General features: G+C 39.4%; 1 protein-coding gene across 2 annotated transcripts; it reads left to right on the forward strand.

Annotated features, from left to right (window-relative positions):
* The first annotated feature begins 29414 nt into the window (after positions 1 to 29414).
* Positions 29415 to 102514, forward strand: NFATC3 (nuclear factor of activated T cells 3). 2 transcript variants are annotated; one of them, XM_054078671.1, is made up of 11 exons: positions 29415 to 29548; positions 46090 to 47221; positions 57725 to 57887; positions 73508 to 73707; positions 74286 to 74458; positions 75234 to 75374; positions 77650 to 77705; positions 78333 to 78459; positions 80205 to 81257; positions 89702 to 89803; positions 99101 to 102514. In XM_054078671.1, the coding sequence occupies exons 1-11, from the start codon at positions 29449 to 29451 to the stop codon at positions 99223 to 99225; spliced, it is 3372 nt and encodes a 1123-aa protein (XP_053934646.1). In that variant the 5' UTR covers positions 29415 to 29448; the 3' UTR covers positions 99226 to 102514. The 2 variants fall into 2 exon arrangements, with proteins under 2 accessions (XP_053934646.1, XP_053934647.1); XM_054078672.1 differs by lacking the exon at positions 89702 to 89803.
* Positions 102515 to 102846: the final 332 nt, after the last annotated feature.

Genomic DNA, 102846 nt, shown 5'->3' on the forward strand with positions numbered 1-102846 from the left:
GTGTGGCTTGCATGGTCTAATATCATAGAATCATAGGAGGGTGGAGCTTGTAAGGGATATCTGGAGATCATCTATTCCAACCCCCCAGCTGAAAGCAGGGTCAACAAGAGCAAGTTTCCCAGGACTGTATCTAGCTGGTTTCATGCATCTCCAAGGACTGAGACTCCATGCCCCGTCTTGGAGACCTGTGCCAGTGTTCGATCACCCTTACGGTAAAGAATTGTTTTGGGTTTTTTTGCTAGTGTCTACATGGAATATCCCATATTTCAGTTTGTGCCTACTGTTTCTTCTTGCCCTGCCATGTAAAGAATATGGTTTCATCTCTTGTCATCATTGTATGTCTAAAATGAAGATTGAATCTTTGGATAAACCCCAATTAGAGTGGGTGGTGCCTAAATATTGTGTGGACTTGTATGGCAGCAGTTACTGTAGGTTGGTGGAAATTACAGTGGGTTGGGACCATGGTTGCTGCCATGGATGGGCAACAAGTAATTGCTGTTTTGGCTTGTAGAAAAGCCTGAATTAAAATCATTCAGGACAGAGTCTGCAGTAGCTGATGTGGACATCTTTCAGAAAAGAGAGGGGATCATTCAGGATAGGAGTAAAGGCCTTGAAAACAGTATTTGTACCTTTTTTTTTTTCTCCTGATATTTTGTCAGGTGGTGTGTCCTTCCTGCCAGTCATAGCCTTTGTAGACTACTCAGGTTGTTTCCTTCCAGCACTTGACCTAAAATGCAATTCAGAGCACATGTTTATGGTGAGAGATTGGTGATACCAGTGGCAGTTACAAATGTGTAAAATTTGGTGTATGTTGAAGAGCTGAGCAGAATTCTGCGGCATGCTGCTAGAAGTTCTGATGGAACTACACTTAAAGAAATCTAAACAGGTTGTATGAACACACTAGCATGTAGATGCTTTAACAGTCATCCTGTGTTACAGAATATGTGCCTTGGTTTGGTGGATGGAGAGAATTGGATAATACTGGATCTATAGTTCGCTATGAGCTGAAACAAATACTGTGTTAATGCTGTCTCTGAAGCGTAGGTTTTATGTTTATATTAAATCAAATGGGTGCTAAAAGTCGGGGGAGGTGTGTTTCTGTTTTCTAAAAGTGCATATTTTCAAATCCTTACTTAAATTATTGTGATCACCAAGGCTTACGCTTACTCCCCCTAGTTGATTGTAACAGTTGTATATGTTAATGAGGTTGTCTGCGCTGTAATTATGGATGGCCATAGCTGGGCCAAACAGAGCATGTGAAAATGAGAGTGAGGAGCCACTCAGCTGGAATGAGCATTCAGTGCTAAATATAGCAAGGCTGTAGATTCTCACAAATGGCTCAGAAGCATAACATGTTTGATACCCTCCATCACTTTCAAAAAGAATAAAGAGAAGCTGCAATAGTGTAATGTGTATGTGCGTGTCGGAATGGTTTGGTTTGATGCCTTTCTGTTACATGCTTTCATTCCTCCTAACGCTATAACAGCTAACGTATGATTTATTATCTCTCTTCAACCATTCAGTTCATCCTAACCAGTTCTGTAGAAAGGACAGTTGTACTTACTGTGTATGTTGCCTTCTCAGCACTGCTGTTAATTACTTCAGTGACCAGGGCTTTCCTTCTAGAAATTGTTCCATTCACGTTAGTTTTGAAGAGCAAAATGTACTGTTGCCTGATCTGTCGGAGTCTCTCCTGTGCCTCTCTTCTCTGCTGTGCCTTTCATAAACAGAAGGGGGCAGATTTTTTATTTTTTTGGTTGTTTGGTTTTTTTTTTTTAAGAAAAATATGCTGACCTGCAGTATTTAGCAACCCAGCCACTGCACTTCTGCATTCTTGCGTAGGGTGGCAATTGAGACCGCAGCTGGGCTGGAGGATGTTTAGCCTTGCTCTTCAGAAATCTTTTCTTTAATTATTATTTCAATGTGGTGTGAATGTGCTACTCGGTCAATAAGCTAAAGCTGCGCTCTCTTTTAGGTATTTGTTTAGTGAAAATGTTTCACTATTAATCCTGTGGAATTCAGTGAAGCAACTGGGTTTTTTTTCTGTCACAAGGCTACAGCAAGCAAACAAAAAAGCAGTTGTGTTTTGTTTCTTGATACGGATGTTGCAGAAGCTGCTTGTGACACTGTCTGCCATAGTGTGATCCCTGGGTATGGGGACAACTATAACTTCTCCTCCCTGTAGCCTATATGTACTCAGCTTATTAGAAACGTGAATGGGAATGCAAAGATATTTTTACTAGCCTTTTAGCATGGATGCACTCACTGTGGGGCTACCTCCGGGGCCTTGCTGGTTGGAATGCTTTTTGGAATGTCCCGGGCTCTGAGCCCAACCCCGCCCTGGAATGTGAGGTTAAATGTTGGCGGTACAAATACAGAGTTTGAATATTGAAATCCTAGAGCTCCCTAGTACTGCAGTTTCAGAAAGCTTGCGAGGGAACCACGTGTCAGCTCAGCTGCTCTCTGATTCAAAGACTAAGCATGCCTTGGGCTGCCAGGGAGGAAGGGGACGTAGGATGGGTTGTTTTGCTTTGGGTTTTACTTACCCATTATGAGTTGCAGAAGGGCTTGCTTTTCAAAGACGTTAACTGGCAGGATTGCAAGAGGTCCCAAACAGGTGTTAGCTAGAAAGGAGTCTTCATTCACAAAAGCCACTTCTTTAATCAAACCTGCAAGCTCAACATACTTGAGAGCTGTTGCCTTCTGGGAGAGGCGTCTGCTTGTATTTGGGTGGCAAGTCAAGAAGCGATGTCCATGAGATGGCCTGTAAGGCTTAAGTTTCCATCTCTACCACAGTGCAGGAGGATGATGTTTGAGGCTTTTATTTAGAGTTTCTGACAAAGCTGATGAAAAACATTAAAAGCAAGATGCAAAGCTTTTGGTGAGAAGGGAGTGCTGCCTGCATTGTTAAACAGCAGTTGCCTAAGTCAGTTAAGGAGAAGAACTGATGAGCTCCAAAGGGAGTCTTGTTCAGCCATCCTTACTCAAAGGAGTATTTGCCTTGGAGTTTTTATGAGAGAAGGCTTAAAAAATAGACATTTGTGGTGTTCTCTTAGCTACCAAATGAAACTGTGTTGTAGGAGTTAATGTGAATATGTCTGTGAAATCTCTATTAGATAAATAAATAAATACTTTTCCCTTGCCCAGGCATGGTTGGAGAGTCTTTGTTTTCCATTTGTTGTAAGTTATTGTCTGAGAGGTACCCTCTTGTAAGAGATTATGCAGCACTGTAGTACAAATCTGACACTTTACTTATTTTAACTTAATTTTCCTTGGTAGTCTCCATGCATTTGTTAATGCTTCAGTGTGTCATTGTATTTCATACAAGAAATGAGCTTCCTGTTTAACTGCCTTTAAAAATTATTGCTTGATGATTATAACTGGAATGGCTATAATCTGTCTATAGTTGTGAATATGGATTTTTGGTTAGTATTCTATCACACCGAGCTGACAGATCTTTGTTCTGTACTTTGTAGCTGTTTTAAAACTTTATAAACTTTTTTACAGCAGCCTTCCAGTACTTAGAAGGGACCTATAGGAAAGCTGGGAAGAGGATTTTTATAAGGGAGGACAGGGATGGGGGGGGGGGGGGGAGTGTGGCAGTTTTAAGCTGAAAGAGGGGAGATTTAGATAAGGTATTAAGAAGAAGTGTTTTCCTGTGAGAGTGTAGCCAGTCACTGGCCCAGGCTGGTCAGAGAAGCTGTGGCTGCCCCATCCCTGGAGGTGTTCAAGGCCAGGTTGGATGGAGCTTGGAGCAACCTGATCAGTGGGAGGTGTCCCTGCCCATGGCAGGGGGTTGGAACTGGACAATCTTAAAGGTCCCTTCCAACCCAAACTGTTCTATGTTTCTATGAATAAGTTTCTTTGTTGATTTGTAGAGTAACCCAGGCAGCACTAGAATGCTGGATATTGCATGCATGCCTTTATTCTTGCCACTGTCTGTTCTGTGCATGGGTGTTAGCAAGGATTGTCAGCATTTGATCATAGGTCTTTATGTTAAACTTCTTAAGCAGAAACTGATAAAATTGTTTCCCTCATTGTGGTCTGAGAGAAGTGAGAGTTACATAGATAGTAAACTAAAAGCTAGTACTTTTTTACCTTTTTTTTAATTTCAGGTGTTGGAAAACATTCTTCTTTGAATTAGAAAAAAAAAAAACAGGCTTTAATCAAACTTCATTGGGAAGCGTCTCGGTGAGTTATGTGATTTGATTAAGTGCATGCTTATTTACTTAAGAACTTAACTACTACATTTTTCTTCAAGTTTCTTGGGCAGCAAAGTCATGATTGCCATTTAGTACTTTACTGTTTCAATAGCTCTCTGAATCATTATAAAATCTAAAGTAAATTGCTTGGCCACCCATGTATCTGCTCTGGTTAAACACTCATATATATAAGTCCCAGATAACAAACAATTTAAAAGCTGAAACCATTGTCATTTTCTTCTCACTGTGCTGAAACAGAGCCAAAGCCTGGACACCAGACCGAACACAAGTAAACATGTCTGGGTAGAGGCACCTATATGAACCACAAAACCCATGAGATCTTAAGAGTGTTACAAACAATATGGGACAGTTTCACTTCAGCAGAAGTGTACATTTATTTCCCTTATATGACACACAATGCCTGGGTTTTGTGTGATATTTTTTTCAGAAGTTAATTGAACATTAAGTGTTCTAATCCTTAGGTGAGAGGGAAGGGCAGATGGCAGGTTCACAGGGGCATCGAAATGATATGATTTCAGGAAGCTGGAGTATTGAGAATAAAGAATTAAGCTGGTAGATCACTGTACGTTTAGAGTTATACCAGTCATGTGGCAATTCTAGTTTACTGTCTTGCTGCCCTGTGATGTTCTCTTATCATAGCTAATACTAGCTTTCATATTTTGCTCTGCCATGGAAAATGTTTGTAGTACTTGTTTATAGACACTAGGCTATATAAATCCTACATTATGAATACTGAATTAACAGAGATTTAATAAATTATCTTCTCTCCTATTGATTTAATAAATTATCTTCTCTCCTATTGATTTAATAAATTATCTTCTCCCATATTAACTTTTATCAGCACAACCCAATGTTGCAGCGTAGACTGTAAAATCTGGTAGTTTGCTCACTGCTGTAGGTAGCATGCAAGGCTCTGCAGTGTGACCTGGGGGGTGTGCATGAGAAGAGAAAAAAAAACCCTGAAAACTAATAAACACTGACATCTTTCTGTCCAATAGTACCAGTTCAGCATTTACTCATAGATTCAGCATTTACCCATTTTCTTTATGTTCATTGTCAGTATTTAACCTCTTGTAAGTTCATTCTTTGTTAGGGACAAAATGTATATCACATCATTTATTTAAAATGATGCTCTATGCCACTGTCTTATGGAAGCAAATGTGGCTCAAAGTATGGTGGAGGACAGAGTTTCCATTTAATTGCAGAGAAACACACTGAAGACAAACAGATTTGTTCCACCCCCACTTTGTTGTTTAAAAAAAAAAAAAAAAGAAAAAAAGTAATCTAGATGAAAAGGAGATTTTCCAGAAATAGTTGATGTATTTCCATGAAAGGAAGAGCTAACCTCATCCTGTTAAAAACAATCTCGCATCTTCACCTATCGCTGCTAGGCTGCCATTGTACATACCATTTCCCTCTCCGCCCAGCCTGTGAATTCACCGGATCACCTGGTCGGAGAGAACGTTTCGCCCACACAGTTCACTCTTCTCACTTCCCCTGTGCTTTAGAACCTCACACGCACACTGTCATTAGACCAACGTCCTCTATGGCCCAACAAAACAAACAGTGATGATGTTCCCATGTGAATGCACGTACAAAAAGTGAACACTCTCCTTCACAAATTTTACAGGGTTTATGGGAGCCAAACCTAATCCTCAAGCCATGGACACTTCCCCTCCAGAAAAATGAGAGGGGTGACATAGTAGCTGTCTTGTTTTAGGACATTTGATTCCCCTGATTATATTCTTATAAACCAGCTACCTGGAGCGAATGGAAAATGCTTCTATTCCCAGGCCAGAACTCTCATCTAGGTCTGTAGTTTAATCCTGCTGCTTGCAAAGATAAAAGTACCTGTCCACACACAGAAGGGATATTCCTCAGTTTAGTATACAGTATTATATTCCTCTTTTACTTCTTTTTTTTTTGCTTTTGTACATTTCTAGAATCCTAGACTCACAGAAAGCAGCTAACCGTATTCCTTCTTGCGTTGGTAAGTGTGGTTGGCCTTTAGAGAAGAAGTTGCCTGTAACTTTTTAACAGTTCTTGGGATGCTGACAAGAGCTCATCTTAGCTGACTGAGGCTGCTCTTCGCTCAGGCCAGTGTGGGTGGGGAAGAAAGGGATTTCAAATGATAATTCATAATAGTTTCTGCTTAGTTGTTTTCTTAGCCTCGCTGAGCTACAGTTAGTTAGCAGTCATTTTATCTGAACATAGTTCACCTTGTTAATCCCTGAATTTCTCTCTGGTGTCTTCCCATGTTTGTGTGGCAATGCTTTTGTAGGTAGAGATCACTAAACGGCAGAGCTACTTCTTTCTTGGCCTCTGCAGTGCACAGCTGATAGCGCTCCATTGGTGTCAGTGTTGGGTTTCGTTATGTTATTTCCTTACGTGGTAACTGGGGTCCTCAAAAATCATGGACGTGTCCCTTCTGCAGAGCAGACAGCTGAGAGCAGCCACCGCCTTTGCCAGCTCCAACAAAACCAAATGTCAATCAATTGAAGTGCCTTGCTTGATGTGTAAAAACTGGCTACAACAGCCATGTAGCAAGGATACCTCAGATGAATTATGAAGGTGGGAAGCACAACTGGATAGAGAGCCTTTTGCTCTAGCAGCTGCACTCATGATAATGTCTGTGCAGGTAGTCAGGATGTTTTAATTAAAGTGGAATGAGGTGCTGGTTACAGTCCAGTTCTTAGCATGAAACATCCTGTTGACATCCTCAGCACAAACATCAGTGGCAGAAAAAGAATAGAATCATAGAATCATAGAATCACTAGGTTGGAAGTCCTTTTTTATTTTTTAGTCCTTTTACGTACCTCCAGATCAAGACTGAGGGTCAGTGATACTGGCTTCTGTGGGGTTTGTACTGTTCTTGTCGATGAGGTGGCTGTATTTTCATTCTTTGACATTTCTATGCAAATTATGACAGAAATTGGTGAGCTGAGAAGATATTGAGCAACTGAATGTGCAGTTGCCTGATATGCGTCCTTGTTATTCAAGAAATGGAACTGGGAAATATCTGGCATATATACTACCCATCTACTGACGGCTCGGTATTTTGTGGACAAGTTCATAAGCTTTGTACAGGAGATAAAAGCTATCAAATGTATTCTGCTAATTTGTATACATTAGTCAATTAATGGACAGTATATGGCACTGAGCTGTCAACAAGCTGTGTATATACATATTATAAACATACCACCTGCATCACAAACTGCTGTAGTTTAACATAAAGCTGGCACCAAGAGAATCTTCCTTGATAAGTGAGGAAGTGGAGTGATCTGTCATTAGTTTCCTCCTAACGAGAAATGGGTATCGTCAACCACATCTTTAGACTCCCACGCTATTGTGAGTATCAAGATGTTGAGCTCGGTTTATTTTAAAGGTCATCATGTGAGATCTAACACACAGTTTCTGAACTATAAACAAAACATAACTCCACAAAAGGAAAATGCAGATTATCAAAAGTGAGTGAAACTTAACAAAATGTCTAAAAATAGACACCAGCATTACTTTTATGACTTAAAAACATTAGCAATTGTGCACAGGTTTTGGGTTTTTTTTGTTGTGAGATGAAGTTCAGGTCTGTGTGGAATATAGTTTTAGTGTCTATATTATAGCAACATCCGAAATAGGCCAAGTGTTAAGAGTATATGGAGCATCGGTTATGAAGAATTTACCGTCTAAGAGAACAAACATGAAAGGTTGGGCAAACAGGATATAGCTGTATACAAGGGGTAGAAGGTAGGGAGGAGCACAAAGCTGACTGACACGTTTTTCACGAGTAGAGGAGAAGCTGGAGTACATCTTTCTGTGCTCTCTGGGGCAGACAAAAATGGATATAGTAAAGCAGGAGGAAGCTTAGGGACTCAGAGTGGACTCATAATAATCAAGACATTGAAGAAAGAAAAACTCCATATAAAGCAGCTTAAGGAATGTCTTGTTGGATGAACCAGTGAGAAGAAGGTTAAGATAGTCAGAGGTCTGGAACTGAGGTTACATGGAGCCATATCCATGTCAGAGTAAAATGATTTACCGTCTCCTTGAGTGCTTTTATTGATGACTTCAATATGGTTCTGAGATGCTGGATAATGTCCTGAATTCAGATCTACCCACTACAAATATGGGAAGTAGTGACATACATTCTTATATATGGTTCTTGACAGGAGATTATTTAAAATGGAGATCAACGTTGTTTCAAGTTTTTGCTAGTTGACTATAAAGCTTTAGACTGAATTAGTTATAAAGGATGAAATGCTGGGTAAATTAGATGGATCAAAGTAGCATATTTTGGATCCAAGTTCTCACAAACTTAAAAGCTAAATGGCAAGAAATTTTGCCTCAAGCCCCTTTCTGTTTGAAATTTTTAAGTTGTGTGCTTAAAAAGAAGGTTCATGGGGACTGCATGAGACTTTCTGTGAAACATATTTTATTTTACTGGGATAGGAGGTGAACTGAAGAATGCCAAAAAGGGGTATTGAATGGCCATCACTTAAGGAAGTTGCTACCTGTCCTTGAGTCTCATAGGTGCATTAGAATGACACTGTTTGAACAATGTTGCCAGTATATTCTTGGGACTAATTATACCTGAAACAAATAACACAGAATTCTCAGGGAAACTCGGAGCTACTAAATAAACTACTGTAGCATTCAATTCAAGCATGTTGAACACTTTCTTTCTTGAAAATAAAAGTGTGGAGATGTAGCTAAGGCAAGGGACTATGAAAGTTGACTTGACATCTGTTCTGAGCTGTTCAGACTTGCCAGTAATTTGAAGGGTCACATAACAGGCTGTGGTTCACACCATGTTATCAAATCCTTGCCTCCTCCTTCTTGTTGCAACCTTCCTCTGGCTTATTACCACCTCCACTGTGCCAGCACAAACACTTGCTTTTTGCTGCTGTTCTATTTCAGGTGGATCAATTCCCTGAACAAATTCACTCTGGGACCACACAAGTATTAGTGGTGGCATAACAGCAAGGATGGCATCTAGGCAAGAAAGGGTACCTGGGACTGGGGAGTACCGAAGCAGGGAAAGTGAGGACTGCTGAAGTGAATATTCATCACCTAGGAAAGGTCAGTGCTTCCACAGTTTCATTAGCGTCAGGCCTGGAGAAGTACCTCCTGGCCACTTAACTTTCCATTTGTATTACTTGTTTACAGACAGGGTTCATATTAGTCAAATCAGAGTTGTGATTTTTTTGCATCTAATTATCCCTACAGATGGTGAGAATCATGGCAATAGAGCCCTCTTGAAAAATAACACTGTCCACTGGGAGACAGTTTGCTTTGCAGGCTCTGTGATTCCAGAGAACAGCTAAGACAAATTTCCAAGTAACTAAGTTGTATTGTTAAAATACCAGTTTAAATGACGGGCTGCTGGCAGGATAGCCAGGCCAGAACAAATCTCAGAGCTGGCTAAGCGTCTCAAGAATTTATCCAGTTTTGTAGAATGTCATGCACCCCTGGAATGAAATCTGTGCTGCAAGGGTTTTGTTAGCAACAGCTAATACAGCTCCTTTATAGACAGGCTGGCTGTGCCTGCATGAGCTGTAGCTCTAAAAATGCCTACAGCGTTCGTACTCTCTTAGTCACAGTGGGAGAAATTGGTGGGCCGGTATCTGCTTTATTTGATGGTACAATAGTTGTAATTCTGATGGGCTACCCACTGATTTTCATGCACATGGCAGCAATGCAAATTTGTGATGGAAATCTCCATTTCTGAGCATAAATTGTGATTTTAGAGAAGAACATTTTTTAAAACCTAGACGTTCTATTGCCTCTTGCTAATCCACAATAGGGATCATGGCAGCTGATAAACATTCAAGTGTAGAATCTAAAATTAAATACCTTGTTTTACCTCTTTTGCCCTCCTCTTATTGTTTCCTAAAAGCAAAGAATATTTTGAAATAATATTTTAATCCACAGCACATTTCTAAATGTTTGTCTAGAGAACTGCTGCTTCAGAAAAGGTTTGTGTTCATGTCTGTGTGGGCTGAAGTCCTCTTCCTGTGATTTGCAAACAATATGGTCAAGTCAGTTTTACAAGCATGTCTTCTGAAGTCAGTTCTAGAAAAATAACCCTGGACATCACTTCCTGCCCCTGCATCGCCCGCTCAGTTCTGCAAGTGCAGCTATGTGTGTACAACTGTTTGACTGACTCGGGGAACGGATGCAGGGTAAAAGGAAGCCAGCAAAATAGAGTGTTTTTATTGAGTGGAATATTGTGATAACCCAGGCCACTGCCGCCAGAAGAACTGCTCATGAAACACTCTTATTCTCACCTAGAATGACTTTGAACCAGGATATACAGGTCCTGAGTTCTCCAGGGCCCCACAGTTCATATTAGCAGATGCTTTGGACGGTGTCTCACACCTAAATGAAAGATGAAAATAGATACTTTTTCAACACAGAAGTGGCAGCTGTAAGTATTTAAAGGGTAGATATTGGCAACTACAAATGAGATGAAATGGAAGCTTAAGTGGATTCATGCATGGCTAGCAGACAAATAGCAGTCTGGCATGAAGTCAGTTGTCTTCCCTGGCAGTAGGGCAGTCAGAGTTGTTTCCTGATGGTGTAAAAGGTGCTGTGCCTCTTCTGTATGCAAATAAGATATCAGCATTTAATATTTGAAGTAAGTTTAGTCTGCAGCAAACAAAAGTTGTAGCAATTCAAAACGTGGATAAGCGAAATATATTTCATCTTGCAGCAGTTTGAGTTAACTGGGTTTAATTGTAGAAGATTATTTCTAAAATAGAACTGCCAAAGGCTAAACTTTACACATCACTAAAATATACTTTTTTTCCAAATGGTCATCAGTTTCTCTCTTTTAAGGAGCTGCTTTACATTTGCCTACTCCTATGATATTCCTTGGGTTTTCTGGTGAGATTTCGCTCTTTTCTTCTAAATCATGGTATTAATTCACTTTGTTTCAGGCTATTAATGGCCATGGTAACTAACTGTCAATGAGAAACTTGTCCAGTCTCTAGAGTAACAGGAGCCAACAAAAAGGAACATTTTTCTTTCGTTCCTTCCCTATGGTTCTCTGATCATTTGCCACAAAAAGCAGATTATTTTGACAGAACCAGGTTAGGGAGTGGCTCTATCTGTAGTCATACTGGCAGATCTGAGAGGACTGGCAACTGCAGGCAGTGTGAAGTTCACCTCTTAATGTGGATCAGATGGGCAAGCCTGACCTTATCCTCAAGTTCAGTAATGCTCCCTATCAGATCAAGGCAGAAGAGATGGAAACTCCATTCTCAAGGTGATTTGTAATGCTAGTTGTTTCAAAGAAAAGAGGCCAAATAAATGCTCCGTTTATGGTCCATGTGATTTCTGAATTATAAACTTGCAGTTCTGATTGCTCTAGACAGGCAACTGAGCTTGATCCTTTGCATTACTTGGCTGTAAGTGAAGCCAAGGTTTGCAGAGAGATCCTCCATACTGGACCGGTCCCAAAGAGCAAGAAAAGATGGAAAAATGTAGAGGGAAGGAAAAGATTCAGAGGAAGAACTGAAAGAAAACTTGTTCTAGGATCCACAGTAACCTTTTTTCAATATTCTTTGATGCTGCTACTGAGAATCTATTATTTTCTAAACTTAACAAGGTGATGACATCTTTTGCAATATGTCTTCCTGATGAAACCAGGTGGTACTTAGAGCTGCTGAAACAGGCGACAGAGAAAATGGGCATTGTTGTCTGTGAACCATATAACACATATCTGGGAAAGCATATACACTCTTTGACATAATTCACTCTTGAACTTTAAGGCAGAATGGCAAAAATATTACAGTTGTCTCTGGTCTCCATGTTCTTACCACATCTAGATAAGCCTAGATGAGATAGAAGTTCCTTTTAAAAGATTTATGCATTTTAGTATTTATCTGACTCTGTATTTCTGTTTCTGGTTTAAAAAAACCCAACTATTCAGGATTACCATGAGTCATTTCTAAAGGGAAAGATTTGGGAGGGGAGGAGCAAAACAAATATGTCCTTCAGTTCCCTAAAACAAAAGCATATTCTTTAGAATCTCTTTATCGAGATTCTTTATAGGGAGCGTATACCTGGGTCAGAATGTGAAAGGTGCTCAGTCCAGTCCCATTACCCTTCAGAAAATGTACCATTTACTGCTCTGGCAGTATCACTGAGGAGGCTTGATTTGACCTGTAAACAGACTAAGCATTAGGGATTACCTCCTACCTTATGCCAAAACAAGCACTGTATTATATGGAGTAATAACTCAGCCCTGTATTCATAAAAGTGGGGAATAAGCAGCTGCTTAACAGTTCTTTTCTGAGTGTTACAGAGCCTTTAAAAATCTGCCTATGCATTTTCCCCTACAAATGTCTGTATTGTGTGATCTGGTTTGGGGATAGGCAAGGATCTTGGAAGTTTGTAAATTTATGTGTGGTTATAAAATAGTCTGCATATTTTAATTTTTAATTTTCTAATAAACTGCAAGATTCAGTAACAAGCAGCTTGTTCATACATAAGCAGTATACAACCGCAGCTGTATCTGGGCTGAGAAGGAGGAGAGACCCCCTTGAAGACTGAGCAGAGTGCTTTTGTTATAATGTAATCTTAACTGTGTGTGACTCTTTTTAAGTGACTCCTTGGTCCTTGGAACACAAGTCTGAATTATAGGTGGATGTTCTTTTTGTGGAAAAGAGGGCAACATCATGTAGTTTGTGCACAGACAAAAGTGGCAGCTGAACTATGGATTCTGAGTACGTAACATTAGGAGCCATCACCCTTTACAAATTCTGAAATTTTAACAAGAACTGCCTCTACCACACAAGCCCTCTGCAAATGAGCATAGTTTTGCACATTTAGTAGTTGTGCTATAATATAGATCTGCAAAGCAGCAGCCAAAAGTGCATATTTGCAAGGTAGTCACTGAGTTCTTCTCAGACTATGCAAAATGCACTGATACCGTTTCAGTTTAAAAGAGATTTATTGTTTAAAGGACAAGTTTTATTGCCATCTTTAACTGACACCTTTTTTGCTTTAAGAATTCTCCTGTAATTGGCTGCCTAGATAAGCAGCAGGAACATCTTATGCTCAGGCAGGATGGCTGCTGTAGTTTGGTGAACACCTTTTCTCATGTCAGTGCTGCTCAGTCCCCAGCTGCACAATCCCCGTGACTTTGTCACTGCCTCAGGTGTGACAGTACAATTGTAGGGAATTGATATAGGTTAAAACCAACCTCCTGTTTACAGCCCTTCCACTAAACCTCCAAACAGTTGTTTGGGGGCAACAAGGGAGAAAGAAAAAGAAGGAGACAGGAACCTGGGGGCAGGGGTGGTTTAAGTTAGCACTGAAGACAAAAGCAGTGTTTGTCAGACTATGTCCATAAATATTAGCTACCCGGTTGACTTGGATGTCTGTGACGTTAGACATCTATTAAAGATTTCGCAGTAGAGCCAGTCCAAGGAGTTATAAACCATGCCTCTTTGTTTCAGCAAAAAATACCTGATCTGTCAAAGGGGAGAATTGCTGTTATGGAAGTGATGTGGTGTTTCTCTGGCTGCCCTGGGTTGGTAGAGCATCTGCTGGAGCTACAGCGTGGAAATCTATGTGCCCCATAGCCTGTCCCTGCAAGTACATGTATTTGTCACAGAAGGCTGTTGATGAAATAATTCAACAAGTCTAAGTAATTTAAAAGTTCAAGTTCCATTTTCAGAACAAATATTGGAGACTACATCACACTGACTCATAAGGAAAGACTGATAAATTTTTAAGGCATTTTGGAAATTAAATTTAGGTTTTGGAAGTAACTTATCTATTGTAGACAATTTACTCTGTCCGTAGCCAAGACCCTAGTCCTACTGCTGTGTATAATCAAGCTTCATTTCAAGGTGCTGCCAAAAGAACTTGGTGGATGTCAGAGTTGTTATTCAAGTTAATTAAGAGGGGCATTTTTTATTTAGTGCTGTGTAACTCAAAATCAAAAGGTGTCTTTCATATTGCAGGTGTGGGGATTTTTTTAAGTTGAAATCATTATTTTCATTTTACTTCTTTAACTGCGTGCAATTTTTCAGTTTTCACCAAAATTTTACTCTACTATCCTATTGTCTCTTTTAGGAACAAGAGGCAAAGTCAGTTTACATAGGATTAGTCTTACTGTAATCTTCTATATTTAGAACTGAACTTTTTCCCCACAACTCTTGAAGACAAAACGCCATGTGAGAAGTTGACTGCTCTCATCCTATTCCAGCTGAGAACAGAAATAAAAGTGCCAGCAACATCACAAATAAGCCTTTTTCTCACGAGACTTACAGCACATTCTTTTTTTGACGGAAGGCATTCAGATGAATTTCCAAACTCTTAGATGTTTATCTGAACTATACCCACATTTTTTAACCTTTTGTAGCTCTTACTTATACCTCAGACTAAAAAATATATTCATTAGGGCCATAGCTTGAAACAACAGTCATCCGCTGGGGACAGATGATTTGTTTTCAGTTACTGTGAATTGGGGGGAGGGGGATAAATTGATGAATTGTTGTCTAAGTGCTTTAAAGAGTCTCTTACTTGTAGTAAGTTTCAGTCCATTTTTCCTGGTGAATTTACTATTGTATATCACTTATTTCTGACAAAGATCCTTTGAAGTAATTATCCTTTTCTTTACTGAATGCAAATTGTATCTGCAAAACTGAGGGCAACAAAAGAATGTCCTTTAGCAAATAATCCAATAGCCCTGTCCTTATTACTTGCAATAAACCTCATTATTTACTTTTCAGACTTATTTTCTCCAAGTTTCACTATTGATCAGCCTCATCACAAGTTTTCTTCTGAACTCACTCTGTAGCAGTGTATTCATAGCCTTTATCCTTGAGATAGCATCTGTTTGTTTATAAACTTGCTCACAGTTCTTTTACTGCATTTGTCAGGAACATTGACAGAGGGCAGAGTGTTAGAGTGCTGCTCTGAAGCTGTTGCCCCTTATGGGCGCACACAGGGACCAGTGCTGCTCCTACCCTTTCATCTCATGACACAAGAAACTTAAGACATCCTTGGTCTGCGATGCTTCTTGCAGCCACTACACCATCCCTGAAGAGCTGTGCTGGGGCACCTTTTTGTGGGGCCACGCTGTGGATCAGATCAGGGACATTGCCTGACCTTCAAATATAGAAGAAGCTGGGTCAGTTCCCTTGGTCCAACTCACAGAGTGGTCTCACACACGGTTGTGCCAAAACGGCTGAGCACATGGCATGCTCAGTAGTGCAGAGGAAAGGAAGAAACCAGTAAGCTGGTGTTGTCTAACACTGTATTCTTATTAATCTTAAAGTACGACCAGATGAAAATATTACATTTATTTCTTAGTACTTGTTGTTACAACTGCAATTTACCTTAATGGCTAGGTTGCTGATTTTACAAATAAAGGAGTAAAGGAGGGGGGGTTTGAGACTTAGTTGTTAAAATTTATCATGTAGCCTAAATGAATTTATTTATTCAAATTGATGAAAATGTTGATAGAGAAGGATCTATACCTGGCTGGCATTAATGGCAGTCTGACTAACTGGTGCAGTTCAAAGTTACTTCTTTTGCTAATTATTCTTTAATTGCTAAGTTAATATCATCTGCAGTTTGTTATCTGGCACAGTAAAGATACATGTTTAAAACAGCAACAAAGGTCCTGCAAGTGGGGTCACATCTGGCTCTGTTCCCTGGATTAGAGTGTGCTCTGGCATTCAGTCAAGTTGAACTGATTCTAGTACAAGTCTTGTAGGTCAGAAACCTGTGATTGTGCATTTGCTGCCCTGCATTCATTCTCCATAGATTGTTCTCTGATCCAACCTGCAGACAGTCCTGGTTTTAAAAGCTTTCCCCCCACACACACACTCTTTGGCACGAGGCAAGCTGTTGGCAATTTATGTTGAAGCAGCAGGTTCATCCTTATCAGTACTATAGGTTTTTTAAACTGGGCACGTTCAGTTGGCACAAATTAGTCTTTTTCTTGTTTGGTTTTGGTTTTTGGGTTTTTTTTGTAATGGAGAAGCTGCGGAGAAGGCACAACAAGAGAGAAGCAGGAAGGGGGCACATGCAAAGCCCTGTCTTCGTCATGCCTGTTGTGGCCTCATTCATTGCAAAGTAAGTGCATAATGAGAGTGCTCTGGTACACACCCAAAAGATCCCTCAGAGAACTACCGCTGGGGCAGAGGCAGATCGGTTGTTGTTGAAGAAAATGAAGGTGATAAAGTTATGACCAAAATACAGGTTCCATCCTGATTTTCAAGGGGAGTTAAGGAAGATCTGCTGTTTAAGCTGTGTAGGCTAACGTGGCTTATTTTAACCATATCTGAAAAGGGAATGTTTACTGCTTCGCCCTGTAATCTATGTAGTTGGCTGGGAGAGGTAACCTCCTCACCAAACCCAGCAGCGATCAGACCAGGACATCCATCCAGAGCCTCGGAGGCAGCAGGCTGAGCTGAGCGAGCAGAGCTGCTGCTTCCAAAAGAAGGTGATTCCACTCCCACCTTGTACTGCCCCAGGCAGAAAACTAACACAGCGAAAGTGAGACAAGCGTTTCCATCTGGTTTAGTGAGTTAGGTCAGTTCTCTGAGGATCACAGGAGAGAAAGCATGCGGAAACCCTTCTTTCCCTCGCAGGGAAGCGTTAGGCTGGTACAGCTATCTCACTGCACCTTTTAGTTGGTTCTAGCCAGCCACACTGGGTGATTTGTGGCTTTCTGCTGAAAGATGTTACTGTTCCCTTGTCGCAAGTGTCAGATTTAGTGAGGTTTCATCTGGTTAATTTACTAGCTGCCATATTAGTGGAACCTAAGCTAATTATAGTTGCAGTCAGACTGTGAGCTATGGGGCTCATATGACGATGGTTAGCCCCTGCCTGTGGGACAGCTGATGGTCCCAGGGGTTCTCCAGGACCTTACATCAAACGTGCATGAAACAGAGCTAGCTGAGGTCCCTCCCTCGAGCCACCAGTGCTACTGAATAATGAACTAGTTCAGGGAACTTAGACAAAACGCTGCTTTCTTTGGAGAGATGGTTTGTAACTGGCTGGAATCCCTGAGCTGACTTACTGCGCAGAGTTCACATCTGCACCAACCACGGTGGTGCGAAGGGCAGGGGAGGGGGCCAGGCTATGGCAGCTGGGAACAAGGTGGCTTAAAGTGTTACAGAAATACACCCTGAAATGAAACAGGAAAAAGACAAACATTTCCCTTTAAGAGTACTGTGTTTCTTGAGTGATTGAGCCACTGCTGAGAAATGCAGAGATATTAAGTACAAGGGAATTTAAATCCTACACAATTCTAATTTAATTTTTAATTTTGAGTCACATTTGGGTCAGTTATGTTATAAATATTGAAGTAGATTTCCCAAAAAGAAATTATTCCCACCCTTTTGTGCAAATACCTGTCATTCTGGTGATTTTATGGGTTAATTAGTTCATTTCTTGAAATATATTTCTGGGATATTTTCCCTTTAACTACTTCAACCCATAACCTCATGTTCTGAGAGTTACTTAACCTTTGGTCTCGTACAGTTTACTGGCAACCATTCCTTTCCTTTTAGGATCTTTCTTATTTGTGATTCTCTTAGCAATATAAACCACATATAGCTACTATTTTCTAACATGAAGCCTTACACAGTGAATTGATGTTACACTTAATAAACAGAAGAGTTTAAGGTATTTTGCAAAGTTACTGATATTATGAAAACTGTACATTAATACCAAATGTTTCACATCATTTACTGTAATAGGAGATTGTAATAGCAGATTAAAATCATTTTAAAAGATGGAACAAATTTATTTTCCAACTAGAGGACTGCTATAGGAAAGAGTTAACATTGCCTGGATAATACTATATGAGGTTATATGCCTTAACAAGTTTGGATCTCTTTCAAGTTTTACTCTTAGCATTTCTTGGCTTACAATTGTTTTCTACTCAAATTCTAAAGCTTAATTTTAAACTTTTACAGTCGGTTTTATAACGGCCTCAGTGTAATTTGTTAGGACATACCTAACAAGAAAAAGCCCAAGAAATCCAGTAAGACTGTTTTTAATACTCTGAAGGTATATAAATACCAATGTTGGAACTATTTTTAGTTTGATCTTTTGTCTGATTCTCTGGTACATACCAATTGTGTTGTACCAAGCACAGTCAGAGCCTGGTAGCCAGTTGAACTGGGTTTACAACTTTGGAAGCTGCTAGATGAATAACTTTCATGTGCTGTCTTGACTGGGAAAGATTCATTTACAGTTTATGGTCAGACTGTGGCAGACACACCCCTCCCTTTGTGATAATAAATATGAAACAGTAGTCTGTGATATGGATCTTTAATATATTGACTGGTTTTGCTACTGTAGCAATTCTAAAAACACAAAATACACTTTTTCTTAATATAGGTAAAACTTTGAGCAAGCAGTTTCCCATTTGGTGCCTTTGCTGCTTTAGAAGGCTTTCCTTTTAATGTTTCTTGAACAACTGTATAAACCCAGAGGATTAGAGCCTGCCTGCAGGAGAGCACCAAGAAGGGCAGCTGCTGTTCTCTTCAGCATTTTTTGCTGAGCAAAAAGCATGTCAAAGCCATCAGGACAGCGTAATGCTACTACATGCTAAAAAAGTCATGCATTATAGTGACTGTGGGTACATACAGTCCTGCTGACTGCTTCCTGCTGAATCCCTGCCCAGCAGAAACCACTTCATGGCTGATTGATTGTTTCTTCTGTTTTAACTGAGCAAAACCGGAGAAGATGTATAGGTTTAATTCAAATGGAAACTAAGTAGCAGATTCCAGAGACTTTGCCTTTTCTTGTCCCTGAGCACAATTAAAGGGTTTATTAAGCTAATGCAGAAATTTTCATGAAGGTATTAGGGCCTCCCTGCATTTTATAATTTTATGTTAGTTTATAATGTATTTATTTATTTATTTAAAAAAAAAAACCCACTTAGTTCCATCCTTGTATTTAATCATAGGATCTCAGGTTCATAGAATGGTTTGGCTTGGAAGGGACCTTTAAGATTGCCCAGTTCCACTCCCCTGCCATGGGCAGGGACACCTCCCACTGAATCCCGTTGCTCCAAGCCCCATCCATCCTGGCCTTGAACACCTCCAGGGACGGGGCAACCACCACTTCTCTGGGCAACCTGGGCCAGTGACTTGCCACCCTCCCAGGAAAACATTTCTTCCTAAGATGTCATCTCAGTCCCCCCTCTTTCAGCTTAAAACTGCTTCCCCTTGTCCTGTCCCTGCACTCCCTGATCAAGGGCCCTCCACAGCTTTCCTGTTGCCCCTTTCCGTACTGGAAGGTTTCCCTGGAGCCTTCTCTTCTCCAGGCTGAACAACCCCAACTCTCTCAGCCTGTGCTCGTATGAGATGTGCCCCAGCCCTCGGATCATCTTTGTGGCCTCCTTTGGATTTGCTCCAACAGATCCATGTCCTTCCTGAGCTGAGGACTCCAGAACTTTAGAAACCTGTCATTTGTGTGATTTTATGGGTTAATTCATTCCCTTTTTTTGGCTGTATTTATAAGGTATTTTCACTTCAACTGCTCATGTGCCATGAACATCTATTTACAGTGGCAGTGCTGCAGTCAGACTACTGTGATCTTTTGCAAATGCGTCCTTTGTTGTCCTAGCTTGAATTTCAGCCTGGCATTGTCTAGTCCTGCTGTCTCAGTGGCTGACCAGGTAACAGTCTCTAGGTATGGGCACCTATTCCGTTAACTTTATAGTTAACTTTATTATTAACTTTATTTGCTGTGGTTCTGTGGAGGGCACTGTCAGCAGTACCTACATCCAAGTGCATCTACTCATCTCTTTACATTACTCTCTTATAACATCTTCCTTTTCTAGATGTTTACATTAAAACCCTTATATCTACTGTCTGCCTGTTTTCTTTGTTTATAGTAGGGTAAAAGTGAGAGGCCATATCAGCAGTAGATATTTTACCTGGAAAAAATTATCCATTTGAGAATGTTTTGCTTGGCTTTTAGTCTGTAAAAATAAAAAGAGTAAAGGGAGACAAAATAGGGAAAACAATAGTCCTTAAGCTTTTTTCCCTCATAATTAGATTAATTCCCAGTTGGAATATCTTTCTTCCCATTTTCTTGATTTTTTTTCTTTCTCAAATGGTCATCAAACTTTTTTTCTTAATTTTTCCCTTTTTTTCTTAATTTTTTAATTGAAAACATATCTTTAAAACCTCATTATGTCCCTATGAAAGGACACATTACTCTGTGCTATGCAATCGTTCCAACTCTTTTTAGATCTCTAGGGGGGCTTACATTCTGTTTCATCCAGATATTTGTTTCATAGCAGTTATTGCTAAAACTCTGATTTGTTTTAGTCGTCCATCTGTGGAAAAGGCCTTGAAGATGGCATCTTTTAATCTTCAGGTTACTGGTTGAAGCCAAACCAAATCAGTTCTGACCAGAATCTGTTTCTGACCAAGAGTCCGGCAGTGTTAGTGTGCAGGCATCAATGAATCAAAGGCATCTCCACATCTGGTATCGCTATTGCAAATGTCAGTCTTCCTACTGCGGAGTGGAGATCACTGAAGTGTCCTCACAGGAGCTCACAATGCAGAGCACAGGTTCGTTTGTAATTTGTTGTTTCAGCTGCGGGTTTTGTGCCAATTATTTTTCTTTGCTGTTGTCAACGCAGCATCTTTTACAAACTGTGTTTCCTTTTTGGTTTTGTTCAAGGACAAAACATCATTCTGCCGTGTTTCTGCAGCCTCGTGTATGTTATATTTATAATACACAGAGGTTTTCCAATGTAATTTTTTGGTTTTCTATTCTACTTTCCCCCTAAATCGCTTTTAACTTTGATACAGTGCATTTCATGTATGGACATTAAACTCCTTGTTAACAGTCATTCACTTTTATCATGGAGGTGACCAGTTTCCATTACCTTATATTCTTTGACTCCCAATTGTTGCTACCTTTCTGGATGTAACTACTACGACATTTTTGCCTAACAATGACAGAAACTAGACGTAATTTACAGCATTAGAGAATAGCCTGCATGCTGAGTGATTTTCTAATAATATATTTTGCAGTTGTTGGCTGCTTCTTGATCCATCAACAGATTAGGAAGCTTCGTATCAGCAAACGCTTTCAAAAATAAAAAACCCAAACTGAATAAGAATTAAAATAGTTACATTTTTCACACGTAACTAGTACAGTCTTGAACACTTTCAATGTAAACCAGATAACATTTTAAGTGATAAAGGCAGATAACATATTGTACCTGTACCTTCAGTCTGTCAAACCTAAACAATTTTAATGCCTGACAAGGACATTATGCAATGAAGTACATGAGAAAAGAGATTTTGATCGCTCAAAAGCTTGTATCATCGTTTAGAATGGACATATGCTTTATTTTGACATGAATCACTCTTAACGTCATGGTTTATAAAATCATTTCAGGTAAGTTTCATTTTTTTAATGAGAAGATAATCTATTAAAGTTTCATAAGGACCTCGTGGGATTATTTACTGATCAAATTATGTCATAATGTTGAATTTAACAAGTTTATCCTTTTCTCTTACCAGTTTTGTTAATCTGAAAAGATGTGTTCTATAATTTATCATTAGTTACCTCCTTGTGGCTTATTGGTATTATTTCTTCTTAACAGAAGGGAGCACCAGGCCCTGGTCTCCAAGGGAGTAAGCAGCAGGTCAAATATTTTATTTTGCAGTTGTAGACAGATGATTTGTGCACATTCAGACACGTGTGGCCTTTTTGACAGTGAAAGCAAAAGAGCTGATCCTATGGTTTGTTTTTACTCACTGATGACATGAATCCTTGGGATAAGATTTCTAGTTTGAATTCAGTTCATTGTAACTCTGCTGTTTTGTCCAATATAAATTGACAGTTAAACCATTCCTTACAGCTATTTGATGAATTTATATATGGGATCTGCTAATACAGCAAAAATAATATTCCTCCAGAGCTGACTGAGATGACTTTGTTAATTGAATAGCTCATTCTGCAGCTTGGAAGAATACTGAGATAGTATTTAATCAGCTATTTCTTTCTGTGTTTTGTCTTTTAAAAATTCATGGAAAGCAGAATATGCAGCAGTATCTTTATCCCAATCCAGTCTGACACATAAGGAATCCAAGGAAGCAGCTACGTCTATTCCTGGGAAGGGGTTAGGGTAGAAAGATAAGGATCAGGACCAGCAGCATAGTATCCATAGACTGACTGTAGTGAGGATTGATTCTGTGGCCAAATCAAATAGTCAAACCTCTCAGCCCTTGCTCTGTCAAACAAGGATCAGCCCTCTTACACGCAATCTGGCCAGCAAGCCAGGCAGAAGGTCAAGCAACTGATAAACTGTGAGAGAAAACTACTGCCTTTATTCCAATGCAAAGGAAAACATACACGTAAACCACCTGGCTGGCCTGTTTGGACTTTATAGTGAGATCACAGCAAAAGACACAAACACCTGCCACCGCTCAGATATAGCAATCCTGTTTAACTCCCGCTGCCTCTCAGCTGAAACCTGTTGTATCCAGATTAAGATGTTGGGTCAGAAAGCTCATTAGGCAAAGACTAAGAAAATCTGTGAGCATTTGTGACTACAAAATGGACCCAGTTCGGTAGAGAAGATGTAGAAGTCCAATATCCAAATTCTCAGGGAACCTTTAAAGTTTTCTGCAGCGTTAGAAACTATTGTTTGACGTTTGCTCAGTCTGATCTGAGTCAAGGACAAAAGAGTGATTTGCACAAGGCTTGCAGTCCTGCTCACTGGAGAGTGAGTCCATCGGGCTTCACACAGAGACCTGGGAAAAGATTAGTAACACATTTATCCTGCTTGTTTATTATGAATTATGGTGAAAAGCTGTAATAAGGGGAAATATTCTCATGCTACCCCTGAGGACAATGAATGTATTGATAAAGAAACCTTAATTTACTGATAAGCAAAAGTTATGTATTATTTATTAAGTTACAATATATATGGAGGAATTATTTAAGCACATGAGATTGTGGTTATATCTAAGCTAATCAAAGGATATCAAGTGCATATATGGAATACAGAAGAACCGGTACATCTTAAACTGTACTTGCATTACACTAGAACAGAATCATATCATCAGAGTATCGCAGCATGTATAAATCCTAGAATAGAACAGCTAAAGTCTCAGTGACTGGGGTTCCATGTTGCTATAACGCTTGTGTAATGCTTCTCCTTTTCCAGTAGAAAGAGAAATATTAGCCCAAATATTATAGCCAGGCTGCTTGACTGTTCAAACACAGTTTGCAAGAAGTACTCCAGATCTTACTCGGAGACGTTCACAATCTGAGTAAAAAGGACAGCAGAAATTGTAAAATCCTCACCTCAGAGGGAAACCAAGGCAGTGTTTTAAGTGTCTGTATAAACAGCAAATTATTTGTGTTACTTTGAGAAATTCTCAAAATTAGACTACAAGAAATTGGAAGCTTGGAACAGAACCTGCATTTTCTATATCCCAGTCCTGTCAAGAAGACTGTCTGCTGGCTAAGGAACAGTCAAAAATGGAAGCTAAAATATGGAAAAGTAAGTAAAATGCCACCTTAGTCTTTGTATCAAGTCTAAGAGCTTTTATGAAACCTCATTTGAGTTTCCACAAATATTTATCTAATGTAAACATCAGTGTGCTATAAAGGAGTTTGTTCTTGTTCCAGTAGCAATCTTGGTTGTCATCTGATTTCACTCTCAAACCACTTTAGGCTTTGTAATAAGGCTCTAAGGTATCTGTAAAAGCAATCATTTCAGAAGCAAATACTCTTGCCTGGAGTGTCCTTATGTATTGATATCGGTAATAATGCAGCTGCTAATTTCACTTTCCTTTCACCTGATGGTCTCAGAGCAAAACAGTATGAATATAAAGTCCGTGGAGAGAGACATGCAGTTAAATGCCAGACTTCTAGACCCTCTGGGCTTTTTAACATGTGTGATGGGAACCTCAACATGGGAGGATTCCAACCTGCTCTGTAAAACTGCAGAAAACTACAGCAGCAGCAAACTTTATGAAGTAATGTCTGCTTTACATGGCAGAATGTTAAACAAACAATAAAGCAAAGCAATGATTGTTTAATGTAAAAATATATTGAAAAAAATATATTGAGGTGTACTACTATGACCGCAGTAAGTTTAGGCGAGTGATGAAACCTCTTCAGGGAAAACTGTAAAATGGTTAAATGAGACTGTGACCTCATTAAGTTTTTATGTAAGTTTGGTTTTGGCAACATACACCTTGTAGGCAATCTTTTTTTTTAAAAAAAAGCTTTGTAATCTTGCTATTACAAATACCCCATTGATCAAACGCTGAGCATAAGATCTAGATAGAAGTTTTGTAATGAAGTCATGGCATAGGGAGTCTTAAAATGATGACTGCAGATTTTGACCAGAAACTTAAAATTTATCCCTGTTCAGTCAGATTACTCCTTTTCGCTCTCTCCTGTTACCATGTGTTCTAATGCCTGAATTAGGACAACTCATAATTTTCCTACAAAACTTTCCAGTGCTATGCAATCTACTTTTTTGTTTTCCTTTTAATTCCCCAATGGCAGAAGTTTCACATTTCACCCAGGCACTGGTAATTAGCCAAGAAAATTATTTTAAATGCCAGATGTCACATATTAAATATAAATAACCTATGACCTTGTGTGCAGAACGCAAGCCCCTTTCCTATATGACTGCTGAATGTAACTTTCTTGAACATAGCCTCTATGCTGAAATAGTATCTTTCTCCTACAGAACACTGTTGTGCGTGCTTAAAAAATGGATGTGCCTCGTTAGCTCCAAGAGACATAAAGGTTGTGATAATTTTCTTTGTTTGCCATTTGCAAATGAGTTCAAACGTGTAAGGATACTTTCAGAATGGTCAAAAAGTTTCCATGGTTGTACTGCTTTTTTTCAATAGTGGCTGTAAAAGTCAGAACTGTCGGTGCAGCCAAGGAACACTGTCTGCTGATTCCAGGAGTCTTTCTCTGTGCTTTCTCATCTGCCCTTTCTATGCCACGCTGAGGTGTGTGGCTTCTAAATGGGCCCAGATTCAACCACCAACGGGAACGAGATCAAGCACATGAAATACAACCTTCTGCGTTATATTCTTAATTTGAGGCTGTTTGGTTTATTGAATCATGCTGAACGAATGCCTGACCATGCTTCTTCCAAAGCCTGTTGTGGCTACAATTGCACAGCTGGGTTTGATTTGCTGCCCATAGGAAGGGGGAAAGAATCCCCGTTACTCCAAGACAAATACAGATCTGGGATGTGGCTGCAGCTCCAGAATTCCTAGCTATCCAGCGTAGGATGATGTGTGGAAAATAAAACACAGCGCAGTGTAGCCCTCAGGTTTTTGGAGCCGAAAGTCACAACACGCCTAGAAAAGAGTCTCAATTTGGAAAGGACTCAAATGCCACAGAAAGCGCGTTCCTTCCTTCTCAAAGCACATGCAGAAACTCCAGCTTCTGACCAGATCAAGGTGTATCCCCATCTGGATGCAATAACACAGCCTAAAAGCAGCGAGGACAGAAACCACCTATGCATGTTAAATGAATGGATAAATAAAAGCACCCTCACCTTACAAACCACAAGTGAAATAAAGTTGCCCTCATTACTGCCACCATTTCATCTCTCAATAGCGAGCAACAGACAAACCAGCCACGTATGCCATGGACCTCAAGCACAGAGGCTGACATAAGTCCCGGGACGTTGATGTAAGCCCACGTCAGTCGTTTTAGGGCTTTTGCCAATTCCCTCTCAATCATACCCCAATTACTCTCTAGCTGTATAGAAGGGGTTTGAAGGTGCTTTTCTTTTTACAATTTCAAGTGCAGAAAAGATGCACATTTTGGTGCAGTAGACAGTAAAATTAAAATACAGTGAAGAAAGGATATTGCTGGCAAGAAACATAATTTCTGAACTTTACGATATCTCTGATTTTGATGTAAAAAGCTTTATGATTACTGTAAATAACTATTAATTGCTTACAATGCCGCCTTAGAGTCTACATATTCTGTAAACTCTTACATTGTTAGCTAGACGGCCATAACACAGCCAACTACTGTATTTTATTTTAGGGCCCTATTTTATGGTCCTTTCTCTTTTTAATTGAAAGCTGTAGGTAGGACTAAAAGCACTGCCTAATGACCTGCACGTATCATAGTTTTCTGAATTAGTACTGTCTCAAACAGGGGAGAAGAGATTTGTTTTACAGTTAAGGGAATGAAACAAGACAATAACATACATATTTTAAATTTAGTATTCTTATTAGAAATATACTATGAGAATCTTATCAAAGAACCCAGATCAAATGTTTGTTTGTGTTCATATTTCCCCTTATGGAGAGAAGTTTGGTTGCATTTTTCTCCAGGGACATGCATAATGAATAACCTACTGGTACAGCAGATCAGGAAACTTCTATGGTTACTCCACGTGCTGTAATCTGACACAACAATTATTTAACATTTAGACAACTTCTAACATATCTGCTTCAAAAACATGAAAGATTACCCAGGGTTTTTTTTAGACAACAATTGGCTGCCAAGAGCCATTTTATATATAGTATATTTCAGTGAAATGCTCATTGTAGACCTGTTTTCATTCAAGAATGCATGAGGGTTTTTCTTAACATGGTTAATCCAATTAAACCTTCTTTTCTAGCTTGTCTTGCTACATGACCTTGGATTTAGAGGTAAAAAAAGGCTACAGGCCAACTGGGTGTGAGCTGCTTATAGAGGTTTGGGCTTCTTTCAGGAGAAGGAGTTGGTTACCCCAAGAGCATCAGCCTTTGGTTTAAGCATTGTTGGAATAGTAGCTGTAGTTGCTCGTGTATTTCCAATGAAATAGCTAGTGGCCTGTGGGAAGTGACAATAGAAAAAGTGGTACATTAGAAGATTAAATAAACATAGGGCTGCTTTGTGTTCTGGGCACTAGAAGCAGCATCCCATTATTACTCGGGCAAACTCCTGTCCCAAGTTCTACATGGGATTTTTCAATATGATGCTTTCTGCTTCCGCTAGAACTGCAAAGTCATACAGTAGGTTTGATTTTAGGATTGCTTTCTTCAGCATACTGAATCTTCTTTACAGTGCACAGACAGATGGAATTAACTGAACGCTTCTATGAGCCTGCTGAGCTGAGAATTTTGCAGTAGCCAATTTCTCACTTTCTTGGACAGCCTGTAAAGAAAACATTTAGATACAAATGCGTGCATGGGATTATGATGTGACTGTTTGGATATGTCTAAACAGGAACACATGCAAAAACACCATGTGCGTAGAAACAATTTGAATTAGTTCTTTATGAATCAAAACATACAATTAATAAGGTATGAAAAGATAAACCTGTAATTTCCACATGGCTATAAAGTCATGGCACACTAACTCTAGTTCAGTTAATTTTTCATCTAACTAATGAAACCTGCTCCTTTAGTGTTTAAAAGATACAGCATTGGTATTTCTATTTAATATGAGTTTTGTGGTCTATAACATAAATAAAACTGTAAATCACAGAATGGTTTGGCTTGGAAGGGACGTTTAAGATTGCCCAGTTCCAACCCTCTGCCATGGGCAGGGACACCTCCCACTGGATCCCGTTGCTCCAAGCCCCATCCAACCGGGCCTGGAACCCCTCCAGGGATGGGGCAGCCCCCACTGCTCTGGGCAACCTGGGCCAGGGGCTGCTCATCCTCACAGGAAAACATTTCTTCTTAGGAGCTCATCTCAATCTCCCCTTTTTCAGCTTAAAACGGTTCCCCCTTGTCCTCTCCCTGCACTCCCTGATCAAGATCCCCTCCCCAGCTTTCCTGGAGCCCACTTCCGTACTGGCAGCTGCTCTAAGGTCTCCCCAAGTCTTCTCTTCTCCAGGCTGAACAACCCAACTCTCAGCCTGTCCTGGTACAGGAGGTGCTCCACCTGCACACGGTATCACAGACCTACCTGTAGGCAAATGTCACTGCCTGTGAGTAGTTTAATTCACATCAATGCCTAAAATCTTCCTAGATGACATCTTCTGAGGATCCACCTCTTCCTGCATCCGCAGTTTCATCAAGTCACTCTAGGATTTCTTAGACTGCACCTCCCAAACCCATCAGGGCAACTATGGTTTCTGCATGGCCATCCTGCAGGGAAGGGGTTGCCCTGCTGCAGGAGCAACTTAAATTCTACATTTGCCCTTTTATTTCTCCTTCGCACTTAACACGTGGTAAAGCAATAAGTGAGGGGGTAAGTGCAGGCAGTGTATCCGACCCCCCCCCCCCCGCCCTTCCTGATGGCTCCCGGGCTGCCTTTGCTGATGCCATGGGTTGCTCGAAGCGTTTCCCTCGCCCGCCCTCCTGCTTCATCGCCTCCGTTTCGTGAGAGGCGAGCGGCCAGAACGCTCCGGCCAACGCTCGTTCTTCAAGCTGCCCTCCCCAGCTGAAGCCACCCTGCCTAATTACTGAGTGCCTAATTGGGGCCGCAGACACCCCTGCGGACAGCTTCCCTGCCCAGGGCTCCAACACACCGAGGGCTCTCGGAGTCGAGCGGGGGTGAGGCCCCTCCGCAGCAGCCCGGGCGGGGCGACACGTGGCGCTCGCGCCTGGCCCCACCCTGCCGTGACGTCACCGCGGGGAGCGCGCAGAATGAGGGCATGCGCTGGAGGCGCGGCTGCGTGTGGGGGGGCGGGACCTGACGGAGAGGGCGTGGCCAGGCGAGCGTCCGAGGCAACGTACGGAAGCTGTGGCCAGGCGGGGGCGTGGCCAGGCGGTGTTCGAGACTGTGTGTGCAGAGTGAGGCCGGGCTTCGGGGAGTGAGCTGTGGCTTGGGGGGCGTGACCAGGCGCGGAGCCCGAGGCTGGGGGCGTGGCCTGATGAGGGCGTGGCCAGGCTCGGGACTGGAGGCTGGGGGCGTGGCCTGATGCGGAGGCCGAAGCTGTACAAGGGGCCCGTGGCGGGGGGCGTGGCCTAGCTAGGAGGCGTGGTCAGGCCAGGAACTCGAAACTGTGCGGGGGCGTGGCCTATCGGGGGTGTGTCCAAGGGCGAGGCCGTGTTCGGGGGCGTGTCCCGCCGCGGCCCGTAGCAGGCGCTGTCGCGGCTGAGTGGCAGACGCGCCTGGAGCTGGCGCTGGGGCCGCACCGCCGCTCGCGCCGTCGCCCGCCCCCTCCGGCGCCATCCGGGGTTATGAGGCGGCCTTGAGGGGCGGTGACGGGGAGCGCAGCCCGGCAGGGCCACGGGGTGGGTGGGGGGGGGGGTGTTCTCGCTTCGCCTCGCCGGCTAAACCCATGACTACGGCAAACTGCGGCGCCACCGACGAGTTCGACTTCAGGCTGATCTTCGGCGAGGACGGGCAGCCGGGCCCCGGGCCGCCGCTGGGGCCTGCAGGTGCGCGGTGACGCCGGGCTTGAGGGGAGCCCGGGCCTCCCGCCCCCCTTACGGCTTCCCCGGGGACTGATGCCCCGGTGGCCTGCGGGGGAAGCGGCCCGGACCGCGGGGAGGGGGGCTGCAGTTCCTAAACCGCCCCGGAGCCCGCCCGCAGCCCCGCGACCGGGACCCGGGGGAGTGAGAAGGGTCCTGGCGGGAGGGGCGTGGGGATAGGGTCCACCGGTAGTGTTGGGGTCCCCGCACGCAAGGGAACGGGGTCTTGTAATGGTACGGGGGAATTGGGTGCCCCGCTAGCAGGGGGGCTGGGGTCCTGCAGTGGGATCGGATCACCCCCGCGGGCAGGGAGATCGGATACCGCAATGGGGTGGGGGAATGGGCGTCCCGCTACGGGATTGGGGCCCCCCGCAGGCAAGGGAACGTGGTCTTGCGACGGGATGAGGGATTGGAGTCCCCCGCAGGCACGGGGATGGGGTCCCTCAGTGGAATGGGGGAGTTACGGTCCCACGGTGGTATTGGGGTTCCCCTGGGGCAAGGGAACGGAGTCCTGCAATGGGATGGGGGATGGCAGTCCCCTAGGGGGCAGTGGGATTGGAGTCCTGCAATGGGATTGCGGTTCCTTGCAGGCAGGGAGATTGGGGTACCCGAGAACAGTGGGATGGAGGTCCCTTGGGGGGCAGCGGGATGGAGTCCCGCAGTGGGATGGGGGAATGGGAGTCTGCCGTGGGGCAGCAGGATTTGAGTCCTACAGTTGGATGGGGGTCTCCTGGGGGACAATGAGATGGGATCCTGCAGTGGGCTGGGGACCCCAGGGGGCAAGGGATCCCACGATGGTTTGGGAGTCCCCAGGGGCAGCAGGATGGGGTCTCACAGGGGGCTGGGATCCCATGGGCTGGGGCTCTGGTGAAGGCTCATTCAGGGGCTTCTGTGAGGGAAAGTTTCAACCCAACCATTCCCCAAATGGAAACCGTTGTAGTCGCTTCAGTTCATCCTCATAAACTCTGTGTACGTGCATGTGGGTGGGCAAAGCGCTGCTTTCTGGGATGTGGTGGCTGTTTGGGTGCATCTGTACGGAGATATATATGGATAAACACGCATATTTCAGCGCACCTCCCTTTTATCCTGTTCTTGTAGTATTGGAGCCTGAAAATGCTGTTTAAAAACCTCGTATTCATTAAACCAGAGAAAATAGAGCACTGCCTGTAAATTGCAAGTGTGGGATTGGTGAGAGCCAGCTGTGCAGTACGTAGCTGCACCAGAGTTTGGTGGAGGCACACTTTGTTTCTGACCTACCTGAAATAAGTATTAATTAATTGGTAATGCACTGTCTGAAGTTTAGCTGCTTAGATGATAGGATAGCTCTGAAATGTGACTGTGTCCAGGCTATATGATGCAGCCATGTTGTGTTCTCTCCCTCGATTGTCTGCATAAGTTGGTTAGGAAGAAAATTGTTTAATACAGTCTGTACGTAATCCAGTTTAATTTCTTACAAAGTCTTTAACTTTCTTGATGCTAAGATTTAGTTTACAGATTCCTTCAGAAAAGGGGATATTTTCCAACGTGGTGGAATAGCAGATAGTGCTTTTGGGAAGGGGGCCCCGAGTTCTGCCAGCCAATTAAATGCAATATGGTACCATATGAAAACAATGGGGAATGTTAACAAATTACAACAAAAATAATGTTGCCTCTATTTCTATTCTTTTCACATTAAAACTAGTAGTCTAAACTGCTCTTCCATCAGTGATGGGTGAGAATGAGAAAACAAGTAGCTCAGAAAACTGGAAATACTACTGGTACTCAGTTCACTTTTATAATATTTATGTTTTGGTAGCATTCCTTAACAAGCAGTTCAGCCGTTACTCTGAATATAGACTATTTTCAGGAGTGATAAGCTTAAACTATTTTTAAGGCAAATTTGACAACGTGATATTTGGACCGTAAACTGATTTGTTTGCTGTAGCTTTCAGTAAGAAATCCTGTGTCTGCATCTGTAACTCGGTAGTTTTACTGTTTTGTGGTATACTGAAGATGATCTTGCCTGCTGTGTGCAGATGTGATCTTCAAGGGAAAGGGTTAGAATAGGTCTCTGCCTTCAAGTATTCTATTAAAAGAATAGCCAGACTTTAGCTGTTAATTCTGCCCATGTATTTTACATATGAAAAACAGGGGGTTGAATAAGAGAGGATCCATATTTGAAATGTTACATTTTCTCTTTCCCCTTCTGAAAACATGTTGGTTAGATGAACAAAAGTTCTTAGATCTCCCTAAAGCATTTATTTCATAATCCCATATAATTTGCCTCGATATTGTCTGTTGTGCAGCAAAAGAAGCATATTTATTTTTCTAGTGTATGCTAAGAATAAAACATGTAAGTCAAAGGGAAGTTGCTTAATCTGAAATAAATAATATTAAAATTACTAAGACTTCCATGGTCTTAGAGAACACTTGGAAACACCTTCTCATGCTTCATGGTATCTCTCTAGAAGTTTGGGATGGGCATCCTTGTGAAAGAAGTGTCTAGTACTAAATTCTTGTGTAAATTACACAGAAATCTACATTAATGTTGTCTCTTACACTGAGATTATTATAGTATTGTGAGGATTTTGTTCTTTTATATATGTACATATATAAGTATGTATATTTATGTACTATTTTGAACTGTGTGTTTAATCAAAAGCAAGAAAATGTGAGCTATTTTTTAATTTAATTAAATATACTTTTGATTTCTGAACAATTAAGAAAATGCTAGTCTTAGACAGTAATTACCCTTTTTATGACATTAAAAGGCAATAAGAGAAATTAAACCAACTGGGGTTCTGAGGTATGATAGACTGGTGTCAGTGGTTTGCAGGATAAAAGAACTAACATACTTAGCTTTGTGCTAGGTGGCAGGAGCTGAGATCTGTGTTTGTCAGTAGTTCTTGCGTGCTTGATCTGAAAATTGTAGTTCGTGCTGCAGAGAGAAATGCATGAAACATGGCTTTAGGATGCTTGTCTGTAGTCCAATACTGCAAACTTTGCAGCACACATCACTCAAAGGGATGGCCCATTTCACGTAGCTTGTGAGCTGAAGTAAAAAGCTGTTCAGCTCTGTTTAAGTGTAAGTTAGATACTAAGCCACTTCTGCAAAATCTTGCTCTATTTCTCTGCTAGTTCAGTGTCATTGTCCCTAAGAAGAAATAAATTATTACTTTGATTTTGTAGTGTACAGTTCTAGGTGCTAAGGAGCTTTATCTTTTTCTGACAAATCAATTTGAGCCTCCAGTGCCCAAAGGTAAAGCTATAGAGCACTCTGAAGTGCACCAAATCTCTTTGATATACTCTTTATTGCGAAACTGTTTGGTTAGCTGCAGTAGCATCTGATTGCATCTTGCTACCTTATACCAGTTGCATTTGAAATGCCTGAGTAGGCATGTGAATTACAGTATCGTTCAGGTCCTGTGCAGTCTGCTAAAATAGATTGTGAAGTAACTTAACTTTGTCAGTTAATGTATTTCAGGGGCCGTTGTGTTTGGTCCTTTTAATGAAGAGAGAGATGTAATATGTGATACTTGAATAATTGAATCTAACTTGAGTACTTTTCTTCTGATGCTCTCATCCCCTTCGCCCCCCAGTTTTGCAATTTGCCTAGAATTCATTAAGCATTAAGGAAATAAACTGCATTAAGGTCTTTGAGCTACTCTTAAACTCCACTGTGGGTGAGGTATACTGTTTAAATGGCAAACTATGCCAAAAGGGGAGCAAATACAAGTTGCAAACAAAATTATTTCTTTGGCTGCATTTTTACTTAAAGAATGACTTTTTGCAAGGTGAGGGCCTTTAAAGAAGTTGGATTATGTAGTACTGAGCTGGGAATTCAGGATCCTGTAAGTTTCTGTAATAACCAAGGTTATTTCTTGTTGCTATGTGAAGTGGGGAGTAACTTAAAATTAGAGGCTGCCAGCTGTTTGATACCCAGAAAATAAATTATTTAATTACTTAGTAAGCTCTGATAGATGAGTTATTGATACTGCTGTTCTGAATTCAGTCTAAAGTCTTCCTGTTGTTTCTGATAAAGTCTTTGAAGAGTGAAAGATGTGCTAAGGTTTTGTTACCCAGTAAAACAGAATAATATGTGGAATTCCACCCTAACACCCAGCATCTGGTTTTGGATTATGAAATAGAGGAGGAGAAATTTGTATTACCTTTCAATAGAAGTAATCATCCTTGGTCGATTTTAATTTTGTTTTCTCAAAATGAATTCTTTAAAAATACTGGTAAAAGTGCTATCCTTACGCTTCTGGTTCATAATATTTGTTTTAGTTTTTTGAAAACTGTAATGAGCTGAAAAGGGCTGTCAATATCCTGTGACTTAAAATTTGGTTAAGTAATACTATTTATTACAGTACAGCAATACCCTGTTGCAGTTGAATCCTGCAACCTTTCTGAAAAGTATGGTATGAAAAGTATGAAAAATACCTCAGTTCTGTGATTTAGTGACAATTCAGAACATCTTTGAACTGGAGCCTTGCTCCAGAGATGTGTATCTCGATTTGGATCTTCAGTTTATGTGAAAACTCCTATACTTCTGTTCTCTTTTTTTTTTCCTCTAGCTTCAAGCCATTAGCCTACTGGTTTAATGCTGTTGCTGGACATCGAAACTGAAGTACACGTTTTGTCATTGTGACTGTCAAAGTAATACCTGATCTTCTATTTTGAAGGTTTCTGTGTCTGACCACCTTTCTCTGTGAACATCTGATCTGCTTGAGCTACTCTGTTTACCTCCTGCCTATGCGTTATGCACTCTGAAGTGATAATAGTGTTGAAATTTTCCTCACTAGCTAGGCAGAGTTCTCTGCAGCAAGAACTGATGCTAGATGTGCCATTTAGTTTTTTTTATGTAGTAAAAGACTTTCAACCAATTACTTGTACTGAAACACCACCTCAATACTAGTCTTCATATCTTTGCTTTGATCATTGCTATGTAAGTATTCATCTTCTTAAATGTGTGTTGATGGCAGATATTGCTGTTGGATATTGTTGGTAGAGAGTAGAAAACAGCTTAAGCTGTTTACAGAAGTTTGCAGTGTGCTTGAACTTTTTGTTCTTTTCCCTCAGATCGTGATTAAGGTAAGCAATACTAAAAGTCAGGTTGTGGTAGGAAAGAGAGTAGTCTCATAATTAGACTGAATGGAAAATTAAGGGTTGGATGTTGGCAATAACTGTGAACTTGAAGTGTGAACTGACTGAGAGTTACTCTTGGTGAAATTCACTTTTGTGATTATATACCTCTGATCCAGAACTGCTGCAAAGTTTGCTTTGTGTAGCGGAGTAAGAGAAACTCATGAGATCTGATCTTTTGAAGTCTTTTTAACAAACCATCTTGCACACCTGTATGGCTTACCTGAAGTTTCATTCCTTTTTAAGTCTCTTTATTCTGTTTAGATTCAGTTGTCTGTAAAAGTCGGGGAGAGGGAAGGTCTTTGCATAAGATAGTAACTCTGTGGTTAATATGTATAATTTGAGCCATCTCTATAAATACAGCTGTCTGTGCTGGTCTGTAAACGTTTGCTATACAAGAGTGGTCTTGTGGATTAAGACTGGGATCAACTGGTACAACTTTAAGAAAGGAATGAATGGACAAGCACTTGAGTCAGGATTTGGGTTTTTTTCTTCCCTAGATGTAAACAACACTTAAATAGAAATGTTTCTTTGTTTGTTTATTAGATGTTGGGCTTTCAGTGTGTCATAATAGGAATCGCCATTTGAGGGAAATCCAGTTACTCTCATTTTATTTTACGAGCTGGTAGATGCTGGTGTCTGTGCTGGTAAAGGATTGACAAGCAGGGACACAATGCAAATCCGTTGCAGGCTGTGGTTATATAATCTGCTGGTGGAGGGGAGGAGAGAGAACCAAACAGCTGCATCTGACCAAAAATAGAGGGGCTGTGGCAAGAGCCTCATGACTGAGAGGTAACCTGGACACTGAGGAAGAACTAAGGGAAAATGCAAAATAAAGTCAAATCTTATCAATGGAGGCAGAGTTGCCTGGCCATTAACAGTAGCAGATTAAGATGGTAATCCTTGGAAGCTGACGTGTTTGATTACGTTGTGGTTTTTCACAATGTGCCTGCTAAATGAAGTCTTGCCTATTTGGATGAAGCTTGACCAGGATGAGACTGTTTGGAAGAATACCAGATTCTCTTGGGTGCTGTTGCGAGACAGTTGTAGTTGCACCTGATCTAATGTCATAACTTTTATGGTTTGGCATATGGTTCTTGGATCACTACATAGTGCATCAAGAATCACTAAGCAGTGAGTCACTATGTAGTGCAGGGCTTTGAAAGAGATCTCTAGTTTGACAGCGTGCCACTGTGTATGAATTTGTAGTCACACCTCACCTTCTGTCTCCTTCCTTCCCATCTGAATTACAGGCACAGTGCATAAGAAAAGAAATCCCGAGAGTCGGGATGTGGGAGGTGGGCAGAGGGGATAAAAGCATTTGTGCTGCTGCTCTTGTTTTGTGTGTTTGTGAAAATTAGAAATAAACTTTCTTCAACAGAAGTAACATTTCTGTGAGTGAGAAATGAGAGTAGATGGGGCCTGGGTCAATAGTAAGCAGCAGTTTGGCTGTTGAGAGCAATAACGTAAATACGGGAGCTGTTGCCTGAAGCTGCCCTAGTGAGCCAGGGAAATACGTGGAGCTGGCTTGGCAGGAAGCCCAGCCTATAAAACAACATCCAAGTCCTTGCATTTGTCCAGGCATGCCATGTGGGTTCAAATGACAGTGGAATTTAAGATGAGTGAAATGATCAGTAAGGCTCAGTAAAACTGCAAGGCAGTAGCAAGCTTGTTAACAAGCCAACATTCTCTTCTACCTTTAGTACACCCATCAGTGAGTATTTTTGTGAAATACTGGCAAAATGGAACATAAAACTGTGGAACTGTTCCAAGTCACTCAGGGAAGGTCAGTTGAAATCTGAAGCACTGCAGAAGGGGTCGATAAGTAGGCTGTCGGGCTGTGTTGTTGTCTGCACATCCCATGAGTTCACTGAACAGCTGAACTTCATCATTTACGTGGCTCTTCTTATTAAATGTCTCCATGGCACTGAGTGCTTACGGTTGCTTTTCAGACAAAGGGTAATAAGTGAGACAGAACAGAAGATACTTCTCTTCTTTGGGAGGTCCAGTCCTCATTTTTATGTTCCTTGCGGGAAGGAGGGAAGACTCAGCTTTCTGGGAATCTGACTACAAACCCATGATCTTTCAGCAGTAAATTCATAAGGATATTAGTCTGGGTTTGGTTTGTGTTTTGCTTTGGGATGGGTTTGTTTGTTTTTTTTTTAAAGCAGAAACAAAAACTTAGAGGCTGCATGCAAGACATTTGTAGGTAGAAATATGAGCAGGTACTTATTTATTACTCCCAGAAATGCAAAATCGTATTGTTCTTATTAATATTTAGATTAATAGTAATTACTTGTTTAAAAAATGGCTTCTCAGACTGTGTTTTGAAGATTAGTCATGATTTCTACAAATCAGGAATATTTTTAACATTGATGGATAGAGTTGGATTTTTCTGTTTTGTTTTTTAGCAGCTTGATGGAGAGGGTTATTTTTGTAATCTTGCAAATAGTCCTCTTCGGACTCACTCTTGGATCCTTTCGAACCACGATCTTTGCATTTTCTTATGTATGAAGTTATTCTAGATTGTGGGAGTCAAATAACTTTGAATTCACTGTTTAATGAGAGCACGCATATTTTAGTGGCTGCTAACTTTGCCTTTTAGGAATCAGTGCTGTGAGAAATGTTTCATTTGCTGTTTCTGTTCTTTTCTTTTTAATCCTAGATCTCAATTTTGTTAATCATCTGGTAAATAGAAAAAAAAAATGGGAAAACCACTTGAACATAAATTCAGTGATGAGCAGTATGGCACTGTGCTGGAGAGGGAATGGAGTTGTAGGTGGTTGTAGTTGGGACAGGACAAACACTGTTACCTTCTAACTGAACTTCTTTTGCAGAGTAACCCTTTTTATCTTCATACCCCAAATTAAAGCTTTCCCTAAAACCAGAATGAGGAGCTCATAGCACGTTCAGCGTCCGTTCATTAACTGATAGTGACAATGATTCAGTGCTTTTGATAGCTACATAATGGCCTGTAATAATGTCTACAATGATTTACAGCTACTCATGTGTCTGAGATGCTTTCTAATAGCTGTTCCCTAAACCAAGAACTTGAAGGTGATGAGATAGAGTAGTTGTAGGATTACAGTGGGCTTTAGTGATGTTGTTTGGGATAACTGTACTCAAGTGACAAGGCCACAAGAGAATGTGTGGTTTTATCGAAAGAACCACTAAGTCTGTAAACTTTTTGTATTTTGCGTGGCTTCCTTAAATTGGTCAAAGATTCCATTTCATCAGTGTAATTTGTCAAATACAGGGTTTTGAGAGCAAATGCCATGGTCTTTCAAATTGCCAGGCTTTTTTTGGTTAGAGGTGGGAGGTTAGACTGCTCAGGTACAGCATGGGGTGAAACCACCACTCCTGCTGGAATAAACACAGGCTATTTTGGACTCTGCAAAGAGATTCAGAGTTTCAGGGCTTGCATCTGGCATGGTTGTGAGGCATACTAGCGTGGTCTCCCTTGTGTTTTGAGAGTTCATTCTGAAGGTTGCTGGAAAAAAGGGTGTTCATGCTCTGCTTCAGCCTCTCCTTTCCTGCTTGGTTGTTTGATTCCTGTTTCTGCTTGTTATGGTCACCATGTTGACTTAACAAAATGAATTCAAAGTGTTTCTGACTGTACATTCGTGTGAGCAGTTAGGAAAATAGGAATATTTTGGATAATCATTCCAGCTCATTTCAGAGTACTTTGTACAGAGCTTTTGAGTTTTTGCACCTAAGTCTACACTACAGTTGTGTTATGAACTAGATTGGTGAAAAGCTGTAGTATTAATCATTTGAAATACTGAGTTAACTACATGGTAGGATCCCTGCTGTGGAGTGGTTTGCCCTCTGTCCTGTGTAGGGCAGCTGCGTGTGTAACTGTGATTTTGCTGGGGTGTGAAGAGTTCCTAAACTAGTTTGTTCAGATATGGCTTCTCAGCCTCTGTATCGTGCTGTGTTTGATAAACAGAAAGAGGCAGAACCCCAATTCAGTCTCCCCTCCTCTTACTGTGTGATCTCTCCCTGCTTAAACTTCTTGCCGTGGTTTGTTGCATTCCTTCACTACCAGTTTTTGCAAAGCCTATGTTGCCATACTCTGCTGTAAACTAAAATACCCGTTCTCTTGCATACTCTTGCCTTGTTTTGTTTGCACTGGGACTACTTGCACATTCTGATTGTGGACACTTGGGTTCTGCTCAGTGCTTGGTTCAGGACTGGAGCAGGCTGTAAACCTGGAAATGTCCATGTATCAAGCAGCACGTTGCTATCAGCCAGCTCATCAGTGTAGGAAATTGGTCAGTGGTAAGGGTATCCATGTAGATAGTTATGTGAAGATTTTAGTTTATAGGTACAGGGTAAACCAGAACTTTGAATAGCTAGAGAGTCTTTTCTAGAGTCTGTAGGTTTGCCCCACACAAAGAAAGAGTTTGTGGATAAACTGATCTGCAACACCAAGAACCTAGGTAAACCTTAGGCTGGCAACTAAGGAAAATAATTCCCTTATTCTCTTCAATAAATATTTGCCACTTATCTTTATGATCAGTCTTCTTCCTGTTTGGGAACAACACATCAGTTCTGGAGTGTTCAGTCTTCTCTCAGTTTCCATGTCTTCACATACCAGCTGCTCTGGGACTGCAGGGCTGCAGTCCTTTCATGGATTCTGATTGTACAGAATAATGTGCTTTGTATTCAGAATAATGTACTTTGTATTCAGAATAGCAGTGACAAATAGGCTGATAATGCTACGTGTTAGTAACTGCGGCACAGATGTACTGTGTTGTTTTAAGAATACCCCCAAAGGCCATAGCGCATTTCTTAATCTCTGAACTACTGGGTCGTGCTAAGCTGACTTTCTCTCTAACACTGAATGACAAATGAGGCTTCATCAAACTGGAGGGCAGCAGCTTCTGTTTTCTTTACAAGAGTGTTACGCAGTAAGATCCTGTGCCCTCTTGAATGACATACAGAGGAAGAAAGGAAGCAAAGAGAAGCCTGTAGAACTTACAGATTTTTGAAGAAAAAATTAAATATTTTTCTTTTTTTTACCTGTTATAGATAATCCTTAAATACTGAACAACAGTTTTTTTATTTAAAGTCATGCTTCATAATCAACAAGGAGCACCAGGGGAGCTGGAGAAGGCACAAACGCTGCCTGGCACCTGTGGTTACTATTTTCTGTTCTTATAACTGAACTGAGAGTGACTAATTCTCATTGAACCTTAAATTTACAAGCTGGATTCTTTCCGTACTTTGTACATTGCTTTTTATCAATGTATCTCAAAGCTCTCTGCTATGAAAGATTGTGAGAACTTAGGTTTTTTAAAAAGGGAAAAAACCTCAACTGAGCTTTAACTCCATCTGTTGTAACAGAAGTACATGGCTTTCTGAATTGTGCTCATGGCTTAAACAGATGCATTTGATTTTTGTGTTTATTTAGTCTGGTTTTCTTGCATATCAAATAAAATGTCATGACTGTTATGTCCATATTTGGAACTAACTCCATCACTTAAGGGTGAAGCTGGACATGCACTAAGGCAGCCATTGTAGTTGAAGTACATACCAGGCTATGGCCTTAGGGTTTAGTTGCACATTACATTTTTATTTAATAGTTAAAACACCTGCAGTTCCTGCCTTGGTTGCTTGTTTCTCCCCGTGTCCTAGAACTTGCCATCCTGTCAGTTGTATATATGCAGGTGTTTACGTTAGTGCACTGCGAATCTGATTGGCAAAATCATCTGGGTTAAAAATAATTCTCATTTCCCCTCCCCCTTTGCATGTGTGTGGGAGGGTAGTTGCTGCTGGAAAAAAACATAACATGTAGTTACACCCTGAGAACCAGTATGTTCTTATTTTATACAATGTCAGTTGTAAACATTTGATGTGCTGTATTATTCTCTTGCTTAAACTGGCATGGCTTCATTATTATTCTGCATTTCTACTAAGAATAATGAGTTCTTGTCCAGGCTAGAATTTGGATGAGATTTACTGAGGAGTCCTCACTGTTGAGGAGGTTGTTTTTCTTGTACATTTCCAGTATCCTTGCTTAACTCAAGAAAATGAGTAAAATTCTGATGGGTATGAAAGAGCTGCCTCTAGAGTACATGACTGACAGAGGTAAAATTTATTTTTATCCTTTTTGAGTAATCTGATATGAACATAGAGCACAAAATCATTGAAGAGGGAGAACTGCTTCATACAATGACAGTGGTTGTAAATCATTGTTTTCTGAAAAGTTAAACTTGCACTCCTGTTTCATGTATTGCTAAACTTGGTCTGTAATGGTGTCCTCCCCCTGCTCCACCTTGCCACCTTAATTGTTTTCACAGTTGATACTTTTTTAGCATAGTATTGGGTGGCTTAGTAATCAGTTATACTGCTTATAAACCTATGCATTGCTGTGGTTTTTAAGGGGTTTTTTTGATTGTGTTTTTTTTAAGTTGGTGTTTTAAGCCTGTAGTAAGTGTCTCTGGAGAACTTGCTTGCAATGAAAAACTGGAGATAAATACCCAGTTATAGACTTTAGTGTGGGAGAGTACCAACCAGCACTCTGATGGAATCTTCTCTCTTGATGGCACAAGAGAGAAACTGTGACTATTGGGTATTTTGAGTTCTTTGTGAAGAATAAGACTCATCTTTCATCCCAAGAAATATACGAACCACTGTAAATCAGTAGGGTAATGAAATAAGAAAATGGAGCTGCATGTGCTTTTTTGTTCTTATTTACAGATATTTCTATGGCATTCTTTGTAATATCATCGTGTTCAGGAATAGAGAATAATAATAACTGTCATGACAGAACTGAAAACCAGAAGAGGTTGTCATTCTTTTTAAAGTTTGGGAGTGAAGACAGATTATATGACTTGCCTGAGAATGCACATGATGTCTGTGGCAATGCTCAAGTCTTTCCTCATGCTATTTAAAGGACTTGATTACTGATCCTGTTTTCACAGTAGTATTTTTATAAGACCTAGGTCATGCTGCACTTTCTTAGTACCTTGTAACAACTCCTATTGTCTAAACCTGTTTGTTTATGGGCTTACAAACCTAGAATAATAAAGCAGTTTGGATAATTTTGGCACAGGGCTTGCGCTGAGACATTTAATAGTAATTGACCTTCCTTCTGTGGAGGACTGTCTCACCGTACAGCTGCACAATGTGTGTGCCAGTACATCACTGGGGAGTGAACAACTGGTGGGCAGGCGTTACTAGTCCAGAATGTGCAGTTTGATATGGCAAATAGTGAGCAAAATGCACTTCAGGAGCAGTTGTTCTTGGTATTATTTAGTTATATTCTTCAGTTATATGAGACAGTGTTGTTTTAATACTGAACAGGAGTGTCTGTAAACCAGTCTGTTGCCAGACAGTAGCAAATGTACATTTGAAACAACAGGGCTTCTGATCATTGATAGAGGATGACACAGAGGCCTAATGAGAGATTGCAGTGGAAGTCTGCAGCTTTATTAGCTTGTATACACTGTGTGAATATAGGACATTTGCTAACTTTTGTGATCTGTCAGTAGTAAACCTGATCTCACAAGGGTAGGGAAGAAGGCTTCACTAAATTTCTAAAGACTCAGTGGCTTCTCCATCCACTGTAGTGTTAAAAGTCTTAAGTTAAAATAAGGCTGAGTTTTGGTTGGTTTTTTGTTGTTTTTTTTTCTGTGCTGGCTACCCAGAAGACCTCTTTCTCTGATCATAAAACAAAATTTGTTTGACGAGCTTTTGGTCTTAGCAAACATTGACTTCTTGTTTTGTTTCCCTGTCTCTTATTAAATGCTTACTGGAACAAATAAACTATTAATACTGCTTCTAAAATGGAAGTTAAACTTATTGGCTCGTAATTCTTTAGTGCTTTTTAACCTTTTATTTAGTCCAGTTTTCTTTACTCTGTGTGGCTATTAACTTCGTTAGCAATTGACTCAGCTGACTTTACTAAAGAAAAGCATTTAACACACCTGCCTTCTCAAGGTCAAGGTGGGCTTTTCATGCGTGTGGTACTGCTGCCCTTAGTCTTTGTCTTTTGCTGTGTCTGTTCTATCTAGCATCTTGTCCCCATGTGCTTGTGGTAGTTCTCATGTTCTGCCTTTAGAAACCTGAGCAGGTTTCTGTTTCTTGAATGCATCTTTCTTATATTTTGTGGTCAGTGAAGGCCTAATGACTTGGCTAACTTCACTACTTTCTTTCCTCCTGCAATAGGATTGTTTGAGTATAATAGGTCTCCTATTAAGTAACCAGATTTCCATAACTCCATTTTTTGCCTTGGGCGTCTCCGTATCTCTTACACCTTGCATTTGCCTATTGTGAGACCTCCCTGAGTTTGTTTACCCTCTGCTTTTTGAAGCCCTGTGATGTATGTTTTTGAGCTATACTCACTCCTTTCCTTCTTAAGGGCTGGTTTTTTTTTTTTTTTCCTTTCTTTTTTCTTATGTCTTTCACTCAGGTTATATTCATCTTTTTATATTTACTAGTTCCTTCAAACTGATTAGAAGGCTGTTACAGATTGGATTCTCTCTGCAACCTTTAATAGGACAAAAATAATTATTGGTAAATAGTCTAATAGAATTAATGACATGGTTTGTAAAGGTCTTAGTAGTCAGTGTTGTCCTTTGTATGAGCAACTAACAGGTTGCTTTAACACTACAAAGGGGAGGGGTTTTGTGTGCAAACTGTAAGATCTTTCTATTGATAGTGTCTGAACATGGTTTGGGTGATTTAGACTTCAAAACGCATTGTTTCGACAGTCTTAAGCGTGCTTTTGGGATTTGGTGTTCATTAGATGCATAGTTCTTACCCTAGGTTTTTCGCTTCCTGTTTTCTGAGTGTGTGTGTGTGTCTGCTGCTGGGGAGGGGCGATGGGAGAGCATGGTGCCAAACTCATTAGAAATTGTTTGTCGTGGAGAGGGACCAAAGAAGCCTGAGTCAGTGCTCTCCTGCCTCCTCCATCACTTCCACAGTTCTTCCCAGCTGGTGTTGATAACCGCGTGCTAATCTGAACTCTCTACCTTAGCTGCTTGATGCTTAAATTTTGAATATGTATCTGTTCGGGTTTTTTTTTTAAATTCCGGTGGCATCAAAAGTGATCAAATTGTCTTAAATATTTTAAGATTTTTGTCATTAAGAGAAAAGGATAGAGAAGTAGGGCTTTTTGCAATGGTTAGAGTTTTGGCACAAAGAATGTGCTGCTAATGTTCCTAAAGCCATTAATGACAGTAAATGGTTATGGACAGGCCTTAGAGACTTCTAATTGTTGCATTCCTATAACATTTTTTCTTTATTATCTCAAAATCTCTGTACCTCTTCTGTTTGTAAGTTTTGAGTAGCTGGATGATTGCTTTTATTAGGATTGCCTTTCTCTTCTCTTGACCTAGGCTTCTAGTACTAATAATGAGTTTGGACACAATGACATCTGAGGTCATGCATGTGAATGTACTGATGGGAATGGAAAACCTGTAACTAACTACTGCCTGCGTTGCGTGTTTTCTGATGGGAAGGAGCAAAAAGAAAGATCTCCAGTTAAATAAAGTATTAATAAAATGTTTGTTATCCTAGTGAAAGGATAGGGAAATGCAGTTTTGATAGTGTTCGTATTGGAGGTGATGCTGTTTTATGTTTTTTCTAGTTTAGTTAATTTTGGGCTGATTAATTCTGTTATCAGTTTCACTAATAGTACTTGATAATTAACCTAATATTTTTCAGCATGGAAAGGCCTCAAAAACAATGCTTCCTGTCTGGGTCTTTTATCTGATCGTGGGAGAGAATAGATTTATTTTAAAATCAACTTTACTTTAAGGAGCATGGCAGCAAATTATGGGACACACTTAAAACAGTTGCTAGAGTAAATATTTACATGAATAGGATAAAGTAATTTCTGCTGAGCAGTGTGAAAACAGTTGGTTAGAAACATCTTTTGCGTGTTAATAACTTCTAATGACTCTTGAAATCTGAAAAGTATTTAAACTACTGATACTCAGAACAAAACCAATTAAAAAAAAGTAGAGCTAAAACTCAGATGAACATGTATGAACTTGTATGAACATGATGTCTCATCATCACATTTGACACAGGAGCATTTTAGTTTGCAGAAACAGGTATGCTTCTGCATAATATTCCCGTAATACTGAAAATACTTTAAAAAGGCCAAAAAAACGCAACCCAAACCACAACAGACAGCACTAGAAAGTGTAATTTTAATAATGTTGGTGTTAAACGTTAGTGGTGGGCCAAAAGCTTTCAAAGTCATTCAGTGTTAAAACAAATTACTGGGGTTGCTGAGACAATACTGATAACAGATTTTGAGACTAGTTTCACTGTCTAGTGGTGGGTGGTCCAAGTATATTTAATTTCATCTTCTAGGAGATGATAGACTAGTGAACTACCTGAGGTCTCCTTCATACTTACTTTCTATGATTATATGGGGAAGGATCTATTTTACAAGGGGAGAGAAACAAGAGTGGAAGCATAGCGGGGATGAAATAAGAAAACTGTGTTTAATACTCTTGTTTCAGACAAATGACTCATACTGACAGTTAATTCAATATTGAGAAGCAGGGCAAGAAAATCAGCTTCAGTTCTGTGAGACAAAGCTGCTGATTTTGTTAACTGGACTTGTGCTCCCTCTCAATTGCTTGTTTTTCTTTGAAATATTTCCTGTGTTTTGGATAAGTTCGTGAGATCTGAGAATATTTTGTTTTCCCTCTTATGCTGAATAGTTTGTGCCTAAACCTTCTGAGACTGCACTTGAAAAATGCTGTTCTGTGGGGTGGGGACTTCAGAGTTTTCTAAGCAATTAGAAAAGGTCTTTAGAATAAAATTCTTCGTAATATTTTTAATAATATTCTTTACTAGACATCTTTTCATTGAATATTTTTAGTTGTTTATAGTCTTTGTTAAAGTTTGAGTCACTGTAACATACTTCTGAGTGTTAAAGGAGATAAATATTATGTATGTGATATTCTGGTGCTTCCAAATGTTTACTGGTGGGCTTGTAGAATGTATCGTAGTCCTATTCATGTAAAAAAAAATACTATTTTTTAATGGACTTATGAGAGATTTTTAATAACTACATTCAATTTATAAAGTTTGGATTTAGTGTTTCATCTTAGATCCTTTCAAGACTTTTTTAACCCGTTTACTATTGTATTTTTAAGCACTGAAGATGTTTATAAACTGTGGAATCTGCTTGAGAATGAGATTTAAGATGGAAAACAGTTGTGGTCATATTGAGCTGTAAATGTGGCTGGGGAAAATTGAAAATTAAGAATGGGCTTTATTTTGTGTGACTAGTGTAATGGTAAATGTCTGGGATGTTGAAAACAGGCCTTACCTGGGAAACAAAGGACTTTGTTTATGGCATTTTTTAAATATTGCATTCTGACTCCCTTCTTCTTTTTAAATTTTGTTTTCAGATCTCGAGTCAGATGACTGTGCATCCATATACATCTTTAATGTAGACCAACCATCATCCTCTGTAAATCAGCCAATTTGTATCCCCCGCCATGGATTGCAGTCTCACTCCTCTCCTCTGTCACCGCCTGCAAGACTTCAGGGTCATAAGAACTATGAAGGAACTTGTGAGGTACCAGAATCCAAATACAGTCCACTAGGTGGACCCAAACCCTTTGAGTGCCCAAGTATTCAAATCACATCCATTTCACCTAACTGTCATCAGGGGATTGAAACCAATGAAGATGAATTGCACACAAATGGCACAGAAAATGAGTATATGGAAAGGCCTTCACGGGACCATCTCTATCTTCCTCTTGAGCCATCCTATAGGGAGTCATCCCTTAGTCCAAGCCCTGCCAGCAGCATTTCCTCCAGAAGCTGGTTTTCAGATGCTTCCTCTTGTGAATCAATTTCCCATGTTTATGATGATGTAGACTCGGAGCTAAATGAAGCAGCTGCTCGATTTACCCTTGGCTCTCCTTTGGCATCTCCTGGTGGCTCTCCAAGAGGTCCCAGTGATGAATCTTGGCAGCAGCCTTATGGATTTGGGCATGCCTTGTCACCTAGACAGTCTCCCTGTCATTCTCCTCGAACTAGTATTACAGATGAAAATTGGCTAAGCCCTAGACCGACATCAAGGCCATCATCAAGACCTACTTCCCCCTGTGGGAAACGACGACACTCCAGTGCTGAGATTTGTTATGCTGGTTCTCTTTCCCCTCACCATTCTCCAACTCCATCACCTGGTCATTCTCCCAGAGGAAGCATAACAGAAGACACGTGGCTGAACACTTCCATCCATAACATACAAGGCCTTAATTCTGGCCTTTCACCATTTCAGTGTTGTACAGAGACTGATATTCCTCTAAAAACAAGAAAGACCTCAGAGGATCAGACTGCCACTGTATCTGGAAAAATAGATATCTGTCCTGAAGAACAGGGTAATTTATCATCGTCCTTGGAAACTGCCATAGATGACTGCTCTGGATCTCAACACGCCTTGAAAAAAGATTTGCCTGGAGACCAATTTCTCTCTGTTCCTTCGCACTTTACTTGGAACAAACCAAAGCCTGGTCATACTCCTATATTTCGGTAAGTGATTAGAAAGTCCTTCAGAAGGCTTCTGTGCTGTTTTTCCCCTCCTGTGGATCTTAAGTAGATGTATAAATGTGCTTATATTTCAGTCATGTGTTAGGACTTCATAAAGAACACTTCTTGTAGGCAAGTAGATGATATAATTAGGAAAAAAACAAGTTGAGACACCAAATTCTCATCTTTCTTCTATTAAAAAGACAATATATGCGTTGTAGCGTAGGGTTATTTTCATTTAAATAAAGTTTGTTTACATACATGCACAGAATCCAGCTGAATCAAATGTCTGCAGGTTTTGTGCATGCTTTGCAGTTCCTTTTAATCTGAGCACTTAACATTTTAATATTGCTAAAGAAACCTGACTTACATGATTTTATGAAACTGAGACCACATAAGAGGTGGAGAGTTTGCTTTTGTTTTAATTTTGCTTCTTTGAGCTGACAGAATTCTAGAAATACAATGGAGACAATACATTTGCATGCCATACTAAAAATCATCCAGAAAAACTTGATTTCTGGGCTGTAATTCCTAGGGTGGTGCTGAATTTACTAGCTCTTTTCCTTTTGGAGTCTTGTCTTGTGCTAGCAGGATGATTTGTGGAGGCTTAGAAAATTGGAACAGTTCAGTTGGGGGGTTGGGGGGAGAGAGACGGAAGTCATCCTCCTTCCTGTTCTGTTACTTTTTAGATGGAGCAGTTCTGTGATCTTTCCAACCATGTAGTGGTTGGAATCACCAAAGTGATTCTGGAATCACTTTGCCAGCACAGCGCAATGAGTGGAGTGGGAAGGAGAACTTAAGTGGCATTGCTGCTGAATGGACAGATACTGTGATTACTTGGCTCACACTATCCATTTGCTTCTTGAACCTTTTTATTGCTCTACTAGATTTTAAAAATAAGTGGTAGAGAAGTACTGGGAGGGAGAAGCTCTGAACAGCTTTTGTGTGGATGTTTTCTAAGAAAGGTACATTAGATACATATCTGTTACTGATATAAAAGCGATATTATAGGTTTAAATGTCAGAGCTTCCATGCTCGACTATACCGATTTGAGTGTAAGTTTGATTAAAATAGTATCATTCTGTCCACAGGATATAGTGAATGAAGCAATTACTCATTCTTACAGTGGAGGGGGGAAAATAGGGCAGGATTCTCCACATATGTGTTTAATTTTGAAAAAGGCAAAGCTTAAATCCTAGAAGTCAATGGCAAAATATAGTGTTCTTCTCACTGCAGAGTCATCTTTACAAAGCATTTATTTTCACACTCTGTATTTTTAATTTCAGTAAGAATGGCTTATAAAACATTAGTGGTTTTAATGTCTTACTCCCCCCAACCACCGTGTCTCCTAATGTTAACAAAGCAAAGTAAAGAAATGTTTCTGACCAATCTTCAGAGATGCCTTATAGGAGACTTTTTTCCCCCCCCCAGCTCTGAGATTTTTAAATTCTTAGCATAAAACTAGAATTAACTATGGCCTGTCTAAGCCAAGCTGGCTGAAGAGGTATGTTTGGGCACCTCCCTGTCAAACACAGTACTTGTTGGAAAGCAGATGCTAGGTTTCATGGCAGTGTGCTAGTTCTTATCAGAGTTGCCTTTCTAGTGGCTTTTTCCAAATTCAGATAAAACTCTTGCAACCATTTTAACATCTTGAGTTACTTCCTCATGACTTATCAGACAAACAAGCCTGTTGAAAAAATGTTTTAGAATATCTGTTCTCATTCCCTGTTGGGTATATGAATATTCTCTGTGATGTCCCTCTTGCGGGATGTAGAAGCACTCAGTCATCTTTTAACGATTGCAGTAGGTGACAGTTTCCATGCCTGTTTTCAGCAGAGAACTAAGGGAGAAAATTCAGCTGTAACTTTTTACTATTGAGTACTTAAGAAGGAAGTTAAAACCACATGGGTGAAATGTAAGCTGGTACTTTCAGGGTGCAGTGATACATCCTTAAAACAAATGGAAGATAAGTGAATTGTAGGTTTAAGAGCTTTCTGAAGGGTAACTTCTAGCGGATACTATCAGTTAGACCTCAGTGTTCATCTGAGTTCTAACAATGAACTCAGTTTTACTGCTGAAGGTATTCTGTGTGTTGATAGGTCAGTGTCACACAGAAGGCTCGTTTTTATTAGTACAAACTTCTGTTAATTTTAAACTTAAGTTTTGCAGAAATGCTCTAGAACTTGTCAACTGGCTTAGATTATTGATATCTAAATATACAAAACAATGCTGATTCGCCTATTTTGTCATTTTTCCGTGACTGTATAACCACAGATTTTAATTTCTTTTCCCCTTAGAATGGGATTGATTTTAGTGAGTAGAAGTGATGGTTTGGTTTGGGTTTTTTTTTCCCTTTAATGTCCTTCCGTGTAGCTGTTTATGAATGTGAAGCTTAACAGTAAAGATGCAGAGCTGCTAGCTGGAAAATTCTGTTTTACCAGAGCTGAAACTGTGACAGATATTTTAGCTGTCCAAAGCATTTTTTCTAGATTCTGTTGCAAACTGCTCATCTGTTAATAAAAGGTGTTCAGTCTGTTACTACAATCTTTTCATTCTAACTAAAACCAGGATAACTGTTTTGCCTTGATTGTGTATTTTAGAATTGTATTATTTTTGTCAGCCACCCAGCAGTCCTAACTTGGCGCTTCTGCTAGCTTGCAGGCTAACATAAGCTTAGGAAAGTGAGCATTACTAAAGGGTAGAAGTACATGAACATACAGGTGGGTAGCAAGGTGGCGTGTGAATTTCTGGTTCTTTAGTGGGATGACTAAAATAGTTGCAAAAATAGATATGCAGTTAAACCTGCTTCCTCTTGTAGTGGGGAGAACTGAGCAGAACTGAATAGAAATAAATTGTATTGTTTTCATTAAGTAATAAAAATATAGTTTTAAATGTCAGAATTTAGAAGCTGCCACTGAAGAACTTCTCTGAATATATAAAGGGCAAACATGCAGAAGACAGGCTACACCTATTCACAAGTAAACTAAATAGAACTATTAAGCTGCATGCATTTGCTGCCAAAAATGTAGTCTGACTATTGAATTAGTGGAAATGACTGCATTGGCAGCTGTATCCTCAGTGAAATGTTGAGTTACTTTAGCAGTTGTAGCCTGTTCCACAGGTGATATGAAAGTATGCATCTTCAGTATGTTGAAACACGTCTTTTTCTCAATATTTTAAAATTTTAATGCTTATAAATTGGGGGACCAAATTTACTTTTATGTCTTGTGAATAAAAATGAAATGCAAGAAGATCCACTTTGTGAAATAGTTGGTGACAGTGACTAAAAGTGCGCACCTCAGTTGTCATGGAGTTAGATATTAATTGCCATTTATATCTTTATTATATATTATACATTATTACATATTAGATATAATATATTGTAATATAAATTACTATATATATTGCAGTTAATACACTTTTTAAATGTCTTGGTTGTATTGTCAAGTACAAAGTAATGCACGAAGTAAACCAAAGTACTGATTCCAACAGATGAAGTGACTCTGAGCAGTGTGCTCGCTTGGCTGCAATAAGCTGACTCCAGCAGAAGTGAGGGTAACTTGCCTTACATGTGACGTAGTGTGAAATGTGCAGATAGCACCGTTTTCTCCGAATGCTATCTAGTGTTGTGTAAATACATAATCTGGTTTATCAAGTCCTGACGGTGTTTTCCTCCTCTTTCTGTGCTCAGCAACTGTGCAATACTTAGTGAAATTTAAAAATGTGCAACTTGCTTTTGAGCATTTTAGTCATATTTCAGATGCCATCCAAACAATTTTGTTAGATGACAGCTTAGTTGGTCACAGAAACCCATAATCTCCAGTGTGAGGTATATGAAAAATGTATGTTTACTATGTGCCCTCAGTGACATTTCTGCTTCTGTGTCAGAAGTCTGGACAAGGGACAATGGGCAGAACTAGTGCAAGAATTCCTTTCAAATAGGTAAAAAGGAACTTCCATTTCTAGGAACAGTGTAAGTATCTGTCAATGATGTCATTAACCAAGTACCTCTGCAGATGAGTGCTCTTTAGATGGCAGATTAAATTGGTCTCTTTGTACAGTATTTAGCAATTAAGTTGTTTCATAATTGGGTTTATTACATTGTTACTCTTTTTGCACATCTACTGTTAGAGCTTGAGTTTCACTCACAGAAAAAAACCTTACAGATTCAGTAAAAAAAAAAAAAGGCCTATTTCTAGTTTTTTGCATAAAGTTATTTTGGATTATTTTATTAATTGTATTCTTTTTCTTTCACACCTTTCCCAAATACTGTGTTGGCTGTAGGAAGGGAAACATTAGTGCCTTAATTTCACCTTCTTATTTAGATTGCCTGCGTTGGTACAGGTGATAAATAGCCCAGAAGAATACCATAAAAAAATGTTTCTTCCTAGAGTCTCTTCATATTCAAATATCCAAATTTTATTGCCTTGCTCATACTGGAGCAGTCTTGAGAATCAAATATGTGTCTTGAGCGAGTAGACACTTTGTAGGGTAGTAAACTTAAGTCACTCATTTTTTCTTTCTTTAATCTCTCAAGTATTTGATGGGAACAAATACAGTTTTTTTGTGTCTGGTAGTTAACCAGGCAATATTCATTAATGGGCAAAAATCTAGAAATAAAACCGAGTTTCTTTTACTATGTCTTACCTCTTGGAATTCTTAGATTTATATGTTTATTTAAAAACTCCCATGTAAACTGATGTCTGAAGTGAAGAGCACTGAAGTGAGATAGTTTCTTTGTTTCAGTGGTGAAGATAAAGCAGGTTCTTTGTTCCAGTGGTGATGAACAAACAAGATTACTCTCTACAACTACCTGAAAGGAGGTTGTGGAGAGGAAGGAGCTGGGCTCTTCTCCCAAGTGACGGAGACAGGACAAGGGGGAATGGCCTGAAGCTCCGCCAGGGGAGGTTCAAGCTGGATATCGGAAAAAAATTCTTCACAGAAGGAGTCATGGGACACTGGCAGAGGCTGCCCAGGGAGGTGGTCGAGTCGCCTTACCTGGAGGTGTTTAAGGAACGGGTGGATGAAGTGCTGAGGGACATGGTTTAAGGGAGTGTTAGGAATGGTTGGACTCTATGATCCTGTGGGTCTTTTCCAACCTGGTGATTCAGTGATTCTATAAGATTTGATAGATGCATTTACAGTTTGGGAGTCCCTTTAGTGATAGATAGTCAATGGCAACCTTAAGTATTTTACCTGCTATTATCTGGCAGTTACTACTAGGAACTGGGATTGCTGACAGCGCTACTCTCAGAAAACAGTAGGTTTAAGTATAATGGTAGATGGCCAAATACTCAGAAAAGTTGCTTCTCTTGTCTGAATCCTTCTCTTGGAAGTCTAGGGAGTAGCAAGGAACAGAATTATATTCCATTTTTAAAATAACTTTACTCTTAATTTTAAATAGAATAAATCTTTTAGTGTGAGTGGACTATAGCCAAATTTATTCTACTAAGTAGTTATCTTATTTTGATAACGGAGCATAGCTGGTGTTATTTAGCAGAACTTTAAAGTGAAAATATTTGTCAATTGCTGACTTTGAAGATAAGGAGTCACTTAAGTGAGACAAGGAAGAGAACTTTGAGCCTCATGGATTTTTTAATAAGCTAGGCTATTGCTGTAATGTTTACACACCGTTAGTGAATCCAGAGAAATGTGGGTACAAAAGTTTGATATGGGACCTTTGTGCTGTGCATGTGATTCAGCTCTCTTTGTTCTGAAATGATAGAATATAGATTTTACTTGGCAATATACCATATCGATACTCTGAAATCATAGTTACTGTGGCTGCGCTGGTAGCAGTGATATTTTGAATGTAAACAGTATTTTTAAAGTCTACTTGATTAGCCACTGTGGCAACTGGAATGGCCCCAAAATTCTTAACTCCAAAATTACTCCACCAAGGAAAATGTTGCTTTGTTCCAGGTACTGAAGAGCAACCACAGCAGTGCTTTGGCTCTACAAGCATTCTGGAAATGGACCACAGTGTTGGATCATAATGAGGATCAGAGATTCTGAGGTGTTTGTTGTATTGTGACATTGACTTGTCAGAGGATATGCTGTTGGTTAATCTCTACAAAAACCTGGGATGAGGAAAAGATGTGGAATGTCCATTGTATGGTCAGTAGGCTTTTTCCCATAGTGACAGATTTTGATATGTTGGGAGAAGCTATAATTGGAAGATGTTATTTCTGCTGCAGCTAGGATAAAAAAGGAATTGCTTTAGAAGATCTGTGAATCAGCTAGGGAAATTGCTTCCACAAGCATCTTGAGATCTTAGTGGGTACCTTTGAAAGATTATTGCTAGAATTAGTGACAACAAAGAGGCAAGAACATGCTCACACCGAGTGGCTGAGTTCTTAGATCAGCTCCACTTGTGTATGCTTTAAGCAAGGAGTCCAGGAGAGTGTTAGTCTAAATCTGCGCCAATCTCTCCTCTGCTTGAGCTGAGGTACCGGTGTCAGTTTGTCTGCGCAGGGCCCCAGCTGCTTGTCCGATGAACCAAGAGTGCTCCAAATGGCCAGTAACTGTTTTAAGTTTTGAACCGTATTATTTTCAGCGGCTCTCATAGGCTTTGTTCTTCCTGCAGTCTCACATGTACTGTTGTGGGGCCACAAACACAAACAAGCAGTCTTGTTTCTTCCTGTGTGAGAGGCACAGTCAGCCTGTGAGCTGGGCCTCAGCTTCTACAGGGCTGAATCAACTTCATGTTAGAGATAATGGTTGCGGAGGAAAAAGGTAACTGTTAAATTAATATTGATAATTTTATCACTTCAGTGATAATGTTTAATGAAATGGCTTCTGCTGAAGATGCTACTGAAGGGTTCCTTTACTTTTGAGTTTCCTTTAATAGCTGTTATTCTCTGAAGCCTTTAATCTTGGCTTGATCGGAGTATGAGCTTTTGAAGGCTTGCATTAATCAGGTTATAAAACTATCTTGGTATTACTGGAGAAAAATTTATAGATTTACCGATCAGTTTCAATGATGTGCTAAGATTTGATTTAATAAGTTATAGAATGACTGTCAGTCATTGTTTCTGCTTCCTAACATGTGATTTGGTGTTCCAGTAGTAGATTATTGCATCATTAATAAGGTTTGCACTTATCTGAAGAAAAATAAATTAGAGAAACTTCTGTAAAAGAACAAAGCACAAGCTGTTGTGAGCGCAATTTGGTGATGAAGCAGGTAGAATTATGTAATGAAACATGTAGAAGTGTCCACAAATATGTTACTTCTCCATCAAGTCTAAAAAGTGAGGGGTTTAAAATAACAAAAATTCTTTTATTTTTTTAATCTTTTGGTCTAAAATGACTTAAGGCCCCACAGTAGCAGCTGATCTGGATTCTGGGTTCTGAATAAAAACTTGGATGGCTTCCTCAGTCGTGCAAATTCTGTCAGGCTAGGTATAAGCTGGGGAAAACAAATCTTTTTGTAACACCTCATTTTTACTCAATTCTGAAGCAGCTGAGCTTCTTATTCCTAAATGTGTTTCAGGTAATTTAAGAGTAACACAGCACTTGATCTTGAAATGGTGTAAATTCCAAACTATCAGAGATGATTGGAGGTTAGTGCACGGTTCACAAACAATGAACAGAATATCCATGGTGACTTAAAAGTCTAGAGCGTTACTGCTGCTCCTCACCTAGTAGTGTAGATTGAACAATATTTTCTTGAACAGATCTTAAATGCAATAAAGCTTGCAGCTTCCAACTTTTTTTTCTGTATGCAGCGTTTGGTACCAAAATAGCATTGTGTCATATTGAAAAGTATTCAAAATATATGCAGATTGTTACTTCTTGCCCCCTAAATGCTGGCAGGATTCTTCTAGTTTGATTCTGATTTGTGTATAGTTAAAAAAAAAAAAAAAAACACACCACAAAAACAAAACCCAAAAGTTTGTGTTCTGGTGGTTTTTTACTTTATTTGGTGTCCGGGCTTGTGGGTTCATGTGACTTTCAAAAGGTGACAGTGCTTCATAGGACGTTCCTGCTCTGCCTCTCTCACTAGTTCTGTTTGAAGAAGCTTTATAGGCAACCAAGGCTCTGGTAAATTAAGTGTTCAAAAAGTTACCTTTACAAATGAATTTAAGTTAGATGGCTGATCCGATTGAATGGATTTACAGCATTTGTCTCAGAAGTGCAAGGGTGATGTGGAAGCAGAAATGCATTAAACTGATATCTTCATACAGAAGAAAGAAAGCTGGAGACTTTTTTTTTTTTTTAAGATTCCACTGCTTTTGAGAAGTTGAGGGTAGTGGAGACAGCAGAATATTCAGAGACAAGACAGCAGTTAGGGGCATCCAACATCAGCCTCCGTTGGGAAGCAGCTGTAACTCTGGCCTGCGACATCTAGAAAAGTTCACTTTGATGCAGCAGAGCCTCAAAGGCTCTGTAATTTGTTTGGAAAACTGTTCTGAAAGCTTTCCATTTTTTTGATGTTTTAGGCATCTGCGCATGTGTTGTGTGCTTGCTTGCACTCTCATGCTGATATTTTCTATTTGTTTTCAAAGAATGACAAAATCTTGAGACTTGGTTGTTTTCCTGTCTCTGTGTTTGTTCTAGTATTCCAAATATTTTTTCAGGAGATAATGGGAGTCTGATACCATGTGGGCCACATTTTTATTGGGTAATTGCAGAAGGATTAAACCTCTCGGAGGCTATATGGAGAGTGGTCACAAGTAATAAATGCTTTTTTTGGACTGAGTTTGTTACTAAACATTCAGTAATACCTCCCAGTAACTGGTATATAGTTTGTGATGTGTGTTATGTGTAGCAGTTTCTCTTAGGGGCTGTATCTGTTCACTGTGCATAGCAACTATTTTGACATAGAATATTTGGCTGTATAGTGGGGGAAAAGGTTTCCAGAAATACTAAAGACAAATTTCTCACATGTTAAGTTTCTTTTCAAACTCTTTTTTAGTGTCTTCTAATCCTGATGTTTTCTTTCCTTTTTTCAGACTAAAGACTTGAGTCCTCTTCTTCAGTAGCTGTGAAAGTGCATGGCAAGGTCTAGTTGATAGTCGACAGTAGCATTTAGGCAGTACAGCTTGGCCTGTGGTAAGCATCTGGAAGGACTGAGCTTATGCTGCATTCCTGCCAGATCCTCTTTGATTGCCACCATTGCCAGTCCTTTCCTCCCCAGTAAATACCGCTGCCATGGCAGGACTCTTGTTCTTCCCATTGCTCTCAGAAAGGTACCTCAGGAGAAAAGGCTTATTTTATCCTGTGAGCCGTCTCCTGAAGTGCACAGTAGAGGTACGCGGTGAAGCAGAAGCTCAACAGGCTTGTAGGTTGTTCTCCTGTGGGAGACAGACAACAAGTGGTGCCGTTTCTTCTCTCTTTCTTCCATCCTTAGCAGCAGTGGTTTTTGTAGAAAAAGGTAGATGTATGGTGCTGCAGGCTGAGCTCAAGTCCATTCAGATACTTGCTAAAGACAGAGATTTCTTTTTTTTTCATTCAGTCCAAACATTATCTTCTTTCTCATTTGTGGTAATGCTTTATAGGTCTTAACTAAATTTTCCAGAAGATATCATTTATTTTTCTTGGGCCTGTCGCTATTTGTTTGTGGAAATTTGCGTCCAGCTCTTTAAAACCTCATTTGTTTTCTCCATTGGTCAGAATAAGGTAGTACAAAACTGTTTTAATAGATGCTAATTTTTATTGTATGTGTTCTTGTTTGGTACACAATGCTATAAACATTAACTTTTAAAGGTTCATAAATTACCTTACTGGGTAATTACTGACTTGAATCTGGCTGTTGATCATATTAGAATCGCAGATCTATAAATCTGTGCAGGTAAATGGGTACGTATGAAAGTATTGGTGATATCACATGGCTTATTTTCCCTTTGAGTTTATTCCATATTACTTCTGTTACCGCATTATGGTTTTCTTCCCTGGAATGACTTTGCTACTGTCTGTAAGGGTGTATGTAATCTATGGATAAGCTAAGCATGTACTTCAGATGTATTTGTCTCTTGTAGTACATCCTCATGCTTAGATAGGACTACTAGCTTTTAAAATTTTAAAATTCACTTCAATGATAGTTAACAAAATGCAATGATTGCCAGTCTTAGAAAAACAAATCCAACGAGCTGGAAAATAATAATGCAGAGAGTTAAAACTTAAATTGAAGATTGAACTATTCCCTCTAAACAACATTTGAACTTGCTTGCTGATAAGGATCAAAAATTAATATAAAGGCATTACGGAATAACACTGGTAATGTGGAGCAGGGGGATCATACCGTACCTTTCTTTCAATCGGGTATTGAAAGGGAGAAATTCCTCTCTAACAACCCCAAAAGAAATACTTCATGAACAATTTTAATGCACCAGCAAACTTCTGGAATTTTCAAGCAACAGTTTTAGGCTAACAGCTATTTTTATTTGGTCATAATTTGTTAGGAAAGTGGCGTCATTGTGTGTATTTTACAGTGAATTTTCCTTTTTTGTACTGTGGCCAAATGGCATGGTTCGTTTAAACATAATGGGCTCATCTTGATTGCAGCACATCTTCATTGCCGCCTCTTGACTGGCCTTTACCAAGTCATTATGGGCAGTGCGAGCTGAAAATAGAAGTCCAGCCTAAAACTCATCACAGAGCTCACTATGAAACGGAAGGAAGCAGAGGAGCTGTAAAAGCATCTACTGGAGGACACCCTGTAGTGAAGGTAGGAAGTCTGGCTTTCTTGAATTGAAGATAAATTTTTAACTACGATTATTGGTATTTTCAGTGCTGTGAATTGTTACCTTGTGTGAAGCTTACAGTCCTTCCTCAGACTTTTTTTTTTTTAAATGTAAGTTGTCTAATACAAAAGTTAGTTTAGATGTTTAAAAATCTACAGTTTGCTACAGTTACAGTACATGTCACAGTTTTACACTGTATGCAGTAGCGTATTACTTAACATTTTCAACATCAACTTTAAGGAGGAAGGAGTGTGCATGGGGGCAGGTAAGAAAAGTTACGATAATAGATTAATTGGAGCCGTACTGAAATGCAATATAGCTTCAACTGAATCAGCAATCTTCTTTCTCTTGGTGTTGAGAGAGCTTCTGAACACTACAAATGGCTCTTGATCATGTTTTTATTAGGTTATTTCTGTGTAATTGTACTCATAAATTCTGTTAAGTTTCATTTAAGTTTCATTTAAATGTTTGGAGTAAATTAAACTTTTCTTTCTTCATCATGAGCCAAAGATGATTATTCACCGCTTAATGGTAGCTGTCTCCTTAAAAAAATAGGCATCACCTAGTTTCATTACATTTGGACTGGTTATCTCTACGGGGAAGTAAGCTTGTTTCTTCCTTTCTTTGTCTGCCATTTCCATTGTCTTAACAGAATCAGGCAAGTTTTATTATCTCTTAGAATAGTTTTGATCAGGTTGAAAAACATGCAGTAGTGCAGACAGCAGTCCTTGTCTGGTGAACAGAGGGTGATGATGTACTGCCTGGTTTGATAACTGGAACCTGCCATCAACAGCTGCTTTGGCTGGGTTCTTTAGCTAATGCTAAATATTCCAAATGCTAATGGCATCTGAAGTATTGATGTTAGTGTAAAATATTGTTTACATACTTTGCGAACCCCATCCAATTATTGCTGAGCTCAGAATTAGATGTAAGGCCCTGGTAAATTAGGCTTGGTTTCCACAAGAAAGCTTTGCCATCAAATTGTTTTTTAAGAAGAAGATGTGAGTTTAGTATTGTGGGTATAACTGTGTGTGCAAACTGTGACGTGCTCCTCTCTGACCCTCAGTGTACACAAATTTCTTGCTCTATGATGGGAAGACTTCTGGATTAGTTGGGGCGGTTGCTGATGTCTCCTGTAATGTCTACATGGCCAGTTGGCTCATGTAGCCTGAACCCATCCTCTCATTCCCTGGACGTGGGGAAGATGGTGTAGAGGAGCTGTGGGACTTCTTAAGGATGTCTCTTTAATTATTCACCTCAATCTTGCTTTATGGTCTCTATCTTAATCCCAAGCCAAGTTAAGGTAAAATTTTATTGTTCATTTAGAAGTCCAATCAGGCAACAATTAAAATCTTTAAGACAAGTAGAAAAACAAAAAAAACCAAACAAACAAACAAAAAAAGTAATCTGTTTACATTAAGGTTATAGCAGGATTTGTATTTTTCCCCCCAAACCAGGATATTTCCTGTTCTTTTCCAGCAAAATGGCAGTTGGGGGTTCAGTGCTTTGTCTTTCACTATAGCAGTCTATGTTAAAGCTATATTGGATATTTTTATCGTATTCCAGTAGTGGAAGTAACTCATTACCGTTTGAGACCAGATGCGAAGTGCTAGTAGGATTGGCATAATCAGTCCCCAATTCTTTCTTCCTCTCATACTGTAGTATAAACTACAGTGTTACTGCTTTTTCTCCGTATAGTTTATTCCTTCTCTCGGGCAAGCGATTTCTGTCATGCTTTGTAATTATATCAGTTTTGGGATATCTCCAATGTTATACCTATATCAATAAAGACATACCAGCAGAATTTAAATGTCTTGGACTGTCTGCTCCTATTTCTGTTCCTCAGCGATCTCTTCCCTCCAAGCTCTTGATCTAATTAATTTCTTCTCTCAGCCTGACTCTTGATCATATTCTTGGAGGTATTTATCAAACTCTTTCCTCTTTGATAGCTTACATTGAACTTTTTTATCCCTCCATTTTTCGTCTTAATAGTTTCTGTCTTTCTCTCCCTCCAAAAATGGATTGGTTATCTGCATCCTGTTTTCTTTCTTGAATACATTTCCTTATTCCAACTTTCTCTTCATCCAACTTTCATGTTCCCTACAAAGCTGCTCAGTGTTTTCTTTTTCATCGCAATACCATTGTTTACCAGTTCCAGCTTTCTCCAGTTGTCAGACCTACTAGATTTCTTAGCACAGTAGAGGCAAGTTCAAGTGCTTATCAGGGTAGTCTGTGCTGCAAAGTAGGGAAAATTGAGGATGCTTGGACTAGGCTGGAATATGAAAGCTAGCCAGGCACATTTCTTCATATGGAGCATTGTATTGCTTTAGTTGGTGGAGAACAAGTAGACATAACTTGCCCATGCCGGGGCACTGGAGTTGAACACATCGTTGGTGACGACAGAAACTTGCTTGCTTGCTTTCCTCTGGGTGCTTGGCTTGCACTGATATTTGCATTAAGGGAACTTGGTTTGCTGCTGTTTATAAGATTTGACAATATGTGTAGGCTTTCTTTTGATTACAGAATTAGATGCCTCTAAGCTGCAGTGCTAGGTGCAAGTCAGAAAAAGAGATTTGTAAGCTGTGACTTACACCAATGATAGTTTTTAAAAACTATTTTTGCATTAGAATTGAGAAATATCTTGTTGTGTCGATAATGCTGTCTTTAAAATGGGGTTAGTATTTATGTGCCTGACAGTGTTGTGCTTAAACACATGGATCGTACTATGCCTCTCTAAATTAAAATGAATGCAAATGCAAATCAATATTCTATTTTGCAGTTTGGTCTCTTCCAGCTGGATTAGAAATTAATTGTTGTGCTTGATGGGAGAGAGGAAGTTATGAAACAAAACATTGATTTATATTAACTTTTTACTCACTGCTGGGAAAAACAGTATGCTAGGGGCCAAGTTTGGTGAAAGGTAAACACTAAATAGCTGTGAGCAGATGAAAATGACTTTATTTAAATACAAAAATGACATCTCATCCAGCACTTTCGGAGTCTTATTACGCAGATCCAATTCACGATATGTGTTTACTATTTGTTTCTGACACAGCTTTTATTTTTGGTGCTCTTAGCTTTACGCCAGTCACTTCTGTGTGTAACCATTGCAATAAAGAACTTGGTATTTTCTTGTGTGAACTAACTATGCTAACAAATGTCAGCAAAGAGAAAGGATGAGCGTAAATAGAATGTTTCAGTCACAAAGGACCTACAGTGATTATGAAGTCCAGCCACCACATCTTTGGGTGCTGGAAGACTGTATGCTTTTGCGTGCTACACAGTTCATTTTGCTCTTGAAGGTTATTTTATAGAAAGCTAGAGTATTTAGTTTCTAAACTGTGAAACTTTTGTAGCTCTGCATGTGCAGTTGATTTATTATTTAAAATAAACATTTTAAGATAGCAGATAGCTTCAAGCCAATAATCTGTTAGTGCATGTCATTAATCTGCTACTAATACTGTACCATACCTGTTGCTAGGAGACTAAGCTTCTGATAAATTTGGCATCATCTGTTGTGAGTATGTTTAATCAGCTTATTTCCAAATATGAGGAAAAGAAATGAGTGGAGCATCATGCTCTGCTTTGTAAGTTCATTGACTTTGAGGAAGCAAATTCTGTAATGATATTCTCTTGTTTTCAGCTTTTTTGAGGCAAATGTTGTACATAGCAGATACCTGTCAGTGTAGCCCCTGCCTTCCTGGGAGTATGTTCCAGCTAATCTGAAACCTGGAGCAATTGATTTTGCCCTCCTAGAGAATCCACAAGGTTGCAGTGACATTTTTCCGAGGGAAAGAATAAATAGCTTGCTGGAATGGTTAGTGAGAAGAAAGGTAGCATGTTGAGCTTTTATCATACAAATTATGTGGAATTTTTGTAATGCATTGTCAGAAGACAGAGAGAGCCTCTGAGTGCTGTCTGCCTCTGCTATTATAATTCAACAGGTTCAAGTACTTACTTTACCCATCTACAAAGCTTCTTATCCAAATAGCTGACACATTTGGTCTGACTGCAAATAAATGATCACCGACAGTCATTGGTCCCAGCCAGCATGGGTTCAGAAGGGGAGGGTCCTGCTTAACAAACTTAATTTCTTTCTATGACAAGATTACCCGCCTGCTTGACCATCTTTCTGGATTTCAGTGAAGCCTTTGGTACAGTTTCTCACTGGATCCTCCTAAGCAAACTCTCCAGCATACAGCTGGACAAACACGTAGCGAGCGAGCAACTGGCTGACAGGCCAAGCTCAAAGGATCATGGTAGATGGGGTTACATCAACCAGTCACTAGTGGGGTTCCACAGGGATCCACCTTAGGGCCAGTACTCTTTTTATATCTTCGTAAATGATCTGGATGCAGGACATGAAGGTTTAGTAATGAAATTTGCGGATGATACTCTTGAGGGCAAAAAGGCCCTGCAGAGGGACCTGGACAATTTGGGGAGCTGGGCAGTCACTAACCGCATGAAGTTTAACAAGAGCAAGTGCTGGTTTTTGCACCTGTAACATGGCAACCCTAGATGTCCATACAGACTGGGGAGTGAGAGGCTGCAGAGCAGCACTGTGGAAAGGGATCTGGGTGTTCTGGTCAAAAGCATGTTGAACGTGATCCAGCAGTGCCCTGCCAGCCAAGAGCACAACCACGTCCTGGGGTGCATCAAGCACAGCCTTGCCAACCGATGGAGAGAGGCGATTGTCCCACTCTGCTCCACACTGGTGCAACCCTACCTCAAGTACGGTGTGCAGATTTGGATGATGCAGTGTAAAAAGGATATCAAGCTACTCTAGGGTGCCTGGAGGAGGCCACAAAGTTGAAGTGTCTGGAGGGGAAGTCATGTGCGTAGTGGCTGAAGTTACTTGGTCAGTTCAGCCTCAAGAAGAGGAGACTGAGGGGAGACATCATCGTGGTCTGCAGCTTCCTCACAAGGGGAGGAGGAGCAGACACTTATTTTTGTCTCTCTGGTGACCAACGATAAGGAAATAGTAGGAGGATGTGCTAAGGGAGGTTTAGGTTGAATATTAGGAAAAGGTTCTTCCCCCAGAAGGTGGCAGAGCGTTGGAACGAGCTCCTCAGGGAAGCAGTCACAGCGCCCAGCCTGACAATATTCCAGAAACATTTGGACTGCATTCTGAGGCAGGTGATGTTAGTGTCGGAGTTGTCCTATGCAGGGACAGGGGTTGAACTTGAAGATCCTTGTGGGTCTCTTCCAACTCAGGTGATTCTCAGCCTGTGTGAACCATGTAGTGGGCTGTATTGGGAAAAACACTGACCTTCAGATGAGATTCCAAAAAATACATATATTGATATTTGTGTAGGCATCTTCTGCTCTAGAATCCCTCAGATATATAGTAAAAGATACATGGGTGCATCTACTAGATGTTTGAATACTCATTCTAGAAAATACAATGTGAAAAACATTAAAACTGGCACACCGCATGATACAGTCATCTGCTTTTTGTATCATATGTTCACTAAAATGTGGAAAAGTATTACTTTTTTACCTGATGTAAAACCAATTTATGGGATTTTTTTTTTTCTGTAGGTTATGTGGGAATAAGCTATTTCTACCCTGGAAATGCTTGTCCAAAAACTGGCCATCCCATAATTTCAGACTGGGAGTTGGTATTTCAGGAACAGCACAATTTTTTTCAAGAGTATAGAGCAACCTGCAGATGGATAGTGTATTGTGATGCCTACTTGGATGTGACTGGCAATTCTGCACCGTGTGAAGTTGTACTAATTAGTCTAACCCTAGTTCAGCTATGAATTTGTCTCGGTTCTTTTACATTCAATAGAAATGGACAGGGCTCTGAGCTAAAACAATTTTCAAAATATGCCTGAAATTAGTATTTGAACACTTTCAATCCTGTCTGCAAACAATGAGTGAACATTTGTAAGAGTGTGAGATTTCAGAAGTAGAAGGTAAAGTTTTTAAACCCTGAAGGATTTTCTGTATGATGTGTAAACATATGGTATGGTGACCAATAGTGCACTGGTATTTGCAATTACTTGTTTGCTTTAGTCCTTTGCAAGACCCTTTTGTCTTTGTGATGACCTTTAAAGTGTTTTTAAAATAGTGGCACCAGTCCAATCTAATGGTTTATTAAAGTTTGCTCCTTCTTTGTCTCGCTTTTTTCACAATTGCAAAGGTCTGTGCTGTTTTGAAATCTTCAAACCAGTCTGCTCAAGCTTGTTTAGCAAATGAGGAAGGAGGATGCTTTTTTGATGTGCCTGCTTATCCTTCTCATTTGATGGAAAGGTACACCGAATAAACAAGTGATAGAAAAATAGGACTGCCCTTTAGAGGAGGGAAATAGATGTTGATTCAGTTTAACATATTTAATGTTAAAATTAGATATTAGGTTTTTTGTAACATTATAATCTTTGCAGAATCAAGAATGAAAAAAAGGTTCATGCTCTGTTAGGACTATACGAGCCAGTGGTTGGGGTATTGCCCAGAAGATCTGAATGGCATTTGCTTCCATGAATTTTTGCCTGTTTCTTTTAAACAGTTCATTGAAAATTATAGGTCAGCACTCACTGCACTTCTGCAATGCCTCAAGGGGTGACCGTGGTCAGTCTGACTTTCACAGACTTCCCTGAGCTCTAATATCTTGGGTTTATATACGCTTGGCCTCGAGCCTTTCAAAATGCAACTGTTGATAAAGCCATGATGAATTGTACCACTGGTGTTAGTCATCGTTATGTCTTTTGTTTCAAATTATGTTCATTTTCATGCCTTTGGATCTTTGTCATCCCTTGCTTTTATTTCCAGGTCAGTGTTAATAGGTTTGCTGTTCAGCTTGGCAGAGTAGCCTTTCAGCTTTTAAACTAGCAGCTTTCATAGTCCTTTGGGAAAGTAGCTGCATAGCACTTGAAAGTGAAATTCATGTGGAGAGATGCCTGAAGAAAATCTTGAAAGCCACGTGCCAGTGAAATTCTGGGCTTGTGGATCACATCTCTGTTGTCTGAGGGTGAAACATTTCAAAGGCAAGTTTTGGGTTTTTTCTTTAAATGGGACTTTTTTTTAAAAAAAAAAAAAAAAGTATTTAGTGAGATCTAGGTGGTTTTGTTTGGTAAACAACTGTTTAGAGTGGATTAAAATTTAATCAGTGAAAGTTCTTTTCCTTTAGGATTGTTTAGATCTTAGGGTGAGTTTTACAGTCTTTACTTATAACAGCCTTCCAAAGTAAAAGTAAAAATACCTAATTCAAGTGAACACCTTTATCTTTCCTTTCGCCTCTATATAATTGAGCTTTCACTTTCCTCTTGTGCTCCCCTTCCCCTGTAACTTTGGGGGCTGTTCTAAGGAATACAGAAGTTGCTGAAATGCATCCAGCTGCCATGGGACTATCCAGGAGGAAATAACCCGTTACAACATGCTTTTTATATCAAGGTGCTGAAAAGCTTAGGACATCTGTCTGAAGTAAACGCTTAGTAAGTGATCACAGTTCTTTACAGAGCTGTGTGTTTCCTTCCCTATACTTTGAGTTTCAGCTGAGGATTTTTATAGAGATACTGGTGCATTTGGTGAAGCTGGAGTTGTTCATCGGGTCATTTGTTTGCTGAACTTACCACAAGTTTTTCTTCTGACGTGGCTTGTATTTCAACACTATGCCCTATTTTTAGGGAGGCCTATTTGTATGTAAAAGCTTGCTTGCTTTCTAGTTAGCCTACTTTACCCATCCAATAGTGCCATATGGATGACACTGGATCCAATGACCTGGATGAAGGCATTGAGTTGCACCTTCAGCAGGTTTGCTAAGCTAGGTGGAAGTGTGGATCTGCTGGAGGGTAGGGAGGCTCTGCAAAGGGATCTTAACGGGCTGGACCGCTGGGCCGAGGCCAATGGCATGAGGTTTAACAAGGCCAAATGCCGGGTCCTGCACTTGGGGCATAACAACCCTGTGCAGTGCTACAGACTGGGGGAAGAGTGGCTGGAGAGCTGCATGGAGGAGAAGGACCTGGAGGTGCTGGTTGACAGCCAACTGAACATGAGCCAGCAGTGTGCCCAGGTGGCCAAGAAGGCCAATGGCATCTTGGCTTGGATCAGAAACGGTGTGAACAGCAGGTCCAGGGAGGTTATTCTCCCTCTGTACTCGGCACTGGTGAGATCGCACCTTGAGTACTGTGTTCAGTTCTGGGCCCCTCACCACAAGAAGGATGTTCTGGAGTGTGTCCAGAGGAGAGCAACGAAGCTGGTGAGGGGCTGGAGAACAAGTCTTATGAGGAGCGGCTGAGAGAGCTGGGGTTGTTTAGCCTGGAGAAGAGGAGGCTGAGGGGAGACCTTATTACTCTCTACAACTACCTGAAAGGAGGTTGTGGAGAGGAGGGAGCTGGGCTCTTCTCCCAAGTGACAGAGACAGGACAAGGGGGAATGACCTGAAGCTTCGCCAGGGGAGGTTCAGGTTGGATATCAGAAAAAAATTCTTCACAGAAAGAGTCATCAGGCACTGGCAGAGGCTGCCCAGGGAGATGGTGAAGTCGCCTTCCCTGTAGGTGTTTAAGGAACGGGTGGATGAAGTGCTGAGGGACATGGTTTAAGGGAGTTGGACTCTATGATCCAGTGGGTCCTTTCCAATCTAGTGATTTTATGATTCTATGATAAGCAGGGAGACAGCTGTGCCAAGGAGGAGTACTAAAGCATTGATACAATCTTCATCTTCAGTTAGCAAGCAAATGCAAGGCACGTAAAGGATAACATGCGTATTAAATGCCAGTGAAAACTGGGTTAAACATAGCAATTTCCTTCTAAATGCTGGAGAGTTTTGCACGAGAATTGTTTTAACAATGCAGTCAGATGGGTTTTGGCGCTATCTGAAAGTCATTAGTACCTGGTATTGTTTGATTGCTGAGCATAAAACCTCACTAATGAAATTATTTTTCTAACCACCATCTGCCCCCACTGCCCCAAAGTTTTAGTTCTATTTTTTTTTTTTTAATCTGAAGGAGTAGGCACGTGACACCATGACATCACTTCTGGGTTCAGTGACACACTATTAGCTATTGAGGGTTTTAGTAAATAAATAAAGGGGGATTTGGTTCAGGAAAACAATCTATTTAAAGGTATACTTGTATTGTCTGATAAGTACCAGTTTACTATGAAGTATATATTCTCTGCTGAATGTTTTTCTCAAGTCTTGCTACGGGTCTTAAGAAATTATATCTTTTGGATAAATAACATTTGCATTTGAAGAGAATGGTGATGCTTGGTCCACAACAACAAACGGAAAACATGGACCTTCTTACTCTAAAGAAAGGCAGGGAGGGAAGGTAGAACTCCTAAATGTTAGAGACTAAAAAACATCTTCTCACAAGCATGTCAGGTGTTTCCTTTAGCTCAGAGTAGGGAACTGATAAGTGAACCAGATATGGCCCCTGTATAATCTGCATGTAATCTGGAAAAATGCTAACTTTTTTGCAGGAAAAGGTTCTCACCACTACCACAAAATTCCAGGTTTAAATGCTGCTGGCTTCAGTGATCAAATTAATCTACGTAGTCTCTAACATTACACTGGTTTTTAAGGATTTTTCCGTATGTGCATTAAGAACATGTGAATGTTTTTGTGATACAAAATACAACTTCTTGATGATCCAAAAATTCCTTCATTAGCCTTTGTAGTTGCTTGGTAGAAAGCATAATCTAAGTACTGACATGCATGCATGACTCTACTGCATGCAGCATAGTAATGCGGCTGGAACTGCCTCGGCGTGAAGCTCTTCTGGCTTATCCTGTAGTGACCTTCAGTCTTTAGCCTTCCAGCTTTAGTTTAACTTACGCATGCACTGACCTTTGCTATGGAAACGGTATAGAAACACAAAAACAACTTGGCTGAGTTTCCCCTGCGAAGCAGTGGGTGGTGTGTCAGTATTCTGTTACCGCGGAGGGTTTCTAGAGGTCAGTAGTGACAGCCTGCACCAACTTACTAGCTGTCTACAGCCTGCTGTTTGCTCCTCCTGGGAAAGGAGTGTATCTTTTTAAAGTCAAATTAGTCACTTTCTTTGGTAATGTGCAGCTCTAGGATTGCTTGTTAATAAAGCCAGTGCTGAAGGAATACTTGAAAATATACCTAGTGCTCAACCCCTGGCGTAAGTTACTGTCTTTCTACAAGTGCCGCCTGACTGAATCTTTGGCAGGCTGCTATTGTAGCAGGTTATTGTAACGTGTCTTCATTGTGCTGGTTCTGCACTTACCAGTAAGCCGTAAAATGGTTTGTTAATTTAAATACCTACCAGAGACACTGAGTTCTTATTTGTACGTGTTGTATATTCTCTGCTAGTACAGATACCACGGCTTCATTAGGTATTTGAACAAAACATAGTATCTGTTCTTTCAAGTTAATTATGTAGGTATTTTCATTGAAGACCAATTAGCAATTTTATTTACTGACTTAGATGTTTGGGCTGTTGAACATACAGAACTCTGCATAAAGCCGATGAGGTAACAAGGAAGTGTCACCAAGCTGTCAATGAAAATAAGAGCAATCAACCTTTTTTTGAATGAGAACAAAACTGTATTTAAAGGAGTGCATTTTAAATTCCAAAATATGTCATTGTTCTTCGTTTGGAGTAGCAAGTCTCCTTCATTATTCACAGGACAGGTATCCAAATATTACCTTTCTTTTGGGGGAGAGATGACACCATTCCTAGGAGACAGAAGTTAGTTCAGATTCTGTGATAATTTGGTCTCCAGTGGGTACTAAGGGTGGTGGGCAGAAAGTTCTGCTTTGCTTACAATGTGAAGGTTTAGTGTAGGGAAAGACATCCAAGGCTGACTGTCAGCAGGATTATTCAGGTAAAGGCCTTCAGAACACTTTCATGCTCTTCAGCAAACTGCTGAGTGTGCGTGCAGTTAAAGAACACAGGAGTACCTTCAGATGAATTAACAAAGTAACCCAACAATGTCCTGGGATGCAGTGGCTGTCTGTCATAATGTGGTGCTGTGCACAGTGTGGTGGTGTCACCAAAGGCTTTGAAAGATTATGTAATAAAAAATACACAGGATGCACAAACATCCTCTCCACAAGCTGTTGGATCATGTTCTACCTGCCCCTTGTCTCACTGGCCCCACAGACTCTTCTGTCTTATTACAGATGTTCTACAAATTTTCAGTGTTTAAATTTATATTTCACAAAATATTAATTTATGAAGTCTGCTGCCTTGCCGGTATGTTCCTACTCTGCTGAACCATATAGATTCTAGTACCTGTAACAAGACTTCATTGCAGATCCTTTACAGCAATTCATTTGAGATGCAGCTGTAGTGTAAGCATCTAGCTGATGCAGTTTGGGCTGGGGAGCTTTGTTGGCTTGTTTGTTTTGAGACTGGTTTACACTAGCATGGCTTGCAAGTATGTATGACGTTTTCAGGGGTTTGTCCCGATTATTACAGAAACTTTTTAATTGAGATACTTTATATGTTTCTGTATTATAACGTGCATAAGTGTCTTCTAAGTTACTATAAAAGTGTATTCTGTTGCATTGTAATATTTTTTCTTGTATTTTCCTTAGGGCATTGGATTTCTTGTTTGTTTGCATTTCATTTAATATATGAACCAGAAGGGGAGTGACTAAAGGTAGTACTACTCCGTAGGATATTGTTGTGGGGTTTTTATTATTTCTTCTGAAACTGTAGTAATGTAGCTTCACCATTCTACGTTGGTATAGCTGATGTACTGTAGTCAGGTGAGACAGAGCATCATACGGAAAAGGCACTTGATAACCTGCTGATATGTAACTAATCTGTCAGTGGAGTAGGCATTTCTTGTCAGAGTTGCCCAGCGCTTTCCCAGCCCACAACATGCTTTGCAGAAACCAGGCCTTGCATGTCTTCCATAGCATGTCCTTGAGCAAAGGTTCATCCTCTGTGCTCATCCAGATAACGGAGGCAAAACTAGTATTAGACACAGCTTTGAGCAATTCAAATGTAGCAAACGCACATAGAGTCTCACAGGCACCACTGTGCAGCCGCTGGAGTGGGGTATGTTTTGCTTCACTAAATTAAACTGCCTGGTGTAGGCTTCTGCAGAGGACAGTTTCTCCACTGACTGCAGACAAACCAGCTTAGTTTTACAAATATCCCTCCCTCCCCTCTCCGTTGCTCTCTTATCACTAGTATCTCTAGAACTGTTGCGTACATGCCCATTGTTAAGGAAGGGGAAGATACCTTTAATTGGAACTTAGCTTTGTCACAGTGACCCTGTTTGGAAGTTATTCAAATTTCTAAAAACATCTGGCTTGTGATTTATATGGTTCCCAGTATTAGAGTGAACACATGTAACAAACGTCACATTTACGCTGTGTTCCATTGTGTTAAGATTTAATTTTAACTCTAGAGAAAATGGATGGTGGAATCAGTGTGGAGAACTCGGGACAAGCTGGCTGCTGTAGATGCTAAGCTAATACATGGCCTTAAATTTTCTTTAAATTCCTAAGTTCTGTTTTGTAGAAGTAATGAAAATACTCATTTGATATTTTAAAAAAAAATATTTTGCAAAGATTTTGGGAGTCCTGTGTCGAGTATAAAAAGGGATTTATGCATTTATGTATTTAATTGATAGAAGAGTCCCTGTGCTCCACCGTCAATATGACAGTAATCAAGAGTGAAGTTTGTGATCCTGTTGTGTTCCAGTAGTTTCCAGGTGACTTCTGACAGAAGAAGGAAGAGAAACCTGTCAGTACAGTGGTGGTCACAGGAGGTTCTTTGTCTGCCCTGTAATGTTTGTAACTGCTTGAATATCACATTTATTTAAAGAAGCAGCAGCTCTGATGATGTAGACTGTCTCCAGTCAATGGCTGAGGGTTTCTTTGGTTTGGTTTGTGGGGGTTGTTCTGATGGATTTAGGTATATTTGTACTGAGAACTCCAGTGAGAACAAAAAGATTTTACATATTTGACAGAACAAAAGCCTGCAAATAGATATATATGTATAAATGCAAATAAATGAGATCACGTAAGAAATTATTGGAAATATGTCAGTTATAGAACAGGATATTGTATTTGATTAAAGCTGCCATGACTTTTAAAGATTGCTTGGCTTTTGGGACAGATATTTTTTCCTTCATTTTAATGAGGGTCGCAAGGGCTAAGGATTGTTAAACCTATGAGGAGATGTGACTTTTTGATTTAATGTTAAGTCAGTTTATTCTGCTTGCCTGTGTACACATGAATTCTTAGTGGTCGCTGAAATCAGATGGAGAGACAAATGAGAATTCACTGAGTTTAAGGACAGAAACCAGTCTGCTTTAGCGCTTCATTTGTAGTCTATGTACAATGCAGTACAAATGTAGTCTACATTTTATGCTAAAAGTTGAACAGGACTGGCCTGTTAAAACCACCACAGCTGGGAGATGTTGTATATCTCCCAAGAAAGGTACAAGGAAATTTGAGGACAATAGAATTCCAAATTCTTTGTCTACAACCATGAAAAGCAGCACAGTCTCCTTACTGCAGTAATCTCCTAGAGATCTCCTAGCCCAGAAAAGCAATAGAATAATAGAATAAAAGCTGTGCTTCTGAACATCTTCCTTTCTTTATTCACTTTAAAATGGTAGAATGGGCATTTTCTCTGAGAGCAATCTCATAATGCTGTGGTTGTAACAAATAATGTGTCTTTATATGTCAAGCTTTTGCATGAGCTGCTCAAGATGTGTATGTTTTTGCCCAAGAACAGAGGACTGGATACAGTCACTTAAGAATTTTGATGGGTTCTGAGGAGATTTAAAGGAAAAAATTCAGCCTTAAAAAAGTTTGTCTGACAGCACCCTTCACGGGCACTTAAATTTCAGTGACGAAATGGCAACTCTGGTGTAAAAATCCAGAAAAGATAATCGGCTCTTTCTCCCCAGGTTCTTAGATTTTTTTTTTTTTTTTTTTTAACGGTTGGACTCGATGATCCAATGGGTCCTTTCCAACCTTGTGATTCTGTGATTCTGTGAAGTGTGGTAGCTTGTCTGTAGATTTTTATCTGCAGTGTGTCTCCTTCAGGAATTACTTCAGATTGTGTGTATGCTGGATACGAAGAGGTGAAGAACGAGCCTCAGTTGTTGGTTTGGGTTTATCTGAGTAAGCCAGTTTTATTTGTCTTAGGTGGTCTAGGTTTTGGTTTTTCTACTTCTTGATCACATTTAACCTCATTGGGCAAATGGCAAGAACACTACTAAAATATGACCGTGCTGTTGTATCTTGATGGATTAATTAATGAGTATTACATCTTCAACAAAAGCATTCATGTAAGGCTGAAAGCTTTGAGAACAACTTTTAAAGATCCAGACTTCTGTTGGAAAACAGATTTCTGCTCTTGATTGAGAAAACACTAATAAATCACAGGACTGATAGGTGCTGCAATAGCTGTAACTTGAATACAGAAAACAGTTGTTCATGTAGTGTCCATAAAACTTACTGCACTCAGAGACAAGGAATCTACAGTGGCGCTTCTGATTTTACCTACTACTGTGGGTGTCCTTACTTTTGTTAATAGGTTAAATTCACATGGTTTTGTTTGGGTTTTAAGTGTTAGTTCTGTAAAGAGCTTAGATAATACTGTTGTGTGACCAGATGACTCTCCCTAGAGACAAAAGTATGAACACAACAAAGTCACATTTAAAGAATGACTGCCTGACTCTCACTCCAGGTTGAACAGAAGTTTGTGTTGAAGTTCATGAAATGTAAATATACTGCATTATTTACATAGAAGCTATCTAACTTGTGGTGTGCGTTGATCTGCCAGTTGTTGGAGGGTGAAGTAAACTACAGGGGCTTAACAAGATGTTTTATAGCCTTTGGATTTAAAATTGCAGTGGCCAAAGGAAACTTGCATGTCACTGTGGGTTAAGTTTGTTTCCTTAAATCTTCTGGATAATATGTTACCAATGTACTATTACAAAACCAGCATGTTCTTTTAGAGTTCATTTATTTAAGTTTCTTTTCACTGATGTTTCAACATATTTCCTGCCTAGAATTACCTCTGTTACCTCTAGCAACAGGTGGTTTTATGACAACTGAGTGCATTGGTGCTTAGTCTTATATTTAAGAAAAGGAAAGATGCATGCATTAACGTTTATCAAATTTTGGGGTTTTAAAACATTTTCTTTGCCAAAAATAAACCATACTTGATTTTTCTAGAGATGAATTAAATTGTCTTTATCCTAACATAATAAACTTACATTCAAAAGACCTTATAAGTTTAATGAACTCACTAATGCATTACGTGTTTAAAAGTTTAGTTTTTCTACTGTGGTTGATATTTCTAGAAACTAGGTGCGTCTTAGTAAAACTGGTAACTTGACTGTGATTAAAAACCCTATCAGAAATGTACCTATAACATAGCATAGGTTTGTAAAAATTCTGTAGAGAAAATTATTCTTTTCTCTTTGAGATTCAAAAGTAATACAGATTTTTCAACATCCTTTTGTTTCTGTAAATGTTGTTGAATATTTGTACTGGAGGACAGGTATCTCTGTGTTCTGATTCTGATGAGATTGGAGATCTGAATTAAATACTACTCTGACTCTTAAGGCTTTGTACTAGTTGTGTATTTATGTTACGCACACACAAATGCAGTAGAACTCGACTAATATTTTAATATTTCATCTACTCTTTCATCAGCTCCTGGGCTACAGTGAAAAACCAGTAAACCTACAGATGTTCATCGGAACAGCAGATGATCGCTACTTGAGACCTCATGCGTTCTACCAGGTGCACCGAATCACTGGAAAAACAGTTGCAACAGCTAGTCAAGAGATAATAATTGCCAGCACAAAAGTTTTGGAAATACCACTTCTTCCTGAAAATAATATGTCAGCCAGGTACATTGCAGCATAAATTAGTTGTATAGTTGCTATGAGTCTTTTTGGGTTTTGTACAAAGGTGTATATTTTCCACAAATTCAGCTCATGATTCAGCTCTTTAAATGTGCCAATGTTAAAAAAAATAAGTGTTCAGATAGTCAGAAGTTAAGGAGCAAAGAGACAGGAAGGCTCTTAAGATCACCAGGGAGATGGATGAATGCTTCCCAATCAATCCATCCATATATATATATATAGAACCCCACACTGTAAAACTGCAAGTGGATCACTGGCTGGTAGAGTTTTTGTTTGATTTTATGAAGTCATACAGCTTTTTTCTATGAAAATACAGTTATACAGTTTATTTGGTTCTTTCTTGATTGAATGTGGTGATTACACTTCTGGTATCTTGGTGTATCTTTGTCTTGTGTTTGATTTTTTTGTTGTTTTTTGATGCTAAAGGATCTTTTAATCTCAGACATTTGAAAAAGGATAACATGGGGTTAACAAAAGAAACGCTTACAGAGTATGCTTTGGCAATAGTTTGATTCATTTTCTTCCATTTCTCTTCTAATCCATCCATCCTCACCTATCTCCAGTATCGATTGTGCTGGTATTTTGAAACTTCGGAATTCAGATATAGAGCTCCGTAAAGGAGAGACAGATATTGGAAGAAAGAATACCAGAGTGCGACTTGTGTTTCGTGTTCACATCCCACAACCTAGTGGAAAAGTCTTATCTCTGCAGACTGCTTCCATACCTGTTGAATGCTGTAAGATTGCTTTAACTGTACATAATTTATACTCATGTTTTCTGCATGTGTCGGTAGTATTCTGACAATAAATATTGTCAGAATTATATATAACAAGTGTGTTTAAAAAGGATTGTGTGTAAAGACTTAAAGATACATTAATTTTTTGTAATCTAATTAATGATGGGACTCGCCAAATGGCAGCCTGGAAGTCTGGAGGAAAAACGGTGTTTTAGATTTGAAACCTAATAGTGCAATCACGCAGCTAGCAGCTTCAGGAGTTCCTGTAGATGAGCAGAGGCAGCTAATGTGTCTTGGTGAAAATAAATCTTAATTTCAGGAAAAAACAATACCATTTCATTTGCAAGAACCTGTACCATTGCTTGTCTTTATGCACTGTTATCTAATGAACACCTGAACTTCTAAAGAGTCCATTTTTTAACTGCTGGTGCTAAGAAATCAAAACATGACCTTAAGCAATCTGAGTTTGTCCTAGAGTTCGTTTTGTCCATAAAATACTAAAGTATTTTTTAAACCAATATTCCTAAACTAAAAATGTAATTTGCTGTGACAGCAGTGACTGCTGGGATTCATGGCTTCTTGATGTTTGTTTTGTATAATTTTGTAATTTCAGTGTAATTCTAAAAACCAAGGTAAATCATGCAGAAATGATTTCTGTATGTAAATAGATGGTTGTTTTAGTTTCATCTCCGATTCTCCAGTTAGGATCATAAAAGAAATGTCACTATAGTTAAAATCATGAATAATGACTTTTTTTCCTTAATTTATTTTAAAGCTCAGCGATCTGCTCAAGAACTTCCTCAGATTGAGAAATACAGTATCAGTAGCTGCTCCGTAAATGGAGGTCATGAAATGGTGGTGACAGGATCCAACTTTCTACCAGAATCCAAGATTATATTTTTTGAAAAAGGACAAGGTAAATATTATCTTTTACTTTTTTTTCCCATGAAAACAAAACAACAAGTGCTTCTGAAACTTGATTTTAGGAAGTAAGGATTTTCTGGAGGAAAAAAAAAACAACCAACCAAGTTCAGTCACAAATAGCAGTTGAAACTTCAGATTGGGCACTGATCTGTGTGTAGGTTGGCAATTATTAATGAAATAGTTTACTGATTCTGGAAGACACTACAGGTTATCTGGGTATAAATTGTGTATATTTGAAAGATGCCATTGACCGATCATTCTCCTTCATATGAAAAAATGAACATGGGAGCTATGGAAGCATGCTGTTCATCTCATTCATCATCTCATTGATGTGATGTTACATCTGGTTTAGTCATTGCACATAAACTGGCTTACTCCCTACCTAATAAAAAAATATTCGTTATAAAACCTACTGATTTTTTTTTTTCAGTATATTTCTGTAAGATTTTCTTTAGGAATTAGTAAAAAATGCTCAGGATCTGCTCAGATCAGTGTGCAGTGCAGTGCGTGATGCCTGTCTGTAACTGGGCAAGCGGGCACATAGGTAAAATACTGGCAAGAGGCAGTACTATGAACAGCAGCGACCTTGTATAGGTGTATTGAACATCTGTGTGCCCAAACAGGTCAAGTATATACCTGTCAAGAAATCAGAAATGTTAGTCCTATTACAATTCTTGTTCTTTAGAATCCAGGTTCAGTGTTTGAGGCAACACTTCATCACGGGCAAGAACTGCAGCAGGCTTGCACTTGTGTATTGGCAGAGTAACGCTAAAACTTAGATTGCAGACTTTGCTTTGTGCAGTGAACTCTGTAGAAGAATTTAACTGCTTCCTACTGATCTCATGAAATGAAAATAGTTATCCTTTGGGAGGGTAGTAGATTACATTTTACAGTGTAATACATGGGAAATAAAATCTCAGAAGTAAGCAAGATACTTCCAGATTTTGGATGAATATTTCTAAAACACCTTTCTTTAAATAGAAATACAGTTTTTGAAGGCTTTTTTTAAAAAAAACACCATATTCTTCCTCTCTTCTATCACTTCAATAGTAGTACAACTCCATAAACTACAGAATTTAACACCAAAAAAGCAGGATCAAATCTTTTTCCTATTTAGTGCACTGCAGCCAGATATGATGAATGTTTTGCAAGTTGTCTTTGTTTTTGTTTTGTGGTGTACACAGGTGCATGCGCTTGGGTACCTACAGAATACTCAGAGATGTTCAGTTGGCCAGCATTCCTTCCTGGTTCTGTAACATCTTGCTCTTTGTGTTTCTTACTTAGACTAAAATGCATGAAAAATAATTGAAAATGTAGGACTAGTTGTGTTAACACAAGGGGTTCCTTTTCTTCCTTGATTATCTCTTTAATATAGAGAGCATAAATTTGAACAACTTAAATTGTCATTGCTGTGACTCAAATACCTGATTTGAACTTTTGGGAAACCAGTAGCAAAAGTAAATTAGTAAAACAAAAAGTTTGCAACCAAGTCCAATTCTTCTAGATCTCCTTATTTCCTTAAATAAGTAAGTAAAATAATTGGGTTTTTTTATTAGCAAACACAGCATAAGTGGGGGTTTTATGCAATATGTTTCAACACACAACTTGAGCGCCTTTAAGGAAGTACTGCTGCTAGACAGTAGGTTCCCTGATAACCTGAACAAAACCCCACAACAGAGAACTGAGCGTTCAGTTAAGGATAATGGGTTATGCTAGGTCAGAGCAGAGAGAGGTGATTCACTTGCCTCATGACACGGACAACTTGCCCAGTATTTGAACTACAAGGTCTTTTGGTTCAGGGGAGGGTGTTTGTTTTGAATGTATAACCTGTGCATATGTGCGTGAAGATCCAGGGTGTGTTATCTGTGTGTGGTGACTATGAGCCAGCAGCACATTTGTTTGAATAATCGCAATTCTTAGTCGTAATTTAACTACCTTTTCTAAAAGTGTTTTTAGAAAAACGTGGAAAGAATCCCCCTATATGCTTATAGCACATGCTGCCTCCTCTGGAACTGAACCGAAGTGTGGGTGATCAGCGGGTTCTGTTAAAATGTAGAGTCCTGCACAGCAGTGTCTGTAGTGGTGAAATCCTAAAGCATCCCTATACTTTACGCTTTTTTTACAATGTCTCTGTCAGTTGAATGGCCTTTTTGAGACTGAAAATAAATGTAGTTTTATATTAAGTATTTAAGTGCTTTTCAGATTTAATATTCAAGTGTTTTAGAAAATGCTTCTTGCTTGAATTATTTCTAAATTTCTCTCAACAGATGGACGGCCTCAGTGGGAGGTAGAAGGGAAAATAATTAGGGAAAAGTGTCAAGGGGTGAGAAACAATTTTTCTTACTTTAGAAAGCTTTCTGTTTTAAAATGAGAAAATAAACACTTTTATTGTTGTTCAGAAATTTAGACTTCATTTAGTAAACTAAGTAGATCATTGGCTGATTCAGACAGGCAACTGAGAACTTTCTAACTGGCTTACTGCTATAAAGTAGCCATTAAGATGATGCTTTGAAGGAACTGGAAATAGTAGCTTGTTGTGGAAGCAATGAAAAAAGAAACTGCAAAAAAGCAAACTAAAGATAATTTTGCTAAGATGACAAGTAATTTCCAGTGCATTCAAATTTTTATTGGAAGCTTAATGGTCTAAAATGTAATTATTTGATTGCTAGACGTTTTTTATGTTTTGGCTGATAAACAAGCAAAGATTGTGTCTATTCAATTAAAAGCATTACCTTCAGAAGACTTGTATTTAAAAAAAGAAGAAAAATATCCAAATAAAAGTTTGCTTATAGTACTGTTTTAATGTTTAATATAAATACACTTAAAGTTTACCTATTTCAAACTAGAAGTTTGCTTTAGTTTTGCAATAAGTGTCTTTATTTTTCTGTAATTATATGCAGTTTCATTTGCGTGTGATACGTAAAACTTTCCTGTTTCAACTTTCATACAGGCAAACATCATACTTGAAGTTCCTCCGTACCATAACAAAACCATTACAGCTGCAGTTCAGGTGCAGTTTTATCTCTGCAATGGCAAGAGGAAAAAAAGTCAGTCTCAACGTTTTACTTACACACCAGGTATTAAATAAAAAATTTAAAAGTTGCATTTTAAAGTAGACATTTGAAAATAATTCAGTCTTATACCTTTGACAGGTAGATAAGCCCAGCTTTGAATTGTTTGTAATACAACTTAAGCTTGTCTAATTAAAAAACTGAAATTTAGAGGACTAAGCTAGTAGTACACTACAGCCCAGTATCCTCCATTACACTTTTTACAAAATAAATTGCATTCTACTTTTCCTTGAGAATGATGGTGAATCTCAGAAGCTGCTTTTCTAAATAACCATAGTGATGACATAGAAGTTAGTGAGATCATAGAAAAGCAGGCTTAGGCATTTTTTTCCCCAAAAAATGTCAAAAAAACCCGCAGCTTTACATAAAAGGAAGATAAAAAGATAGGGTTTTTTCCACCTCTGGACACATTGCAGCTTGTTGAGAGAAAATAGTTTGTAACTTACCCAGAAGCAAAACCTGTACATGTCACCTGTATGTGTACTTAAAATATCTTAATATCTTACTTTGGTGTGAGGAAGTAGTTGCTACTAGAAATGCAATGCCTGATCCTTTGCCTGCCACTTACTTTCTTTTCTTTTAAGAAATTCATTCCTATTTATAGTAGTTAGAATTGACAAGACACCAGTGATGGTGTTAGACCCTTTAGCACTGATGGGAGAACTTGCAGGCAGTGTCTGAAAGAGTCTTTAAAGTTGGGTATGGATATTAATAGAAACTTCTAAAAGCTAATGTGTACGCTGACAAAGCCGACTAGGGTTTGAGTTTCACTCGTGCTCTGCGTGTGCAATTTAAACAGTTTTACCACTAAGTATATATTAATTGTGTTATAAGACTTATGTGGTATTTTTCAGCCATTCTTTAGAATAGCAGCTCCTAAGGTACTTGCAAGACATATATTCACCTTTATTTGTGTTTGAGAAATCCATGTTTAAATTAAATGATGGAATGAAGTAATGACATGGCTTAAATAAGAAGCAAATTTAATTATAACTGCAGCTTTTATTACATAAACATTTTAAAATCCATTTTATATATAAACATAACAGTTCCAGTAACTGTATTTTATAAAGTTGAGCAGTTAAGCATTAGCATTTTTCTACTATTTGTGTTTATTCAGTGCCTTTTCATGAGTCTACCAGTAACTTAGAAAAGAAAAATTCTGTAACTGAAGGTGTGTCATTTAGTAACTCTATTACAAAAACAATTGTCATTCTGAATTTGGGGAATATGCTGACAGAGCTGTTGTAATTAAAAAAATGTGCACTACGCAAACTAGTTTTACTGTGTTGCTGAAGTTCTGCTGCCATCTCGATCAGAGACAAGGCAGCAGTTCAAAGTCAGCTAAAAATGTCATTCCCCTTTTCCTCCTGCCCAATACCAAACTCTTGTCTGCCTGTTTTCAGTGGAGCCCAGCAGCAGCCCCCACACATGCAGCTCTGAGCTGTGCCCTCTAGATCTGCTGGACCTTCTCTGGCTGAGCTGCAAATGTCTTTAAAAACATATGTTGTGCAGCAGGGTGTTTTGAAAAGGAAGCAAACTGCCTTTGAGTAAATGCCAGGAGAGTTCTTCTGGCTTTTAAGGATTAATATATCAGGCATACAGTTAAAAACAAATTAAAGCAGATCAAAAGGGAAATTAGGGCAAGGACATTAACAATACTATTGTGGCCATTAAACAGCAATTAGTGTATATTTATCACAAGATACAAATGGGTTGAAATTGTAAATACCATGTTTTGCTTTTTCTAGTTATAATGAAGCAAGAGCACAGAGATGAAGTGGATTTGTCTGCTGTTCCGTCTTTGGCCCTGCCTCACACGACCAACATCCAGGGCCTTCATTCCATCCGAACTCAATTGCCTTCATCAGAGCAAGGGCATCCACATGACAATTTGCTGTCCACATCACCCAGGAACCTTGTGTGTCCAGTCCAACCACCGTACACAGCAATGGTGACCTCAGCAGTATCCCACCTGCCGCACATGCAAGGTAGAAACCTTAGTCCAAGTGAAGAGTGTCACATTTTGCCTCCTGCTGTGGTTCAGTCTTTTCAGGTAACATCAGCACCTCCCGTGAGGCCTTCTTACCAGCCTATGCAGTCTAACAATGTGTACAATGGACAGTCTGGTCTTCCTATGAACTCTGCCTCCAGCCAAGGATTTGATGCTCTTTCATTTCAGCAAGACACAGCTGTACCTCATTTGATAAATCTAGGCTGCCAAGCTCTACCATTTGAAGATTTTCATTCTTCAAATCCAGGTTCCGTGTCAACATCAAGTACAGCAGGGCACCCGCTTGCACACCCAGCTCATTCAGGACAGTCATCTTCTCACCTGCCGTCAATGGGATACCACTGTCCGAGTGCGGGGCAGGGCTCCATCCCTGCTGCAATGAGTCGGTCCCTCGGGCAGTCTTCTCCCCAGCTGCAGCAAGTCCCATACCATTCTACAAATCCAGCATCTGCTTCATCCCCATCCCCAACAGCTTCCCACCCTTTGGTCCATTCTCCGCTGTCTGGCCCTTCTTCACCCCAGCTGCAACCTATGCCTTATCAATCTCCTAGCTCAGGACCTGCCTCATCTCCCCCGACAGCTGCTGTTAGTCACTCGGGACAGCACTCCCCTCAAGCACATAGTCCAGCATTGGGAGGTCTTAATGCAGCATCATCCCTAGTCCACCATACCGTGTGCGATTCATCTCCATTTTCACCAGATGGGGCAGCTATTAATATTAAACCAGAACCCGAAGATCGAGAATTGAATTTTCAAACAATAGGACTACAAGACATCACACTAGATGATGGTAAGTAAACATAATATTGTAATCCTGGGATATAATCTACATTAAATGAGAAAGTAGGTGTGGGAAGGTCATTCTGTTTTATTTAGAACACACTCCTCTTCACAGAAGTAGATTTGCATCATCGAAATGGAGTCGTATTTTTCTGTCATTTAAAATTAATGATATCAGCTGTAAATCTGTAGTTATACAGTTCAAGTACTTTAGTTTAGTTTACCCCTAGTTTTGTTTTTGTCATAAAATAGGGCTTGAGGATCAACTTTTACACTTTCACGCCTTCTATACAAGGAATTAATTTGAAGCCTTTGCTCACTGTCTTGTTGGGATGTTTCAGTGAAAGTCATCATGATAGATCTAAGCTGCATAAATGTTCACAAAACTCTTTAGTTTACAAAACTTGTTTAACTAAGTGTAAAGGAAGAGATTTCGGATCCTAAATGTCAGGGTATTTGAGGCATAGATGCAAAGCAATTTAGAGAACATGACTGGAAGAACAGAAGGCTTGGCCTTAGAAGGTGTATAGGAGGTGCTTGGTATTGATGATGGGAATCTTACTAATATCTCTTTTCCACAATAGCCTTGACTGCTATGGTGTTTGGTTTTTTTAATCATCCCCAGTAATTACTTAATTGCATCAGCAGTACTGTACAGTGTAGGCCATCTGTTAAACGTGACATGTCAGTCCCTGGTCCTTGCATAAGTGGAGCTTTGCTGTTGTTACCTCCAGTCAGTAGTAAGAAAATTAAGTAAGAAATGGCTTGAAAGACACAGGGTGCTAGGAAGAAAACGGCAGAAACTGATAATAGAGTTGGGCTTTCAGTTAAATGGCCACCCTAGTTAAACAAAGCTCTCTACTTAGAAACACTGTTTATTAATCAGCTGGAAAGGACGAGATGAATTCTATCATGGACTTGCTGATGGAAGAAGAACAAGATTTTATGAAACAGAATGCAAAAAAAAAAAAAATTATTTTCTGTGTTGGTATGAGAGGAATGAGAAACCTAATGTTTCCAGAAGTGCCATGTTACAACCTACCTTTTTCTAGTCCTTCTTCCTTGTGCACTCTCAAAAAATATGTAGAAATAAATAAAATGCAACTAAATATGGCAGTTAAACTTTTCACAATAAAAGCAGAAGTGTTTAGCATTTATGAGCATCTTGGCAGTGTGTTCATACCTGTTCAGAAATTAAAATGAATGCACAGTAATGAACGCCATTTTTTTCCCTATATCAGAAATATTAGTTGTTTTAGAAACTATTTCCATTGTTTAACACAACGAAGTTACTGAGTTGTTTCTGTGCTGACAAAGACTTCGAATCACAGGAGAAGCTGCAAGAGCCACACTAAAAGCGTGGCCACTTGCTAATAGTTTAGAGAAGTATCATCAGTATACGTGTGAGTCAAATGTCTGCAGCTTTATTAATTTCTTTTTTTTAAGTAATGCTTGCTATAGAAGTTCCAAGGAGGTCTGAAAGCTGATGATTAAGCTATATGCTTCGTACATGAAGAATCAAATATGGTTTTAAATGCTAAACTAATATGTGGAAGTAACAGTATGTTTGCAAGCATAGAGATCATCTTCATCTCAGTTTAATATTACCACCATTTGATGGCTGCTTGAGGGGGTGGGGGTGGGTTGTTTTTTTTTTTCATTTCCAATCTGCAAATACAAATCAGATGTTCAGCCCAAAACCTGCCGTTCCAAAAATCTTGAAGGCATAGTGGCAAGAACCAAGCTGCTCAGTTCTCTCAACATCAGTAAATACTCGCTCTGCTTAATCAACTTTAAATAAAAAAACATGTAGACAGGAACATTTTTTATATTGTATCTAACATATTGCTGTGGTTCAAAAAACAATTTCAGAATTTTTCTTTTATGTATAACTGAATTCTAGTTTCTGTACAAGTAGAGCTAGACAGAAAGAGCAAATCACTTATTGTACAGTAATATTAGAACAACTAAAAATCCAAACAAAATTACATAAATGCATGTTTTCCCAGCTAATATATAAAACCTGAAAGCTATATTTAGTTGGAAAATAGGTTTTTCAGGGTTACCAATTAAGGTAAAATAATAAGCTCAAAATAAAACACTAAGGCAAAGCCAACTGAAAATTTTACAACACGTCTGGATTACTGACCTTAAATATTGAAGCTGGTAGTCCTAAAGTAAAAAAAAAGAATTCCAAACCCCCTGGCAACATGAATAATCTTTCTTTTAAGGAACGTGCACTGTTTCAAAATTAGCAGAATTGCCAAGAAAAGAGAACGTTTTAGCAAATTTTAACAAAATTTGAGTATAGTATGGGAGCGCTGCCTCGTGAACAAAATGGGTCCTGGAAGCTCTTTAGCTGGCAGAGTACCATTTAAAATTCTTTTACCAAAAAAACCCCAACCAACTGAAACCAACTGCACATAAAGGCCTTGCAAATCCCCCACCTACAAAAGTGGCAGTCTGGATAGCAGTTGCATAAATTCTTTTAAGCAAGACTCCTAAAAGTGAATCTTATTGCATCTCCAGCCAGCATGCAGGCTTTTTCTTCAAAACCCACCAAAAAACATCAAATCCACTACTTGATGCATAACTACAGAGCTGCTTAATCCCTCAGTGTTCAAGCCAAGAACATCTGGATTAGTCTTGATCCAGCATCTCCTGGAAGGCATAACACATCTGGATTCACCATTTATAGCTTCTCTGCAAAGTCAAACATACTGGCCAGTGACCAGAATGGAGTATCTTCTAAATTCTGTTTTATTCCTTTGCCCAGTTAGAGCAAGCTGGGCTCTTCTCAGACTGTGGGTGAAAAAGGATTACATAATTTAAAGGCAGATCCTCTACCTTGGTATCTGCTTAAAGTACACTTTTTTATTTCTTTTTTTCCTGCTGAAGTGAGTGTGGATATCTGATTGATGTCTTAGGCTTTTCTAATATCCACCTTGAATACGTTCTTCTGTTTGCCTTCCCTCTTCCCATCCTTGCTTCCTACACGAAACACTTTCTAATTCACTTGAAGAAACAAGGGAGCAAACTGCATGAGAACACCTTGATATGAAATTCAAATGATGTTATAGAAAACATTTGAAACCTAACAAAATTTCAAAGTAACTTGTGCGGTTTGATACTGCTTAAAAGGTGTTCTGAAAAATAGCACTCTTCTGCTTAGGTCTTTGCAGGAGTCAATCTGAATGAACTGGTACACTTTTGGACCGGAACTAAGTAAAAGCAGCTTGTCCCCTCTGCTTTTCTTCCCCCCTGTCCTCACTATTTTGGACCTTCTTTTTCTCTTAATATCTTCCAGCAAGTCTGCCCTCTGCCCAACTCCCCTGGCTCCTATTTCCTGTATAGGCAGCAGAATATATAGGGCTGCAAAAAGGCATAAACAAGGCAGCTGAAACAACAGAAACGGGCTGTTGGTGATTTCTGTCCTTGCCCATATCCATCATCCATATTGTGCTCTCTTGCACTCATCTGATAAAGGTCCCATTTCTTCCCCACTTGTTAAAACACCTCATCAAAGTCAGACTCAGTCTAGTTATAGCATGAGGCCTTAGTAATTAAAGAGTCTGTTTATAGAAATTACTCCTAGTGTGGTGGTTTACCTATTCCACTGTCAAGTTTTAGATTTAAATCCGTTCTAATGCTGTTCATCTAAAATTTATTCTCTTCTGTTTTGCCGTTTAGGAATGAGTTTACCTTGGATTTCATTGCTTTCTACAGTGATCAGATTTCTAAGATGTACAACTGTATTTATCCGTTTTAAGGTATTATGGTAGGCTGTATTCAGCAAATCAGGATGACCTTCTAATCCTCTTACATTTTGTTACTCGTCGCATCTCCATTGCATGAAGCTGGAGATTAGAAAATCCAGTATGTGGATTTACTATAAATCATAGCTAGAAATCCTTTAACTGTTTTATGTATGTAAAGCAATAAGTCTGCTTTGTCAGACACATTCCATGTAGAATTCTAAGCCATTTGCATTTATTCATCTTAATAATTCTGTGATAATCTAATTGATAAATTTTCTTGCTGAGAAGCTTAAAGATTATTCTGATCTTTGAAAGTGCATACGTCTTTACAGGTAGCTTCAGCTTAACTTCTGGAAAATCATAGTAGTAGTTAATGCAAAAATATTGGAGAATGAATGTACTTTGTATTCCTCTATATATTTAAAACTTGTGCGCTAACAGTTCATTCCTAATTAAGGCAATGTCCTGCCAGACAGTGAAGGTCTACAAAAAATACTAAATGCTAGAGCCTAGCTTGGTACAGAGGAGAGCAGCTCAAAAACCTGTCGTATTGGCAGTACAACTCAAACTGTGGATGTTCTTGAGATGTACATCTCAAACTCAGGGGGTTTTTTAGCATCTCCTAAGCACAGAACAAAAAAGTTGCATCTCGCAGTATGGATTTGTGCAGCAAGACCTCAAGCCTACATTGTACAGAGAACTCTCAGAATATTCCTGTTGATAAGAGGAATTCTGAAAATTATACTGGTATAAATTGTTCACTCCTTTCTTAATATTCCGTGTGTTAAATACATATTGTCAGGCAGCATGGAGATAGCAATGAAAAACAGTTTACAATTCTAATTCTTCTCTTAAGCTTATGGGTTCCTGCAGTGAGATACTGAGATTGAGTAAGGTGATAAGGCAGAACCAGAAATGTATTGGAAGAGAATAGGTGTCTAGTTTTAGGAATGGGTGAGTGTAACAATTGAAATAGGGAAAGATCCAGACTGAGCAGCAGAGTAAAATGAAAAGGTTGAAGCAGCCAGGAAAGCTGAAGAGAGTGTTACCTGTCTGGGGCTGTCGGCAGGTAAGGGATGCTATGACCGTATCTTCTAGTAGATTCATTTACCGTGTTCATAACTGTGCCAGCAAGGCAACTGTTGAGAAGACCAGTTATAGATTGCTCATGTACAGAACTTCTGATAAACCCTCAGGTACCTATGATTAGCTAATGTATGAAACTTCCCGTTTCCCTCACAGAGCCACAGAATACCTCGTAACTAATTTGAAGTGAGCTCAACTAATTAAACACCACAAAACGTATCCCATTTAGAAACTAGAAGAGGTTAGAAACTTATTCTGTTAATGTAAGCAGTGTGTCTACATCACAGTGCAGACACTCGCATTGGTAGTGGAACTGGAAGGAGTTAGGCATGCCCTTGTGACGCTGGCAAAAATACTTCCGCACTGCTTTCCACTTTGCAGCATGTGTTCTCTAGCTCCAAGGTTCACACTTAATACGTCAGATCTGTCTATCTTCTTGCATGATAGAAAGGGGTAAAAATGACTTAAATGAGTTGCTTTCACTATGGCATATAAATGCAGTGGGACAGCATAACCATAACATGAACAGGGATGTTTGTTACTGTACCAAATAAATGCAGAGCTTGTGCTGTGACTCTGCAGCCTCATGAAGTCTGCCTATAGAGCTGTAAACGTAACGCTTTCAGGAACCCTGTACTCCTCCTAACATTTCATACAGCATTATTTTATCAGCTAATTTTAAAAAGTATCTTTTAGTAAAGTTATTACTAAAATTACTAAAAGTAAGACTGTTTTATGAAATGGTGACTTGCAAGGCAACCCACCACGTCCTTCATAGTTTGCCGTTGCAGACATGGCCTGCCCTGCGACTGGTTTTGATCACAAACCAACAGAATCAGCTGGTGGCTCCACAGCAGAGACAACTGAGGGTTAATTATAGCCTGGCAGCTTTTTTTGCTTCAGAGAAAGTTGACACTGTGCTACTCACTGGTCACGTGGAGTCAAAACCAGGCTAAATATACTGCACTAACCAATGTGACGTAGCTGCAGGGATTCTTAACATAAATGCAGCTGACAGAACTCTGTCTGGAGTGGACAAAAGACAGCCTATACCCAAGGAAGCAACTGCTGTGGCCTATCCATAATGTTGAGGTTTACTGATCCTTATTACATTCATAAATACAGCAATTCACTAACCTGTCCTCTAAAACACGCAAATTCCTAGGTGGGTGCAGCAGTACGACCAAACCCAGACAGCTGATGTGATCCGCCGTACAATTATACCAAACTTCTTTTTGCAAAGAATCTTAAGAATTCCCACTCTGTGCTACTTACTCTGGCGACATTGCAAACAATCACGCATTCCAGAACGTTTCAGGGACCTGCTTTTTTTAAACCCAGTACACCTTCTGCCTCAAGTCCCATTGCCCACATATCCTATTCCAGTTCAGAAGTGGTAAAGGATAACACAGGCTAAACTTCTAATTAGATAGTGCTACAAAAAATGAGGTTGCTTGACTCCTTTAGGAAGAAATCCTGAAAACTAAATGGTATAAGTGCAGTAGCTTTTTGGTCTGCCTGTATCCATAATAGAATTCTAATTTTAAGTTGACTTTCTGTTTAGATCCTAATTTAGCGTAGATAATTGAGATTTTAAAGCTTTTCCTTAGCCTTCCTTTACTCAAGGGAGGACCCAAGACAAAGAGGAATTTCGTGAAAGTATAAATTTTTGATCAGTTACCAAGATACATCCACAGGATGTCACTTTTCTTGATTTCTATGTAAATTTATTAGTTTTAATTTTAGTATTATACTCTTTGAGTACAAAACACATTTTAGTATTGCTTAAGTAAAAACCCTTTTTGAAATGTTTATGAAATTATGAGGTAGAAAGGTATTTTCAATGTATGTTTATCTGGGAGCTCAAGTTCTATCTAACTTAAGGATTTTGTTCACTGCACACTTATGCTAATTATAGACTTTAAAAGACTGTTGCTTTACCACATTTCACAAAAAACAAATGCTGTGTGCCCAAGGCAAGAGCATGCTTCATTCCAGAAGGTGCCAGCAGGAGGTGTTATGTATGCTACGCATGGCATTTTATCAGGAATTTATAAAGCAAAAATTAAGTACTGTCAGCGGCTTTGTTAGGACATCAAGAACCTCAGAATCCCTCTATGTATGAAATCAATTACTAAAATTGCTTAGAATTGTATTTCTCTGCTAGAATGACAGATCATCCATACTGTATAAGCTGTGTGGACTTTCTGGTGCAGAAACCGTTGCTTACAAGAGCTAATTAATTCCACTGTTCTCTGGAGGCTTTTTGTCAGCATGTGTGTTGTCTGCTCCTTTGAAAGCCTGAGCTTTAAAGAGGATTGACTGTAAAAGTTAATTTGTTTCATCCCAAGGTAGTTAGTTCTGCCCACCTCCCTGGATTCATTAGATCTGTATTTAAATGTCACTTTCTTGCTGGTTCTACCATAGTTGGTGGGAAAAAAGTTCTTTTCTTAATCTTCTTTTGTTTGACCAGAATTTGTTCTTCATCTACTCCTTTCCTTCAGAATGGTAGTGGACGTTCTCATTGAATCCCAGATAGTGCTTTCCCCTTCCTGTCTAAATACACATAGCCATGATTTAAACAATTCAGCATAAGAAGTCACCCAAAGAAAAGTCATTTGAACTGCTCGAGTTTCAGCAGGGAGTAAGAATAGACTCCCATTATCCCAGGAGCCACCACTAAACGGGGCTTAGAAATTATGCTGGCAAAGCAAATGTGTGGCTTTATCTAGAAGGCACAAATTAGCCAGTTTCCAGAGTAATTTTGTTGATTGTATTAAAGCCTAATTGACTAAACTTGCAGCTTGTCTTGGTTGGGGGGGAAAAAAAGCCAGCATCAGCTCAGTATGTTGTTGTGAGCTCTGCACAGTCACTCATCCCAACTGGATAAACGTGCGCTTGTTAAAGTAATCTACTATGCTACATTCATTTTTCAGTGGAATGCAGCTCTCCACCTCCTCCTTGGTTTCTCACTTTGCCTTGATCTGATAGAGCCACCTCTACCAAGATCATACCTTCCTAGTATTCCAGTGCTTCAAACTGTGCGAGGCCTGACTGCAGAGCAGCACCTTGGGCAAAATGTTCAGAGAAGTAAAAGGGAATCTGGCAGCTGCTTACAGCAACTGTTTCCTTTGTTGAAAGGATAGGAAAAATAAAAACCAAGGGTGTATTCACTAGTGCTCTTTTACCTACCTTGTTCAGCAGAGGTTCTGTCAAAGGACATAAGCACATTTCATTTGACCACAGTAAGTAAAGCAGATTGAGAAAACTGCAGGAGGAATGTTTCAAACTAACACAAATACTAAAATGTCTTGTACTATTTATGATACAATGAGGTAGGCATCCAAATATGTTAACCATTACCTTTACAGCTTTGGCTGCTAACCGAAAAGTAACAAAATGTACAAGAGAAGTGATATGGGTTTTAATAGGCACTCTGATAATTTATAAATAGTTACGTATGTCGACGTATGTAGTAGTTGTGAATGAAACTGAGTATTTAAAGGTAGTGCTATTAAAAGAAAACTGAAAGTCGCTTCCTGGTTGAGTGAACTGTAACTTCTTGGTTTAGTCCAGTCAGTAGTTATGTCTGTCTTCTTCTCTGACACAGACAGTTTTATCTCTGACCTGGAATACCAGCCATCAGGTTCAACAGAGAAATGGACTCAACATTCAGCACTCATGTCCAACTCCTATGTGGAAAATCTAGAGGGTGAGTCTGCTTACTGAAACGCTTCAATGTTTGAAATTGGAGCACGAAGGAAAGGGGAGAGTGTTTTAATAGTCTTAACATCTACAAGTGAAAAACGCTATGTGATACTTAAATATTGCTATAATCGGACACCTGTGTATTCTGAAGTAGTTGGAAATTCAGAAGCTGTGAACCAGGTGTACACTCATTCACTAAAAACCTCCACTTGAAGTAAATATAGCTGCCACAGAACTTCCTGAGTGCTGTAGGGTCTAGTGAAACAACATAAGAGGATATGAAAATCTGAATCCAAATATGGGCAAGGCTATAGAGTGGCCAGATCAGTTAACAACTAGAAACGTAGAATGTTTCTCCTTTTTTAAAAAGATGAAGCAATGTCGATTTAAACAGATGGAATACAGTGCTGTGCACTGCCAATCTAAGCGTTAGGAATACACAGCTCACAAACAGATTTCTAGTTGAATGTACACTATAATTGGGAAAGATTGTCTGGATGTATTTTAAGATGCTTTCAGCTTCTTTATTTCACATATCAAGATCGTTATGCTCTATGACTCTTCTAAATAGTAATAGAAATTGAAATGGATGCCTGGTATATTGGTCATGTTTGTATTTACACTCATTTTCTTGAGCGATTGTCACTTCATTACAAATGTGCCTAAAATGCCAGAGACCTATACCATCCCTTTTCTCATATATATACACACAAAATCACATATGCTTTACTTTCCTAAAAGATTTCTAAAGGGGAATACCTGTAAGTGTACGGTAGATTTGGGATTTTTAACAGTAAAGTAAGCAAGCCTTGTGTACAGTCTGAATAAAACTCACACAATTAGTGACCTTAAGTTTGCCCATGAAGCTAAAATAAATCACAATGTTGGTCTTTTACAATCTTTAAAAAACCTGACTTAGTTCTGCTTTCCTTACATATAAAAATGTTATTAGTAAGGTAAGTAACTACTATTCAGAATGGCAAAAATAGGGAAAGGACTCTGTGTACTAAGTTGATGTTTCTCCATTTTGAAACAGCACAATCAGTAAAATACCAGTTATGGCTTAGGTTATTTCTCTGTTCTAGACTATATCCTATGCAGAACCTGGTATATACAGAGTAATTGTTGAAGAGCAGGAGTTCTTGAAAAATGAACACTCAATTTAATAATTAAAATAATCCACAAATACCAGTATCTTCAACTCTTCAGTGACACACAGGCTGGCAAGCCCCAAATGTAGAATTATGACATTTAGCCTGAGAGGTCCCTTTTAAGGGCACACAAACGGTTAACCAGACAAAGAGAAATACGTTTACATGCAAATGCTACCATCTGAGAAATACAATTGAGTAACATGGCATTTTTTAAAGTTAAAATAATGGGTATTTTGGGTAAGAACAACAGTCAGTGTGGTATTAAAGCAAGAGATGTGTCTACACAAGAAAGTTAGTAGAATGGTTCTGTACCTTGGAGGATGTTTAGTGGCAAATCAGACAAGCTAACTGTATCAACTAGTAGTACAGAATGCTTCCAGATTTAACTTCCAGGTTTAAATTGGGAGGAGGATAGCTTCTAAATTATACTGCTGAACAGGAGAGGAACCGTAACCGTAATGTGCCGTTGGAGATCAAACAGTCGGCAAAGACAGGAAATACTCTAACGGAATACTTGAGTCATCCTTTATAGAAGGGTAAGTGTGATGACTGCTTCATGGAGCTCTAAGTCATGAGAACAACCCACAAGGGCAAACATCTCTTTATTTGGTCCAAAGAAGCATTCAGGAACTGCTTAAAAGAAATTGAAATATCTGTCTTTGTTTCACAGATTCAGCATTACAGGCTGTGACAAACTTCAAAAAGGGAACTATAGGAAAACAATAAAACTTCAAAAATAGGATGGTCGAAAAGGTACAGTAGTTGCAAGCAGTCTGTGAACCATTTATGAAGGTTCCCATTAAGTGTACAACTGCTCTGCAGAGAGAGAGGCTCTGAGCTGCTTCCCAATGCAGGAGGCTGAAAAGAACATGAAAATTATTAGGTTAAATGTGAAACCTGGCCAACAGATGACAAATCAGGAATTCAGTTAAAACTAGTTAAATGAACTTAAAAGTTTTTTGTATTGAGCTTCACCGTTGAGGAACTAGAGATTCTCATGCCAAAGCCCTTTGAAAAAGGGACACGTTGCAGGACCTGCGTCAAGCTGAAGTGTCAGTTAAAAGGTTTCAGAGCAAGCAGATTACAAGTCAGTGACAATTCACCGTAATAGATGGTGTGGCAGACAACAGCTCCGAAAAGGGAAGCAATGGTTGACTATTAACTGAAACGTGTAACATCTTGCTTAAATCTGGTTTGGAGCCGGAGGACTGGAAGTTGGCAAATGCTGACACTGCTGCTGCTCTCCTATTCAGAGGAGTAAAAGCAAAAACTGTCTAGAACCCTCTACACGAAAACCTTGTGATTAAAGAAAATTGACTAGTTAAAGGAATGGAAATTAGGGTAAGGGAAAGAAAAAATAACTGCCCTAATCCCTTACACTCAGAGACAAGCTTTCTGAAGTATTCTCATTTAAAGCCATCTTAAATTTAAAATGGACAATTCTATGAAAACTTGCTCAGTAGTGTTGAAAATAGTCTTGAAAGGGGGAATAAGTGCCATGAATAATTAGGAAGCCAGTAGAGAACGAACAAATGCTGCTACAAAATGTGCCCACATCTTGTGCCTGACATCACCAAAGAATTAGATGCACCCATGTTGTTGCTTTGTGGGGTGATCTGCTGAAGGACAACTAGCATGACCAAAGATTTCAAACAGAAGTTATGTTGAATCTGCTAGGACTCTGTAGCCAGAAAAGAATGAATGACAAGCATATGCTAAGGCTAATGAAATGAATAGGTGGCACAGAAAAGTTAATGGAAAATAGTTCTTGGGAGAGACAATAATAAGCACATCCACCAAGTAACCATGCAGTCATGCATGTTCAACACATACAAAAAGTGCTGCTACAGCTCTACGTAGTTAAGCTTTGGAAATTACTGTCTCAGAATGTTGCCGATGACAGAATTTTGCACAGACCTAAAAGACCCAGGGTACAAGAAAATCCAAAGGGGACCATTCAGCACGAGGTACTGTCTCTGGCTTGGGAATTGATGAAGGTTTTCAGGCAGTGTATTTTACCTACAAAAACATAAGATGCTTGGTAACTGCCTATTAGAGAGATTCTTGTCCTGTAGAAAGTATAGAGGCTGATTATAGATTACCAGCTTTCTGCATGGGAAAAGAAGTCACTTATGGGATTCCCAGAAAGGCCTTTAGGTTCAGGAATTGCTTGTATTTTCCTCATGCTCCAGTATGAAATATTTGTCTCTTAGCATTCACAGTGGCAGGGGGAATTAAGTACAGTGCAATTTAAAAGCATGTGAGGATTTGGTTGGCATTTGTTTTAAAAAGATAATGCCTTTACCTCTGGTGTTAGAACTGCAAACACCTATCTTGGAGATCATGCTACATTTAAATGTGTTTTTATTATAATATAAAATACTAAGTGGTACAGGTGTACAGGTTGACTGGCAAATTATGGATTAGTCTCATACTGAGAGAATAAACTAAGGAGACATTGTAGAATTGGTTAAACAAACCAGTGGGAAGCAAAGCCTAGATCTTCTAAACCTATCAAAGCACCTGTTCCTCTTTTTAGAACTCGTTCCTCTAAATTCATAAAATTTTTTTCACTTTACCCAGAACACTCAACTTCTTATTAAAAGCACCAGCTTTCATGACGCTGCCGCACTTCGTAACACAGCACCTTTGCTCTGTTCAAATCCACTAACGCTGATGACTTTCTGTAGGTGAGACTTTCTCCTGTGAGGCCGGTCAGTGCTGCTCCCAGGACACATCCACTGGAACAGCTGATGAGGTGACCACCCCTCACTGTGTGTCACTGCACAAATGGCCAAGCCCTTCAACCTAATTTTAGTTTCTCTCAAAACCCTGGCTTGCCAATCACAACAGTTTTAAGAGAGCTTCATGAACAGCCTGGCTGTTCTTGCAGCAAACAGCTGGAGCAATAACTTTATCAGCTGTCCAGTGCAAGCCTTCAGTAACCAAGCAGCAAAGCCCTCAGCCAAAAAGGGCAGGAGGGGCGGGAAGAGGCCTCCAAGGAGCTGTGCCCAGTTTCCTGTCAGTCTCAGCTGCACGGCTGTCTTTCATGTGTGCAGTCAGTAGGGACTTAAAAAAGCAAACAGAACAGTGTGTGAAAGCAGCATAGTGGGAGCAACTCAGTAAAAGAGAAAGTGATTACTGTTGTTTTACAGGCTTGACAGAGGACCCAGCAGTCGGAGCTACTTATCTTCTACTCTGTTCCGCTGTTCTGGATGCTAGAACGCAGCTTAATTTTTTTGAAAGGTGGTAGGGGCTTGACCCTCCAGGTGACTGCAGTGTGTTCATGCAGCATGTTTGATGCAGCCCAGAGAGGGGGAGAACAAAAACAAAATCAACCACAAAAAAAATTGCAATACAATACTACAGTATCACCAGTACTGATGGGTCCATCCTAACCTGTCTATAGCAAAAGATTTTCTACCCCCTGTTAAATTCTGTTCCGCACAATCTGTTTTTAACTACTGATGTGAATTTACCAGCCAGCTTATGCTATGTATAAATATAGGAAAGAAAAAGGTGAAACTATTGCCAATAAAGTAATAGCTGAAATCTGGGATAACTGCCAAAGGGGTCAATTAAATAGGCAGAGGAAACTTGTTAAAATAATTTCCGTTTCACAGACTGATTTAAAAAAATAATAAAGCTGTATTGCATTTTGATCCATGCTATATCTGACACACAAGCTTTCAAAATGCAGGTAGCACTTTTGCTCTGTTTCTATACAGTGTAGTATGTGCCACCCCTCTCTTTTGATCTGACCCAGTCATTATTTCAGCATTAAAACATTTTCTAACTCTTTTGATGTTATTCACTCAGTTAAAACTGATCATTCAAGACAATTTTAGGATATCAGTAGGCACTGAATGAGTACTAAATATTAGCTAGACCTTTGCAATTATTTAGCATATAAAATATTTCTGCTTCCTCATCTCAGGTCCGAGGTATGGGAATAGCAGTCTGCACACTGGCACCAAACAGGCAGCGATTTAACATGGGGATTGGAACAAAAAAGGTAGTAGACAGACAGATTCAAAATCCTGCTCCCATAGCTGTTCACCTGCATATTAAAGGCTCATGAGATTGGTTCTCTTCAAAGAGACAACAAAAGTATAAAGTAGACAACACAAATGGACCTGGCAGACACACCACAGAGAACCTTAACAACTTACTTGAGATATGTTACCGAATCCCAAACTGCAGCCTTCCCTGAGAAACCTTTGGTGAAGAAACAAAGGAATTTTTGTTAGAGAGTGAGTGAGAGAGAGAGAGAGAGAGAGAGAGAGAGAGAGAGAGAGTGTGTGTGTGTGTGTGTGTGTGTTAAGAGCTATGCATCTTTGTTTCCCAGTATGCGGTTGCTAACAGAAGGGCTTTTAAGGTTAAGCAGAAGGGCATATGAAATCTTGCTGGCTGTGTTTCTAGGACAGTGTAGCCCATGCACCCCTTAGTCAAAACCAGGAAAAGAGGGATAAAGTGGTGGTGTGAAAGTACAGAAAAGTTTTCTCTTGTTTGTAAAGCATCATCAGTAGAGCCCAAGTTCTGTCCTTGCTCAGGACTGGTCAAATTTACCTGCTTTCCCAATTTTTTCACATAATAGCTTGGATTTTGCTAGACAACATTAGATAAAACCAGTGTTTACGCTCATGAATTACGTTTTCAGTTTTAATTGTGGACCACTAAATATTCTGACTGACCTTATGTGGAAGAAGGTAATGTCATGCATTCAAATACTAACCTTTGGATTTCTATTTTAGTCTTCAATAGAGTTTTCTCCATTGCAAATAAATACAAAAAGGAAAACAGCTGATTTCACCTTGAGTCTTGCACATTTTTATGCAAGATTTTAACTCTTCTTACAGACTGTATGATTTACATTTTAAACTTGTTTAATTTTTACCACTCCACTGTCACAAACACAAATTAATTATGATATTGCTGGTAAAGAGAGAGTGTCCTTCATACAAAGCCAAATGCTTCCCAGTTTAGATTTTTGCAGGCATTTGCTGCCTTAAAGCTGAGTTATAAATCTCTTCAGTGAGCCATTCCAAAGGACTTGAAGGCTACCTAATTTTGGGAAATACTGAGTATGGCTTCTTTACAATGTTTTTTTTTTCAAGCTTTAAAGGGCCAGCCTTCTCTAGAAAAGCAGTTTTCCTGGTTTAAATGCCCATTTCTCCATCTGCTAGCCTGCATGCTGGATGGCCCCATTCGTCTGTCCACTGCTCAGAAGCGTGCTGGGCACAGCCCATCAGGCCACAGGCCCGTGATTTGCGTAGGCTGTCACTGCGCCACTCCCAGCACCACCCTGCCCAGCTCGCTCAAGCCTGGCAGCTGGGCTGTTGCACAGCAAAAGGATAGATAGAGAACCTTCATGTCAGCTGCAGGCTGTGCTCTCTCCGAGGCATTTTTACCATCACCTGTACATAATCTGGATCAATATACATTCTGCAGGCTTCCCACATCTGTTTGTTACTTCCAGATTTCCAGAGGGCTGGAATGGGTGCTCTTGGAAAGTGTAAAATAGGAGGCTGTATTAGCTGGGAGGCTGTGGTCTGTGAAAAAGTGAACATTTGCCAGACACAGCAGAAAAAGGATTCAGACCTTGTATTCAGGCGTGCGTGGCGCCCTGACAAAACACTGACAGAGATACTACCTTTTTTCTAAAAAAAAGCACACTTGAATAGTGGTTTAGAATTAGCAACCCAAACAAAACCACTGGGGCAAATAAAACTATTCCACTATAATTTTTTGTTGGGAAGAAGACAAAAGTACTGCATTTCCCTTAGCAAAAATACATGTTTCTGATGTAAATCCATATAAACTGAATACATTTGTATTTGCCACATGCTAAAAATGTTGCAAAAAAAAAAAGTTCTTTACCCACAAAGTGGAAGGTATGACAGAGCTATGGCACTGAGCTATAAAATAGCTTCCATAAACAAATTAATGGTTATTTAAAGAAAACCAAACCAAACAACTTAAACCAGCTTGTAATTTTAGTTCAATACTGTACATAATTAATTATGCAGAGCTTTGGCAATTAGAACACCACATGAGCAGTTATTGTATTCATGGTGTAATGCAATTTAAGGAAGATTTAATGCCATATGGCTACATGCTGTTCCGTTAATAAACACCCCAGCCTATGAAACGTTGCAGCGGTACAGACCAGTGTGTTCTGATGTTGCCAGTACCGATACTTAGCATCTATCAAAACTTAGGGAAGTGACCATGTAATGGTTTCAAAATATAAAAGGTATTTACTATCTTGCTTTTTCTTGTACTGCTCCTCCGAGCTTAGTCCCATCCCGTGGACAATGGCTGCTCGAGGTCCTGTAGATCAGAGCAAGTGAACAAGTTCCTTGCCAGGAACCACTGGGGCATAGTTCTCGTAAGTGCAGTCACACAGTTTTCAGTCACAGTGCCAGTGAACTTCATTGAAGCCCAATAAATGGCAAGTCTTCTAATGCTTGAGGGAATTGGTTATTACATAGCTCATCTGAACTGTTTTAACCCTTCCACTGCAAGAATGCGTATTTTTAACACGCTGTCCTTGTGTTCGTGCAAGAGAATTCCATTGCCATTGATTACCTTTCACATAACAAATATCTCCTTGTTTATATCTGGGTATATGATGTAAGGTGATTTTAAAGCTTTCCTAAGTAAACTAAAAGAATATAGTTTGTTTTCAGAGTTGGAGTATATATATATTACACATACTCCAGAACATTCACAATACTACTATGTTTTCTTTAGACCCACTTATACTGCAGCGAAAGGTAACACTCAGTCTGCTGAATACTGTAACCATAAAGAGCAGTTGACACTACCTGTAGATTGATTTTGTTATGCTTCTACCACTCTGGAATGGTCAGCAGGAAGCTACATCCTGCTATGGAAAATTAAGGAAGCATTAAGAAGGGTGGTAAAGTGTATCAATATTGTTTTGTAAGGTTTTACCCAGCGGAGAACAAAAGCGCAAAAGCTCAGGTTCCAAATCCATTTATGATAGAAGCAGCTCACTAGCAAAACAATCGGTTCTTGCTTTTACTAGGAATAGTCCTTACTCAACAAAAGGATCCCATTAAATGCCCGTTGATAGAAGGTCCAGATAGACTCATGTCAGAGGTTTTCTTTTAGTACTATAATTCAGCATATTCAGAGCCCTGCTGCATAAGAGTTACTGTATACCTAGTGCTACTCAGTCATAGATAGCGTGATTGACTGCCTCTCCTAACTAATATTCTTTCTAATTTTTATCTAAAATTTGTAATTACTATTTAATGTGATATTTTTCATCTCCACTTAAAATATATTTAGTTTTCTTAGTTGAACTTAACCATTGCCTATTCTGTAAAATGGACATTAATATCACTGCATTTAAGCTTATCCATTAAAGCAATTATTTTTTGTCATCTTCAACATTCAATCGTTCTGCACATATTTAGGCTGTAGAGTAACACTTCAAAACTGTCATTTGTTGATAACTTAAGTTGCCACTTTGTCATATTCACAGCAGTGTCCCTCACTTACAAACAGTGACAGCTGACTCATCTTTGACGCACACAGACACACAAACTGGCACGACCGCACCTCAGTCAGTCTTCATTCTTCACTACAGAAAATCTGACTGGTGACTAAGGAAGATTTTGTTACTGCAGTGTCAGAAATGCAAGTATTCAGCAAACTGGCCAATTAAATAGGTATAGAATATTAACCCAAATGCAAGTTCTGAGGAAGTTCTGTAAGTAGCTTGGAAGAGCCAAGAGTGTATTAATTTGCTGTGCCTATAAAATTCCTGAACAGAAAGAGTTCTATGGGGACATCAGCGCTAAACTGACCTGCACTGTGCCCTCCCATACCAGGCTGCCATAAATCTGTATGTGCTTTCTTTCTTCCAGTATTTTAGGGATCTCCAGCAGGGATGACAGTAAGTACACAATGTGACACTAAGAGAAACGAGGACTTGGGTTTTTCTGCCTTGCTCAGCTGTTACTGAAGTCAGGTTCCTCATTCATTCTCTGCTGCTCCACTGCATCAAGGCTTAGCACTGAAATACTTCTTTTAAAAAGGGATGCATTGAGGATTTTTGCCTTGGGAAAGCATAAAAACAGTTGCTTTTTAACTATTTTTTTTTTTTTTTGTAGTGAATGAGATCATAGGAAGAGACATGTCGCAAATCTCGGTGTCACATGGAACAACAGTGGCCAGCCAGGCTGCACATACGTGTCCTGGATCTCTGGAGACAAGAATATCTGATGGAATCCAGTAACAGATAAGCTTACCACTGAACATCCATGAAAACTTAACAGTTTCTCTGAATAGTTCTTCGTCCTCTTCCTCTTTAGACTTACTGTGCTTCCAACTCTGTGGCCTTTATGAACTGGAACAGTGCATCCTTGCAAAGCCCTTTTAGCGGGTTACATTTTTGATGTAGAGACAGAGCATTTTAATTATAGTTCCTCAGATGCTGTAAAGAGACTTCTTAAAATGGACACAGAATCTACACCAGATATTTTAACTGTTTTAAAGTTACAAACAAGCTTTGCTTTTTGCATTTAAATAGAATTTTATATTGTAAGTGCTTCAGATGTGTGGAGATGTTAGTTTGCTCTTATTCACAGTACTGAATGTGGAAAATTATTTAATACACATCTTCAGTGTGCTGCCTTCCCTTAGAGATAGTAGAGTTTGTAACTGATGATTTGTAACACCTTTTGGTCATTTTGGAAAGCCTTTAAAGCTTCTATTGTTTAATTTTTTTTTAGTACAGTCTTCCTGTGGCAAGTCATACCTGTCATCTGAAGCCAATGCCATGGAAGCCATTGTGTATACAAATACTGTAGTGTTTTCTTTCTTAGATTCATAGGAAGCAAAGCCAAATGTAGATCTGCACTTGTTTTTAAACTGAAAATGTTACTTGATAGGCTGCAAAAAGACCATTCCATCATGAAAGTGTTGGGATAGAAATGACATTCCAAAATTTAACTTTTATAACTTTGTGGATAATCTTCCTGTTCTTTAGTAGCACAGGCTCCTTCTTGAAATAGCTTTTTCTTAGGAAGTTACATTTGTAATCAAATTTGAGCAGTAGGCTTTTAGATTGAAGAACAGCATCAACAAAGCCACGTTAGTTACAGGAGAAATTGTATTATTTGCTGAGGATGTAAGTGTTCCTGTTATCCCTACAGAATACGGTTTTGAAATCACCAGTTCAGTGGCATTCAAGTTCTCCACACAATAAATCATTTGATCACACCTGTATCTTCTACATGCTGTATGCCTGACCACGCCACTTGGAAGGCCTAAGGAGATGACAATTACAGTTTCTTAAATTTAAGCTGTTTATAAATGTCAGTTTGCTAAAAAGTAATTTACTGTGAATTAGTGATTAGCTTGTCTAATTTGCCCATGTTTTAACTGTAACCGTGTGAAGCAGAAGCTACCAAAGAAATACCATTGCAGCAGTAAACTTTGTGCTGTGCTCAAAGGATGCGTTTCCCTTCCCCACATAATCTGACACATAAGAAACAACACATAAGTTCACAGAGTTATTTAAAATCTCAGGCCTCTATGATTAGAAATCTAGGAGAGGATCTGACACTGTCTGCTTAGGCTACAAACATTTCACTCTCCCTGAAGACACTGTCATTTACAAAGCTTTTAGATATGGAACGTACAGGGTACAACGATCACAGTCAGCGAAACGAGATCAGAAATACACTGGACCTGAAGATGTTTGAGTTGCCTCATGAGCTGTGATGCTCTAATGAACATTAGGAGTGAATGCACTCAAAAAATTTTAAATATAGAAAGTGGTTTTGCATTGAAACTGGTCCAAGTGCTTGCGGACATTTTAGTTTAACACGTGAGTGCAAACACCTTGTTCTGTAGAAAATGAGTCTATAGACTCAAAATTACTTAAAAGTGGATACCGTTACTGAACTATAACCCCTGTAAGAGTAAACACAGATTCTGTCATCATTGTGTTCTGGCAGACAGTCATGGGGAGAGCTTTCCATTGAGCCTTTTGCAGGCAAAACATTTCACCTAAATTTACACCAGGGCCCACGCAGTACCATTAAAGTAGCTCTGATGGCATCTTTGCAATAGCTGAATCATGAGCTTTTAAAAAGGCCCTACGTTGAGCAGGTGAAATCAACTCTTCGTCACATCTGTCCTTTTCAGAGCGCAGCCTAAAGCTGCTGTCTTGACGTTTCATAGTTATTTCAAACAGCTTAATGCAAGGCTGCTATGTGGATGCGGGGAATTTTAGGCGTCCTTTTTGTGAATGTATCCTTCAATGGTGCAGATCTTTAAATTTGCAGAAGAAAATTGGCAAGGCTGAAGTGTGCTGTTGTCATTGTCCCTCAGCGATGGTGCTTTGCTCTGTCCTCTACTTATCTACATTAGAGATCCCAGGAAAGGAGTCACATGCTCAGAAATACATTTACGAGTGGTTTGAACGCTTCAAAACCAAACCCCAAACCCACACAACACTGTAAGCTATGTAATTGTCTTCAGACTGTGTGCTGGTGGCAAGGCACGTTCCAGTTTTCATCCACATATTGGGTCTTTTGCATTAACCATTGTTTGTAGGAGAATTCTAACTTTAAAGCTTTTCATACTGTATGGGATTTATGCTCCTTTATCCTTCTGGTACAGACTCTCCTTGCAAGTTCTCCAAGTAGCTGGAATTCACACTGTACCTAAAATATAGGAGCCCAAACAATCCAGAGTTGCTATGCACTAAATTTTCTGATGCCTTTAAATACCTTGATGCCTGTAGACATAGAGGCGCTTTCCTATTTAAAAATGAAATTTAAAAATATAGCTTTGGATACTAAAGCAGTTTTGTATTTGCCTTGTAAAAGCTTCAATACAAGGGTCTTAATTTTATTTTAGCTTGTGTGATACTGTAGGTAAAGACTGTTAATCTTGTATAATTTTAGTGATATAAAAAGCACACAATCTCTATTGGACTATGCAAATTTAATTAAACAGCAGAACCCGACAACTGTTGATATTTTGTTGGCATCCACTTCCTTACCCTTAAATCCTTTCTTCTCCCCAAGTACTTTTCCAAAACTCTTTAATAATTTAGATTACCCTGAAGGAAAGCCTTAATGAGGAGGTAGCTTTTCTGTAAAGATGGTAAAAAATCAATGTTAAAAACCCAAGGAGTAGTGTATTAATAGGGGAGGTGGGGGTGATTTTTGAAACAACCAAACTCACAACCTGAATTTCTATAGTAAAACTTCTATGTTATTGGGGGAACTGCCATCCTCTTTAAACCAAAGAATAAAGATAACATGACAGTTTTGTTCTGATACAATCAAAGCTTTGAAACTCTATTTTTGATACGTGTAACGGATGTCATTCCTTGAGGTTTGAAAATCATTCAAATTGAAGTTTTATATTTAAAAATGTGGGACAATAAAGATTAAGTTCTAGATGTTTACAGAGCCTTGTATTGTAATTTCATGTACATTTTGTATTTTAAACATTTTTGTAAGTTATGATTGCAGTGCTACTTGCAGAAATAAAGGGAAGAACTTGCATTTAGGCTCTTAAATCATAGTGTCCAAATAAATAAAACGAATGCAAAAGCGTTGTCATTTATTTAAACTGCAGACCCAGCTGCAGAGTGGGAAGAAACTCCCTGTTGTTGATGCAATGACGGACAGACGTGCTCGATTGTGACGCGTGAAGTGTGAGACAGTTAATATTCCCTATGGGAAAGCAGCGATTGTGAAACAACACAGTACGTTTGTGGCTCGGCTTCGCCCCAGCAGTAGGGAATCTGCACATCTGTCACGAATGACCAGTGGTGCTGACCGAGTATCACTTCACCCATAACGAATGTTTGCCTGTTTGCGGGACTGCTTCTATT

Source organism: Cuculus canorus, chromosome 13 (assembly GCF_017976375.1).
Source record: "Cuculus canorus isolate bCucCan1 chromosome 13, bCucCan1.pri, whole genome shotgun sequence".
Taxonomy (NCBI): Eukaryota; Metazoa; Chordata; class Aves; order Cuculiformes; family Cuculidae; genus Cuculus; species Cuculus canorus.

Excerpts from the sequence above, each read along its gene's own strand:
- NFATC3 (XM_054078671.1), top strand. The coding sequence starts at position 29,449 with ATGACTACGGCAAACTGCGGCGCCACCGACGAGTTCGACTTCAGGCTG. Across the intron at positions 47,222-57,724 it reads GGTCATACTCCTATATTTCG|CACATCTTCATTGCCGCCTC; the intron begins GTAAGTGATTAG and ends TCTTGATTGCAG. Across the intron at positions 75,375-77,649 it reads ATTTTTTGAAAAAGGACAAG|ATGGACGGCCTCAGTGGGAG; the intron begins GTAAATATTATC and ends TTCTCTCAACAG.